Raw genomic sequence first — 107,489 nt, 5'->3', positions numbered from 1 at the left:
AAGGAGCAAAGACAGGCTAGGAAGATCCCAGTCAGTGCATAGCCCTGGGACAGACTCTTGGTCCTTCTGTGCCCTGTGAGCTGAGTGAACTGGCATGAGGGAATTTTGTGCTGCTGTCATTAGAGTGCATCTGTGTGGTAGTTACCACACATCTGGTCACAAAACTGGATTGCAGGCCTCTGTCTAAGCTTTACTGAGTGACACCTGTGTGCAAGGGTCAAATATGAGCTTACTTGCATGGAGATGTTCCCATCTGCTAAGCTCCAGTGAAAGTTCTGTGGCTCTGCAATGCTGGGTGGTTTGTGACTCTTGACTGTGAACAGCAGCTGCTCATGTGGAGGGGGCAAGAAGTCTGCTAGAGCTTACTGAAATATGGTGTACAAGGAGAATGCCTATTAGCGCTTGGCTTCTCTCCAGAAAGATGGAGCTGCTATAACTTCTCTTATAGGGTGCACCACCACTCACTATTTTGAAGCAGGTGTTCTCAGGCCACAGTGACCCTAAGTGGACCTTTTACATGACAAAATTCACGAAGAATTAATTTTCTTTATAAATGCCATAGCTACCTATCTGTAGCAAAATACGCCATATCAGATAACCTAGGCAGCATCTGTATATCCTCACCTAATTGCTCTGTTACTTGTGGCAATGATGCCTCAGAAGAAATCCCCCAACCCTTTTGATTAGAGCTGGGGCTCTGGCTCCCACTGCCATGGCAACAGAAGTGCTGCCTACTAAAAAAGCTGAGTCCCAGAAAAGGTCACCAGAGTTCTTTAGAAACTGGGAAACCCTTTATCCTCAAAGAAAGAGAAAGAGGCACAAGTCTGAAGCTGAAAAGACAAAATAGTTTGCCAATGGTGAGCATACAAAACTTCCAGTTTATCTCATAAAGCATATTTTTAATGTGTTTTAATTGCCTTTATGGCTATTTAAGCACTCTGCGTGGTTTTAGGAGGGAATTGGAGGGTAAAAGGGCTGTTGTTACACAGCAAGGTTGTGAAGATTGTGGCTTTCTTCAGTTGTCATATTTGTCATATTCAGTTGTCAACCTGTAAAAACTGGATCTGACAACAGCTACGTTGGGAAGAAAAGCATTTTTTTGTCCCCAGGAAAAGGTGTATTAAAGCTGCTGCGGTTAATACAGGGAAGAAGGTGAATGCACAGCAGCAAAGGCAGCCTGGCTCACTGACCCAAAACATTGTGCTGGCCAAGGAACAAAAGCCTGACTCCAGTCACCTTTCCTTTACCTCCCCTAAAGCAGCCATGCCAAGTCACATCACTGGGTAGCAAAATGAAGCAAAAAAAAGATGCCACCACCACACCCCTCCCCAAATTCTCTGTATTTAAAGGGGATAAGCTAAAAGGTGCTGGATGGGAAATGTATTGAGGATTCAGACACATCCTCAGTACTGCAACCTTATCTACTCCCAGTGCATGCTAAGCAAGGAGGCCATTCTGAATGCAGGAAACCTTTTTCCTTCAAATTAAAACACTTTAAGATGCCTACAAATGCTTAGTGTGACAGTTGCATTACTAAGATGTAAAGGGTCTAAAAAATAAGCATAAAAGCATAGTTGGTACAAGTATAGATAAGAATAAAGCCTTCTAAACACATTAATGTGTTGAAATACTCAACAGTTTTTAACCTTTGCTTAATTCTTTGCCTTTCTACCTGTCTTTCAGCTTTTCATGTCTATGCAGGTTATTCTTGTAACCTTGACATTTTCCAGGGTCTGTAAAAGTCTGCTGCTAACAGTTCTGGTTATGTTTTTCTTCAGCAAACAGTTAATTCCAATGAATGGGTATTGCTGTTTTAATTACGGAAAAGTCAATATACTTTTGCAGCTTTGGGCAGCATGACAGACACAGGACAAGCCTTAGTACCTTGGTTATCAAATTACTTAGGCATATGTATAACTTTATGATAACAAGGTCATTGTAAAATGGCTATCACATAATTCCTGAGGAAAGTGAAAGGCAGATGAGGTCATGTGTGAAAACTCTATGTGTACTAGATAGCTTTTTTTTTTTCCTTCTCTTCCCTGTCTTCCAGGAGGCTTGCATAGCATTCTTATTCTCAATTTTTTTTTTTTTTTTTTTTTGTAATTATGTTTCCCATAGCTCATGATTAGTTGCATCAGCTAACCAGAAAGCTGCTGATGGGGTAAAACCATGATACTCAAAATCTCAAAATCTGGTGATATCTTGAGGCAGCAATAGCACAATATGCATTTTTGGTGTGCAAGGGGCTTCAACACATGCTTTGAATAGCTCGGAAGCAAACAGCAGGATGAGATGTGGCTTCATGGCGCCAATGAAGGTGAAGGAAGAAAAAAAAGCAGTAATACGTGGCTGCATCCTGGATTCCATCAGGAAGTTGGATTTCAGGTTGACAAATGTCCCACAGCGCCCAGGGAGAGCATACACAGCAGCGGGTGTGGTGCAGGAGTGCCGGGCTGGCCTGTGGCAATGCAAATACTGGAGCAGCAGCCGCTGCAATCAGTGAAGCCACCTCACCCTGTTTGGCACGCTGATAGAGCTGGGCTACAGCATCACTGCGAAGGCAAACAAAGCTATCCGAGGTTAGACCCAGCCCAAACCGCCAGGTCAGGCAGAGTGCAGGCAATAGCTGCATGTAAGGTAGGCTTACTTCACGCAGTTTGATCGGAAATAATAATGGAATATGAAATGTCAGAAACCCAATGTCTGCAAAACGCAAACATTTTAGATTAACATTTTGGGTATTGCTAACTTGAGAAATGTAGCCCATCATTTTTGATTGGACTGAGATTTTCCATAAGATATCTACAAGTTTCTGCCACTTATCAGTGGAATTGGTGTCAGGTAAAGAAAGAGAATGAGTTGCCTGTTAAGAAATGTGTAGTGCAAATATTTATGCACACAAATGCCAAGTGCAGAGTGGAGGCAAGTTGGACAAAAACTGCATCGTGAATCAGCTGCTTCTAAGGATGACACACCCTTAAGTTATAAAGTTAAGGGTAGATGTTCACAAGCTCCTTAAACACAATAAGTAACTTGAAAGAGAAAAGGCTAACTCTGCTGTAAAGGATCCATTCTCCAAGCACAGTGTTTACAAGTAAGCAGCACAAAGAAACCGATTTTTAAAAAATCTTTAAACTCTAAAGAGTAAATCTTTATAGCAGTGCAAGGGAGTCATGCCCACAAATCTCATTATTCTGAAAGCTGCTTAGAAACTTTAGCCCTTAGAGTCAACATACCACAATCCATTCAGAAGTATGCTTTCAAAGTTACAAATGCTTCTAACAATTAGCTAATAAAAAAAAAAAAAAAAGGGGGAAGAAAAAATATTATTTGAAAGGAATTTATAAGGAAATAATTGGGGAATTGGGGGAGGGGATGTTATAAGTAAAGAAGGAGGTAATTGAAATTAATTGAGAGGAGTATAGTAGGAAGTGGATGTGGTTAAGGTATTCACAAGATTAGTTAAAGAAAAGCCTGGTAAAACTGGAAGTAAGAAGCCAAATCCTGGGACAAATGAATATAATTTCTTTGATGTATTTTGAGCTGCATACTCAGCATTTAGCCTGTGGACCTGAAGAATGACTGGGCAAAAATAGTGATGAAAGCTTATTAAAATTCTACCCTAAAAAGCAGTATGCCGAATTTGGTGCACAAAAGTTTCTTATACTCTCAGAGATTAAATACCTAGTCAATGGTCCTGAACAGCTGCAGGTATTTCAGCCTCAGAAGTCTTACAGAATTAAGAAATATAACAGTAATAAAAGCTGGGACTTGCTATGCAAGCTGATTTATTGAAAACAAAAATTGTCACATGATTCATTACTGCATTTAGAGATGGATTGTGAGCTTGAAACTCATTTTCAAATGTCTTCACAACAAAGCAGGATGATATGAATGCTAAAATTGGGGTGGATGAGGGCAATTTGAGGTGATGAGTAAGGCTCTGGCATGCAAATGATATGGATTCTAATTAGTGCAGATACACCTTTTGAAATTCCTGCGGGTGTTTTGTATCTATAGAAAGTATATTGAAATACTGGATAAGTAGGTTGCTTGTGCACATGTGTGCCTGCCTGAGGTCTCAATTTCTTCCAGGATTAAGAGACTGCAAATGCATGCCCCATCCTGTAGGTGCTCTAAATAAACAGCCTGGCATGGTCTGTGCTAGGCACTGTACCGAGCAAAATGACGACAGAGAAAGATAAAGAAAGAGCTGAACCAGTTCAGCATAATAGTAGCCAAACTTTGTACTCCTTGCTTAGCCTAGGGCTCCTAGGATCCTTTTGCATTTTGCATACTGAAATTTCAAAACCAGAAGGCAAGGTAATCTCTGTCCTGATGTTAAGCAGAACCATTTCTAAGATGACTCCTATTTCATATGCCTTGCTTCAGAAAGCCAGTGCCATGTTCAGAGCACTGTCAGCATTAAAGAAGAATAGATGAGCACTGAAAATTTCATGCTCTTAAAAATAAACATTGTCAGCAGGATACATAAAATAATGTATTGAATTTGAAACACAACATCACAGGAGAGTGAAGAAAACCAGATGCATCCGTTGAGGATTTCTGGACAGATCAATTTACATAATGATATTCTTTATTTTAGAAGTTGGACAGGACAGCACTTCAGAAATGAGGTAACTAACAACGGACACCAGGCCTTTATTATGTCAAAAGAAAAAAGAACCTGTATTCTTTTTTTTTTTTAGCTTGGCTCAAAGCTTATCAGGATGCTCATCCCCAGAACCCCTGAGCTTAGATTTAGTGGAAAGTTGGATGTGTTCAGACAACTATGTGAAGATTTGTTAGCTTGATTTTTGCTGCTTCTTTAGAGCTCTGGTTTTGGTGCACAATACAAGGATTGTTGTAATGAAGGCACGTACTGTTATGCAGAGCTGAGGAACGTCAAAGTCCTAAACTTAGGCAGGGTGCAGGTATTTGTTGAGGACTTTGACTGTCAGAAGCTCTTAAACCATGACATCCATTTGCTGAATGGTTCTGCCTGTTGTTTGCATTTTATACCAGGTCTCAGGTTTCATCAGTGACAGACTGGTATCACCCCAAGTGCTGGAGGCTTGTTTGGTAACTGTGAGAAGCTCCTCCTATACCTGCAAATAGCAGGGAGAAGGCTGTGACACCAGTTTTAGAAAGGTCTGGCTTTATCTTAGTCTGTGAAACAAGTGTAAATGCTGATGCTATTGCTGGTCTTTTCCATGCACCATGGTGAAAGACTTGTCTTCCTACTGGCGATTATTGTCGATAATTGAATGGAGAGAATCATTTAACTGTACCTAGATAATTGACCAGGAAACTGGAATCCTGGTATCAGGAGCCTAATGAGGAATTCATAACATAAATATATTATATTATATTATATATATTTCCTTTTTGTTGTTGTTGTTTTGGGTCTTTGTTTGTTTCGAGGGAGAGGAAAGAATTGTAGACTAACAAAAGCGCAGTGAAAGGAAGAACCAGGTGAAAGCTTTGAATGGTCAGAGAGGACTCTATTATGATATGAAGTAATTTCTAGCATTCAAGGCATACAGGGAACTGTTTTAATTTTTCAACAATATGCAAGTTGTGCAGGCACTCATAAAAACTTAAAAGCTCTTTTTAAAATAATAGCATACATTTTATATGTACTATATGTTCTTATTCTCTCGGAGAGTGCAAGTTATTTATCATTCTTGTCTAAGCTAATAGTGCATCTCTGTCTGCATTGCAAAGTTTAATTAACTTCTGTAGGTGTTACAAGGAAAATTACACCTCACTGACTCTAAAATCCACATTCTTGAATGTAGGCCATTTTTAAATTAACATTACTGATACACTTTATGAATAACAAGTTCATGTTTTTCTGCTTCATACAGGGCCATAGTATTCCAAGTTTGGACCCTGTGGAATCCACACAAATAGCACACCTTTTCACTCATCAAGATGCTATCATGAAGACTATAGCTAACTCTAACAATTGTAACTTTTGCTCTGCTACTTAAGGCTGATGAGTTTGAGAGGCTGGTCACAAAAAAGATCATTAAAATTTAGCCTAGTGAGCATTGTACATGATGGGCAATTACAAGATTAGAGAGCATTTTTGGGTCTTCATCTTGCTGCCACCACTGAAGCACAGTTTGAACTGAGTGACAAAGCACAAGAAGAGGTAAATTTCCAAAGCAAAAGGACAAAGATGCTATAATCTCTCAATAATGGTAACTGTCCCACATCATCAAGCTTATATTGGTATCTTACTTACTGCATAGCATCAGGAAGCTTATCACAGTTAAAAACACCAGTACAAATCTAGTTCATCCTTCTACCCTGAATTGAGCTGCATGACCAAAATTCAGGCAGAGCCACATATGCTTAAAGGATTCTTAAATACAGCCAGAAATTTGGGCCATGACAAAAAAGATGTGAGTCCTCCTCGGATGAAGTCCAGTATCATAGTAGGGGACCTTGGTGGAAGAGAAATGTGAATTGTGAGGGCTGACACTAAGCTGGAGTGGTTTTAATATTATATCACCAGCTAGTGTGCATTTTTCACCTGTCAAAATGGCAATATTTTTTTACCTATCTGTGTATTCAGGCTAAGACATTAAATGCAAGATAGCAGGACTTGGCACTTTCACTGCATTGGCTATGGATTGCAATATACCTATTGTACTTTTGCTGCAGGTGCACTCACCCTGCATCTCAAATCTGCCTTTCTCCTTCTAATATGAGCTAAAACATAAGATGACTTCTCATACACATGTGCTGAATATGTCAATGACCCACAGCTGCACATGTGGAGGGCAGGTAAATCTTAAGCAAAACTCACAACTGATACTGATTTGACTGTTTTTCTACTGACGTTAAAAAACATAAAGAAGCTTTGCTATATGGATTTTTTAGTGTGTTAGTAATGAGCATTTATGAATAGCATTTCCTGCTTTAGTAATCAACTTACATAGGAAAGGAAAATGAGTATGTGAAAAATCTGCATCTTATTTACATTTTTAATATTACATAATTCTGAAGGTACCAGTAGAAGCATTTAAATGAAGGTCTTGACAACAGTCCTGTACAAAATGCAGTGAAAATCCTTTTGGTGTTTAACTAAAAGAGATTGCAAGGACATAAATTGAGCAGTGGAGGGTGTAGTTATAAAACATACCCCACCCACTGTAGAAATGCCTGGTCTGTTCTTTGCCTGTGTTTTAAAGTTCATATTAATACATCTCCAATAACAGGTTGTTCTTGTTCTGCAGGTAATAAGTTGTCTTGTCATGTAGTACTTTACCATCAGGTATAAGAAAAAGTCCACTGGCTCTTTGCACAGCTGAATGCATGTTTACACAGCATTGATTCCAAAAGTCACAATATTCAAATGTGATACTGCTTGAGACAGCCAGCACCTTGCATAATTGGATATAAATTTTGCATTGCTAACTAATAGTCTGTTTTAGTGCTGTGATTCTGTGCTTTGCTATCATGATACACAGAACATGGACACAGTGTGTCCTTAGTTCAGTAAGTGCTCTGGGTTATCTTTCAGCAGCCACCAATTGCATATCCACTGCTCCACAGTGTTGACTTTTCTTGATTTAAGCACCTCCCAGAGCTGTTATATGTATTTGCAAGCTGTTTATGTAATTCTAGTAATGACCATGGCAGACTGCAGGCTGCAGATTAAAGCACAAAACTACAATTTAGTTCCCTAACTTTTGCTGATCTCAAGTAGGCTTTTAGGTGGAATTTTTATTGTGTTTTTTTAGATCTTTCATCTTTTCTGATCTCAGTTTGATTAAACACTTTGTATTCACATTTGGCTTGGAAAAAGTATATGATTCTTTTGAATAGCAGATTCAAACTTGGAGATGAGAAAGCTGATAAACTTCATCCTTAAAACAACTGGGGGTGAAATCTTGTCTCTGTTTAAATCTGGCAACATTCCAGTAATTTCAAGTGAAGCTATTCGCCTCTACTACTTTACATCCTAAGGGCTCTGTAAATTGTTGCATAAACATTATGTAGTTATACAATGAAAAAAAAACACTCCCATTTGTCTTTAGAAAAGGGAAAATCTTCACCTAAGGTAAAATCTTTGTTGCCGGATTTCTGAGGGAGAAGCTGACAAAGGTAATCCAGCAGTGATGGAATATTCTGGGATTAATTAGACATGTCCTAGATACACACGAGAGAGTATCAGAGCTGACCTAAATGTTGGGAGGAACAGTGCCTCTATCTCCTGCTTTCTTCAAATCAGCCCTGACACCAAAGACTTAGCAGGGCAAGTTTGGAGAGACTGTTTGGATATACACCTGAAAGAGAGGCAAATTGTTGCATTCATTTTCACTCATAAGTCCACTTATTTAAATCTAAAATGTTTTGAAGACATGTCCGCTTCTGTATTTAGTCAGTAAGAAGTCATCCAGGTTTTTCCAGCCGTTAGCCAACAGTCTACAAAAGTCCTACTGTAAATCACCATACTTTAATTGAATATGAAATTTTCCTATCATTTCTTCTTTGTCCCAAAGCACCATTTGGAGGAAAAAGAAAGAAACAATAAATTACACAGATACTGTGTTCATTTTGGGATATATACAAATGTCAGAGTTGTTGATAGTAAATCAGGAACGAAATAAACCTCACTTCAGCCTAAGGTTTACAGGAGCAGCTTTCATTACTCAAAAGATCAGTGAATAGGAATTAACAGTAAATCAGTGATTCTTCAGTTTAATTTGAAATAATGTTAATTGGATTCATCTTCTGCTCTATAAATATGCTTTTCGAGTTGAAACAAGTAATTTTTTTTAAGGACAAAACTGTAAATCAACCTTTTCCCACTTACTCTGTAAACTCTAACATCTAAACCTAAGAGATATCCCTGATTTGATCAAACTACTCAGAACAAAGATTTAGTTAAGCCAGAGTAAAAATAGAAGTACAGTCTAGAGATCTGCTTCTTGCTAATTGCACAAACTGGGAATTTAGAAAGGTTTTTAATTTGACTACTCAGCCAACTAGTTTTTAGTTCATTGCAATTTGTCTTGAATTCACCCCAGCAGCCAAGCCCCACACAGCCACTCACTCACTTCCCCATCAGTGGGATCAGGGAGAGAATCAGAATGGTAAAAGCCAGAAAACTCATGAACAAAATAATAAAAAGATAAAAAACAGTTTAAGGGGGAAAGCAAAGGCCAAGCATGCAAGCAAAGCAAAACAAGGAATGAATTCACTGCTTCCCATGGGCAGGCAGATGTTCAGCCATCTCCAGGAGAGCAGGGCCCCATCACATCTAATGGGACTTGGGAAGACAAACACCATCACCGCAAACGTGCCTCCCTTTCTCCCTCTTCCCCCACTTTATATACTGAGCATGATGTTATATGGTCTGGAGGTCAGTTTGGGTCACCTGTCCTGGCTGTGTCTCCTCCCCAGCATGGCAGGATGAAAAGCAGAAAAGGTCTTGGCTCTGTGCAAGCCCTGCTCAGCAATAACAAAAACATCTCCACATTATCAGCCCTGTGTTCAGCCCAAACCCAAAACACAGCCCATGCCAGCCACTGGGAAGAAAATTTACTCCCCAGCCAAAACCAGCACACTGGTATATATTAGAAAAAGGGAGGTGAGTGGCAGTGAGCTGAGTGAGCTGGAAACCTGCAGTATTTGAAGATGGATGAGGTCCTGCCATTATCACTCTTACTTGTCATGGGTGACTGAAAAGCAGTGGAGTTTGGCTTGCCAAGATGATGACTTTATTACAATTCTTCACTTTCATTTCAATGTCTTTTTGACATGTCTAATAATTTTTTCTCTAAAGTTGGTTGGGTTTGGGGTTTTTTGGAGAGTTGGGTTTGTTTGGGATTGTTTGAGGTTTTTGCAGGGGGACGTTTTTGTTGGTGGGTTTTTTGTTTGTTTCTTTTTTCTTTTTTGGTTGAGCTCTCAGTTTGGGAAAAATATGGAAAACATACTTAAAAATTGAAAGAATTCTCTTCATTGATACCTGAGCTAAAGATATAAAAGTTAGAAATAATTTAATTCATACCAAGTAGGTATATCTGTCTGGAGCTTTGAACCTGAGAAAAGGGAAAACTTCCCCAGAGTTCTGCACTACATGGTGTACTAAAGCTCTTATGAAATCTATTTCATTATGATTATATTTAGTAGAAGCCTTGAATGTGTGCAGTGTTATGACACAACAGCTGCTATTGCCTGTAATTCCCACAAAACATGCCTTTTATAACAGGACTATTTCATTGAATTACTAATCAATACAACTTGGTGTCAGACGATACATAATAGATATAATCTACGGTTGGAGAATTTCTCTCCAAAAGGCAGCTTACTAAGAAAAGAGGCTGCTCAGCCTTGTGGTGTTTGTTTCCAACCACCAATAACATCAAACTCACAGTTTATAAAATCTGCAAAGAATTAAGAAAGCTCGGAGCTTCAAAAGAAGAATTCATTGCATTTCAAAAGCAATGCTTTTATGATTCACTGCTACTAAGATCTTTCACTTCCAGTTACCAATTTGTGATATGTGTCACAAACTTTATATGGCTAACAGCAGTAGTCTTGCTATCATTCTCTGTTGCAGACAGAATTCCCATTCCCCAGGACCCCAGTTTGAAAATCAGTCTGGCAGAACTCTACAGTGTTATTCAGTGTATAAATCTATCTACTGGCCTGGTCTTTTCCAGTAATTATTCATGGACCTTTTATGCACTTATGTAAAATGAGGCAGGCCACTCTTTCTGAAATGGTGACTAAGCTAAGGAACAAAAAACATATCATGGTTTTAGCATCTAATAACTATTGTACATCCACACTTTTGTATTTAATCAATTTTGAATGTCTTTTTTTATTTGCCTGTGAAACTTTATAAGGCTTTATCTTGTGCAAATTTGACATGTTGACTTTATTTATCTCTTTTAATGCTTTACAAATGCTTCGTATCTTCAGCAGTTTGGTTTTGTTTAATTTTGAACAACATGGCAGAATATATCCTGAAAAGATTTGTATTAAACTTATTGAAGGTTTGTAGCTGATAAATGATGAATTTATAATACTCAAGTTGCCAGTTATTTGGTAAACTGTTAACAGTTTATCGCTAAATAACAAAATTCCTAAGAAATACAAAAATCTAATTAATCTATAGGTGTAAAGTTTTCCCTTTTTCCTCTCCAAGTGACTGTTGTTCTTGTTCAGACTGACAATTTCATCAAATTAACTCCACTAAAAGTCTTTTTGAAAAATAACACAACATCTGAAATTGTGGGTGTTTACAACATTCATTTTTTTCAGCATAACAGAAATTGCAGCAACCTATTTCAATTTTCTCTGCTCTAGATTCAGGAAATGATGCAAGTTTAATTTCTGTTTGAAATGTTCAGAAATACGGCACCTTGGAAAAGGAGATTTTCCAGACCTGAGACTGGTCTGAGTATATGACTACTCATATTTTGTCTGGCTCAAAATACAGGTAAGTTTTTCTGAAAAGTAATTTTAAATATATATATATTAATTTTTAAATGGAAAAACCATGCTCAGAATCATTCAATTTCTTCCCATACTTAAATGAAACGCCCACATAACAGACCATCCCATCCACTCTTTTAATGAGATCTAAATCTGTCAAGGATTGTCAAAACTCATCAGTGTGGATATTTTTAGGACTTGTAGGTGCAAAAGAACTTAATTTTTTCTAGACAAAAGCAGTATTAATAATACAACATAGTTCATAAACATTGACTGGTACTCATTATCAGAAAGGGCAGCTGGAAAAAAAATTATTTTACATTCCAATCTTCAGGACATTGGTAGAATCCAGACCAGTACAATAAATAATGAGCTTGCTTACTGTTGCTGTGTGGGAAAAGAGAAGAGGAGCTGGAGGTGATACTGCAGGAATAAAACAGACTAAGTAGGCATGACAGGAGTATGGGGGCTAAATGTAATGACAGGAACTTCATAACACATTCTTCATAAAAGTGACAGGAAAAGCAAAGGAGGCGAACAGCACTCTGCCAAAAGCATCTATTCAAATGCTGAAATAGTGAAGGATAATTTTTGGTGGGACATGCATGGCTAAACTGCTGGCTTAAAAAATGAGGGATAATTGAGAATTACAGGAAGAATGGTACTAAAGACTGGAGATCATGAGCACAAAACAGTGAAGATTAAGCAATCATAGTCTAAGTTGCAAAAGCATATATTAAGTACTCCCTAGAGGCACTTGTTTGATTGAAGTACTTTTAAAACAATCTCAAAAATTTGGAAGAATTTAAAATCCTTTATTTCAGTTCCTTTTAGTCAACTCTGAGATTAAATATACACACACTGTAAATATTTAGGGCATAACTTTATATTCATCATAATGTATGCCAAACCGTAACCTTTGGATGATTCCTAGCAGTGACCACCTCATTAATCCAGAATCTCTCCTCAAATCCTTCAGTGCTGCAGGTGATGTCAGAAGGGAGCATGAGCTTAAAATAGAGTAAGGGAGATCTGGTCAGGCATCTTCAGCCACACATGAGTTCCTACCTTCTCATATGAAAACTAGGGAAGGTGTGTCTTGGATTCCACCAGGACATGCCAGGACTCCGATATGCAGTACTAATAAATCTGCTGTAGGGCTAAGACACTGCACAAGATTTCTGTAAGTGTCAATGGCCAGCTCACCTTAGATGCAAAGGAACAGTGCAGAAAACAGCAAGGGCTTTGTTCAGAGATGACCATCTAAATGTAAGGTCAGGATGGGAAAGGAGATTACATGGAGCTGGAAGGTTTCACTAGAGCAAAGGTGTTGCTTGTGTTTAGAGTATTCTATTTAGGAAGGCAAGTTACTTTCTGCCAGCTGGCATTTTCCAGCACTTTCTTTAATCAAAGCATGACCAGGTTTGCTGTTACATGAAGCCTAGAGTATATCATGTAGGGAAATACTGCACTTGATGAAGTGCTGGTAGTTATATCTGGAAACATCTAAGGAAAGTGTAACTGTTTGAGGTCTAGAATCCATTTGTCATGGTTTAACCCCAGCTGGCAGCTAAGCACCACACCACCCCTCATGCACTCACCCCCAGTAGGATGTGGGCGAGAACTGGAAGGGCAAAAGTACAAAAAGTTTTGGGTTGAAATAAAGATATTTAAATAAGTAAAGGAAAAGCCATGCACACAAGCAAAGGAAAAGAAGAAACTCATTCATTCCTTCCCATAGGCAGGTGCGGGTTCAGCCATCTCCAAGAAATCTGGGCTTCATCACACCTAATGATGACTTGGGAAGACAAACAACATCACTCCAAATGTCCCCCTCCATTCCTTCTTCTTCTTCTTTCACTTTATATACTGACCATGGTGCCCTATGGTCTGGAACATCCCCTGGGTCAGTGGGGGACAGCTGTCCCAGCTGTGTCCTCTCCAAATTCCTCATGTACCCCCAGCCTCCTGTCTGGCAGGACAGGGTGAGGAGCAGAAAAGGCCTTGATTCTGGGCAAGCCCTGTGCAGCAACAACCAAAACATCCTGGTGTTATCCTTTCCAGCCCAAAACCAAAATGTAGTCCCATACCAACTACTCTGAAGATAAACTCCGCCCCAGCCAAAACCAGCACACCATTGCTAATTTCAAAGATTTAATTTCAAACCTATTTACATGACAAAAAAAAAAAAAATAGTTGTGTTTGTGCTCTCTGCACTAAGTAGAAGGAAAATTTGGTCTCTGAAGAGCAGATTTTACAAAGATTGTCTATGTGTTGATAGAAGACAACTCTCAAACGAGCAAAATGTGAGGTTTTATGTAGAGTGAAGCCCTCATAGCAACCTGTTGTACAATGGAACTTCGTAACACATGATTTTCACCTTGAGAGGTACAAAAGTCTGTAGGAATTTCCTTGCAGACATTGTGTTCTGAACAAGCAGAGTCGTTTTTTGTGGCCAGATATTCAGGACAAGAGTTAAGGGGTAGATCCACATCCAGATGCTTCTCCTATGTGAACAACTGCATGAGGTTTTGACACTGGTTAGTGACCCTGCTCCCAACACCATCCCCCAAATCCCCAGCAATAAGGCAACTGCGTGGCTTAGGGGATTGGTAATTGGATACCTCACCTCCAGGTCATCCTAGGTCTCTGGTTCAAGAGCAGCAAGGCTTTGTAATGACTTAAATGCCATTGCCTGTTTATTTGGAGTCATACATGGAGAAGTGAACATATGATTTCTATGTGACAAGCAGTAGGTGTCCACATACAGATACAAACATTGTGACAGTTGCCAGCCTGTTTGAAACATTTGAATGACTAAATATCAGTCTAACAGAGATTTGAATAATTCCCTAATAACAGATTTGTGTTTGGCTTTAATACTGTTTTTATAGTAAAAGCATCATGGTTTATCTTTATTTATATATTATGTACTTCTTTTACTTTTATATATACTTATGTTTTTATATATACATTTATATTTACTTACATTTTGTCACTAAGTGGGACTAAAGCTTATGTTTAACCTCCATCTTTTTCTCTCCAGGTTGTAAAAGACTTTGAAAAGTGGTTTTGAATAGTACTGGAGGCAATCCAAAGCCAAATTTAATTTGAATTTTCTGCCTTAGCTGATACAAATTCAACAAGAGTGAAAATATATTCTATAGGTCTTCTTAGGCACTTTACTACATAGGAGGAACTGTAAGTGCTTCTTAACTGTAAGAATTACAGTTCTTAATTCTTAACGGTAAGAATTTGAAACTTCAGCACATCCTTAACAAGGATACAACTGAAATAAAACACTTCCAAGGTCAGTATTAACCTAATACTTCTGGAATCAGACTGCATGGCCTGAGCGTGAGAAGAGAAAAAGGTAGATGATGCTTGCTGTTGAGGAATCAGGGCAGGAAGCTATAATGGTCAAAGAGAAGCATGACGCCTTCTCCAATCTGCTGTCATTGGTGGCCCCGGCAGAGAGAGGGGCTGGCTGGCATGAACACGGGTCCATTGGCCCGTACTGCCTCCCAGTGGGCATCAGCTACTTCTCTTTCAGGAAAAAAAACAAAGCAGGGGGGTTTTAAATTCCTGGTACAGAAGCCATTGTCCTCGGATAGCTAATGGGGGCGTTCACTGACAGCGAGACTTCGGGTATGTAAAACCAAAATGACAAAGCTCTTCATCATCTTCCAAGGGTGTAGCTCTCTGTGAAATCACAGATGCTCTGTCCCCACCACTCTCAGCTCTGAGAAGCAGCAGCAGAGCAGTAACATATCCCATGGCTGTACCCTCCATGCAGTGCTAAAACTAACTTTATTTTTCTTCCTGCTTTATTGAGTGTGCTGAGAGCAACAGCACAGAGCATTAAAAAGGGATGCCAAAAATGACGAATGAAACAACATGAGAAAAGAGCATTGTTTGCTGCTGTAAGGTCTCCACTGAAGACTGCAGGAAAAGTTGGGGAGATGCTTCTATACTTCTTTGACAGCCTATCAGCCTTCCCAGTTTACAGCCCAATTTGCCTTTTCCTTCTTGGTTCAGCAAGCCAGGGGATCTGTTCAGACCTGGGCACCTCAACTCTATGTGTTTCCCATCCAAAAAATCCTAAAAGTTGCTCCCAGCCCTATGCAGATGTTGCTATCTACCTGAAAACAGTCACCTAAATTTTTGTGTTGGGATATACGTGTGGCTGCTGCAGCTGCAGACAGGGAGAGGGCTTTGAGGAAAACAGTTCTGTGCACCTGTGGAAGTCACAGGACTGTGCAAACACTTGTAAGGATTAGAGCTGTTGCTCATGCCTTAAACACTGCATTTGTCTATGTCTCATACCTTACAGAATAGAGAAGGAATAAAAAAAGACAGACACAGTGCTATAGCACAAGTTATATGAATAAACAAATACTTCTGTGGCTAGGTGTGTCAAACTACAAAGATCACTTAGGTGTGGGCAGTTCTTTCCTCCAGAGTTATCCTGTTCAAGGTGTAATATCCTGTTTGGTTTCTGCAGTCCTTATCATTGAAAGTTCAAGATCCATGGATCCGATACCCTCCCGGTGCACATAAGAAATAGAATGAAAAAACAACGGAGCAAGGGGATAGTGCTGAATACAGAGAAAAAACAAAAATAGTATATTACATTGGAAGCACTCTGGTTTTTGGAGAGCTTACATTACCAGGTTTCTGTGCGTGTGTATGTGCACGTGTGGCATTCCTTCAAAGGAGGAAATAGGATGCCTAACTTTTAGTGCAGAAAATTAGTAACAAAATAACACACAAGGTGTGGGGCTGATAGCATCTCTGTAATCTTGTACTTAATCTGCTATCCCAAAGAAAAAATCTGTTGACTTTCCAGGTCTACTCTGCCCAGGCTGCACACAACAATTAATGGGCCTGCGTTACCGTAAGCCTATACGACAACCCCTGAAGTTAAACGTTTGCACCTTAATTTTTACAAATCGGTACCCAAGCAGCGCTGCCCACCCAGCCGGGAAAGCCGAAACGCCAGTCGAGCTGTCCCAGGGCTCCCCCTTTCCCGGAGGGCTGCCGGGCGGCTGGCCGCAGCCGCGGTCCGGGCGGGAGCAGGTGCACGGGAGCGCACGGCGCCGAGCCGGGGCGGGGGCAGGAGCGAGCGGCGGCCCGGGGCGAGGCGCTCCCGCCCCGGTGCGGGGCGGCCACGTGGAACCGCGCGGCTCCCGCGGCAGCCACTTCCTGCTCCGCATCACCCCGGCCGCTGCGCCCGGCGGGGAGACAAGCCCGCAGCCTACCGGGGCGGTGCGGGGGAGGGAGAAAAAAAGAGGGGGGAGGAAGGAAAAAAAAAAAAGTTTGTACGTGCGGCGGCGAGAGGACAGCCTCCGCAGGCGGGCGGCTGCCGGAGAGCAGCGGCGGCCGGGGGAGGCGGGGGAGCGGCGGCGGGGCCGTGCCGCGCGGTGCCGCGGGGGGCGGAAGGCGGCCGGTGCGCGGGGCCGGGCGCTGCGTGCGCGGCGGCGGGAGGCAGAGGGCGGGCGGGAGGATGCGGCTGAAGCTGGGCTTCCTGCTGCGCGCCGTGCTGCTGGCGGGCAGCTTCTTGGGGCTGCTGCTGCTCTGGTCCTCGCTGTCGCCCCGCGCCGAGGAGCCGGATCTCCCGGGACGGACGCGGGTGAGTGCGCGGCCGGGGCGGGCGCGCCGGAGCGGGTGGTGGGGCCGCCGCCCGGGATGTGACCGGCGGCGGCCGCGGGCGGGCGGGGGGCGGCTGCCCGGGCTGCGGCCTGCGGAGCCTTGCAGGCCCGAGAGGGGAGCGCGGAGTGGCGGGGCCGGCCCCATCCGGCCCCCGGAGCCGGCGTCCCTGCCCGGGCGGCGGGACCCGGGGGCGCCGTGTTCCGAGGGGGCCCGGGCGGCCGAGCCCGGCCGCGGTCCGGTCCGCCCCGCCCGGCTCGGAGCCGCCGCAGCCCCCCCGCCCGCCGGGATTGCGCCGCCGGTGCCCGCCGCCGGCGCGGTGCTGCGGGCAGCGTCCCGCCGGGCCCTTCCGTCCCCGGGACCTGCCTGCCGCCGGTTCTGGGCACCCGAAACGCGTGGGATCGGCTTCCCTTTGGGGGTTCTCCATCCCTAAATAACCGCGCCGCTATCCCCTCCGTAAGTGTCCCGCAAAGGTCCCCCAGAGCTCCGACAAAGGGTGCAGGTGTTCCCTCGCCAACTCACCTAGCTGCCGCGGGTCGGCTTCCCGACGCTTTGCTGGCCAAAGGGCAGGTTTGGCCAAGAAGCAGCAGATCAGGTAATTAATTTAAGAGCAAGGCACGGAAAGCCAAAAGGCGCTGGATTTACCCAGCTGGTGGTGCAGGTCTCCCATGCCCAAATGGTGGGAGCACAGGTGATAGGCGAGACGGGCAGAGCTTCAAATAACTCCCAGAAATGCTTCAGAAGGTCAGACGAACAAATCTACAGTACGAGTCTTGCCATAGCCTTGTATTAAGTGAAAATAATCTGACCCTTTGACACCAGGGTCTTAAAAGGAGTCAAAGTAATTCTTCCGTTTTCACCAGATGTTTTAGAGCTCAGGAACATAACTGGACTTAAGGAGATCTGCTTGAAGTAAGATTAGCCAAGATTAAAATAATCTTGGTAAAGTCATAAAATTTTCCAGTGATTATCTTAAAAAGGAATATTTTATTATGTGTTCACTAATGATCTTGAACCTCTCTAATGGGCTGCTTCAGATAATTGTGTAAGGCAAGTGAGTTGACATAACTCTTGTTTTTGAAAACTGGAAATGACTTTGGACTCCTTCAGCAGATGCTCTGTCTTCTGAAGCTGTTACAGTTTGTTTTGCTGTGTCTTGGCAGTTACAGCTGAGATAATAGGCCATGGTGGGTTTTTTTTTGAAGATAAGCAGTTTATTAAGTGGTGAAATTTCTGTAATCTGTCCTTCTAGACAGAACGTGGGATTTTCTGCATGTGGAAAAATTTTTGGGAATTGTAGGGAAGGGATTTATTTGTATACCTCTGAAGAAAATGTGAGGCAGTAGACATTTTGCATGAAAACCAGCCAATTTCCTTTTCCTGCTCAGGAAAGCAGTGTGAACAGACATTTGAAGGGACAATCTCAGGGGAAAAAAAATTGTGGTTGCATTGCTGTGTAGGGCAGTGACCATCTTCAGATGCTTATTCTGGTGTGACCACTGAAATATTGTAGCCCAGTGTGCATGTGTCCTTTCTCATGAGCCTAAAGGCTTTCGTTCAGAGACTTTTGAGCTGAACCCTTGTATCCACTTCCATTTACGTGTGAGGTCTAATTCAGAAGTCTTTTTTAGCTGGTTTATGTACCAGTAAAGGAATTGCAAGAGTGTTTACTGTCCTACCCCTGATAAAGCAGCATTGTCTTGATTACCTGGTCCTGACCTGAGGAGGAAATATCCATGACAGCCATCTCAGGAAATAATTCAGTCTTTGTTGAGAACAAATACAATTATATTAAGTAAACACTGTCAAAGTTGAAGTCTAAACAGACTATCTGATTAATTAGCTAGATCAGCTGTTCACTTGCCTTTGTGATATATATGAGAGTAACACATGCTGCTTCATAATTTTCTGTGGAACATTATTGTTATTACTGAATTCATGTTTTGGGTTGGAGAGCTTTCCACCTCAGAAGCTGCTCAGGTAAGGGATATGAGTTATGAAACAGTAATGACTGTGTTTCCAGCTAGCAGTGTTCTGGCATATTACTGGGAAGCTGTCGGAGCCCAGGAATATGTCCAGAGGTTGGGACCTGCATACCCTGCATTGTGTTAGGAGATGCTGAGCTGACCCCCTGAGCTGAGCTTGGAGCATGCTCACCTGGGAACAGCGTGTGCCTTGGTACAGCTTCAGCATAAGGGAAGTAGGAGTTAATCCTAACTGCGTCTCAGAAATGCAGTGGTGTGCTCTTTGTCGTAAAAACATGTGTGTTTGCTCTGTTGTCACTTACCCAAAAGTTTGTTAAGCTAAAGATGACAGATAAATCTTCTTCCCGTACAACACCCTCCTCCCTTTTCTTGCACTAAAAGCTCTAACCAACAAATATGAAATTCCTTGTCAGACAGTACCAGCTTAAAATAGAATTTAATTTTTTTTTTTAGCTAACTTCAGGCAGTATCCTTTTCCTCTCTGCAGTATAACCCTAGGCACTTTTTAATAACACCAAAGCATTAAAGATGCAAAGACGAAAAGATATGCTGTGTTGTTCTTTTTTATGTTTATAGCCTTCAAAGTTTTCCTGCCCATAGCAGCAGACAATAGGAAACACAGAAAACCTTTTAGTGTAATAAATATGTACCTTTAAAAATTATTCTTTCAAATATTGTGGAGTTTTTTAACTGATTTAAAAATTTTCAGAGGTCTTTTGGAAAGGAAAAATTATTAATGTACAGAGAGTTTTCAAAACAAAACTGAAAGTGGAGAAGTAGGAAGGAAATGAGAACAAAACAATATAGCAGTATTACAGATAGTTGGAGATAGTGCCTTTCTTTCAATAGAAGACTCACTGATGTATATGCAGAAGTTGGGAGGACAAAACTGTTCCCTGGGTAACCTCACTTGGAACTTCCTCCAATAATCCATTTGAGGAAAACATGCTTGTGGGATTTGGAGTGACAGATGAAGTATTCGTTTGCATTGTCAGAAATATATAAAGACAAACTAACTCTGATCCTTAAGAACTTTCAGTTTCCAATCTAAATCAAATTGAAACAATGAAAATATATCAAGGTCTGTTCTCAGAGTCTTAAGTGCACATCTGCTTTTGTGTAAGTAAGGATACCTGCTATCTGATAGTAGAGATTGCAAGGCTGTGAGAAAAAATTAGGTGGAATCATTTAATTGATTACTATGTTGTGTCTTTTGGGTGCTTTCTGATACCTTCTAGTCTTTGGGATCAAGGGGTCACAGTTTCTGGAGCCAGCAGGAAATGATTGTGATCACAGGATATGCTGAGTTGGAAGGGACCCATTAGGATCATCAATTCCAGCTCCTGGCCCTGTGCAGGACACCTCAGGAGTCGCACCATGTGCCAATCACACCACTGAGGCCATTCATGGTAACAAGATTGCTGTAGGGATCCCAGCTACAGTATTTGTTGTTCTCCAGCGAGATGTGTTACTAATGATCAGCCTCAGAGGTACAGCCTTAAAGCTGCTGTTGTCAAGGAGTAGGTAGTACAGCAAGCAGAACCAATGGGCTGAAACAGTAAAGAAAGATTCGTTACTGAAAAGTTGAAAGCTTGTTTACAGGAGTAAATGTACTGTAGGTCAACTTTAACTCTCCAAATCTGACCAATTACAAATGAGCCTATTCATTTGTCTATATGAAGGACAGTAAGGAAGAGTGTCCACTGTGTTCCTAGGGTCCAGAGGGAGATTAGCAAGGTAGTAAAAATTTTGCTGGAAGTGTATTCCTGACCTTGCACAAGGAAGAAATGTAGCAATGAAACTGCTAAACCCACAAAATAAATTCCATACTCTGTCCTGTTCACAGATGTAATGAGGAGAACTTCCTGAAAATTTGGCATAGGCTGCTTGGCCTGCTCTTGGAACCTGGTGCTTCAGATTTGAAGCATTACAGTAAATTCAGCATTTTCCATAGCCACTACACCTGAGCCACCAATGGACCTGCCATATATTGAAGGCATTTAATTTTGTGTCTGTAAGTGACATGATTTTACTGGGATTTTGTTTAGGTCTTATTTGTTTACCAGTAGTTCTCAGACTTTCTGGACTGTGTTGCAAGGGTTTTTTCAAAGTGTGCATGAGTATTTGGACAACAACTGTCCCCTTCAACCTACCAGCCCTGCAAGTGTGCACATCTCGGGTACCAGATGTGCTTAACAGGAGCTTGTGAGGTCAGTCTCCCACCCTGAGATATTTGCACTCCCATTTCCCTGCTAGGACACCCAACTGTCCTTGCTGCCAGATGTCACAGCAGCCACGCCTGAGTGAGGGAAGAGTGGTTGCCCTTGGACAGGGAGAGGAGGCTTTGCTGAGTGCCCTGGTCAGGTGACAATTCTAGTACATCCCTCTAGTTCAGGAAACCAGATGATGATCTTGCAGCTGGGGCTGTGGGCCTTCACCAACTGCCAAGTTTAAACATTACAATTCCCACATGGCCAATAGAAAGTGGAGAATTTATGATGTGGAGGCAGAAGCTTTAGAAAAATAAGAAGAAATAAAAGCTGAATGGACATTTTTCTGAGCTTTCTGGTGACACCTCTTCTCCCCCACTTTAACAACTGCTAATATCCTGTATACCTTGGCTTGATTGTCACTGAAATCTTAATGACAAGTTGCAGACTGAACTTGAAGTGTTATTGTGGTTTAAATTAGATTCTTTGTGTGGAAATCCCAGAGGAAATTGTTCACTTTCCCTTAAGGAGTAAGTGTGCTTAGAACAGAAACTGAGACACAGGAATTTGCAGTTGATATCATTACTGGGGAAAGGCAGGAATTGAAATAAGATGAAAAATCTGATGTAAAAGGGGCAGTGGTGCTCAGTAGTGAAAGGATTAGAGTTTTCTGACCTTGGTAAAAATATGATGCATGGTGGTACATAAGTGATTAAATGACAATAATCTCTCTCCAATTGCTTTGTGTAGTTATTTATACATAGGTCACTTTTTAAACTGGCTTGCCTTTCTGTAATTGAGTGACACCAACACAAAGGACACTGCATCAATTCTGCTACTCTGGCATTATCTAAAAGCTGAACACAATCATTCATCACCTGGGTTTGAAAAGCTCAGGGTGCAGGGCTAGACATAGCCACACTGCCTTCTACAATCAGAGCTGTAATAAGTCACCACTTCTTGTGTGACATTCACCAGAAATTAACACCTTGTGTGTTCAACAAGTTTTGCTTGAAGACCGTGTGCAGTGAGGTAATGGGTTTGCTATAGCCAAAGTATTGCTGTTGTAGAAAGTAACCATCACTTCTTACTGCAATCTTTTGTGCTGCTAGCAACAATAATAGGCAAAATGTTTTCAGATATTAAATTGTATTTTTAATATGTGTTTTTATCTAAATTTGCTTTGAAAAAGCTTGTAAAAATTTATCACCCTTGGGAGAGTATAAAAACCTCAATCCCTATCATATTAAAAGGGAACTAATTTGACAAGTGCTTCCAGTTATGTTGCAGAATCAATGACCACAGGGCAAATAATGTGAAGAAATGGGGGAAAAAAGAAAGCCTATATGATACCTACAATTTAGTATACATATATAAATAAATTATGTTAAAAATTCCTTGAAGTCTGTCATTCAAAAGCCCTTGTATTAAGTTAGTTAAAGAACTCATCTCAAGACTGCTAGTTATGTATATGTCTACTCTTCTTTAAAGGGCAGTTTGCACCATATTTATGTATGTGACAAGATTTCTTTTGTCCTATTTTAGCTCCAGGTGTTATCATTTGTGAATAATGTAAAAGAACTGAACAGCTGAAAAGTCAAAGATTTTAAGCTAAGACTGGCATTTGCTTTTCAAGAGTCCCATTGCAGGAGAAGAGGGATCTAGGGTTTCCAGGGAACGTTTGGCAGGATCCTCAGCACAGGATGAAAGGTGATTCTGCACACTTAGCTACGATAATGCAACAAAAATGTAGCAGTTGTGTCTGTCTTGGGAATCACACAGGTAAAACTATTAATCTGATGTAGTACCTAATGAATAACCTGTGAGTAACACCACAGAAACTGGGATCAACACCATCGACTGGGTAGTCTGTAATTTGTGTTTTTGGGAGGAAAAAAACCAAAACAGAAGTAGTAATTTGTGCTGCTTAGGGGCCAAAACAAAACAAAAGTGGTAATTTGTTCTGCTTTGGGGCATTGAAAATAACATGTAATAAATTCCTCTTTTAAATGAAATTCTAGGTAATAGTTAACCCTCAGTTTTAAAGCTAGTGAATATGGTTGCCTAAGCTGAAGTAGTAGAAATTCTGACGCTAGTGAATTTCATTATTGCAAAAGACTCATTGGGTCATCAGGAGGACAACATTATCCATAAGTAGATACGTAGATTTTTCTCCACATGGCCAAGCAGCATTCACCTTCTCTAACCCAAGCTCAGCAGAGTTAAAATTGCTTGTATTGAGCTGACGTTCTCTAATCAAAAATGACAGTGTCTTTGTCCTATTTTTGTCAGATATTAAATCAGCATTACAGGAGACTGCCAAGTGGAAATAGGGCAGGATAAGCTGTTGCATTAATAGGTTTGACTTCTACTTTGTGGGGGGGCTGGGAGGATGCTTTTTACAGTAACTAGGCCATATAATCTGAGAGGACTTTAAATCTGACAACAGTTACATTTAATTACTAGATTTACTCTCTAAGTATGGAAAACAAAGGTCTGCTGTGGACAATTAGTTTAAAATTAGCAACATTAGAATTAGCAACATAGAATCACAGAGTATTCGGAGCTGGAAGGGACACACAAGGATGATCAGGTCCAACTCCCAGCCCTGCACAGCACTGTCCCTGAAAGTTGTGCCATGTGCCCGAGAGCGTTGCCCAAACTCTTCTTGAGCTGTCAGGCTTGGTGGTGTGACCACTCCTCTGGGGAGCCTCTTCCAGTGCCCAACCACCCTCTGGGTGAAGAACCTTTTCCTGATAGCTAACCTAAACCTCCCCTGGCACAGCATCAGGCCATTGCCTCAGGTCCTGTCACCAGTGGTGCTTTTCCAGCTCTGTGATGGATGTTTTGCATCCATCCAGGTGGATGCTGAGAGATGGTGCCAAAAGCTTTAGTGAAATCCTAAAAGATTACATTGACTGGCTTCCCTTGATCAGCTACTTGGGTTACCTTGTCATAAAAGGAAGTCAGATTTGGCAAGCAGCGTTTTGCTCCCTTCATGAAGTCGTGCTGGCTGTGACCAATGACTGTATTATCTTCCTCCCAGAATAATCTCCACAACTTTGCCAGTCACTGAAATGAGACTGACAGGCCTGTGTTTCTAGGGTCCTCCTTCTTGCCCTTTTTGAAAATTGGAACACTGTTAACCGACTTCCAGTGAACTGGGATATCTACAGATTCCCATGACCTTTCAAAAATCACCCAGAGAGCCTTTGTGATGACATTCTTGGATAAATCCTATCAATTCCCATACATTTATATGGATCCAGCTAGAGCAGCAGATTCCTCAGAACTTCAGGGTCAATTCGGAGTTGTGTTCACAGGCAGGTTAGTCCATCATTTCAACAGTTTCACAGGCAGGTTAGTCCATCACTGGTGTTGAAGACAGAGGCAGAGTGTTGAACATCTCCACCTTGTCAGTATCCCTGACTGTGAGGTGACCATCCTCCTGTAACATGCTGATTTAATTTCTGCATTGTCTTTTCATAATGTATTTTAAAAAAATAATTGTATTGTCCCCCACAGTTCTGATCAGCTTCAACTCCAGTAGAGCTCATGCTGGTCAAAAGGCCACCTCCCCCATCAGTTTTCTGTAATATTTTTGTGAATCAAAGGGAATTTATCTTGCTTGAATTTGCCTTTAGCAGTGCACCTCTGCCTCACAGTGCATTAGATTAGACACAGTTTTGAGAGTGAGGTTCCCCCTAGTACTAAGTGCAATGCTGAGGTGGTGTGTTGAGGAAGGAAGATGTCCCAACAAAGGGGATAGCTAGCAGCCAGCAGCAGGCATGTCCACACAACCTGTGCTACTGTTCAGGCTTGGATTTGGGGCTTTTCTGGCTTTTCACTTAATACAGGTTGTAAAATAAAAAAATTAAACTCGGTGGGTTTCTATAAACTTAAATGGTTTAAGGTTGTGCTTTATGGCAAGTTAGGATTTATCAGTTTAATTATAGACTCCTCTGTGAAGGAGCTTGTGAGGAAGATATGGGCTTTTGTGGAAAAAGTTATTTTGTTGTTAATAGCTGTACAAAGATATGGAGGAGAAAGCTGATACTTGTATTCTACGTTTGTTTTTCAAACAAGCATTCTTGGTGTGTTCCCCTTGCTTGGGATCAAATAATTTTGAAATGTTTGCTTATTCATTGAACTATCATTTGAATTGGCAGTTCTGAAATTTGAAAAAAACCCAAAACAGTGTGAGCTGTTTTTGAAACAGGTCGTTGCTGTCCTTCCTGGTGCATTTTATAGGACAAAATTCCTATTTTCTGAAAATCCATGGATTTGCCTTGTGGAAATAAAATAATTTTCTTACCAGGCTGCATACAGACATTATTGCTGAAACAAAAATGACTACTTCTGTAATTAAGAGATGATACTTTAAAAAGAATTGTATTAATCAGGAACTAAGCCTGCTTCTCCCTGCATAAGTATGCAAGGGAATAAATTGCTCTTTTATTTTTTCTCTCTATTATAATAAAGTAATTGCTTGCTGCTCTATGGTGGCCTGTACGTCTTTTGAGTTTCTCTTACTGTGTTTTCTTGAATCCCTCATTCTAATCCTTGAATGCCGTAACATTTTTTAGTATTGCTCTTGCTTACCTAGGCTATTTTGACTTCCCTGTGGCAAGCTCAGTTGCAAATAGCAGCAGTCAGCACTGATGTGTGAACCCCTGAGCAGCAGGAGAGAATTGGAGGAAAGTAAAAGGTAAAAACAGCATACGAGTTTTGCATGCTGTTTACATGTGGAAAACTTGCTTTACAGGTGACAGTCTCAAAATATAATTGTTAATGAAATTACAGCATGAGCAGATGGTGCTCAGCCCACAAAGTTTTGTACTTATTTTTGTTGTCTTTTAAGAAATTGGCAATGAAAATAGCTCAGCGAGAGCTGTTCTGACTTGAGTTGATCTTTTTAATAAGGCAGAAAGGTATTATTTTAAATACTGTGTATTAGATTAAAAATACAATATTTTTAATGAAATCGAATATAGTCTTTTGTATTCAAGCATTTTTGCCACAATTTTGAGGTTAAAATCTGCTTTGGTTTTAACCTGCAGTATAAAAAATTCTTTTTAAGCATTAATAAATGAACAAAGGGACAAAGCATAGCATGCCATTTTATTTCTCAGTTCGTGCCTTTATGGTTTTGATATATTGAGGCATTGTCTTTCTTTTGAGTTATTTAATAAGAATTCTATCTATGACAGAGAATTATTTACCATTTTAAATCTGCTGCAGAAAATGTCTCATCTGCAATAACATTTTGAAGCAAAACCTTATAAAAGTAACCAAGTTACCTCTTAAAGAAAGTTCCCTTTTTTCTAGTTGAGGAAAGAGGATCAAGAAAGAAAGAATTAAGATAATGGGATCTTCAGAGAAAATGAATTGTTCTCTGCATGCTTTAGTCTTGAAACAAGTTTTGTTACACTCTCAGTTAAATGAGGCCTTGAAGTCAGCTCTTCAAGGCTTGTAATATATTGCTTTTATTGGACTGCTTCCCCTGCTCTGGCTCCGCTATTCCATCTCCCACAGTGTTATTCTAACATTTCAAAGTCTATGAGAAGCTTTAAACCACAGCTATGAAATATATTGTTTTTTTTCTAGCTTCTTCCATGTTTTCCACCCTTATTTCCCTCCCCTCTATAAAGGATGTTCTGCCTGTACAGAGCCAAGACCTTCAGTAGCAATAGCATGAGAACAGTGTCTCAGTAAACAGCAGAGATAGAAAGGTGCAGTAGGTGGAGTTTTGTTGTTTGCTTATTTTGATGGAATATGAGATTCTAGCTGTAGGAAATGTATCACCCACTTCTAATCGCAGAGTTCTTAGCCAGGAGCCCTCAAATACAGAACAATGCTTCATGGGTTTCCTGTGCCTCAGCTCATGTTGGTGAGTGGTAAGAATCTCCTGCTGCCTTTTGGATAGCTTTTTGGAGATCTTCAGCTCGAAATTCTGATATTTCAGTTGATGTAAGTAAGGTACTCCTATAGCACGAGACTTACCAAGTTAGTAAACTGTATTCTTGAGTACTCTCTGTAGAGGTATTCCAGCCCTGGGTGTCTGAAGTAAGACTTTGAATTAGTTCCTTGGATGCGTATGTGTGATCTTGGTGAGCCTTCTGTCTCTTATTCTGCTTACTTAAATGCTTGCTTATTTTTTTATTTATGTGAACACTACAGGAAAGTTTGGGCTAAGAAAGGCCAAGAAATGTTCCCCTGACAGTGAGGCTGTGAAGCTCTTTGAGCAGTTCCAGGCATAATGTCATTCTTCAGGGTCATCTGAAAACCATTGTCAACGAGATCAGCTATCCATGACGCTGGAATCAAGTGTGGGACAAGACTTTTTAATACCAAACTTGGGGTGAATGGTTACTCTGGCCCAGCTTTGGCAGTGGATGATGAGACAGACCCTTGAGTGCTCATTGACAGAGCAGTGAGTAGGTGTCCAAAGTGTCAAAGTCATCACCATTATTTTGTGTAGAGAAACAGTGGGGGAGAAATCTCTGCAAGATGCAGCTTCTGTCTTGGAGAGCAGGCTTACCTTTTGCATGAATAGGCACATCAGTCATCTCTCAGGGAGTTAACAAGTTTTGCTCCCATTATTATCTTCTACCAAGACTGGTGATGACAGGGGAGTTGTCAAGCTGTTGTGATAAAAGGGAGCAGACTGCCAGGATAGTTCATGTAGCTTTTAATCTTTGTGTATGCCTGAGGGGCCTTGGGAAAAGAGGATGGCAGGGAGCAGGCTGGATTAATTTTTCTGGATGAAATGGATATGTCCTGGGGGTTGGCCTACTTTAAAAATAATTAGAATTCTTTGAAATCTGTTGTCCTTGAGCACACTTCATCTGTCCTATGTCCCCTTTGCTCTGATTCTCATATGCCTAGATTTTGTGGTTGAGAGATGCCTTGTGCCTCTTTGGGAGGCATTTGTTTTGATAATATTTCCCAGGGGTGCATAATTTCCAAATCAAAGCTGACTCGCGTGTATGTGTGTGGTGAGATGTACACGGGGACTGTAGGTGATCAGAGGTACCAGTTATGATTTTGCTCTTAAGCCAAGAACAGAGAGGCTGCTTGACTCACAGTGAGGTGATGCTCAGTTCTTAACATTTACATTTATTGGAAACTATGATGTAGTTTTCTTCTTTAAAATAAACTTTATAAAATAATCCTGCATGTTTGCATCAGGTGACAAAGGTATGGTTGGATCCTTACAAGGAGCCTTGATGGTGATCATTGATTGACTGCAGCCAGTACAAGTCCGTGTTAGTGTAGTGAGATGCATTGTTCTTGCTTATATCTTAGTTATTTCATGTTCTTATTCTATCTCATCCTCATCTGAAGGATGACTTTCTCATTTTACTATATTTCTTCCTGTTCCTCCTGGTTTTTTTTCATCATTCATTCTTTGTGGGAATTTGGGGAATTAATTAGGCTTATTCTCACGACCTGCTGTTCAACAGCTTGAGAATTTTCTTGCATTGCAGTAAGGTATTAAGTGACATGGATATCTGGAAGTAAGGAAGAAAGATAAATGGTCAGACTTCTCCTCTTGACATTATAATAGTTTGGGCAATATATTTTCCTACTAGTTTGTCACATGCTAAGGGTTTTATGTGAAAAATAAGTTTTCATTTTAAACTCTACAATTCATGTCTATGATTAAAGAAGACTTCACAGCCTTAAACATTAAGCACCAAAATTTTTACTGATAGACTTGGCCAGTTAGCATTGCTGTAAAGGAGAGGCAGATTGAACAGGTTTTTGAACAGGTTTTATGTTGTATGATATTTGTAAGAATTTATTCAGTGCTGATAACTTTTCAAAATACTGTTTGCAATCTAATCCCAGCAATCATAATTTTCCAGGAATGGCTTCACAGCTGTTAATTTCTAGGAAACTACAGAACTTTTATCTATAATTTATCTAGCAACCATAATATACTACTTAATGTTTCCAAAGGCATAATGTTGCAAGCAGAATTCATTATGATTTTTAAATTTAAAAATATTTTTTATTAGCTTAAAAAATAATCTTGTCTCGAATGCCTTAACATAGAATGCTTTTGAATGTCAGAAATAATAATTTGGTATTTTCTTTGTTTTATTCTCCAAGCTGAGATTTCTGTATTGCAGAGCATCATATTTTTAATATATTCCCTAAAATTCATGAGCATTTATTTTAAAGCCGAGTATTACTGATGAGGAAGTTAAGATTGCTGATATTCTGTAAGTCATTTTGGCTTTACATGTGGAAACATTTCAGCAGTATATATTTAATAGATCTATTCATAGCCTAACACCAAATCACAACAACTTTCCTGTAGGAAGTCCATTTTCTGCCCTACATGTATTTATTAATTCTGTCACTTCTTAATGTTCCTTAAATGCTTTTACACTGTACGGTCTATAGTATTCAAAGAAACTTTAAATTATGTGAAAAAGACCAATTTTGGCAACTCAAATGTTTTATAACTGATGCTGATTTTATCCCAGTGCATATTAACCTCCATGATGTTCCTTTACCTTAATATGTTTATTTTAAAGTTTGGGTTCCTTAACTTATTTTTTCTGCAGACTGAAGACATACCAGCAGTAGGCTGACACATTCCATAATACCCTTTCTTATCTAGCTGTAGTGACATAAAAGATTGGATACAAGAGTGGGAAAGTACTCTGAAGGGAGTTCTGCCTGACATTTGGGTGCACTTTCTATGGAAAGGGTAATTTTGTACACCTAGAAATATGTGTGCAAATCATCATGCTGTGAAAAGTCACCAGTTCTGTATATATATATATTTTAATGAAAACTCTGTTGAGACTCGGAGCTTTCCTGAAAAGTGAAAAGTGACCTCTCCTAGTGGAGGGCAACTGCTGGTTATGCATGTCTTCCCTCTCCTCCACGAATTTAAGAACATGCAGCTCTCTCCTGAATTCTGTAGTAAGAGATAAAATAATCCTATGTGTGTGGATTTGTCTTGAATGGGAAGAAGAAAGGGAGATTCATGTTGCTAAGAATAGAAACATACTTTGTTGTGTAGAGCATAACAGTCTTCCTGTGTTACCATTAATACCAGAGGAATCCTTGGGAAAGCAGTAATGGGCTCCTGGGGAAGAGGAGCAGCACCCCTCACTCAGACCACTCAGTCTGTTTTACTGCTGTGGGCTTCTCCTACTTGGATTATTTACAGTTGGATTATTTCTGATACAGGATCTGGGTGTGGTGGCTCAATAAACCACACAACTGGGCAATTCTGCTGGTCTTTTTTCTGATACTCTTCTTTTCTGTACTCTTAGTACACCATGACTATCTGACCCTAAATGAATTAGGGGCATGAGTGTGCTGCCTTTCATGCCTTTGCTCTCAGCACAGCAAGTGGGTCTCCTCCAAAAGAGAAGAAATGTTTAAAGAGAATAACTTGGTGGGGAAGGTTTGTTGGTGTTTGTTTTGTTCACAAAAGAAACAAAATAGAATGGTTTGGATTGGAAGTGACTTTAAAAGTCATCTGGTACCAGCCTCCCTGCTATGGGAAGGGACTCCTTTCACAGGACCAGTTTGCTCAAAGCCCCATCCAACCTGGCCTTCAACTCTTTCAGGGATGGTGCATCCACAGTTTCTCTGGGCAACCTGTTCCAGTGCCTAATCACCTTTGCAGTAAAGACTCCCCATATCTAATCAAAACTGAACCTCCCTCAGTTTGAAGCCATTCCCTTGACCTTGTAAGAAGTCCTCTCCCTGTGTCTTTCAGATATTGGAAGGCTGCCCTAAGCCCATCCCAAGGCTGAACAACCCCAAGTGTCTCAGCTTGCCTTCACAGGAGAGATGCTCCATCCCCCTGGCCCTCCTCTGGACTCAGTGTAGAGTGGTAGCTGAGTTGTGTAGTCTTGTTTTAAAGGTGCAAAAGGAGCAGCTGCTGTCCTGCCATTCTGCATGTACCTTTCTCCCTGGTGTCCCTCGGGGGTGCTGAGTGGGCTCTGAGGAGGGCAGCCCTGGAGCCCTGTGTGCCTGTGCACAGGTAAGGTTGTGGATCGCTGCAGAGGCACCAGTGTCCTCTGTGTGTTGCTCCTGCCAGGCACTCTGGTTTTCAGCTACCCCTTGCTTCCAGCAGCTTCCCCCCTGCCTCACTCCTGTTTTGAACTAGCTCAGTGCTGCTGTTTACCCTGCTTATGGATGCCAAATTCATGTGGCGTGCTCATGCAGCTGTCTGTGGAGAGTCCTTGATCCAGCTCAGCGTGTGGGTGTAAAGGTGCTCGCGTTGGCACGCAGACAGGACATAAAAGCACGGTGTGCAAGTAAAGTGACTGCAAAAATGTAGCCATCCCACTCCAAAACATCAGCCTGATATACTCAGCATCTATCAGACAGAAGTTTAAATCCAAAACAGATTAGCAAAAACAAAAATTTAAAGGCAGTTCATTTGCAGCAGATAAAAAATACAGTTTTCATAAATCTTCTGCAAGAGGTAGGTGCATCTTGTAATTCATATTTCTGCTGTTCCACAGCTCTCATTGCAGCAGAAATGGAAAATATCCCCTTCAGGTTTTGCTGTATATCTGCAGTGATGGGAAGATAAATATCCCTGTAATGCATCAGTGTTGACATTCAGAAGCCTTCCAAACTTTGCTTTTTAAATCGAATAAGAAAGATAAGAAAGTTAGCTTTGAGCCTCTTCACTCTGTAGGAAGAATGGGCAAGTGGTTTTTTTTTTGGTTTTTTTTTTTTTTCCTTTGCGACATCTTATATAAATCTGACATCCTTTACAAATCTGCAGCTACCGTACTGTCAGAAATTACAGAACTGGAAGTGCTATACTAAACAAAAGGAAAATATTCTATTTCCAGGTAAAACACTATGTCTGAAGCAACAGCTAATGCATAGACTTATGCTGTTCATGTTCTGTTGAAATTATTAAAAATTGAAAGGTGCCTAGTACCTATTTTTAGGCCATTGTTTTTTTAATTGAAGTGAATTGAAAAGCAAAAAGTTCCAGGTTTTCATGGAATTTTTGCATTGTTTGTTTGTTTTGCTTTATTTATATCAATTACTGGAAATGTTTATTGTGATAGTGAATCAGTCTGGTTTTTTCTGTCTTAACTTAAAATATTTGTCCAAGTCTATATCAGATCATAAAGTACTGTATCGAGAAAATGTTGATTTGGATAACTTGAGTATGACAGGCTTAAACAGAGCATATACCTCTTGTGTTGTGCAGTTGTCATTTGAGTGTAAGAACTTATCAAAAGAAAGCACATCATCCAAAAGGCAACTGATTACTGGCAGCAATAAAACAGGCATGGTTGATAACCATGGGAATGTAGGGTCTCCTACAGAGGAAGCTCTTTTATATTGCTTTTCCTTTACCATTTTTATATAAGAATTTTGCAGTTTATTGGACAAGAGCAAAACACAGTGGATTTGTGTGTGTGTGTGTATTTTGATTGCAGTATCATCTTCATGAATTTTGGTTTCTTTTGCTGATTCTGTTTTGATGTACAGTAAACAATTCTGTACTGTTGCTAGTTCATCCTTCTGTGGTATTTGATGCCTAATGTATGTAGCTTCTCTCTTATCTTGGAGATTGAAATACTGACAATTTTTCGGTTTTGCTATTCCTCTTCCTGAGAGGCACTTCTCACTCCCCAGTCAGACTAAAGTATGAACTGCCTTACTGACTCTTCATTTTTCAGCTGCAGGCCAGATTTTGCTGTGTTACACACAACAGACTCTCTTTCCCAGGGACTGCAGAAGGCTTTTGAATTGAGTTTTGTGACAGGCTTTAACAAAATTGTCTTTGTTAGAAGTCAAAGTGCAAGGCTAGCATGTAAAGATCTTGATTCAGTGAACTGTGTTCCAATTTAAACACCCATTTAATGAACTGGATAGATCGCAAGTAGACTTTGTAGTGTCTCTTCTATGTAAGATGCAGTAAGTGAAGGGCACAGTTTTCATAAATGCAGTTATTAGCAGCTCTATTTGAAACCCACAAGTAATGCACATGCCTAGGGCTTTTGGAAGTCATTCCAGATGGAAACAGCATTTCTGGGGTGATTATACCCTGAGGGAAGGCTCGCTGTCATTTTGGGATCAATTTTTAGCCAATGTTCCATTCTCAGTATTTACATGGAGAGTCTGAATTGCCAGAACTTCAGGTTTCATAACAAAAATGTTAACAAGAAGTGAACATTTGTTGAAAAGATTGCATTGCTGCAGAGAAATGCCTGTTGCTATGCTGGTTGGATGATGAAAGTATCCTGCAGAGAGAGTCACTGTGCTAAGAAAACTGACTTCCATTTTTCCGAGCAAGAAGGAGCCTCATGCATCTTTGTGTGTGCTGTGCACCCATTAATTTGAACAGTGGAATGCTACAGTCCCATTGCTATGGAGTCAGTGCAGATGGGAGAGTGCTGTTCACTTGCATCTTCCCCAGATGTGTGGTCAGAAATGCCAGCCATAGTGTACCTGCGCTGGAAACACAGAGATCATGTTAAAAGTCTCTTCTGGATCTCCCTTATTTAAGGAGGTCCCTCAGAAGATGTTCAGGGCTAGAAGTTAATCCTTGGTGTCATGTTAAGAGAAGGCAGTGGGATATCAGTTCCCAATGTTGACTTGGAGAATAATGTTTTGATCATTAATCTCATACAGCTTCAAGTTTATATTGTGCACTGAAAGAATAAATGTCAGGGCAGTCCATTACTTGAAGTTCAGGTGCAGCATGGCCACCTTTCTGTGACAGGGTGCCCACTGTGGCTTCCATGCTCCAAATAAAAGATACTGCATGGCAAATGCAGAGAAATGTGCAAAGCTGGAAAGCACAGGCTGGTTTAGTGGAGCCTATCTAGGAAGTTTGTGGATTACATTATAGCATTCTTGCTGGCTATCTAAAAGATGCAGATACTCCAGCTGTGCTAACACATTACCTGGCTTCTAAAGCAAAGCTATAAGATAGGTTTTTATATTCATCATGTTTACCTCACAGCAAAACAAACAATATCACTAGCTGTGTCACAGAAAGAGTAGTCTATTTTCCAAGATCGATTTGTCTGTTCAATAAATTGATTTTTTATTAGTTCAGTGTTGCTGCAGGGTTTTTTTTTTTTTTTTTGTTTCCTTTTTATGCTTCAAATGAATGTGCCATGTTGATTTTTTGGGCTTTTTAAAGTATTTGAAGCAGATAAGAACTTATCTTACCTCAGTGGTTCAGTGGACCATAACTACTTTATTGGCAAATACCACCCACATTCTTCTATGTAGGAAAAACCAGGAATGAAGGGCCAAGGAAAGATGAGATCAAATCACAGAGAGCACAACTGATCAGAAGTTATTTCCCTTCTCTTGTCTAGTCAAGCTGTACACAAGGTAATTACATAAATACTCTGAATTTTTTAAATCTTTTGGGAGTTCAGATGGAACTTGCAGAAGTGGGTTTTAGACTGTCTGTATAATTTGCATACAATGCAGTTTTTGGCTTCAGCTGCCTGCTTCATTAAAGAAGCTTGCAAAATGGTAGGGTTGATCAAATTCTAAAAAGCAATTGAAAAAAAAAAGACAGAAGTAGACTGTGGTAAAGTTGAGAATGGTTACAATATTTCAAGATAAAAGAAAATGTAATCATGCAGTTTGCTCCTTAATAGCAAGAAATATGAAATGAGATTGACATATCTGTCTTTAAAAATTGAGGCAGACAAGATATAGCACAGAAAACTGCATCCTTTGATCAAGCGTGTCCATTAGTGATGGATTTAATGTCATGTAAATGTCATTTACTTGCTGAGTTATATAAAAGAAATGCATGATTTTTAAATATCCATCTGTCCCAGATGATTGAGAAACAAGGATGAAATTCCTCTGCAGGCTTGAACCAGTACAGTGTTTGTCACTGATGCCTGGAGAGCCACAGAAGCTGGCCTCAGCCACTTAGAACATGACAATTGATGATAGTTCTTGTTTCTTTTGGATGCTTTTTCTGAAAAATAATAGAAGTTGGATTTTATCTATAGTAAAGTTGTGGATTATATATTGTAACTCTTTTAATTCAAAGTGAATGCTTGTGTTATGGTTTAAGCTCAGTCAGCAGCCAAGCCCCAGGCAGCTGCTCCCCTGCTCCCCCACCAGTGGGATCAGGGAGAGAATTCTATTGGTAAAAGTGAGAAAACTCATGGGCTGAGATGAAGACAGTTCAATACAGAAAGCAAAAGTCAAGCACATAAGCAAAGCAAAAAGGAATTCACTGCCTCCCATGGGCAGGCAGATGTTCAGCCATCTCCAGGAGAGCAGGACCCCATCACAGTAACTTAGGAAGACAAACACCATTGCTCCAAATGTTCCTCACCTTCCTTCTTCTTTCCCCAATTTTATATACTGAGCATGATGCCAGATGGTCTGGAATATCCCTGTAGTCACTTTGGGTCACCTATCCTGGCTGTGTCTCCTCCCCAGCATGGCAGGATGAAAAGCAGAAAAGGCCTTGGCTCTGTGCAAGCCCTGCTCAGCAATAACAAAAACATCTCCACATTATCAGCCCTGTGTTCAGCCCAAACCCAAAACACAGCCCATGCCAGCCACTGGGAAGAAAATTTACTCTACCCCAGCCAAAACCAGCACAGCTTGTTTTTACCTGCTTATCTCTACAGCTTAACACTGAATTACTTAAATGTTGATAGTTTCAGTCCAAAAGAAACAGTTTTATCTATTTCTTTCTTCAATTTATAGAGAAAATTCATAAAATGGGCTTGGTCTTGGTAAAAAGTGGACTACTTCTTAGTCCACTGTGTAATAGTGCTACACAGGAAAAGAAAAATTATTTTTGCTTTTTGGAAGGAAATGAAGCTGGACAGATGACATCTTAGAAATTCTTAAAAATTCCTGATGTCCATATGAATAAACATAAGTTCTATTTTTAAGATCTCATTGAAACATATGCATAAAATGAATGATATTCCTAAAGTGAAACAGAACATGGAAGGAACAATGACTCAACTAGAAAGGTCACAAGCTTCATTTAATGTTGAAATGTAGTGATGAGAACAAATCTTGTATTGAAGCTCTTGAGTGATGCTGTGTTTAAGCCTTTTCATCTTGGAGGGCACAGCTTCCCAGGAAAAAAGGATGTAGGAGGTTTTTGGGATAGGAAGGAGATGTTGATTATTGCTGAACTATTAAGGGCTGTGGAATAAAGTTCTTAGCAATTGTAGCAAGGCACTGAGTGTAAGTGTAGAACTGGCTGAGCCCAGCTGATGGGCAGGGCAGACAAGGTAGTGCAGCTGAGGATCACAGAGCACAGGGGTGAAATGAGAAGTCACCAGAGAAAACATCCAAGTGACAGAGGTGTGCTGTTCTGGATTGTGGCAATATTGCTGCAAACTATTCTGTTCTCATGTTTGCTTTTTCTTTCTTCCAACTACAGGAATTGTTTGTCAAGCACTTGACAGTGTATACATGTGGCATCAGTAGAATAATACTGTAGAAAGAGTTAGACTACATGGATCAGCATATACTATGTGGCTAAAACATCAATACAACCCTATTTTCAGGTATTCAGCCTATTTTTCATCTTAATTTTTGTTAATCAATAATGTTGCATATCTACATTACTAAAAAAACCCTCTTTTGCTAGCCTCTTATTGCAGTGCAAGGACGGTAAAAAAAATTCAATGCATTTTTGTAATAAAGAGGGTAAGAAATACTGCTGGAGTCAAGAAGTCTTGAAATCTGGAGGCCCTTTTACATCTTACAGTCAACTTAGCATAGAGATGATACAATTGTCTGTTTTATTCTTCATACGCATAATTTTTCCAGTTAAGTGTTCATAAAATCCCTCTGAAAAAGAAAAGTTGTGTACAGTTGTTTTTCTCTTGCATCATAGGCCGAAAAGGTGTTGGTTATTCCAAGTATTGTGAAACAATTTGCTATAGCTTAAGTATGCTTCTGACTAAACATTGTTTTCAAAACCTGATTGTATTGCTCCAAGCCTCATAGCCCTGGGCAAATGTGGTACTCCTAATCACTTAGAGGAGGGGGACAGAATAAAAACATCCTGCATTTTGTGCCATCATTTCTGCAGTCCATTTTTCAGAAGAGATTTCCTGATATTTATCTTTTCTCTGGAAGAAAGAGTTGGAAAAATTTCCTGCCTTCACCTTCTGCCCTTCTCAAATCGGGTAAGTAATGGCATCATCTTCATCAGAACACTGTAAACAAAACTGGAACTTTGAGAGAAATGAAAAGGAGAACAGAAGGTGGCATTTGAACTAAGTACATAGCAGTAAATGTTTACAGAAATGAGCAATGATGATATTGATTAGAACCACCAGAATTCTGAGTATTTGGAGATTTCCCATAGCCTTCATCTGCTGAAGCATTGTTCTGGAGTTGGCTGTATTCCTAGCAGCCCATTTTATGCACTTTTTTTTTTTTTTTTTTTGGTCAGAAATGCCTTCTTCTTCTGTTGCTTTATTCCTCCTGTGATACCTACAGCTGCTGGCACATCAGGAGAAAGTCACCTTGCTGATCCTCTTGTGCAGCAAGGCATCCTCCAGGTTGAGGAGTTGAAAAAGAATTATTTTCATTACATTTTTTAAGTGAAAAAAAAGTTTAACTTTCTAGGCAATAAGTGTTGGCCTTTCTGTGCATAGATGCAACTTGACATCTCCTGAGACTTGAAGTGGAGAGTGGCATCAGGTAAAGAAGGAAAACTAAAGTTGATTGGGTCCTCAGTGTCTCTGCTGTCAAGACCAGACAAGGAACTAGACTTTATCTTGGAAAGATGGGTCAGAGTCTGATGAGCTTTGCTTACCTGGAACAGATTTTCTCCCTGGTGCTGCAGTAGAAGAACTGTACCCCAGGGCTTGGTGCTCTCCTTCTCTTTGGCCTCTTCATGGGGCTTGGCTGTTGTCATAACAGCATTCTGAACAACTAAAATACAATAAAATGTCAAATGGCTAGATTTAGCATGAAATTAGTCAACTGGCATACAAATTAGTTTGTTTCTTTTTTCATTTGTGTCATGTCTCATCTATGGTGTAGTAACCCATATGGTGAATTTGAGGGTAAAGATAACTAACAGGTGCTTTTCTGTTGGCTTCGAGCTCTGAGTCACTGCAGTCTCTGTTTAAGAATGAATTAATGTGGGTGATACTCTGCAGAAGTTTACCATGCTAAATACTTGCTAATGACAATGTAGGCTGCAGTATGTAGAAATGTATTTATCTGTTGGACAGAGAAAGCAGGAAGGTTATGGGTGTTTAAAAAGCTCTTGGTGGCACACTGTTCTACAGTCACTGCGTCAGCTGATGGTTTATTGGATCAGTCTTAAGTGCTTAACCTAAACTGACTTACCTTGTGTGCTGTACAATATTTCTCTTTCCTCAATTTGTGTCAAGAAGAGATCCAGGATCAATGCAGGCAGGTCTCTTGTGGTCTCTGGTTTGTTGGGGACCAGACAAATTGCACTTAGGTGTAACAAAGAAAGCCATTTAATTAGCAAGGAGCACCTTGCTAAAAAAGAAGCAGTGTGTAGGGAGATACTTGCTTTTATGCTTCTTTATGCTTTGTCCTACTTGATCAAGGCCAGATTGGATGGGGCTTTGAGCAACCCAGTCTAGTAGAAGGTGCCTATGACAGGGGGGCTGGAACAGAGATCTTTAGTGTTCCTTCCAACCCAAGCCGTTCTGTATTTCTATGATTACTTCAGCTTTCTTTTACTGAAAATGTTGATTGGTCTAGTTGTAATAAACTTGTAATAAATTCTTGCTAATCTTAGTTTAAAGTTTTTCTGTCATCTTTAGTGTGTTGTCTGTAAGGAGAGGATTTAAGAGGATTTGGATCATACTTCTATCTTATCAAGGGTCCTCTGACAACTTTTCTGTTATTCTGCAACAAGCAGCTGAAATATGGTTTTGTGTTCTTTTTACTGCACAGGTTACTAGTGCCTACATGTTTTCATTTCTAGACCATGGATGAGACTGAAATACATCCCCTTAGGTAATGCAGCAGCTTCATTTACGATTCAGTTTAAGAATATTTCTTTTACTTGGAAGTGATTGTAATCTTGATGATAAGAGACTATTTTGCTTACTTCAAAACTAACCTTAAGTTACAAAATTAAGGACAGATTTCTTTGATATCAGTTTATTCAGGTATTTATATGAGCTTTTCTATTTTAGATCTCATTAATTACTATCCAGATACATGGTATTCTCTGTAGCCGCATGGAGAGGTACATTGAGAGGTACAAAGAGAGTAGGTTTAGATCAGTTATTAGGAAAAAAATCTTTCCTGTGAAGGTGGTGAAACACTGTTATAGACTGTCCAGTGAAATTGTGGACACCCCATCCCTGGAGGTATTCAAGGCCAGGTTGGATGTAGTTCCAAGCAACCTGGCCTAGTGGAAAGGGTTGGAACTAAGTGGTCTTCAAGGTCCTCTTTCAACCCAAACCATTCTATAAGTCTATGATTGCTTGTGGTTAGCTCTGCAAAGTTCTTGGGCATAGGAGGGGGCTTTGAGTGAAAAGGATCTGTCAGGGCTTCTTTAACTCACTGTGACTGTTGAGCTACAGATGGGACCAGGAATGGCAGGACAGGATGTGTAAAAGCTGAGTAAGAGTTGGATCTCAAGCAATGAGGAAGGAGATTGGTAGGTTTAAGAGCTGGTTCAGTATTCCCCAAGCACTGAGTGCTAGTGGAAATGAGGACATTAAGACTGCTGTTTTTTACAGTAATTTGTTCTGAGGCACTCAGTGTTTTTATTTTTACTTACTTTCAGTCAGGCAGAGTCTAATTGTGAAACTGCACAGGAATTCAAGGAGTACTGCACCTCTCCTAAGGAGGCATCATGTAAAATAGGTAAGGTCCAGGCCATGTTCTATGTGTCTTTTTTTGTACTCTGTACTCCCTGAAGGTGAGAGAGTGAAGTTTGCAAGTTTTGGGTGACCAATGGCATCGCTTGTGTGAGACTGAGTCTCACACAAGCACTCTGGCCATGTGTCTGGGTAGTCTCTGCTTTCAGTGGAGATATCTGAACTTCCCAAAGAAAAGGAACTTATTCAGTCTGGACCAGAAGCCTATGAGTGTGACAATTGCATTTGTAGAAAATCCAGGTTCCAGGAGAGACATTCAGCAGTAAGTTCTGGGAGAGCAGTGTCATTGGAAGATGGAGTGAGGAGCAAGGACAGGGGGTAAAGCAGCGTAAGTTGAAAGAGCAATTGTGGCAGGATTGCATTACTTTGTATGAGTTTTAAATGATACAAACACATCAAGGCCACAGAGGATGATGGAAGTATCATTAGCTCTCCTTGCAAGTGAAAGATAATGTCACAACAGAACAATTTCATTTAAATGGGATGCTTAGATGGGTATTATACTGACATCCAAATTTGGGTATGTCTTTAAACAAGATATTCTGCAAGTAAACAGGTGAAACTCGGGGGATTGATTATGTTGCTTCTGTTAGGCAGATAACCAGGGAATCAGGTTATTTCAACTGAGAAGTATTCTTCCTTCTTCCATAGGATTTTTTATCTGTGGGCTTCCATAGCTTAATACCAGTTTCTGTGCCTTGTGAATGACTTGTGAATGACCTTGTGAAATGCTGGCTGCAGACCATGGCAGTATGCAGCAGTAGCCTGAAGTCACTGTCCTAGATGAATGCCTCTGCCATGGCAAAGTAGATGGTATCCAAGAGGACAGGAAGAGCTAGTGGGTCTTTTTGCCCAGGGAACTCTTGGAGAAATCATTCTACAAATGAAATAAAGTTGATGAACTAAGCCTTATCTTCCGCAGTGTCTTTCTTGAACTCACAGGTTGAAACACCAGCAGAGATGACCTTAGATATTACTGAATATTGTTTGTTTTTAGACTCATTACTAGATAACAAGAGTTTGTTTTTATCCATTAATAGCAATCTGTGATACAGAGGCTCATGTAGATTAGTGCAAGTCACTCAGAACTTGAATGCTAAATTCTGCCAAACTCCTTCATTATAGCAGAACATTGAGCTGTTACCAAATTCACATCTCTACAAACAGTTCCTCTCCTTTACTATGTGCCCTTCTTATTTTTGAACATGCTATTTTTCCACAAGCAATGCTTTCCTATCTCAGAAATGTCAACTATAAAATAGAATAAGCTTGTTGATCTTACTGCCCACTAAATTGTTTCACCTTGCTAGCACAGGTAATTTGGGGTCTCAAAAGTACTGCTACTTTACTATTTTTTCAGTGGGCTGAGTCAATATTGATGACCTGTGGTCTGCTGATATCTACTGAAAACTCAGTAACTTCTGTACTGCAGAAGTATATGTTCCAGTGATTGATCTCTTCTGCCTTATCACATAGGACATAAGGAGTGAGTGGGAAAGGGATTTCTCTCAATTCTGGTGACTAGCAGTTCTGTTACAGGTATCTATTCCTGGCAAAACTGTTTCCTCTCAAAAAGCTAGTTGGGATCTAAAAGAAAAGTAACAAGTTGGATAAAGGATGGTGCAGAGCAATGAGTAGTGTACCACATGTCAATCAGCTTGATAGATGATGTGAAATCTAGGAAACAAGTGAAGGAGGAAGGTGCCCTGCTTTTTTTTTAATTAAGTTTCAAAAAAAGAAGAAATAAAAACCAACCCACAATGTTTTATTTGCCATTCATCAGATTTAGGTGGGAGTACAAAATACATTGGTATAAAAGTACTGCTGAACACTCATTTATCCAAAGCTGCCTGTGGCCCTTGCACCTCATTTGCACTTCAGTGTTATGTATTTTTTAGTGAGTAGGACATATATATATACACGTAAATATGTATATAGTGTAATGCTTTCTTGTTTATATCATCAAAATTCTTTTTAGTCGTTTGGACTTTGTGATTCATAAGTGGCTTCTCACCAAGTTCGTGCTGAAGATTCCAAAAATAACAGATGTGGTTGTTGTCTTGGATTTAGATTACTTGCTCTTTGGAGATGCCATCACAGCAATGTGTTTGTGGTACAAAACTGTATAGTTATGGTAGTTCTGTGTACCAACATTTATTCCAGGATGGTAGATATGAATTGGTCTTGTTTAAGTTTGTTCTGTTTCCCCTAGGATATTTAAGGTGGCAGAAATCTGTTATAGAGATGTGGCACTTACTGTATAATGGACTTTCGTATTGTCAGTTTATGTCCAAATTGAGGGTGACTGTGAACATAAAAATATAACTTACAAAATTATATTTTCCTGAAACTGCTGGTGACAAACACCATCAACAGCATGGCTTTTTACTTGGGTTGCACAAAGCATGCAGTGGAGGGATTTAGCAATCTGTTAGCTTTACAAACATGCATTTTTAAACTTCAAAAGTTGTCTCCAACTTAGTGTCAAATTGTACTTATCTCTGTGTTTCTGGCATTTCCATAAATTATCTGTTCTAATTTTCCACAAGTTTTAAAAGTCACTGTAGGAGCTACTGAGCATATAAGTATGCATTCCATCACCTTTGGAGTGCCTCTGAAATATACTGAGAGGAGTCATAGCAGGATAGAGGTTGTTTTGCCCAGGCACTGTGACAGCAAATAGCCCTTTCAAACCAGATGGCTTGAATGTCATTGTTCATATCTGACGAAAGAGCTCTCATAGTCCAAATTCAGCCTTAATTTGAGTCAGCAGGGTCATCTGGTGACAAAATTGTTTGATGGGAGGTTTAGCAAAATATGATTTAGAAACAATGCTGCATGTAGAGTTCAAGACAGACTTTTTTTTGTGCAAGAAGTTGTAGTGATTGTAGTTATTGAAAAGGCTTTTTTTTTTTTTTTTTAAGTGACAGGAGAAGTGCCATAGATCTTTATCCTAGTTTGAGAAGCTGAATGTTTTTGCATTTGTGTGTGGTTTTAGTCTGCAGCTGGTCCTGCAGTAGATATGATTTCTGATTGCTCGAGTGGAGGTTACCATGGCTGGGGTGGGAGGTGTGAAGTCTTATGGAACCCTTCGAGAGTTAGATAACTGTGTTGAGGAAATCATTGCTTATTTTATTTATTTTGAAGTTCTCAAATGAAAATTCTGAAGCAAATCCACTTTTCTAAAATCAAATTTTTTCAGACATTATTTAATAGAGAGTTTTAGGGAGTTGCCAGTCTTGAACTAGTTACTGAAGAAAAGCAGATTATGCAACTTTCACATTGGCAGTTTTATTGCCAGCTACAATTCCAGCCCTCCTACCAGATGACTGATCTTGCAGCCTTATTAAGACCTCTCATGGTCTTTCCTTTTACTTTGTGTAATTTATAGGCATGTTTTCAAAGAGAAACAGTTATGTTTTCTATACCTTCAACTGCATTCCTGTCTTCTGCAATAATGCACCTAATTTGTGAAGTACAATGACAATTAATAACCCCCTTTTTTATTTACAAGTCAGGTAGTGACTTTATTTATAACACTTCACTGTTTCAGAAACACCCATTGCAGTTACTCATACATATTTCCCTAAGGAGTGAAAAAAACATTTAAAAAATAATGAAGCCTGCTCCAAACTGAATATCAAAAGCTGGCAGGAAATCTTAAGTCCAACCCTATGGGAAAAAATAATGGTCTGTGGAAAAAACTTTTTTCTGTATTACGTGTCCTTTTTGTTATTTGTCTTCAGATGTGAGAGAATTCATAGGTTTTGCTTCTCTCCCCTCATTTTTGGACAACCTGAAGTGCTGTATTCTGATGCATGTTGTACTCATTTCTTTTGAGCCTTCCCTTCACTTTGCTGTTACTATCTCTTTCAAAGCTTTTAAAATAATTTTCAGACCATTTTGTTTTGGCACTTTAGGAAGGTTGTTGTGGTTTATCTTTTCTCATACGCATGTCTTCCAGTTTAACTGTTATTGTATGACTACTTTTACCTGAGCCAAACTTGTAATCAGTGAGGAACACTGTTTAAAAATTCTTCTGGATTTTTGATATGTGATTTTTTTTTTCATTTAAAAGAGAGTGTGGATCATAATTCTTAAAAGAGAGAGGAAGCCCTAGAAGTTCCTAAGGCATTGTGGTTTATATGATGGCTGAAGTAGTTCTTTGGTAGTGGTTTGACTTTGCTTTTTTTCCAAACAGTATTTGGAAAATCCTTGCCTCATTTATCTGTGGAGAAATGAGCATGCACTTAAACACTGCTAGTTCCTCTTCTATTTTTTTAAATGTCGTTAAAATGCTGAAATTAAATTAATTTTCTTCATAGCATCCCATATGATTGCAGTGTTTTACATTTGTGTCCAGGGTAGGGAGGAAGGAGTGAGCAGCTGCGTCATGTTGTGGGTTAACCCACAACAAATGCTTTTTATCTGATTTGTCCTCTGTGCATAGATATTGGAGGAATGGGGTCAGTGAGTGTGTCTGTATTTTTAATTTCTGTGTTTTATGAAATATTTTTCCATGCCAGCAAATATGGAATATATTAATGCATAGAAGGGAACTACAGGCATTATAATGCAAATTGTGCATAACAGTTATAATGAGACTAAATGTAATAAAGGGTAAGTCATAGTTCTGACGGCAGCAAAACAAATTTCTTTCAGAAGTGTTATGCTTCAGTCAAAGAATTGCCAAAGTGGAAGCTCATAACTGTTTTATAGGTAATGGTAGTGGAATGACAGGTTATTTAATTCCATACAAACCAGAGGAATAAGAAATTCCTGTCTGATTGAGACTGATGATCCAGAGTGGTGACTGAGCGTGGGAGTGTGTAATCTTGGCTATTTTCTATGCTGCCTTCCCTTTGGACTCTTCCAGCATCTATTGCTGTTTAATTCAAATTTTCAGAAGGTTTCTCACAACCGTTTTACAATCCCCCTATGGACCTGTCATCCATCACAGTAAACAGTGAATTTCCATTGGGTTTATCCATGACTTCCATGATGTTTTAAACTTAGTTGTATACCCCTCAGCCATCACATCTCCCAACTGCAGGGTCTTGGAGATGAAAGATGAGTAGCCTTCCTGGTCTTTCATCTCAAGATACCCTTCTACCTTCTCCTTGATTTTGGTTATCTTACTCTGCACCTTCTCTAACTCCTTTTGAGATGTGGAGACCAGAACTAAATATTACTGAATACATGAATGCATCAAATTTTATGTAGTCAAAATTATGCTCTCTTTAAGCATCCTTCCTGATGATGCTGACTGTTTTGTTGGCTTTTATAGCTGCCTCTGCACTCAGAGCAGGAATTAGATGGAGCTGAGAGCTCAGCAGTGTTCTGACAGTCTAGTGGCAAAGCCTTCCTTTTGATTTCTAGGGTAAGTGTGAGATGATGCTCTCTTCAAAAGTCCTCTCAGGGCTTTATTTAGATCCATGACAGCCTTTGACTTTCTTGCAAAATATGCCTTTTCACATGCCCTTAAACTTCCCTTTTCTAACACTGACTTTTGAGTTCCTGAAGAAATGATGACGGAACAACAGAATAATGTAACACTTCTGCATGCCGTATGTCCTCCCTGTTTAAACTATAACAAACAGAGAACTCAGAAAGTTTCTTGAATAAACTCCTTATTTTGAATTGGAGCCAGTTTGACTCCCACTGTTACCATGTTAACCTAGAAATATTATATACTGTATTTTTCTGCATTTCTGAAGGTTTTTTACATGGCATGATGTGAGGAAAATAATGTGATGTAGGAGGAAGTATTATGCAGTTTAATTTAACATGGACATGAGTCAGCATTGGACCCTTGTTGCCGTAAAGGCTGAGTGCATAATGGGTGGATGCCCTAGAAAGAGCTTAGCTGTTTGGAAATCTGTGTGCTTTATCCTCCCACACTGCCCCAACACAGGAGAGATGTTCACAAATGCAGAGGACCTAGCAAAGACCTGATAGGGAGGCTGGGTTTGGCTGGGAAAAAGTCTAATGGGGAATCTAATTGCATCTTTTCACCCTAAAAAAGTGAAGTTGCAGAACAAATAGAAGTAAAATCTTCTAAGGATGCAGACTGAAAGGACAAGATGCAATATGAGAAACTTCTACTGAGGTATAAGGGAAAAAACTTTCACTGGGTCAAGTAATTGGAAAAGGTTCTCCTGAGAAACTGGTCAAAGGGGTGTGAGTGGACAAGCCTCTGAGAAACCCCACCTCACTGGGAACCTGCCTTCAGCAGGTTTGAATGGGCGACATCCTTCTGATCTCAAAATTTTGTTTGATTCTGAGACATTGCTAAAATGTGTGTTATTTTCTGCAGATTTCTGAATGGTCTAACATTTGTCCTGCTTACAAATAAACAATTTTAGCAGGATGTCTGAACATTCAGCAACATTTTGCTGTCATACTCTTGGACAGTAGTATTGGAAAAAGTTGTGACTGTGTGTTTTGGAGTGCTATCACGGGTGGTGCTGTTGTGTTCTGTTGTATTCTTCACACTCAGATACTTCAAAGCCTTTCTGTGTAGTGTCTTCCAAAATCACCCACCCTTGTTCTAACCCCACCAACCTCACTGATCGCTGAAAATGCTGAGCAGTTTTCAAAATGCTCACCTTTCTTCTTAGAGAGAACTTCAGATCTCTTGGTGTAGGGAGAGGGAGGAGTGCAGTAAAATTGTTTTAAACAAGGATGCAGGAGATGCCAGTGGCCGTGGCAGTTCTCTTCAGTGCCAGCACTGCTGTCCCCAGTGCCATCAGCGTCACCTCCCAGCTGTAAATAAGCTGTTGCAACAGAGGGAGGAGCTTGCTGGGAGAGAGCTGGGGGGACGGGGTTGTGTGTGGAGGGCAGGGATGATACATGGCTCATGGCTGCCACAGATGAGTGTGCCTCATTACTTGTGGTTGCAGCACACTTTCCCAGCTGAGTCTGGTTTCTAGCCAGCTTGTTTCTGCTGAGGTTTCTAGTAACCACTGAGATCCTGTAGAGGTCTGAGCCACAGCAGCCTCAGAAATATTCTCTGTCCAACAGTGGGACCAAGGATGCCATGCTGTGGACTTTGGAAATGTTTGCCTCCATGTCACCTTCTCCTTCATAAAGTGCTCTGTCAGTGCCCCTTGCACATCAGTTTGAACTACAGCTCAAGCTACATTCAGGTGAACATGGGTATTTGGTCTTTGGGAATGCTTTGGGCATTTGGTCATTTCCAGGACCAGCTCACCAAGGTAAGTGTGGACAACACTGGTGATGTTCTCCAGCAGTCAGTAGCTTTAGTAAAATTGTTCATTGAGCCCCTCAACAGTCTTCTCCATACTTGCTCAACATATATTTAGTACCAACTGTAGTGCATTAAGCAACTGGATGTAAATAAATAAAGGATCATCAATTGATATAGTCTGCTGTTTCTCTGTGTGTGTATATAGGATGACAAAGAAGCCAACAGACCCCTGCCAAACAAAGGCGATCATGGACTAGGAAATGAGAAATTCAAACCTGTGGTACCTTGGCCTCATGTTGAAGGTGTGGAAGTGGACTTGGAATCCATTCGAAGGAAAAATAAGGCCAAAAATGAACTAAATCAGCATGGTGTTGATAACAAGCAGCAAAACATCCTCCAGAGGCAGTATCTCACATTTAAACCTCAGACATTTGTATACCCAGATCCTGTGTTACGACCTGGAGTCCTTGGTAATTTTGAACCCAAAGAGCCTGAGCCTCATGGAGTTGTTGGTGGCCCTGGAGAGGAGGCGAAGCCATATGTTTTAGGACCAGATTACAAAGAATCCGTTCAAGCCAGCATTAAAGAGTTTGGGTTTAATATGGTGGCAAGTGACATGATCTCGCTAGACCGGAGCGTTAATGACCTGCGTCAAGAAGAGTAAGCAAATCTTTTGTTTTCTTTTAGTTCTGTTTTTATGGGATTCAGTTATTTGCTTTCCATATATCTGAATTGACACTTAAAATATTATTTACTAGGCCACTTAATGTTTCTTGTACTGAAGGCATGAGTGCTGTACTATACCATGTTTCCATATATTCTTCTTAATGCTGTTGCAATTATTCCGTCCATGAATACCTAAGCTGTAGTGATTTATTTCTGAAACCATGTTTTAGTGTCAAATTGCATGTATTTGCATGTTCCATGTCTAGCCATAGTCTTCATTGTCATATCTTTTCTTAATCCATAACTTCTTAAGATTTGTTTTCAAGAAGGAAGGATTGCCTTTATTAGACATCCCTCTGCTAGTTAGTTTATCTAGTTTTTGATTTACCCTGATGCCTTTAAAATGGAGCACAGAGAACAGAAACAAAGAAATACTATTCTCTTTAAATAACAGTGCCTAATTACCTGCAGTAACGGAAGTATGGCTATGCCATAGTGATGGTTGGAATAATTTTCCAACAGTTTCTCACAGCATTTGCCCTAAAAAGGAAAGCAGTCTTAGAAAAAACATTTTTTTACTTGCTAATAAGGTATCTAATTTGTTGTGAGAAAATTCTGGAAATTTACTAACATCTGCTCAAGAGTTACTAACAGGTTTACACAATCTGTTCTGACTTTTGATATATGTTGAAGCCAATTTTGCTCTCAGGTTAATCTGCATTTGATATAATTTTCCTTGTTAAATATCAGTTAGGAATGGGTTTCTAAGCAAACTGATTTAATGGCAGGGTATTTTTTAGTCTGTTTTTTGGTTGGGGGCAGTGTATGAAGTTAGATATGATGTTAAGTACTTTGCAGTTTTCACTTCCTCCTCATCCCCAGCAATGGAGCTGTGCTGATCCTTGGACTGGGTACCAATCTCTGGACTGTATGTTTCCAGCTGTGGTAAATAATCTGTTGGTGGTTCATTGACTGGTTTCTGGGGCTCTGCTCTGGCCTTTTATGGTGGATGTTTTTTACATTTTGCAAGGTAGGAGAGAACTGGCCAGCTGTGGGTCTGACTCATACCCATGCACATGCAGCTGCTTGAATTTGCTATGTGGTGTGCACTCCCTGAAAGCAAATGAAGCACACAGAGCACAGAATTTCACTTTCCTTCATGCTGTGTTCCTCAGGTGGTTGACTAAAGGTTTCCACTTTCTGACAGTCAGAGGAGAGGGCTATGCCTGTCTGCTGTTGGTGACAAGGAAGTGCCAGCTATCCTGGGGGTTCACTTTGCTTTTCTTTCTTTGCTGTGATCAGAAGTTGGTCCTTACTACAGAGATTTTTCTGAAAGGCAATGAATGTTCTAGGTAACCTGTGTAGGTCAGCATTTTCTTTTTAGGAGGTTATTCTCTAGACATTGCTGCTTCTGCTGAAGCATTTCTTCACTCTGTAAGGACAGCAAATCAGAGGTGGCAATGTGTCATGTGCAGGTGGGACTGTGCTGCCTCTGCCCAGGTGAGTTCTAGCAGCAAAACTCAAATACTCCCCTTCATTTTTAGTCAAGGTAAAAGGCATCAGACAGCCTATGGTATCTCTCAAATAGTTTCACACCTGTAGGTTCCTGAAGTATTTTTGACATGATCTCAGAATTTGTCTTCTGTTCTGAAGGACATTAATAAATAGATAGTCCCAAAAATTATTAAATACTTTGAGGAAGAGGAGGGACAGCCATGAAAAGATGAATTTTAGAAACTGTTTCCTTCAAGCACAGCTGCAGATAAAACTTTGTGAAGTCAAAGCCACCAGCTCAAATCAGTTAGGTTTTAGTATTTAATGATTTAATGTTCTAAGCAAGCAAACAAAACAGCGTGAAAAAACAATGTAAACAAAAGATATCTTTCAGACAACATTATATCCCTTACTTGGGATGCTTGCAATTGACTAAGTTGAAGGTTTATAGTTTCTGCATGTCTCCTGGGAACAGAAGAGAAGGGAAGCAATGTGAGATTGGCTGATATTGCTCTATGCTGTCAGGTTCCCACATGCTCACTTTCCTGCTCACCCCAATAGCAGAGAGAAATGCAGCAAAAGGTAGCAGAGTACCTATTGGATGCACCATTTATTTTCCTCCCACTGATCTATTTAAAAAGACATTTGTGGCTGGTGAGGCCACTCAATATTCACTTCAATCCTGCCAAAGAGCAATATAGTAATCTTGTTATTGTTAGTAGTATCTTGGCATTCTTAATTGAGAAAGATCTTTCTGGTAAAATCTGAATTATTCGTTCATAGATAGGTGGAGCTCCCTTCAGCCCTCTCTTTCTTCAAGCATCAGAATTTTGAAGCATTACCCTGTGCAGTCAGGTTTGTTCAGTTAAGTATGCCAAATGCTTTCCTAGGCTGTGCTAGCAGAGTGAAATAGTGCTGTGAGAACTGTCTCTCTCAGCTTAAAAGCCATATCGCCTCAGGGCTTGTCCCTGCTGGAGGGAGAAGAGGAAAGAAATGCCAATAAAGGGAGATTCAATTCTGCTATGCTTGGATTTGACTTTGTAGTCTGACATGTTGCCAAGATGATTTGCCAGCTGCCTTTATTGATTCAGTAGGAACTTTGCTGGTGATTCTGGGCAGTCTCAGCTGCTGTAAAAAGCCTTAATTCTTGCTGTATCCCATAGAGAGGAATGAATATGGATGGTGTGTTAAAGTTTTTTGTCAGGTACATCAGAATATTTCCATTTTGCCAGAAACACATACTCATGGATTTTAACCAATATATTCCAGTGTTGATGCCCAGCACTTGTGTTGACATACAGCAAGTCATAAGTTTGGTTTAAAAAAATCAAGAATGTATGGGGGTATGTCAAAGTCAATGTACAAAATTTAGAAGATGGCTTATCTCACTGCAGTCTTTCAGGACTCTGCAAGAGGGCGAGGGGGAACATAAACTGGATTAGTAGAGAAATACCTGTTTTCTACCTTTTTTCTAGCAGAAAAGAAGTAGAGCAGGCTTAGTAGGCCCTGTCAAAAACTGTACAGTATCTGGAATAAAATCTTTTCTTTAAACTTAGTGATTTTTACCTTTTATGGATCTATTTTTATCATCGTGATAGGTGGCAACCCCTTAAGAGCAGTCATTTATACTGGATTTTATACATTATCCCTACTTCCTAGCAGACCTGCCATAAAATAATTGTTAGCTTTTGGGAAGAAGGATATTAATGAAATTGCTCCCTGAATTCTTTTTTTTTTTTCTTCTTTTTTTTTTTTTTTTTTTTTTTTTTTTTTTTTTGTATTCAGGACTCTGCACAGTAAAAATAGAGAGATAAATTTTCTGGATTATTTTGGATCCAAGATAAATACACCATGCAAAGGAAATAAAAAAGGGACCTAGGTTTGAAGGTGAATGCTGCCAGGTAACAAGGTGTGTCTTCTCAAAAAAAAAAAAAAAACAAATCCAAGAGATAGCTGTGGAGAATTACTGCTAGGAATAACAAGAATCGAGTTGCTTAACCAGTATAATGATCCACTTGCCCAGAGTATTTTAAAATTAAATTTAAACTTCATCTATACTGGGTCTAACTGGGGATTGTTTCTTTTTACAACTTTAGCTCTGGCCAAAAACATGTGCTGGTGAGAAAACATACAAGAATGGATAAGCATCATTCCTGGCAACCAGTGCACTGGGACACTGGGGCCAAAAATTGCAACAGGGTTGTCATGCTTCAGAGACCTCTTCCTGTGCACAGACTTGTCTTTTGAATGCATTTATAGTCTTGAAATTAATGACATCCTGAATCAGTGACTGCAGAATGTGCTGCTTGTTTTAATCTCTTCTCCCAGATACAGATACTGTTATGTGCCTCTGTGACTCTGCTGCCCTGTGACATGGGAATATCAGAGATAGCTCCATGAAGGTCCTATATAAATGTTTCTTGTTCCATCCTTATTGTTCCTGCTATTTCATTTCGCTTTTCGTTAACTGAGCTAAAATTCTGAAAAACCTCTCCACATTTGACTCCCAGATTTTTTTAACTTTTATTTCCCCAGTGGTAATGCAGAGTTTGGGATCTGTCTGAGTCTATGCACTGAGTGGTCAAACACTCCATTTACAATCATTTGCACTTGCACTGAGCTCTCCTGCTAGCTCATTTCCTTGGTAGTGTTGAATTATTCTGCAGCTGTTTATAGTCATTTTAATTGCAACTACCAAGAACTTTCCTATTGTTCAGCAATGACCTGGAAGAAGAGGTGGACTGCTAAGCTCCCAGCACAGTCATTTATGCTGCTAAAGTAGCAAACTTGCTTGCAATTTGAAATTAATAGACTTTAGCAGTTACTAGCCTAAGAAATCTGCCATAGTTTGAGGAATTGTACCTGTAAAGAAAGCAAAGGACCTCATAAAATGCTTTGGAAATTCATTTACTGTATTAATAGCCTCACTCATGTCCACAAAATTTTTTATTTTTTTCAAAAGATTATAATATTTTTCTATGGCCTGCCTTTTTTCCACAAAAGGTGTGTCTATGGTTTACTAATTTTCTTATTTATTACTAGCTTCTATTCAGCACAGAAGTCAGACTTATTGGTCTGCAATTCTTTAGAACCCCAGAGCTCTTTGATAAAAATTGGTATTGTGTGTTCCTTTGTTTAAGACTGTAGTCAGCAGTACAGTACAAGAGTTTCTTAACTCATTTTGCATTGTTTAGGAAGTACTGGGTTTATTTAAAAAAAAGGCAGTAACGCTATTCATGGCAGAAAAGTCCAGAAGAAGCTATCATGCAGATTATCTGAAGATAGGATTATTTAGTAAGAACTATCACTGTGTCCTTTATTTTACTCTATTCTCAAAGTATCTGGCATTGGGCACTGCTAAGAGTTCAATGGAAATACTTAATTTAGATTTCCTGCTTCTGAAGTGGTCTCTTTTCATTTTGCTCATGTATCAGCCCAACAGACTTTCTGGCAGGCATCGTACTTCTGGTGTTTGAAAAAATATTTCAATTGCAGCTTTCATACTTCAATAAGCTATTTCTCAAACCTGGATTTTGGGAGTTTGGGGTTTTTGGTTTGGTTTTTTTTTTTTTTTTTTTTTTTTTTTTTACTCTACCTTTTTATTTACATGCACTTAGCTTGAATTAATGCTCATTCCTGTTTGTCTTGTTTGGACACCATTCTGGGCATTTAAAGAATGTACGTCTTACTGCTAACAGCATCTGGTTTTTAATCATGCTGCCTTTCTCTTCCTCACAGTTCCCCTTTCCAAAAGGATATGTCTCATCCCTGTGTCTTCTGTCCTGTCAGGTGCTCTGATTCTTCCGTACATGCCATGATTCTTCCATACACAGGTGCTGTCTGAGTCTCTTGGACATCCAGTATTTCTGTGTGGTTCTATTGATGGCTTCCCCTTGTCCTTATGCTAAAGGGGATATTTATATTCCCTGGCACATTTAGACACTAGTAAACTGGCTGTGATTTATCCTAGCAGAAGGCAGTCCTAAATAGACTAAAGTTAACTAAAGTTAATCAGTTCCAAAAATTTCAGCCAGTGCTGATGAATTCAAACTCATCATTTCCTGGATCCTGCTTCTTGAAGGTGAGCAAGAATTTGATTTAGTCAGTCCTCAGGAATCACTGTTGAGCACCAGGACCTTGTAAATATGGTACAGCATGATCTCTCAATGACATCACAAACTTCTTCAGTGCCTTCTGGTGCCATCCATCAAGTCTCATGGACTTGTGCAGTGTATATCCCATTTGCTGTGATATACCCAGGCAAGTGGTCCCTGACTCACCTCTGTGGTGGATATTCTTTCTCTTCTGCAGGCTGTCCCTAGACTTGGGGACTTGGGAGATGTGACAGCAAACCTTGGAAGTAAACAGTCAAGGAAATCAGATGTTGAGTGTCTCCATCTTTTATGTGTCCTTTGACACAAAATTTAATCTCTTTTATAGTTAAACTCATGTTTTCTTTAGTCTTTCTTTAGCCTAAAAGCTCTTCTTCTTGCCCTTTCCATCTTACGGATTTCAGCTCTACAGAGCTTTGCCTTTAATGCTCTCTTCATGGGCTCAGGCAATATTTCTGTACTCCTTCTAGGTAGCCAGTCCATGTCTCTACCTTCCCTACTCTACCTTCTGGAGTTCTTGGTGCAGCCAGGTGGGTTTTCTGCCATGCCTGTTTGACTTACTGCATGTGGGAATGGATGGCTCCTGTGTTTTGGGGAGGTTATTCTCAAAGATGCCATTCCTGGGCCGTTTTTAGCACCCCAAATCATTAACTTCTTATGGCAGATATAAGGAGACATGTAAATAGTGCATGGAAGAGTCAAAAAGGGAGAGAAAGCTGCCTGATGGACAAAACCACTGATGACCACTGATGTAGAGCTCTGAGAAGAGGCTGCTTAGTGTATGGATCAAAGGAGCCTGGTTACACAAGACCAAAGCAGTGCAAGATGTTTCAAGGAATCTGTATTCAGGATTTCTAAAAAATAATTATCTAGAATTCATTAGTTGCAGTATCCTCTTTTTATACTTCTAACTCAACAACACTGAGAATTAATGTAGGTTTTCCTTTTTGAAGTCCACTTTCACAGTAGAACACTCCAGTCCAGACCTGCCATTTTCATTCCTGTATTTTGCTGGGTTTGAGACATGCTTATTGCACTTTTGAAGCCAAGAAGCATTTTCTTACAGCATATTTTAAGTGATGCACTGTGCAACTCCCTGTTTCTCCTATTAACAAACTTGCACTACTGTAGAGCCCTTAAGCCAGGGATGTTTGTAGTGCTGATCAGATTTCATGCCAGGGTAATTAACTGTGCTGGCTGAAAGAAAGGATTAGCACTCAACATGCTTTGCTCAGGCTTGATATGCTGTTGTTTATCCAACCCATGGAAGACTTCCTTACAAATTATTCTTACTGACCCAGAAGGTTTTAGTCTTATGACTTTATTTAAGCTAGATTTTTTTTTTACAGCTTCTTTTGACAAGTATTGAAGGAATTTTATCTGGAATAGTTTGACTGGAGAGGAAACATCATCAATGTTTATGGCATGAGACAAATTAATCTCTTTCTGGATTTTTTTTTCAGTGTGACAAAAAATAGCTGCTGTCTACTCATCAGGGTGAGCCAGAATTTCAGCTGCATCACCCACACACATCTGTCAGTATGATTGTGGCAGAATAAATATTTTTAAGTGTTTTTTCCTTCTGTGGATTATGCAGTTTGAGTTTTCCTTTATAAGGACATTATTGCTGTTACGGGGCATAGCCCCTGGGCCATACAAATTTGTACTTGAATAATTGGATCTGTTGCCACAGGTCACCTTTGACTTCAAACAGAACAACTGGCAATGACCTTTTGTTGAAAAACCTGAAATGGTAACTCTTCCTTGCTTGAGCAGTGCATACAGAAATGTATTTTTGGACTACTGTTTTTGCAACTCATTTTATAAAACAAAAGCGAATGAGAATTTGTTTGTTTTTTTAAATTGTACATGTAGTTTTGAAGGGTGTTTGTTTTATTTTTCAGTTAGTTTTGGAATAAAAAAGGAGGGAATTCTTGCCGAAAATAGACTTCTAACTTTACTAAGAATACATACATGCAAAGCTGTGATAATAAGGCAGAGCTGTTAGTAAAGATATTTTTTCTATCATAGTTTGATGGTGCCAGCTTGAACCCTTTTATGGTCCAAAATACTGAATTGTATAGCAAATTGTTAGTGCTAGACTGGAGTAAAACCCCAAAATCTTTAGTTTTAACTAATTACTCAGGGTATGAAATAAGGCAGATAAGTCTTGGCTCCTCATTAGAAATGGACAGTCTTATTACTCTGGGCAAATAACATGAATTTAATATGTTCTCTTACAGTAAGTAGTTACTTGTCCAGTCATTCTTGTTGTAGCTAAGAAGATTGAATACAAAAGCTCTGGAGTGGAGCCTGCTTTCTTCAGGAATGTGATTAGTTCCTTAATTATAGCACTTTACAAATTACATATTTGATACTGCTACAAGAAAAAGGATTTCAGTAATTACTTTTAGTATCTATATCATTGGAAATGAAACATTAGGGACTTGGTTTCATTTCACATGGTACCCTGGGAAAATCTTTTATTCCAATGCCACATAATACACTGGAACTGTTCTGTAACAAAGAAAACCAGTTCTATAATGTGCACATAAATTTTTGTGCACCTCAGTGAGAGCTGGAGTTGAGAATCAGGTGAATTATAGTGGTCACACTCAATCAGGACTGCTAGCTTTCTACTGCAGACTATCAGCTGCCTTACTGCTGGCAAGACTCCTGGAGGGGAAAAAAAATGGTGTTTAAATTGTAATTAGGCCTGTATTGTGAGAGCATCTCTTGTGGTCAGGAAATATTTAAATTCCAGATACTCATCTTAAAGCAAAAAGCACCATTTTCTGTTAACATTTCAGGTCCCACTAATGAAAACTACAGAGAAAATAGATCCTTTGTCTTTTTAGTGTTGGCTGCTAGCATTTCAAATGTTAAGTTTTGAGGGAGAAATAACTCACCCAAAGAGTACAAAGAGGTTGCCAGAGGTACCAGGTGTGTTATCTGTAGTTGGATTTGCTTACCTCTCTGTGTGTGCATCTGAAATGAGATGACCAAGCTCTGAACATGACCTCTTACTCAACAAATATATAGATATATATATATAGCACAGCACCTGGAGTATATTTAAGTTCTGACTTAAACCTTGACTTCAGTGGAAGGGCAGAGGAGAGTGGGAGCGATTTCCTGCAGCTGTTCATGTAACCCTCCAGATGCCAGCCTGCAGCATAGAAATTCTGGGGCACATGGAGGAATCATTTTTGTCAAATGAGTAGTAACCTGAATGTGAAACTAAAAAAATGAAATGCACTTCTTATGTCTGTCTTGTTGCTGTTAACCAGACTGTACTGTGCTAGAGCATTGTGCATGAATAAATGTGCATGATACAAGTTCTAATGCAGTCCAGATGAGCATGGGTAAGGACTCCAAGGTTCAATATCTGATGAGCATGGCACGGTGGAAATACAGTATTTCTTTGAGACTGAGCTTACTGCTTCAAGTTTTGTTCTAGTTGTTTATTACATTGGGTAAAGCCTGTAAAAGTTTTATAAATCCAAAATTAAGCACAGCCTCCCTGCAATAACCACAGTGTGCTATTGGACTGCAAAGGCCTCAAGAGCTGAGGTCTTCCTTTAAACCAAAACAGGAAAGCAGAGGGCTTTTGCTCCATCTCCTTGTATGGGAGTTTCCCCTTCCCTAAGGAAAAGTTTTTATTTTAGACACCCAGGTACCCCAGCTTTCCTGCCCTGTGTTCTTTATTGCTTCCGTTTTTCAATCTTGGCTACGTGTTAGTATCGGCAAGAATCTTGTGATAAGAAAAATTGCAAAGGTTATTCCTTTCAGTCTCTTGTTATCCCTAATGTTGCGTTTCTATGCAAGCATTGCCCTGGATTTGGATTGTGATGCTTTCAGAGGTACAGTAGATATAGCTTTTGATTCCAAGAACACTAATAATAAAATGTACAAGTTACTTCAGGAATGGAAATGGGCAAAGCTTATAGCTATTTTAAAAATAGCAAATGCTGTTTCAGCATACGTTTAAACTGTTTGGTAGTGTGTAATAGAGGTTTTGTTGCTGTCTGCTGAAGGGGAAAAAATTATTCAACTGATCAATGTGTCTTTCTTGCATTGTCTGTTTTCTTCTCTTCCAGAAGCCCTGTTTTGTAAGTCCACTTCTATAATCTCATTTTGATGTTGCTGGGGCACAAAAATGCCCTGCAAGGCTTCATAGGTAACAAATCCAGCATTAGCATTAGGTTTACTTAGTTGTATGCTAACAAAGAAATTCTGTGATCTGTTTCTGTCTGTCCTGTCTACTCTAGACTTAGGCAATGATTCCTCTGACTAGCAGGTATTAAGCAGCCAGTCTCAGCTATAACCTTGGTGATGTCAGCCATACAGATGAGCAAACAGCCGAAGGTGTTTTGTGAAAAAAAAAATCCCATCCATCTTCTGGGGGTTAGAGTCAGTTCATGGCAGTAGTCATAAAAATTGGCAATTTAAAATAGCAAGGAGCCCTGAATTCAATATTAAAAGTATGTAAACATTATGCTGTCAGCTGGATGCCTGTCTCCTTGTAAGATAAGAACAGAACTTACTAGAAAAGGAAACTGAAAATGAAAGCAGATCTCCTAACTTATTTTTGGAATTTGCTTGGGCTGGACACTTTTGAAAGGTTGAGAAAAATACATGCACTATAAAGCAATTATAATAGGTTATAATAAACCTATGAATTTCATACCACTTTAAATGTGAAATAAAATTTAGAATACAATTTTAAATTGTGAACAGTTCTATATTAGTGAAGAAGTGAAATTCCATTTTTTTAGTATTGGTTATGATTTCAGGATAAATAATAAACTGAGATTTTCAGCTTTGTACTGATTCAGGTCCTTCATCTTGCAACAGCTGATTAGCTTCTCAGGAGCTTCTTTGGCTAGAGTGATTATGGGAATGTGATGGCAGCTGCCTGCCCTCTTGGAGGAATCTGTGCTGGTACATTTTGCTCTTAGCACACAAGTAGAGTGCTTTAAAATCCAGAGAATATACTGATGAGTCCTTGGTAGGTGCAGGTGCAAGTTAGAGAGCTGATGAGTTAAATAATACCAGAATGGAGAGTCATGATACACAGTCATGATACCTCAAAGCTTAGCTCTGATATGCTGGCACAGTCAGGGGTTCAGCATGACAGGAGAAGCACTTGTGTTGGCTCAAGATCTTAAATTGCCCTCTAAGTATCTATATGGTGTGGCTCACTCTTAAATTGCTGTCGAGGTGCTCTCCTTTTTCAGCTGTTGCATTGTTGTTGGTGGTTGGATTACTCTTCCAGCAAAAGCAGACTTCTGCTTTTTTTAAGCCTAAGGAAATTTGAGTCTATATCTGCATCTTCAGTGGTAGCACAGGGAGTCTGTATGGCCACCCCAGCCTTGGACCATGTACCCAGAATCATGACTGTGGGGCCCCAGGACATCCTAAGAGCAAGCCAATGAATAGAGTACAAAGCTGTAAGAGCGGAAATTTCCTCAAGCCAAGGAGTACTCCAGCCCAGATGCTCACCTTGTGCAGAGGGCCTCCTGTAGAAGCGTGGCTGGTGCACAGCTTTGTGACTGAGGGATAAGGGACCCTGCTATGGCACAGGCTCCAGCAGAGCTGTTCCCTCCAGGGGTGGAGACGGAGTAGAACTAATTCACATCCTAAGTATGCAGGCTAATAGACAGAAAAAACATTACTCAGTTTCTCAATTAGATCACAACTCTGCCTTCTGAAGGGTTTCATCTTGCTTCAGTGATGAGTCACTCCTGTTTTTCCCCAGTAGTGCCAGCGCTGATTGCGGAATGGAAAGTTTTTATTCATGGACTGATCTGAAGGTGTTGTTTCCTTTCACCCATGAGTTCCCCAAGGAAAGGGTACACAAACAGAGCAGCTCTTCCCTGCAGCACTGCCCAGGGAAGGTGTTGCCAGCCCTTTGTAAATCTGTGCATGCTTGTTCCTCTTTCCCCATGCAATAACTCTTTATAGGGCTCAGGAAAGGTGATGTCAAGTGTCTAGAGGCAAGCCTGGCTTAAGGATGCTACCGTGTCATTCCTGCCTATCTGCTGTAATGTGCAATCCTCTCAGCTCTCTCAATAAGAATTCAAAATACCTTTTTTAAGTGATTTTCTTTACTAATTTGGTCCACAGCGTATTGCTGCAGCTGGCCTGCAGGCTACACCTGAAAGGGCACTGTGCTAGAATGTGGGCAGGAGATGAAGCACCCAGGGGGTGAAGCTAGGGGTTGAAACATTTAAATCCTCTTTGTCACAGACCCTTCTGTACTTTGAATCTGCTTGTGCCAGTTTTCAGTAGCTTGAAACTTTTGCCTAAACTTTCATATCTACTTTTCCCTCTCTTTAAAAATGAAGAGCGTTCCTGAAAATTAGGCATATTTTTCCTTTTTTGGTGCCTAAAGTCTACAGGGAAACCCATACTGTAAAATTCAGCTTCAAAGAGAAGGAAAGTGCATTTATGGTTTTTTGGTATGTGGTTTGCCAACCACTGGATGTCAGTGCTGCTCCACTGAGGAAAGGCTCTACTGAGGAAAGCTTTGCCTGCTTCCTTCCCTGTAGATGTGAAGGAAATGAGAGCTGAGGCTACTGGCTTTTGTCACTCAAATACTTGGGCAACATTCATATTTATTGAAAAAAATCTGCCACAGATATTAAAACATTTATTAATTGCACATATCTAAAACAACTACTATATTTCCAACCTCTAATTCTCAATTCAAGATGAGAAAGACTGTGAACAGGAGTTCCTGCAGTCTGTCAGAGCTTATGGGCTTGATGAGTCGGTCTGTGGGCTGTCTAATAAGTGAAATAAAGTGTCTGGAAAAAGCTGGAAGCATGATCTTACTAGAGATATAAATGTAGTGTTTCACTGCTTGCAAATGGTACATTTAGCAACACCCAATTTGAGGAGATTTAAGTTGGCTATGTAGCAAAAAGCCTGTCTAGACCTTTGGGTTTATGTTTCAAAAATGTATTAAATTTTTGTGGAAGTGGAAGAAATAAGCAGCAAAAAGATTTTTAGTTCTTTTTCAAGGTTTTGTTTTTGTCCTTGAAGGCACTCTGAAACACTGTAGCTGTCCCTCTTTTTATTCAGAAATAAACAAAAAATTTTCCTAGTTAAACTGCAGCAGGTGCAGGTTGGGAGTACAGTGCAAGCTGCATCAGTTTCTGCCTTCTCTTGTGAGACAGAAGGCTATTCTGCTGCCTTTGACATGGAGCTCTTGAATGGCATTCAGCTGGTGTGCTGGTTTTTTTGTTTTCCACCTTTTAATGTAACCATATCACCAAAATTAATACTGAGAATATATGTGTGAAGCGACACCGTTCTGTTATAAATCTGTTACTAAACATATTAAATCTTCTGTTTACACAGCCTACTTAACACACCTAGGTAAAGGTATCCATTTTATCTCTGCAGATGCAGTTGTTGACAGCTTAAACACTTGTGCTACAAGTGTTAGTACTGCAATCTATAATCAACTGGAATCTTTGAGAGGGATCTGTGGAAGGAAGGTATCTATGGCCTGAACCTTATAAACAGCCAGTCTAGCCCTTTTTTATTGGTAACTATGATTACCTGCAGCTACTTCAGGCATAAAACCTATCAAGCTGAGGGATTTTAGTCAGTAGTTTGTACATTTAGAGATTGTGCTGTTTCAGAGGTTGCTTACAGCACACCTAAGAAACAAAATTCCTTATTAGATAAAATTTTGCTGTAGTCTGTTTTGATTCTGTAATTTTCTTCTCCCACAGAAACAAAATTAATAGTATATTTCTAGTAATGTTTTTTATTTTCTGTGAGGTGAGAAATGCATATTAACGCATTGAGAAGTGAAATGCATCCTTCACTAAAGAAACTCTTTAAATACCCGTGGATGTGTTATGTGAGTTCTTTCCATGTTTAACTGAATGTAGTTTCAGAAACTCTGGTGATCTCTCATGATTAAGGTAATTCTTTCCAAAAGCAGCAATGTTTCTGTGCACTTAAGCTTTTTATTGTATAAAGAGAACTATAACTAGGGAAATTTGTGCATCTATAAATTTAGGAGTTTTTATTTATCACTAATAATTTCTTAATACATGACAGCTGTCCTTGAAAAGTCAGAATCTTGCTAGTTGAGACTTTATTTGCTGAAAGATGAAAAAAGGAAGGATTTTTCCCATTGAAATCAAAAGTGCTATGTCTCTATGTTTGGTGATGGGAACTATATTATTATTGTTGGAAAAGAGGCTAGTGATCAGGTAGGAAAACTTCCAGTTAAGGAAATACTTGTACTGGTTGTAGGGAGTGAATAGTCTCACTTAGATGTGCAGTTGGGGAAATGGACATTACAATTGCAGATTGAATACATTGTTGATAAATGTGATTTAGAGGTATTGGAAAGTGTGGAAGGTATTGGAAGTACTCACATTGCTGGTTTCTAAATCATCTCTAACCTCTCAGGAAATAAGACCTGAGTCATCTGCACTATTTTTGTTTGGGTTTTTTTCTCTCTCTCTTTTCTTGAATTTTTTTTTCTCCATGTGTCATCTCTTTCAAGGAAGGAGCCCATTGAAATTGGACCAGGTCTGAAACTTGTGCTGGACCAGTCTACTTTTATTTTTTTTTTCTTTTTAGTTATATCTCTATCTGTGATGCACTGAAGCTGTATTACCTTTTATATCCTGTCTCTCTTAAATCTGAAAGATAGCTGTCAGCAAATATTTTGTTTGCACAAGGATGCTGTTAAGCAGTTCTGTAAATGACAGTGTGAAAACTAATAAAATTGACTCTTTTTACAGATGCAAATACTGGCATTATGATGACAACCTGCTCACCTCCAGCGTTGTCATCGTCTTCCATAATGAAGGGTGGTCCACGCTCATGAGGACAGTCCACAGTGTCATCAAAAGAACACCAAGAAAATACTTGGCAGAAATTGTTCTGATTGATGATTTTAGCAACAAAGGTACATTTGGAATATTAACACAGTCCTTGTAGAAAAGGATTCTTTTTTAATTTTCCTGAGGTAGTTTTCTTTCAATTTATTACCTGCCATGGTTTGAGTTGACTAATGGGAAAAAAGATTGGTTCTTCACAGTCTTTGAGTTCTCTACCACAGTTTTGGGTACTATGTAGGAGAAAGGTGGGATAGCTAGTATCTCTCTTAGCTCTTGTGAAAACAAGTAGTTTGAAGAATATCAAAGGGGTTAAGCCTGTTAGGAGTAACAGGCTTCCTTTATTGCATAAAGGAATACAGATGTCTTTTTTTTTAACTGTGATAAAAACCTACTTAGGCTATTAAATTATTCAGATTAATTTTCAATATCTTTTTCATTTCTAACATCCTCTTTAAACTTAACATCACATTAAGCTGCTTATTGTTTCTTATTGAGGGGAGGAATCTTTTAAAGAATTTGAATATGTTTTAATTTCTGCCTTTCTTTGAGTCCTGTCAATGTAAGTCCAGAGATCTTCTTCCTTTGTAATTTACATTCTGATCTTGCTTTATGGCAGGATGCATGTACTTGTCTTATAAATGTAAGCATACACTGTTTTGGTTTTTTTTTTTTTCTTTCATGGTGGTATTGTCAGCATTAATGCAATACAAGGCCAAATACAGAGAGGAACTGAAAGTGGTCTCCTAGACACATAAGTTAATTGAGGCAGGGGAAAAAAGACTGTTTTTCAACTTTAAACAAATTTCAAAGTAGTGCATCACAGCTGCTCTTTCTGTAAGATTTTGTTGCAGCATGGTTCTTGAATAGATGTTGACAGAGAAAAGATGAGACAAATAAAAATACGATTTTGAATGTGTGGAATGACGGTCTCTTCTAGACAATGTTGATGATGGCTTTAAGAAAGGCAAGTTTGGTCAGTGGCACAGGATACCCTCATCTTTGTTTTCACATGAATTGTGTAGTGGCATAGCAAACAGATGACTGTTCTGAAACTCTCCTTTTTATTAAATGATCTGGGTTTCTTCCAGTTCCAGTGTTATGGTAGCTGTTTTCAATGGGTGTACTCACTACAAATTTTTACATTTAACTCATCATATAGTTGAGGTAGCCTTTTTTCAGTATAAGCCACAATTAAAAATAGTTATTGTGTGTTATTTTTTGCCTCATACCTGTAGATAGGTAGGTATCATTTTCTGTTTGCTTTCACAGGAGAGGGCAAGTTACCTGTATTATAAACTGGACTACATTTAGCTTAGTCTAATAAAGATACTGAGTGCTAAATTATAGTCTTCTGTATTCTTTAACAGCTGTTGAGAATTGGGCTTAGATATACACACATGCTATAAGCCAAAAATACCTTCTTTCCTAAGGGATATAATTTAAATAATTCAGTCAGCAGACATATGCTATGTTTTTGCTTTTCAGCTAGGATCATGGCTTTCCTACAGAGCTGTTCAAGGACTGACTTAGCTGTATAAAGTAACTGTGACACTGATTGTGTCTAGAATACTTACCAGATTTTTTACTGATGATAGGTCTCAATATTTGGGTTTCACATGACTTGTAGCTGACTCTGTGCCATGTATATGTAGTTCATGGAATGAGTTTGTCTGGCATAGAACTTGTACTATTTTTCCAATATATGACATTTGTAAAACAAAAGCAGTACTTTTAAAGATTTTTTTCTAATACAGAACTTTGTTGCTTTCTGCTCATAAATAAATGGTTAGCAGACACAGCTAGCCTAGAACTAAGATCCAGCACACACTTGACTATATTTCTAACACTTCAGTTTCCCAGATAACTTTCTTAAATCAGCAAATACAACAAAGAAAGCTCGAGGTGCAGTTTTCTCAGGTATGGGTGGCTGGTAAGACAAGCATGAACTGGAATTACTCTGAACACCTCGCTGCAAATGCATTCGTTCACCATAATAATTCTTCAAATTGCTTTAGGCTATTACTTGGTAAATATAATTAACTTAATCTCATTAATTCAAATTATATTCTAGAAGAAAAATGGCCAAGAGAGCAGAATCTTGCTCTACTTCTTTCTCCTTAGAGAGAAGAATGAGCTAGTATGGGCTGCAAAGCGTGCCAAGCTGCCTGAAGAGTTTTCCAGTTGTTAGGAGAGCTGCAAAATACAAACACTCTTAATCACAGCAGAGCTGCTTTTTGCTTTTTCAGCCAGAAGAAGTCATGCTGACAGCACAGATACAGGATTTTCTTCTTCCCCACCTGCTTTCAGGCTGCACACTTCATGTCTGCCTTTCCAGCCAGCAGACCACCTTATGCTCTTGGAGCCCACTGCTGAGTGACACGTGCTGGACTGGGTGGATGTTTGCTCACGCTCAGTGTGGCTGTCCTTATTTACTTATTGTGCCACCCCTTGAGTGACATGAAATTAAAACGGAGCACAGCAGTTGCAAACACTTCTAAAGGCTGGCTCCAAAAAACCCTGCCTGTCCTTCTTTATGAGAAATCCTGTTTCATCAGAAGAGAGTTACAGCTGCATAGAAGCTTATATATGTTATGTCTTACAGGGAGAAACAGTTGCAATGCTTGGAAAATGTCCTTTTCATTATAATTCTTAGTATAAAGTCAGTTGGGAGCAGTACTTTTGCTGAGTGACACTCCTCCCTTAATCTCTCCTGCAAACAGCAGGGTTTGACTGTGGAGAACTGTGCAGAGATATGTGCTGATTTCTACTCTGGCGTTTCTTCCTTTGTCAGAGCACAAAGAGAACAGTAATAAGAAGATTGCCAAGCTAATTGAATGATTCTATCTCCATTTTCTATGGAGACCTCTGTATTAATTCATGTTAGCGTCCAAGAAATGTTTCAGCAATTTCTACTGCAGTGTCAATGAGGCCAGGCTGTTACACAGGGGTTATTTTCCCCCTGTTTTTCTTCTATTCTCAATAGAAGCAGTTTATTCTTCTGTGAATGCCAGCTGTGGGAAGGAAACAGCTGTTCTGGAAGGGCAATGAGAATTCATAAAACTGTATTTTCTAAAGCTTCCTACAATTACAGTTGTGTGTATAGGTCTCCAGCACTTGTTATGTATTTGGGCACCAGCTTGCTTGTTTTCTGAAGCAGAGAGGCCAGTATCTCAGCTGGAACTGCTTTTGTAGCTCATGCACCTGTAAAGGGTGACTGTGAGGTAAAAAAAACAGTGTTCCTAGTAGCATTTAAAGGCTTTGTCTACCTTTTGTGTTTACTTATATGTTCTTTATTGTTACCTGTGTTTCCAACTGATGCAGCATCCCATGAGATAACCAAAGGGGAAGTAACGAGCATGGGCAGGCAGCAGTATTTTTATTAACCTGTGTAATGGTGCTTGCCATGGGGAAACTGAAGCAGTAATCAGTGCCTGAGTTGGAGCTGAGAGCCCCACCTTAATAGTATTACAGTCCAGGGCACTCACAGGCAGGAAGCAGCTGCTCTAGGAAGCAGTTCTGATACCATTTTTCTGATTCTCAGAATGCTGTCCATGAGCTGAGGGGAAGAAAACCTACTTTCATCCTCCTCCCCCTTTAATCTGCAGTGCCTAAGATCCTTTGGAGAAACCGTGTGTTTTTAAAAGACAATGATTCATGCTTTAATCATGCACTTAGACATGAGAGAGGAACTCAAACAGGGGAAGGTCAGATTGGTGATTGTAATATTTTGAAAGGTAAAATACACATTTCTGAACAAAAACCAGATTGCTGTAAGACTGTTGACAGATGTCATAAATACACATTCTAGGTGAACAAAATTTAATGTTGGCCAAACAATATTTTTGACTGTAAAAGTATCAGGATTTTTTACACTACTGTCATGCAGGCTTTGTAGTATGGGAAGGAGGAAAATTTCAGCTTTCCTGTGGGAAACAACACTTGCTGCTAACCCTGGCATGGTTTCAGATAATGGACTGCAAAGTCCTGAGACTTGTACTGTGGAAAAGCTTTACACAATCACTATGACAGGTTTTTACAGCTCCCTGTGAACCTCACATAGTTGAACATTTGATAAGTAAAACATTTGGCTTCATAGGCAGGAGAACTGGAAACAACTTCAGGTTTTACATCTTTAAAACATTCTGGACAGTCCTTCTGTAACACATACTTAGAATTTGCAGCATAAATAATGGTGTGGTATAAAGATTCTCTTAGTACCACTTCAGTATGACCTCAAAACTCTGTTGGTTTTATCTTATAAAAATTAATATCACAGCTATCAAATAACATATTCTCTATTTATTACATGGCATGTTCTTCTATACAGCATGTGATAAACTTGTTCTTTCTCTAGTTTGACATTTGTGTAACCTTGAAGTTTTCCTAATGCACAAGGATTTACAAAAGAAATTTTAAATGTGTGTGGGAAAGGAGAATACATAAAACTTGGTTGAGAAAACGAGGAAGGATAATAAGAGTATCAAAAGATAATGATTTCAAAAGATCATTCTTTGGTAGAATTGCTGAATTTTCAATATTGGAAACTTCACTTCCAAGAAATGCCATTTCCTCTTCAACTACATGTAGCTTTTGTTCAAACTATTATTTTTAATTCTGCTAACAAGAATATAAAATATACTGAAACGTCAGTTGTGGAAGTCTCCAGATTTCATCATTTTAACTCAGGTTGCAGAAAGTGTTTCTGCTGAAGTAACCTGATGGCATGTCGCTGCTGAAAGGGACATCCTCCTCTGCATGTCTCCCCCATCCTGTTAGATCAGCCCTATGCCTTAGGATTTTAGCCTTTATATTTTTCAAATCCTGTGCTGCATTAGTCCATAACTCTAAACTCCATATAAAGCATTAGTTAATTGTCTTCGCATTTTGGTCAGACAAAACAATCCCTCTGGGCCTGAGATTCTAAGGTACCTTACAGCCTCAGACCCCAAAAAGTATAAACAAAAGTGAATTGGGGGGGAGCAAACTGGGGGAATATGACTTCATCACCTGAAGCCAGAATTGGAGGATTAACCCCTGATGTGTAAATGGACCAAGCTTATATCTGTCTGAAAACTCGTGACCATCATTCATCTCGGGTGTAGCCTCTCATGGAAGCTTGGACTGCCCAAGATGTATGTATTGAAGTCCTTTAATAAATACCCATTTTAATCTCTTAGTCTTGTCTAGCCTCTGTTCTAGCAGCCACTCCAAGGCATCAATCACAGAAATAGTAGCAATCAGCCCCTCAGAGCTGGTGCAAAGCAAACCAGTGCATGGATGTCTTAGCTGTCAATTAGGCGACTTATTTTGGTTCCTGACTGAGAGAAACTGAAGCTGTAGGCAATTCTTTTGAGCCTTTGAGTACCAAAATAGATTTTTAACAAACACCAGTAGCTAAATCAGCATAGCCACAAGCAGCAGGCACCTGGTTACCAGCCTTTCTGCCTCATGAGTTTTTTCAACAGAATCATCTGGGCAAAAATATTAAGCCATTAGGATCCTTCTCTCAAACCGTGTGGCAGGAATGTGGTTTCCAGAGAAGTTTGGCACAGACAAATACAAATCTAAAACCATTTAAGCATAGGTCATCTTGATTCTTGTGTGGTTACTCATTCCTTTAATGATTGAAGTCCTCTTGGCTAAAGGTTTGTTGTCTCCTCAGTATGATGCACTCCTGGCCCTCCAATTATTCTCATTAATTTAATTAGAAGATTATTGTAAGTCCTTCACAAGAGGGAACAGGTCTAGATGAAGGAGGGCAGTAATTTGAGCATGGTGAGATTCTGCCTCAGGTTTCCAGATCATTAGTAGACTGACAGAAAATTTTGTGAGGGTGCAAGTGAGTGAAGGGAAATGTTTAACTGAAAAATGGTGCCTTCAGCTGTACATGTGACATCATCTGATGAGGAAAGACTGTGTGTTGGAGTGTAGACACTTCTCTGACCGCTTGGAACACAGACAAAAAGCTGAAAGCCACTCTGTGATATATAGAAGTGACTGTGAGTTGTCCACCCAGCTCCCTGTGGTGTGACCAACCACTTCAGCTGCCATTTCTTCAGATTACCAGATGCAAACCTGTGCAATGATGTCAGTGGTCTTGATCTCCTTAGTCTTAGTGTTTGTGAGTGGTTGAATTAAAGGTTCTTGTAAATGTGTGTAGATATTTTTGGCTCATATTAAGAGAACAAAACTCTTTATTATTAAACTACCCAATTTTTTCTTTGTTATCTGATAGCACACTTACAAGAGAGGCTGGATGACTACATAAAGCAGTGGAATGGCCTTGTAAAGGTATTTAGAAATGAGAGGAGAGAAGGCTTGATCCAAGCTAGAAGCATTGGAGCCCAGAAGGCTAAACTTGGACAGGTAGGAGCCAGTTCACTCACAAGTATGTCTGTTTTTTTCTTTTTTTGGGGAAAAAGTTGTGGTAGCTTCAATTCAAAAAGACGTGGAAATTATTGATACTGTTTTAAGAAGAGATTCATTTTACTAATTTAATCTTCATTTTATTGTTTATAATATGAATTGTATGTCAATGTAAATAAGCATAATTAAGTAATTATTATACGGAAATGTAAGTTACCATTTTTTTTTCTTTCAAGGTTTTGGTTTACCTTGATGCCCATTGTGAGGTGGGAATTAATTGGTATGCACCACTTATAGCTCCTATATCTAAGGACAGGTAATATTCTCCTGTTACTTCCAGTGTCTGGCCTTTTAGAAAGTAAAAGTCACAGTAATAATCTTCACTGTTCAAACTACAGTCGATATGTTTTATATCTATATCAAAGTACATCAATATTCCGTGTGATGATTATATTATCTCCCAGTGTAAAAGATACATAATGAGGAAGGAATATAGTCAGGGAAATTGATCTCCAGGTAGTTTATTTTAATAGGCATACTGAATATTTTGACTAGTGTAGATTATGTGTAACTCTTGTCTTTTACAATGATCTGAGGCACTGATATTTAAATGGCCCATTCTATCTGAATAAGGAACATGATTGAACAAAATAACAAAAAAAACCCCTGGCTTTTGATAGAGAAAAACTAGCAATGAATGTTTTGATTTAATGGGAGTTTAAAGCCCCTGTGATCTCAGGAGTTTATAGCTTTCTCATCTTTGGTCTTGATGTCTGGTCTTATTTTTTTCCTCTGAAGTGCTTTGGAGCATTGTCTGTAGCAAATCAAGGCCAGTCTCAAGCTGTCTCTGCCACAGGCCCAGGCACTTGCTAGGTGGAAGTGCCTGCACTGGGAGAGGTGGCAGAGGAGAGAGATCCCCAGGGCTTTTATTCCTTCCTGCTGATGAAATGCTGTTGTTGCTGTGTGCTATTGCACTCTTGGCTTGTGTGGTCAGTGGTGTGTGTGTTTAGGAAACCATGCACATTATTAAACTCTTTAATCCCATAAAATAGCTGCTTAATCCTAAGAACTATTTGTTAACCTGCCATGCTACCAGAATTCTCCTGAAGAGTTGTGTTTTGTGTGTTTTAAAGGCTGTAACTCAACCAAGACAAGATAGTAGAGAGAAGATGGAAATGCTTGTGTGCTCCCATTGAGTGTGTGTTACTGTTTTACACAAGAAAGACTGGTGAGAAGAGGGAGTTTTAGAGGCATCCTCCAGCAGTGCCCACAGAGGGGAAGGCTGCAGGGGGACCAGAGATGCTGAGGCACATGATGCCAGCAGACAGTGCTTGGCAGCCTCCTTCCATGCCCTGGTACCCAGGGTGCAGCCTGCTGCTGCTTCTGCCTCAAAGAACAGCGTGGTGTTAACATGTCTCCTCCCCCCTGCCCTTTCTGTCTCTTGGAGCATCATTTAAAAAGGTGGACGTGCTCCAGCCTGAGTCACTGGGAAACTCATTTGAAAAATGTGAGGAGAAAAACAAGATAACGTCTTTTCCTTGGTGAATATTGTGTGTGATAGATCACAATGAGGAATGTATTGCAAATCAAACAGGAAGAGTTCTACTGAAAACTACTTCTAGGAGAGCACTAGCATGTTTTTTTAATCCTTAGAGTTTGGTGGGTTTTTTCAGGGCATTTGAATAGGACAGTATAATGAAAATCTTTGTTAACACTAGTAAAAGCTAAGTGTTTATCATACTTGTTGACAGCTAAGATCTGATATGAATAGAAATTACAGGAAATAATAGTACTGAGAATCTCTGGCCCCATGAGAGCTCCTCTGTTGCCTCCAGTAGTGCTTTATTAGAAGACCAATATCAAGAATTCCACGTAAAGGAAAATGTACTGATAAACCAATGGATAGATTAGCACCTCAGACCTAACTTTTCTGTTTTCAGAACTTCTTAAAACAATTTTAAGACCATCTCTTTTTTCTTCTAATGAAGCTTCATTTTTAGTAGTGTGTTTACAAGTGACTTTTTATATACACTGCTCTATAAACTTAATTAATGCTGTAAATTTCAGATTAGACAGATTATTCTTCTGAAATTGTATTTTGCTCTTTCTTTCCCTTCTATAAATGTTTCAGAACTACATGTACTGTACCTCTAATAGATTACATAGATGGGAATGATTATTCCATTGAGCCACAACAAGGTGGGGATGAAGATGGTTTTGCCAGAGGGGCCTGGGACTGGAGTTTGCTATGGAAACGAATTCCGTTAAGCCACAAGGAAAAGTCCAAACGAAAACATAAAACTGAGCCTTATCGGTAAAGAGAGCTGTTTATTACTGTGAATCCTAAGGAATGATTGTCTAAAGCCTTTCGTTTTTCCCCCCACCCCTCTCTCCCCACCAACCACACGTGTGCCCTGCCCATAACTGCACCCGGCCTGCGCCGCGCCGCCCGCAGAACCACATGCACTGTGCCGCTTATAGATGTCATAGATGGCAACTCTTTTAAGATTGTGCCGCAAGGGGGTGGTGACGAAGATGGGTTTGCTAGAGGAGCGTGGGATTGGAGTATGCTATGGAAGAGGGTTCCCTTGACCAAGAGAGAGAAGGAAAGCAGAAAGACAAAAACTGAACCGTATCGGTAATCACTAAATCACTTACCCGTTTCTCTTTTTTTTCTGAAGTCAATATTGATCCACTAAAACTTGCATGGACTTCTAGCCTGAGCACCTTCACCTTTCTAACCACACTAGCTGCTTTGTTTAGTCAGACCTGTTTGCCACAACTGACTATTCGCTCAAAATATCTTTGCTACCTTGTATTGCCTCTCCATTCCTGCTCTTGTGTGGTTAACAGGGTGCACATTAGAATTTCTGGGTTCTGTTTGGCAAAGTAAAATATTGTATAATTGTATATTTCCCTTAGTTGCCAGGGAAAACTTTAATTAGCTGTGATATTTTTTTCAAGTACTGTTGGAAACAACAGTGCTTGTTTAACCATTTGGATTGAAATAACGAGCATGCTGGAAGTATTTCTGATAGATGGTAATGCATAAAATCTGTAGCCTGCTGTCTTGGCCTGATGCACGCATACAGCTGGAGGATTATGCATGTGTATAAAAAAAATTCCTTTTGTCACATATCTCCCACTTGCTTCACAATGGATCACATCTGACAAAGAAGCAAACTGTTTAAAGATCTTAGCTAGATAACATTTAAAAAAAAAAAATGAAGAAAGATAAAACCAGCACCTTTCATTATGAGAAAACTCCAGTAATTTTCACAGAATTTCTGCCTTTCTATTATCCTTTATAGTGGGGTATATTTTCTTCCCAGAAAACAAAAACTGCCTAGAAACCCTAGCTTAGAAACTGTGGTTTCTGGATGGCTTTTCAGTACTGGGAGACTGTGGTTCTGCTGGTTTTTTATTACTTTCTCCTTCACACTTAACTAATCGTGTTTGAAAGCAATCTTCACATCTTCAGAATCTAATGTCTTCTGTTGCTTGTATATATGATTTAAATGTTGTAAGAACTGATGTTGGTAACTCCTTGTCCCCACCCATGATTGTTCTTTGCTAAAATGGCAACACATGCAAGCAAGTTATGAAGCTTTGATCTGTTTTGTATACAGTTTAAATAATACAATTTTCTGATGAGGTTGTCCACATTGGAACTTTAATATTCACTTAGAGGGGGATAAACTATTTCAAACATTGCTGTGTTGCTGTTCTGTGTTTACCATCCAAACAGGTCTTAAAATCGTTTAAACTGTTCCCAGAAACACAGAACACATGTTCTCAGAATGTTTTAAAAGATGACTTTAATAATACCTTCAGATTTACAATGCTTCCTTTAAAAAGAGACATGCCCTGCATCTGTTTGTCTCTAGGCTGTGTGCATTTTCTTGCAGCAATACCAAGGCAAGTAAGACCAAGTAAATGTCCTGCTGAAACCATAACCAGGATTGCTTAGCTTAAAAAGAAAACAAAAAGATCCTCAACAGCTTAAAGCTTCGAGGCAACTCTTTTGTAACGTGAGAATTGCCCCGGGACTGAATCCTTCTTTCAGTAACAGTGCTTACCTCTTTGTATCCTATCAAGTAAACTACTGAGCTTATGTGGCTTTTACTGTGTTCTTTAACACACTTGGCAGCATCCTGGAGGCCAAGCCTGAATTTGCAGTATCTGGGGCTTCTACATTTGCCAAGTTTTTATGGTGCTGAGGAAAACCAAAAGTGCAGGAAAGCCACGGGGCTGTGCTATGCAAAGTGCTTCCCCCTGCTGTGTCTTCTGGCTTCTTAACCTCTGAACCCCCAGATGCAAAAGCAGCGTTGGAGGAAAATACAGCAAGTAGAAGGGGATATGTATCAGTACCTTGGCATGTGATCATCTAATTTGGACAGCAACTAAACTGATGATTAATTATGCTGAGAGTCAGCACATGCACACCCTAGCAAAGCAAAAGAAGGAATGAATTCACTGCTTCCCATGGGCAGACAGGTGTTCAGCCATCTCCTGGAAAGCAGGGCCCCATCATGTGCAATAGTGACTTGGGAAGACAAACAGCATCACTCCAAACATTCCCCCATCTTCCTCCAATTTTCATATGTTGATCATGATGTCATATTGTCTTGAATATCCCTGTAGTCACTTTGGGTCACCTGTCCTGGCTGTGTCTCCTCCCCAGCATGGCAGGATGAAAAGCAGAAAAGGCCTTGGCTCTGTGCAAGCCCTGCTCAGCAATAACAAAAACATCTCCACATTATCAACCCTGTGTTCAGCACAAACCCAAAACACAGCCCATGCCAGCCACTGGGAAGAAAATTAACTCTACCCCAGCCAAAATCAGCACAAGCAGCATCTTTTTGACACATTAAAACTTGCTAATTGAATCATGGCATATGGGAAGGGATTTACAAAGGAAAAGGGCAACAACAAAAAGACTAAATCAAAATGGAAACCTTGTACTGCTTTATCTAGACCCTGTTTAAAATTTTACCGAGTATAATGTAAAGTGTCTCCTAATAGGGTGAAAAGAGCTAGAAGTTCAGAAAGCTGGAAAAACTCTGGTGCTTGTTTAACAGACAATGTGTTTCAATGTGGCAGCTCTTCAGAACATAAACCTGTTTGCAGTTTCATATTATCTCAAAAACTAGAAAAAATTTTAAGAGGGAAACATCTCATCACACTGATTCTCATCTTGATTTTTATTTTATTAGAAGGATTTTGACTGGCTGAATGGAAAATTCAGACCAGGATTTTCTATCATCAAATTCATTAATGAAACAAATTAATGGTAGAAGAAAATCCACAACATAATAAAAAACTGTGACTTCAATAAAAATTATATGCATGCCACTCCAGAAAATTGCTGCAAGCTGATGACAAAGCTTTATGATTTTTCATTGTATTGCCATTTACCTGATCTTTACTACATGTTAGCTGAATTGCTTTCTTCCCTAAAGCTTTCTCTGAGTGCTGTTATATCCTTTTGACAGAAGGAGTTACACTGTCTTCCTCTTTGCAGATCCCCTGCAATGGCTGGTGGATTGTTTGCCATTGAACGTGACTTCTTCTTTGAACTGGGTCTCTATGATCCAGGGCTTCAAATCTGGGGTGGTGAAAATTTTGAAATTTCTTACAAGGTAACATCAATATTTGAAAACTAATTCAATTAAATAGATTTTTTTTTTCTGTATATACTTCTGATTGGAGCTTAGATAGACCTACATCTTCCTCATGAAGCCCAGGTTTTGGTGTGGGGAGATGGGACAGAGTTGTGTCTCCTCAGTGTTTCCTTGTGATCTTTGGGACAGAAGTGCTCAGAGAGGTGGCTTCGTGCTGAAACCCAAATTATGCGTAATCTAGATTTTGTAAACAGTTTGGGATTGCACCCCTAACTGTCCAAATATCCAATATGAAATCAGACTGGCAAATCTGATGGAAGGAAACTGAATGTTCTCATAGTGAGTATAGAAAAATTTTATTTCTAATGAAATCAGTAATAGAGAACAAGTAGTCTTCATAGTACTCAATTTATGTGTGTGCACTTGGAAAGTATATAATGGTGCAACAAAAAGTAATCTGCTTCCTCCCTGCCATTTTTGTGAGTGAAAAAGTATTTAATATAGTTTTCAGAATTTCAAGAACTTCTTCACAAGAGAAGTCTTCCTAATTGAAATACTAACTGCATAATTCATAATTACTGGGGAGGATTTTATTTTCACTCCTAGGCATAAGCATGCTCTTCAGTTTTCAGGAAACACAAGATGATCACCATTAGCTTCTTGTAGCTTCAGTATTTGTAATGGCACAAGTGCAGACAGCAGGAATCAGTCCCAATTAAGAGACCAAAGTGGAGATGTCTTATATCCTCAACAGCAATCTGTGAAATCGTAGCTGAATTTTACAGAAAGGTCATTCAGAGCTCCCTTGGTTACTCTTGCTCTTCATGAGTTAGAGGAAAGCTCTGAGTGCGCTTGCTCAGCTGTAAATCCATATGCAAAGGGTAATTATTGAGGATGTTATGCACATGGGGTCTTTATCTATGTAACTCTCCATCTTACTTAGATCAAAATCATGATTGAAATTACTTACAGTAGTTCTGTAATTGAAATGCTCCTTATGTAGACACCTCCAAAGTGGTTTTGTGTAGATGACAACCAATCTTCAGAAGAATTAAGCATTTATCAGCCTTGAGTGCTGACTCCTAGATAGCAAGTAAAATTAATGGCTTTGCTTACCTGAGGAGGTTTTTTGATGAAACTTAGGAAAATTAATATCATGATGCAATGAAGTAAGTAAGATATTTTGCCCATCTTTCCTAATACTGGTAAATCATATTTTTAGTCTGGAATTTAGACTAATTTGAAACATTCACAAAGTTAGTTTGAATTAGGATTTGGTGCTACAATTAAACTTATCCAAACTATGAGCAACTAAATTCTGATTTAAGTATAATTTTTTTTCCCCATTAAGGGATTATCCAGAGATATGTGGGAGTCAGGGAATGGTAATATATTCTACCCTTTTTTTTTTTTTTAAGCTACTGTAGTCAAATAAATATCTATTTCTACTTGGAGCAATGGGTTACCTAACACATCTTTATCTCCTACTAATCTTTATTAAGAAAAACTTAAATATAAACAGGCATCTAACGAAAACCCATCTTAGTGATGGCATGTGAATTACTTTAATAAAATCAAAATATCAATAATTCTATCATAATAAAAATTACCCAGTTCCTGATTTTGTGCGCTCATTCATTACTGTTGTTCGAAAACAGTGATGGAATGAGATGCCCAACTTTTTAAAAAGCTTTTTAAAAAATTGCTTTAGTTGAGTAACTTCCTGGCTGAGTCGAAAGTGTACTCAGTATACCATTCATTTCAAAGATCTATTTTCTTTATTTCTTTATTTCCTTTACATCTGGAGCAAAAAATTTTTAGATATATGATAGTATAGTAAGAAATGTAGTTGACATTTCTTCTATAATTTATTGTCTGTCTGTCTGAAAATCCTGTGCAGATATATTAATAATACCTTTGTTTTAACTTGTAGATCTGGCAGTGTGGGGGAAAACTGCTGTTTGTTCCCTGTTCTCGTGTTGGACACATCTATCGTCTCCAGGGCTGGCAAGGAAATCCACCCCCTGTGTACGTTGGGTCTTCTCCTACATTAAAGGTACAGTTTTGAAGCAACATTGAAGGTCGTTTTTGGTTTCAGATAAGGACAGTTTTAGATAAATGTGTTTAAATTATCAGTAACAGTATAGAGATCACTTCATCCAAAGGGATTTAGTATCTTAAGATCAGATGATCATCCTCACAGGAGAGAAATATTTGTGTTAATCACACTATTACTAAGAGTAGAGAATCTCGGAACCCTTTTTCTTGCTCTAAAGCCTTGCCCCACTATCTTAGAGGTACAAAAGCACTTCCCATTACTTAATGTCAGCACCTCCAGCCTTTGCTGTACTTGCCCAATTATATATGAGCAACTCTATTAATTATGGCACATTCTTTTAATAAAGATGGGTATGATCTCAGGCCAAGTTAGTGAATTCTGGAATCTAGCATCTCTCAGACTTCTCTGTCTGCATTTGTTATTTAAGCAGCAGAAAATGACACCTGGGAAGATGGTATGCTCTGCTTGGCTGATGGTATGCTCTGCATGGTATGTATCATGAGGCTTGACAGCTCCTCAGGTACACTGCAGGTTCTAGAAGTGTTATTCAAGCCCTGAGATTAAAATTAGACATCAATTCCAGAAAACACATGAGCCAGTTCCATATCTGAGGAGAGAATTTGAATCAAGAAACACTGTTTTTATCAGTTTTCATCTCCCGGCAGGAAGACAACCCTCCTGTTAAGTTTTTCTATTGCCCAGTTTAAGCTTTCTCCTGTTCTCTGTTCTGGCCATTGGTAAATCCCATTCCCAAAGACCCAGTTCTTTGTAAATTCCAATCCCAGAACGATCTTCTTAGACAATGAGTACCTGTAGGATTATAGAGTATGGCTTGAACCAGCTTAACAGTTAGTTGCAAAGGCGATGTCTCAGCCGAGCTGAATGGTAAAAACTAACCTGGCATACACACCCCCACATCCCCACACCCCACAAAGAGTCCCATATTAGTAATGTGAGTTGATTAACATTTTGATGAAACAAGGACTAGGACCAGTACAAGGGAGCCCAGGGGAACATATCTGGGATTAGAGACAGAATAATGGGCAACAGGACAGCAAATGATAGGTCTATCGCTCAGTGCAGGCAAGATGCTAGTTTGCTTTGTCTGAAGTGATAAAAATCATTTCAATCTTCTTAAAAGCTGATCAAAAATATTTATTGCATATCTTAACACCATCCATGAGTCTGCTGGCCTGCTTACTGAATATAAAAAGCACTGCTGAGTGTTCTTAAATATTAAGTTGCTTCTCTGTACAAGGCAGGATGTAGAAATAGCTTTTCCCCCTCTTCAGGCACCCTCCTAGCCTCACAATAAATGTCCTTTTTTTTTAGCTTTGTTCAGTTTATGCCGGATGTGGATTAAAGTCACAATAATTTATGCCTTCAGTCAGACTGTTTTAACACCAGGTAATTAATGCTGGAAGAATTGGACAAAGTGAGGTGTGCATCTAGAATGTGTGCAGGTTATATAGAGATAAGAGCCATCAAAGAGAATAAGAAAGATGTGAGGGAGAGGCATGTTACCCAGTGAGCTATTCAATCTTCCCCCTTCCTCAAGTAGCTAACCCACTTAAGACTGATTTTTTTTCCCTGTTAGTGGGATGCATGTCATTCTCCTCACTAAAAAAATTATAGAAGGTGAACAAAAACCATGAACTGTAGTTCTGACAGAAGCAAATGAATGCAACATTTTATTGCACCTGTAACTGAAAAATCTTTATTTTCAAATAAACAGTCTCTAATCTTAGAAAAAGACTTTGCATTCTCATTAAGCAGCCCAGTGTAATTTGCTGGCTTCAGTCCTAAACTATCACTTGAAAATAGTATTCACGTGCCTTGTATAGTCTGCTGATAGTGGCAAATTATTAGTTCTATGTAATTATACTGTGCTGTCACTTTCTAAGAGGATAAATCCTTAAATTTCTGTTATTAACAAGGAGTTGCTTCTGGCCTGTTTGTGTGTGCTTTGAGGTCACAGCAGTGTCTTTATCCTTCACAGAACTATGTCAGAGTTGTAGAAGTGTGGTGGGATGAATACAAAGATTACTTCTATGCCAGCCGGCCGGAGACAAAAGCGTTACCCTATGGAGATATATCTGAGCTGAAAAAATTCCGTGAAGATCACAACTGCAAAAGTTTCAAGTGGTTTATGGAAGAAATAGCATATGATATAACTTCATATTACCCCTTACCACCCAAAAACATGGACTGGGGAGAGGTAGGTACAGCACGTAACACCTATGTATTTTAGGAGCTTTTTTTAAAAAAGCTGAATTTAAAATTAAAATTAAAACTGTGACTTGACATGTGAACAGGCTATTTGAGCTATATGATACTAACCAGAGAGCTATAAAGATGTAACCCAGGAAAAAAATTGTATCTACTTTTGCAGGTGTGCTTTTTTAATTTGTCCCACAGATCCTTGAAGGATAATTTATGTCTAGCCCTGTCCAAAACACTATTTTCCATAATTAGAATTTAAGTTTTCTCAAAAGGCAAACATTTGAATCCTGCATATAGGAGTATTGTTGAAGATTAATAGGTGAAAATATCTTTTGTGTGAAGGCCTAGAGAAGAGATCATGACATCCAGGTGGAGTTCATTCTGCCTTTGTTTGCTAGACTGGGATGTACTCAGACATTTACAACCTTAGCTAGTCCCTTACCTGCATGTAATAATTTGATATTATTCTGTAACCATTGTTTTCAACATTCGTATATACAATTTTGACTTTACTAAATTAAGAATGTGGTTGCAAATGCAGCACTTTCATATCACAGGTGAGTGCAGGACTCCTCACTGAACTCTGCCTGTCTCATTATGGCATTTAGCCCACACCTTGGCAAGCATATACTGCAGGTCTCCTTCCTGCTTTCCGATTTTTTCTCCCTCTGCAATTGATTACATCTTTGCCCTGTCTCTGCTATTTATTTCACTTTTGCATATTGTTGAGGGAAATTAAGAAAATCTTCTTGCTAGCTGAGGAGAACTCCTGTGTCCCACCAAATTTAGCAACCTTCTTTCCCAAGATATGATGAATATGATAGATGGTTTTGTAACTTCAAAAGCACATTAGAAAATACAGATCTCTGCTGTCTCCTATCACCAAGCAAGTGCTATCTCTAATTTCTTAATGCTAGAATTAGTGATACAGAGTATATGCATGGTGAAAGGGTACAAATAATCTTTTGTCTGAGGGACCAGATGAACAATGCCACCTTGATTTCTTACCTAAAAGCTAACACAAAGCATTCAGCAACTATATGAGCCTTAGACTTCCTCAGGTGTCTATATAAAGGGTTTGGAAGATACACTAAATATTGCTGTTCACCAAGGTGAAAGCATCTGAGGAGTATAAAATAATACTGGTGACCTTGCAGGAAATCATCCCAAATAAAAACAAGTGGGTCTGGTGAAGCAACAGGAAAATTCTAAGTTCAGAGACTTCAACTGAAGAGTCTTCAACTCTTCTTTGCAGGCTTCTAGTTATCCTACATCTGAGAATCCTGTCCCCCTCCCCCCCATTTGTATCACCACACTGATTGCATTTCCACACTCTAGGGTATTAAAGTATGGGGTTCGTCCTCTCTTAACACTCCCTGGAAGAGTCTAAGCTTAGTCCTTTAGACTTTTTATACCATTACAAAGAGGAAAGAGGCTCTGGCAAAGAAAATAGGTCTGGAAAAAATGTTATTTGTGTTGTAAAGTCTTTGTAAGACTGCTTGTTGGCCCTTCTGAGAAGGGAATGAGATAATCAGCAGTTGAGACGTGCTTTATGACAGGACTTCTGTTCTTTATCCCTGTGCCTGTGCCTGCCCCTCATCAATTTTTTTTTTTTTTTTTTCTGTGCAATTGCTGCTGCAGAAGGTCCATCTGAGCAGCTGGGTCAGTGGGCTGTGCCTGGCTATGGGTAATTGCTGCTGTGCATAACTTCTCTGCATCCTGCTTCTCTTTATCCATAAGATGAGAGCGACTTACCTGAGCTCCTGAGCTTATTTATGAAGACCTGGGAGATGGAATATGCTCTGATAGGAGATTGAATAAATTAAAATACTTGGAAGTCCTATATTTTTGTGTTACTAATTTGGAATTGAGCTTTGCAACTCAGGCTTTATCAGCATACTCTGACTTATGGAAGAGTTTGCAAATTAGCATAGGCAGGTTGAAGCTTCATCTTCCAGAACTGTTAACATCAGTACTTAAATTTCATACACAGATTTGTTTAATCTCTGTCAGATACCTGTTTCTGGTTTGAGAGATAAGTGAGAATTTTATGAATTCCTCAGTACTTATTTTTCCCTTGAGACTAACTTAGAGTGTAAAACCTCTTTTCCAGATTAGAGGCTTTGAAACTTCTTACTGCATCGACAGCATGGGGCACACCAACGGTGGCTTTGTTGAGCTTGGGCCATGCCACAGAATGGGAGGAAATCAGGTAAGGAGCTTGGAGGCAAGTCTGAAGGAGAATTGCTTGCTATGGATTGATAACAGGCAGGTTTTCTGTTAAGCCTGTACATCAAGTCACCTAGGTGCCAGCTACAAAGGTGGGAATTAGGGTTTTCTGTAAGCATACTGACATTGATAAAATACAGCAGTCCTAAAATAACATTTCAAACATAAATGGTCTGAAATTGAAGGCAAATTCATAATCCATTCTTCAGGGAAGCAGGTACATGAAAAAGCAACGGTACCACTGCTTCAGCTCTTAGCATTGCTCCTGATTCACCACTTACCTTTACTTAATAATTAATCCTTCCGGGAAAAAGCCTTTACTGTGGCTCAAGTATGTAGCAAAGTTGTTTCGGTCTAAGCATAAAACACTTTTGTGCAGTAACTCATCTTCCACCACATTAGAGAAGAAAATGAGCAGAAATTTATCTCTGCTTCATTTACAAATTAATTGACAGAACATAATTACTATTAGATGGTTGCAATCCAAGCTTTTATTGTGTTTTAACTGTGTCTTCACAAACCTGCCCACACTACCACACAAACATGCTGTTCTGTCTTTATATCTTCTTTGCTGGTTGGAAAATTTTTCAGAATTTAAAGTCCTTATTTAAGTGCATGTAAACTTAAACCAGTCAGTTTTTTCATGGCAATCATAAAAGTGCATTTAGGATGATGTTTTTAGAAATCCTATACAGATTAGCTCTTAGTAGCCCCTAGAAATGTCTCTTTTATTCTGATATTTAATGAAAAGGTTCCCTAAACTACTTTTTCTGCATATGCTACCTCAAGAAACCTGTAGCAATTATTCTGTAAGAAGTAGCTAGGATAATCTTTTTGTATCTGGATGAATTAGATTGATTTCCTCCATGGGAAAAATGCCAAAGTTTTAGTGTCTTCACACGAAATTACTGTCCAGGATCAAGGACTTGCTACGAGGCTTTTATAAAGATAATGGGTTGTTTGGCCATCAAATCATGCAAAGGTTTGTAATCAAACATTTATAAAAGTCTCCTTTATAGGAATCCCTTTACCATTTTTGTCTTTCTGGTTAAGTTTCTGCTCGTTAAGTTTCTGCTGGTTAAGTTTCTTGGCCTCCTGAGTCCTACAGGAAAGTTAACCATGAAATTTAGTATTGTGATAGTAAAAGTGTGTTATGCAAAATAAAGAACCCTCCTAAAAGACAGGTGTAATAAAACCAGAAAATGTTTTGAATGTTGCAATTTCATCGTATTTTCAGTCTTTATAAAAATGCTCATTGAGTCAACTGTTGTGAAAATGGCTTTTTCTTTTCTGTTAGCTTTTCCGAATCAACGAAGCCAATCAACTCATGCAGTACGATCAGTGCTTAACTAAAGGACCAGATGGATCCAAAATTATGATTACACACTGTAATCAGAATGAATTCAAGGAGTGGCAATTCTTCAAGGTATGCAACACATACATGGAAGAAAATAAATTTTTAGATTTCATACTGGGGTTTTTTGCACCTTTAAAGAATTGTTTTATGTGTATCTGAAGTTAAAGATCTATGACAAGGTTAATTGAATCAAGTAAATTTTTAATGGCACATTCTCAGAAATATATGCTTGCTAGAAAAAATTCCTCAAGTAAAAGATCCTTTCATTTAGTGGATCTAGTTTCTGTCTTCTGTAGCAAAATCTTTAAGGAAAACTCCACAAGGCTACATTTGTTGCCACAGAGATATTAGGAGTTAGCAGGTGTCTCGGAGGAAGCAAAGAGCATGTCCACTACTAGTGACAGACTTTATTAAAGCTTTTATTGCCATCACCCTCTCTGCTTGTATGCTCTGTATCAAGAAAGCCTCATTATCTCATATATGCTGTGAGAAGATGGTTTAAATGCTGGACTGCATTTAGAAGCTGTGGTCAGTATTAGATCTCATTTTGGGCAGTCTAAATTGAAGTGTTTCTCTCTTTAAAGACTGAAGATATTTTTAAGCCTACATAGAAGCAGGTAAACGTAAGATTACTCTGTCTTTTTGTGTTGTCTTTGTCTTCTTCAGTGTTTCACTTCCTGTTCGTTAGCCATTCTCTAGTAACAATAACATGCTCTGTTCTTAATCCCGGGTGTGGTGCTCTTATAATGCTACTGCAAAATCTATAAAATTTTAATAAGGACTTGGAATGTTGGCTGATATACATGTGAGTGCTGCTACACTCTATTTAGTCATTACATCTATAAGTCTTCTATTCATATAAGTTTTGTTAGTGTTGCTTTAAAAAATGCCTAAGTTTCTGTTTTTGTTTTAAGAAAGTGAGACTGAATATTCTAGGGGTGACGTTATCCTTGGATATAGCCACATATAACTTGGTTCTACATCTAAGAAACTATTCTATGTCAATTTTTCTTCAGCTTATATGGCTGGAATATTGCATATTTATTAATTCATTAGCTGGTTATCTGGATTCTTTATTGTTTGTCTGAATGATGCAGGCACAGTTGAGTGCAGTGAAATCTATGTATCCTTTAAGCTACTCCACATTTTCTGGTGTTTACATAGAGCTAGGAAATATCAGGTACCACAATGTCATCTCCATCCAGCTCAGCTTCCTTGTGCTGGATAGACAGACAAATTTCTTTAAACATTAAATGTAAAAATCAATAAGCAGTGGCAGGTAAGTGCCAATTTCAGCTTTAATATTTCAGTAGAATAATACGTAGCAGTTTTTAACTCTCCAGCCATTCTAGTGTGTCCCAGCATGTTACTTGGCTTCTCTCTAAGAATTTCATTTATGCAAGATCCATTTCCTCTGTACTAACACCAGTTGTGTAATTGTTTGCTTATTACCACAAGTTACAAGGAAGCCCAGTAAGTACAGTTTGGGCTGTAGAGCAAAACACTGACTGGCTTCTAGAAGGAAAAAAAAGGGAGGATGAGAATGAAAGGACTACCAAGGGTGTGTAACCAAATACTAGGAATCGGGCACACTGCTGTGCAGTACAGAGGGAATAACTGTTTCTGCTAATGGTGAAGGTGTAAGGAATGGGACACTTAGAGACTGCTGAAAAATGTTGTGGCCTTGTGTAAATTAAGGCTGCAAGGAGATTTTTTTCTGGTTGGTCAGTTGGCTGTCTCTGAAATAGTGTGCCAGTTTGGTGAGTGTAACATGTGCTGCTTGAGCACTGAGCAGTAGCAGGGCTTTCAGTGCCTGTAAACAAACATCAAGAATAGGTCTGGTGGTGGTCTGCCTGTTGCTTTTGTTTAGACATCCATTTGTCTCTCCAACTAGAGGACCTCCATATCTGGCCACACAGCAGGAGCCCAAGTATTGATGTGAACCAACATTTGGCTGTGCACATGTGTGTGGGGGATGGAGAGGGTCCCCATGCCAGGGGTATGTGTGTACCCAGAGCAGGCCCCGCAGTGCTGTGGGCTTTCTTCTTCTCCCTTTCCCTCCACTCTGGATGCAGCGAGTCAGTGAGCCAGGGATGCCTCTGGCACACGGGGTCAGCAAGCAGGAGAGGAGTCACAGACCAAATGCAGGAGAGGAGCAAGGGAGCACGGTGGGTGTGGAAGGAGACAGACGTGCGAGTTTCAGCCAGCCTGAATGTGCCTGGCACAATAGGTTTGCACTTCCTTAGGCAGCCTCCTGTTGCTCGGGAAGCCAGACTTAACTCCTATATTCTTTACTCCTTCTTCTGCCAGCCAAACAGGGAGACAAGTTAGTACCTTTTTTTACTCCTGTGGTGTTAATGTTGGTGTCGTGCATTTGTTTTCTGTGAGGGCTTACTGGAGGAGGACCTGCCCAGTGAAGTCCTCATAGAGCTGTCCTCAAGAGTTAATCTTCTAGTTTGGTTACAGGATGGATGAAAAGGCTAGAAGCATTTTAGATAGAGTTTTGCTCATTTTGTTAGCAGTTTGTTGCCTAAGAGAAACAGGAGGCATCTCAAGAGAACCTACAGGAACCAAAGATTTAATATGAAGGCTGTAAAGCGCTATGTTTAACAAATAGTAACATGAGCATAGATCTGATCTGTTTTGGGATGCTGAAACCTGGATTTGTAAATAACCATATTGCAGATGTAAAGAAAGTGTTAAAAAAAAACCCAAAAAAATGAAAATAAACCCAATACAAAAAACCAACACGTTTTCCTGGTGGTTTTGTCTTTCAGAATCTGCACAGATTTACTCACATTCCGTCAGGGAAGTGCTTGGATCGCTCCGAAGTCCTCCATCAAGTTTTCATTTCAGAGTGTGACTCCAGTAAAGCAACACAAAAATGGGAAATGAACAACATCCTTAGTGTGTAGACAGACAAAACCTACCTACTGACGCATTCATTTGTACAGGACTGAAAATAGCCTGAAAACTGCTGCAGTTATTAACTTTGTACAGCTGTGAGCCTCCTGGCTTGGATGAAGGACATAAGAGGAACTGTGATTATTACAATAACATTATCATCCGCAGTTAATGTTTACAAAACTGCTTTACCTTAAACTCTGTAGATGTTTACATCTTTTTGTTTCAAGATGTTGGTAAATTAATGTGCTGTTAGCTATGGTTCATAAGAACATAGTTAAAAGCATTGTCGTCTTCTTTGGGATTACACTCAGGGGTCTGAAGGCAGTTTTTTTACACACACTTGAAAAGGTTGTAGTAATCAGATTTTCATAGAACTTGGTGATTATCAACCTGTTGTATATTTTTATTTAATTTTACATCTTACTAAGCACTGCCACAGGTTATTAGCCAGGGTGGCCTTCTTCTTCACAGTCATGCTGCTTTTTTGGAAGACGAATTTCAACATATTTAGTGCCTCTTTCATTTCTCTCTTTCACAAGGAAAGCATTTGTTGGAAATTTACAGTGGGTTGTTCTGAGCTGTCACCAGGGGTAGGGACCAACTGTACCACCCTATGTAATTACTGTGCTAATGAAGACAAATTTCTATTGCCAGTTTGGCTGCTTTGCTCCGGCTGAATGCTTGGTATGGTGGAAGGAAGACTGTCAAGTTTAGTGCTAATGTGGTACAATTTGATGGAGGTAAGCACCCTCATGAATCCAGTTAAGAATTTATAAGCACTAATTTGCTTGTTTAAACCATGCCTTACATAAAAATAATTTAAATCAACAACAACAACAAACAAGCTGCACAATTATGTAAAACTTGGAAAGAATCAAATATTTCATTTATACTGCTATTTTAAATGGAAATCACTTAGAGGTGGACTAAAACTTTTAATTAGGGAAAAAACATCCAGCTACTTAACATATCTGCGTAATTCATCACAAGGACATCTGTCAGCCAGTTTGGGTGCCAGATTTAGATTCCAAAAGAGAAATGGAAATCTTGAAATCACACTTGTTCGTACTAATTTTCTTGTTATTTCTGTCATTCACAACTTCTCCAGAGGGATTGCAAACACGAAAAGCCAACTGCTTGGTGCTATAGTGTACAGAGTAGAATGTGAAGAAGTTGTTTCTAAAAATGTTCTGGAAAGGAGTTGATGGGAACTCCTTTAGGAATATAAATATTCACTCTGAACGAATAGAGAAGTGGATAGGAAATTACTTATCCTCACTTCCTTTCTCTAGATTTTGTAACTTAAATGTTGACATCAGTGTACTTATTCCATAACTGTTATTCCTGTAACATGTCACACAGTTAAGTATGACTAAATACTTCCCTGAAGTCTAGAATAGCATTGCATGCAGTTTCCATTGATGTTAACAAGGGTTATGTATCATATTTGGTGACAGAGTTGGATCTTTATAGGGCTGTCAGCACTGATCTGTTAGTTTGGGATCTTTCCTAGTTTCTTTAAACTTCTCATCTATCCTTAAAAAGCTATGAAAAATAGAAAATTAAGGAGGGAGAAACTGGGAAGAAAAATGAAAAGAAGGTTTTGTGCTGGTACTTGTTCCTTGTGTGTGTGAAAACTGACTCCATTTGTGTGTTGGGTAGATTAATTTAATCATACAACTATGCATAAGAGAAAGAATGGTGGCACATAAGTTGTGCGGGTGTGCATTTTAAATGGGTATTATGTGCAATTCATTGAAAGCTGATGCTGTATGTGAGTATGAATCTGTATGTGAGACTGAAATCTTACAAAACATGAGATCATAAGAAGCTGTTGCTGTAATGAGTTTTTCCTACTATAGCCGGCTTGGAAAAAAATAATTCCCATATTCTTGCTTTGTAAGTTGATGATAATATCACTATGCATTTCTACATATTTTATAAATTTGATTTATGCAGATTTTGATACACTGTATGTTTCTGTAGAAATTGTATAAATCTTTAAAAAATTTATTAGGGAAAAATCTGGGAAACCTATGTCTATCTTACTCATGGGTTGCTTGTTTTTTAGGTGAAGTAAATAAAATATTTGAATTTTTCGTTTTACTATACTTTTGCAGAGTAAAAGTTGATTATTATCTTTATAGAAACCCCCATATCTCAAAATCTAGAAAACTTCAATGTTGCAAACTTAAAAATATTAAATATGGTTTATTTTAAGTTTTATCTAGGTACCTTTTGTTGAATATGTGGGGACTCAGGTTCTTTCCCAGTGAAATGAAAGCTTAAATTCCCACTGAGAACTGCCACATGGACATATTTGGATTTTTGTATCATCCACCCTGATATAATTATGTAAATTTAATATGCTCATAGAAAATGAACTTGAGAGTAGAACCAAAGGCCAGGTCTAGTTTGTATTGTTTTTACTGTGTCTTACCTTAATTCATTTATGCTTCCACCATGCTTCAACCAAACCACCATGTTTCAAGAAACATGTTTCAACCAAACTTTATTTTTTCCTCAGAAGGTTCCTTAGCAAAGGAGGATTTAATTAAATCAGGGCATGAAAGAGACAAATTCTAAGAGCAAGCCTAAGTGCTGAAATCTACAGGGCTTTTTTCACAAATAGGATTCTGGCTTGCCAGCCATATCTGTCAGAGAACTTTTGAGTATTCATATTTCAAAAGGCTCTTTTGACAAAACCCTGGAGTTATAGCGCAGACTATTCACCTAGGCAGCAGCCTTTTATGTATAGAAACAGGGACTGATAGGAAGGAGGGAACATCTTTCTTTAGTACCAGAGATCTTGGCACCAGGAGAACCTACAGCATGCTTAGGACAGTACCAAAGACATTTTCCCCACTGATGGATTCCTAGAATCAGTGCATTCTCTTTCCCTACTGCCAGTCAGTCTCCTTCACTACTGCCTGCTTTTCCATACCATTTGCCTCCGAATTGCAGTCCCTAAAGCCAAAACCCATCAACTTGCTGCTCTAAAACTACATCAAGAAACTGGAGATCTATTACACCATGCCAGAGATGTTAAAATTTTATGCTTAACTCTTGATCTGTGAGCCTTCTTGCAAGAAAAAGCAAAACATACCACTGCCTGTACAAACACAAAAGATGCTTTGGTAGATTTTGCTGTTCATAAATCACAATTTTCCTTTTACTTTAAAAAACATCAAATTGCGCAAGAATCTATGGAGGCAAAGTAATAAGGAGAGTTTAAGAACATGAAGAAGAAATTATCTACACTTTTGAACATAAACTTTATTTCTGTAAAATCATTTAATGTTTGTTCCCTGCTGGTGAGCTTAGATCCATCAACAGTAATAGGTGAAAAGAAATAAGGGAAAACAAACTGGCAATTTTTCTATTTCTGATTGTTCTCATTGCTATGAAAGTCATGAGAATACTAGGTCTTGCTGTGTTCTGAAATTGTATCCTGTTTACTTTAATGACAATAATCTGAGAAGTGTCAGTGGTTATCTTCCAGGGTAATATGTATTTTCAGGGAGCATCAGAAGGGGTTGCCAGCATTTGGTACTCTAGCTGTTGACTTTACTTACCCTGCAAGCCTACTCAGCTCCTGCAATGTCGGATCTGTAAATTGTGTAGCTTGGCTGGCACTACATAAAAGGACTCTATACGCAGAAGGAATCTAGTTAGAGAAAGTGATAGGCTGTCAAAAAAAGCTGGGTGATTTTGGCTCCCTTGGGTTTTGAATAAAACCCAAAGCATAAACTGTAAGTGACCCCTGAAGTCTGAAACTAATTTGGCCCTCCTGTCATGGGGCCTCACTCACTGCTGCCCCAGGTGTGTGCCCTGGTGTGAGCTGTCCCCCTCGTCGCACCCTCAGCTGTGCCAGCTGCTGTGGAGCCCAGAAAAACAGGAAGAAGTGTTCTTATGGATTTTACATCCCAGTAACCCAGCAATGGTTAGTACCCTTTGTTTTTTTTAAATCTTAAAAATCTGACGTGTTCTTTATATGGAGGAACTAATGAAGTGTTCTCCAGGACCCTGTAATGTGGGGCCTGGTGATATTAAAACTAAGGTGTCTGCACAGCCCTTGGGATTTTTACCTCATCGCAGTGCTCTGTGGCTTTTCTGAACAAGAGTGTGGATGGAGACTCTCCAGCAAAGCAGTGGTCTGTGGTGGCTGATGGGTCTGAACTGACTGATGAAAAATGCATGTTCCTTCAGTCAACAGGTCAGTGAAGGTGACAAGCATCCAAGTCTGTAAGGAGGAGTTAGAGCTGCTGAAACACCAAGATGAAAAGGTTTGTTTGCATGTTAGAGCCCTACTTTTTCCTACTAATTTGCTTCACAGAGGAGAAACACTGTTGTTTTAGGGACAGGAACAGTGCCCCCTCTGAAGTGGAGTGCAGCTAAAGCAGAGCTGAGGGCTGAGTGTGTCCAGCAGCTCTCATGAATGTAATCACTCAGTGTGAAAGCAGATCTGCCTCCAGTGATCTAACATTCAAATGATGTTTCTTGTGCAAGAGTAATGTCTCCTGCACAAAAGAAAAAAAAATATAAAAGAAACAGAAAGGTAGGAGAAGCAATGTAGCTCTAACTCATAATGAAAAACAAACAAACTAATGCCTGAGATGAGCATGATGGCAATAGCAGCCTTTTGGCTGAACATCCCTGGGAAAGGGAAAATGAATGGAGAGATGATATTTTACTTCCCTGGAAAGAGCTGCTGGTGGCAGTGTGTGTCAACTAAGAAGGCAGCATGCCCAGACTTCTGTTTAGCTACAGCCTTCAAATGAAGAAGCAAGGCTTGGAATGGGCTTTCCAAACCATGTGAAGGCACTAAGGTAGAAATAGGAATCAAATACAGCCTTTCTCCTTGAAATTTTGTGGGAGGATTTCCCCAGGAAAAGAAAGTATCTTTTTAGAAGCACTGACATTAGACAGGAGTAGGTCATTGAGTACAAAGTCTGCTGAATCATCTGTGTGTGGGGGTGTCTGTTCCCTGAGTTAGAGCTGCCACGGGAAACAGCATTAGCACTTGTGGGAAACAGCTGGGCCAGAGCCATGGAGACTGGCATTTGTGAGGGCTGGTGGTGAAAGTACCCCACTGCAAGCTGGTGAAAACACTTCTCTATACAGCCAGGCACTTTGTCCCACTGTGTCATTCTGCACAGGAGACCCTGAGCCCTGCCTGGCTATGCCAGCTTTGCCAGCCTGAGCCTGCTGATGGCTGCAGCACCTTGCCAGAGCCCTCAAGGCCATCACAATTGCCCAATAGACAGCTACAAATGAAGGGTTTGTGTTTTTATTTCTGAGACAGCAGAAGCTGTGGAAGAAAGCAGAACTGGATGAAAGTAGAAGCCTTCTGGAAGATTCTTTTAAGTTCCTAAGAAGCAGCGCTTTGGGAAAGCTGACCAAGAAAAAAAGCATGCCCAGCTCTGGAAGGCTTCTAGTCATGCTGCTCTTTCAATTGCACTGAGGAATGCACTGAAGTTCCTGCCTGTCCTGAAGATGCCAAGGAACCTCTAGAAATACAACTAATCAACCTGGCAATGGAAAGGAAAGCTGTCTGCCCTACCATCTGGGAGAGAAGGTAAGATGGTGTGAGGTGTCGCTGAGGAAAACAATTTCAGAAACCCTGTAGCAAAGTGGGGTCTGGTTACTATTGATACTAAAACTTTTGAGGACAAAGTAATGTTGAATGGGCCATTTCCAGCTGGAGATAAGAAACACTAGGGGCTTTTTTTCCTGTAACATTATCCCATTATATTCCAAGTCAGTATGAGAAAAAATGGTGTCCATATTCCAGAATTATCATGGGCAAGCTGACAAATATTTTGAATTAGGATATGAACTGAACATAACATTAAAACATTAAGCACATGCAAGATCAGATCAAAAGTCCAGGTAGCACAGCAGGCTATCCCACTCAGAGGTCAGAAGGATCAGTGTGGTCAAAGAGTACAGGGCAGTGAAAGGACACTGCAAGGATACTTGTCTAACCTTGCCTCTGCTTCTGGCATGATATAATTCGAGCACTTTCTGACTAGAAATGGCATTTCTATTTAATAGTATAGAGTTTCTCCAACTGCTGCTTCAGTCTAGGCAGACTTTAGTCATATGTCATCTGATTTATGCAAAAAGTTTTAATGTTTCTGAAGAGGCATGCTGGTTCTGCAGTGTACTCCGCTCCTGTGACAAATCAGTGAGATACAGGTGAATTATGAAGGCTTGTTAAAGGTCTTAATTCCTGAAGGGATAGTCAGTGCTAGGTCCTTGCAGAGTTCAACCTATCAAGAGCTGGTTTCAAGGTAGCAGCACTGACAACATCAATAACCGCTCATTTTTCAAAGGGCTTTTCAGAATGTTGTGGTCTTATCCATACAAATGTCATCCCTCCAGCTCTGCTGAAGAAATTACTTATGGGTACAAACTTTACCATTTGGGCCAGGAAATAGTGACAATAGCTGTACTACTTACCAATGGAACCCTGGATCTGCTAGCTATAAAGATTTTTCTGGTGGTTGACTTCATATTCAGTTCTGGAATATCATGAGCCTCTCCAACACTGAGGCTAAGGGAGATAGTTGGTTTCAGGTTGACAGGATAACCAGAGCAATATAAAGGTTCACTTACTAGTTGGTGCTGGCCTGTGACAATTAAATAATTTGAGGAATTTGTGTAGGGAATCATCTTTTTTATCAGGTAGATCTGAATCTTCTGCTATTCCACAGTTAGGAGACTTAATGTATCCCTGAAAGGGCTGTGTGCATTGGAGAATGCAGCAGTGAGCTCAACATCTGGGGTCTGTTATGGGACTCTTGACACTGGATTCAAATAGGATCATGGAAAAGCAGATGGATTGTGATGCAGCTCATACAAGAGGCCCAGCAATTTCTGGAAATGCAGAGCTTGCTGGCCAAACACTTAGATATTTCAGGCTGTGTAAAGAAATAGAAGCCAAAATGAGAAAACAAACAGAAAAATGAATCTATACTAAGGCAAGTGAAGTGAGATCAGCAACTCTCACTACCACAGCAAATAATCCATCACTGAACAATATGTACTAGATTATGTACCAATGTTATAGACCAGATGCCTATGATAAACTGTTGTGGAAAAGTTCAATACATCATAGACTAATCAAAGGTAAAACTCCTACTTTTTTTTTTTTTTTTTTTTGTGATTTTCTCTCCACAATCATTTGCAACTTCATTAGTGTTCTAGGAGTTTTAAAGGCTATATATACTGAATATATACAGTTCCTAGGTCTGTAGCTATTCTAATCAAGACACACACATACACACACACACATACACATATGTGTATTTATGACTTTCCAGACCATAGGTTTAGCTTTGGAAAAATAAGACCAGCTTTGTAAATAGGCTTTGTTCTTCAGTGACCTAAGAAAAAGGAAACCTTCTATTTCTCTAGGAAAATGATAAGGCAATGCTAAATATTTGTTTTGTTTGTGATTCTTTTACCTGATAATGCCTAACATGCTATTTGCTTTTCTAGTAAACATTCATTTTATTTTCACAGAATTATCTGTTACAGCTCCAGCATCTCCTCTAGACTAATGTAATATTACCCCATATTACCCAAAACTTGAATGTTAGGCCTGCTTTTCCCCCTTCACATGTGATAGGGGAGCACATATTAACATGTGATGCAATTTGTACTAACACCATATTTCGCCTGCTGGTTTTACTGTTCTGTCACTTCAGGCTGCAGGCTGGCTTTGCAGATCTTCACTGTTAGCTCTTGTTATTCATGCATGATCTTCCATGGTGAGTTATTTCTTTTATGAGAAGTAGACCAGAAAAGGTCAAGCAGATAAACGTACCTGATCTCCTTTACTTTAAGGTTCACAGATTTCTTCAAAGAATATTTACAGCTCTATGGAACATGATTTCCTCTTATGAAATCACAAGTTCTATGTAGTCATTTGTCCAGCAATTCTCAGCTATACTGTGGCTTCTACCAACTTGTCATATGGACATTCCTAGTCTGAAGCTGTCTGCATCTCCACAGAATGTTTTCTAAACATTAGCGTCATATTTGTGACCTTCCATTCATTTAGTACTTGAGACCGTTTTAAGTGAAAAAAATATAAAGTACGGTTCAAAGTTCAGCCATTTCTTCCCTTGAATTTCCTTAGAACTCTTGGATGAATACCATCTGTTCTGTCATTTTGTTTCAAGTTCTTTTACACTTGTATTTGAGACAGATGCTTCACCGTGCTTCCTCCATTAAAAAATTTTGTCATGAAAACTGCCTGAAACCCCTCTACAAGGTTAAAAAAGTTTTCTTCTAGACATTGCTACTGTATCTTGACCATGCATTGTCCCTGGGACAGTTTGGCAGCCGTTTTGGTTCTGTGGGTGCACAGGCTTTGGATGAGTTAATTTTCTTCCTAGTAGCTGGTACAGTGCTGTGTATTGGATTTAGGGGAGGGATAATGTTGATTTAGTTGTCACTGAGCAGTGTTTACACTTAGTCAAGGACTTTTCAGCTTCTCATGCTGACCTGACAGCAAGAAGGAGGCTGGGAGTGCACAAGGAGCTGGAAGGGGACACAGCTGGACAGGTGACCCCCACCACTGACCACATAGACATACAATGCCATAAGAGTCAGTGTATTACTAGGGTGAAAGCTCTTGAAGCTCCTTGGAAACTGGCTGAGCATTATTTGGTTGCTTTTCATTTGCAACTCTTTATTTGCATTTTTTAATAATTTTGTTATTTTCCTTTTTAGTATAATTTATTCATTTATTATTATTTTATTTCAATTATGAAGCTGCTTCTATCTCAAGGCATGAGTTTACTTACTTTTACCGTTCCAGTTCTCTCCCTCATGCTACTGTTTGGAGGAGTGACTGGCTGAGTGAGGCTTGGTTGCTGGTTGGAGTTCAGACACAACAGATGTGTTTGAAAGTTGTTCATCTGTTTCCTCATGTTGCTCTGATGCTCTTTTGCTTTGCCACATGTTCCCGTGTCTGGTCTGTTGATGTGCGGGGTTTTTTTTGGGGTTTTTTTTGGTTTACTGGTTTAGAAATAACTTGAACTTTTTCAAAACTGTTTTCCTACATTTGTTATTCTCTCATTCTTCCTCTTTATCCACCTCAGACTTCTTTTTGGTGGTCTTTTGGTCTGCTTTACTGTGTGGGATGTCTTTATGCTGAACATGTAGTGAAATGTGAGAGTTCTTCCCAGTGCCTCAACCATTTTGGGTAAAACTTTTCATTTTGGTTTTAGACCTCCCAGCTCACCTCCACTGAGTTATTTCATAAGTTTGTCCGTATTGAGCAGTAAGGTGTAATTCAGCTTTTCTTCTATGGCCTTATTTTTACTGAACATTCCCCTTACACTTTGATTATGTATTAGTCCTTTCAAGCAAGTGCTCACAGATGAGCATTACATGAACTCCCTGACCTGACATATCATACTTTTTAAAGCTTAATTTGAAAGGAGTAATTTTCATGTACTCTTTTCCACTTGCCTTTATACTGAACATCCTTCTTGCAGAAAGGACAAAATGTGGGTTTTTGAAAAAAAATCTTATCTTTATTCATGGCATTGTTCTCAGTTGATAGATCAGCCTGATGCAGAGTTTTTGGTTTGCAACTTGTAAAGACACCTGAAGGGTTATATTTTGTTTCAATAAAAAAAAACCCAAACAAAAAAAAATTGATTCAAAAAATAAAATTAGTCAATGTACTCTGACTTTACCCCTTCACTACAGAAAATTTAAATAATCTTATCAGAAAGACTTCATGAAGTATCACTGTTCTGCCCAGGGAGTGAATGTTAGAACTGAGAGGACATGGTGTTGTGTTTCTATAGGGAAGTCTGAACAGATTGTGGTAACAAGATCAGTATGATTTTGGATACGCACTATAGCAGGGAATTGCCTCTAGATGGAAGAATTTCTGAGTTAAGGATACAGGTGCTGTAGGACTGCAAATGCTACAGTAAAAAATGTTCTTGAGCACTGGAGGTGCTGTCCTGCCTCTCACTTCTAGTTTATGCCTGCGGCTTCAGGAAATCTGAGCCTGAAAAATGGAGCCATTGATCTCACCTGTGCCAAGTTATCTTTGGCAGGTCCAACACGTAAAACAGCAGGTAATCCTTCTGATGCCACTTATATATCTCAGGGGTAGAGTGGGGAGGAAAAAGCAATTCTGATTTTCTAAGGCTCTCAAAGATTGACACCTACTCCAGTATAAAAATATTTGAATTGCCTTTACAGTTACTCACTTTCAATGCTTATCAGAATATACTGTTTTTCTCAAGCCTCTTGTTTCAGAGAGTGCTGTTATCTTTAACCTACCCAGTGACATTTACCATAGTAATGTCCTGAAAACACTTTTTATCTCACACATAGTACAATGATGGGACACAAATGTACTTAGTAAGCTAATGGACAATAGGGACGCATTTTAAACAAAATCTTGGAAGCCTGCCCATTATATTACTTAATTTTTTAGACATTACACATTTCAGGGCTGGGCTTTTCAAGGGCTAATAAAAGTTATTTCCTGGTATTTAGCTCAACAAATTAAACTTGAGCTATTTAGTTTAGCTGTAGGATCTCAAATTCCCCAGTCGAAAATACTGTTAGGTACCTAGATTTAAGCCTTTATATGTATTAAAGTAAAAGCCAAGAAATAGTGTAACTGTTACAACCACGAATAGGAACATATCAGAAACACTTGCTCTATACAAATGCCTTCTCTTTCTGCAGGAATCTACTGGCACGTGTGGAGGTAACATTCCAATATCTTTCCTGCTGTTCTGCAAGCCGTGTATGAGAAGCCAGTAACACTGGAGCCAGGGGGAGAGGGAAGGAGTAGCAACATCTGGGAAGACAGGGCTCTAACCATATCTGTCTTATAGCCAAGCCAGTGACCCTGAGCTCTGGAAGCCAAAGTTCCAAACATTCACTCATTATCAGCTACCATGCCAAAACAAGGGCCTGTGCTTTAACAGTCTGGGGAAAGAAGATAACCCAGGAGTAATTATCAAGAATTTCACTATTTAAGGGATTTTTTTTTCACCCACAAGGCAACACAGGCAAAGCTACTGTAAGGAAAGCGTCAGTTTTAACTAATGGCAGTGGGAGAGGAAATCAGTTAAAGGAGTTTAAGTGGCAGCAAAAGCTCCAGGAGTCAATGCTTAAGGGACTTGCCAGTTTTGCAGTAACAGCAAGAGCCAAAGAACACTGCACATTCCCACACGGGATTCCAGCACTCTGGGAGTGCCCAGCCTCACAGAAACATCAGGAACACAGAATAATGTACAACATTTTATTACAAAACTGTTAAAAAAGTAATACAATGCAACAAAATACTACAAAATACAAGATCAGCTGTTAAGCTACCTTTGTTTTACTTAGCTAGAAAGAAACACCTGGCTATCAGTCACTGAATTTCAATATAACCATTAAATATGCAGAAACAGTAGAAACATTCAACAACTCTTGTTTTTCCAAACCAAACTGTAGCAGCCCTTGGCTACTGCTTACATTATAAATTGAAGTCTCCCTATAAAGGAACCACATTACCTATACACAATTCTGTACAGATTCTTATACTGAAGCTAACAATGAGCTGCACTTGAGTTCACATTCTTAGCAAAATATTGGATTCCGAGCATAAATCTTTACAGCAGGAAATTCATTTATTCTTCATCCTCATCTTCTTCCTCCTCTTCCTCATCCTCTTCCTCTTCTTCCTCCTCCTCCTCTGGTTCTGCTTTCTTCTTAGATCCTGCAGGCCTACCTGGGCCTTTCTTTCCTGCATCACTCTTGCTCTTGGCACGATATGCTGCAATATCCTGCAAGAAAAATGCTTCTTAAGTTACTAGCAAAATAATACAGAAGACAAATCTGTACTGCTTTGGTATTTCAGTACTACTGTACTGCATAGGTCAGATACAGTGCATGCAAAAAAAGCAGCATTTCCACCTTGGGATTTTCATGCTTAAATCTTTAAGCAAAAGAACATGCAATGCAGACAGTTTTAAGATTTTTATGGCCATGGTGCTTTGGAGTCTGACTATATTTATTTTAGCAAGCAGATGACCTGTCTTCTGGTAGTAAGGCATCTTACTGGTAAAATCTCTATAGACATGCAAGACCTACATCCTCTGCAAGGGTTCCAGATACCTGCCCCGCCACACCTTTCCACGTCTTCTAAAGGCCCATATTGTATAATTACAAGCCCCATATGGTGTGGGTGCAAGACACAAGTCAGATATTTACAGTGAGCTCCACAACTTTAATATTGTTGTATTACTTTTACTGTACCTTTTCATATTTCTCCTTTAGTTTTGCAGCCTTCTGTTCATATGGCAGTTTATCTTTGGCCGACTGTTCAGACCACATTTCACCTAATTTCTTTGCTGTATCTCCAATAGACAAGCCAGGATGTTCATTCTTGATTTTCGGACGGTGTTCAGAACAGAAAAGGAAGAATGCAGATCTACATCAAGAGACAGTGATTAAAGTGAAGTATCAAGCTATCAGAATACTTTTTTTTCTGTGGGGGGAGGGAGTCATAGAAACACTCACGGTGGTCTTTTAGGAGCGTTGGGGTCCTTTTTCTTTCCCTTCTTCTCACCTTTGGGAGGAACATAGTTTTTCATCTCCCTGTCATAACGAGCTTTGTCTCCTTTAGCCATTTCTTCAAATTTTCCTTTTTCCTTGCTTGACATTGTCTGTGGACACACGGAGGGGAAAGAAGAGTCTGGATGAGATAAAGCAGCTGCTGACCCACTAACGCCTAAGCAGCAGCTGCTCCCGGGGATCTTTTCCCAGCAGCCCGCAGCAGGGGCGGGGGCTGGTCCGGCAAGGGCTCAGCACGGCTCGGCCCTGCCCGGCCCCGCTCACCTTCCACCGCTCCGAGCACTTCCGCGAGAACTCCGCGAAGTTGACGGACGAGTCCGGGTGCTTCTTCTTGTGCTCCTCGCGGCACGTCTGCACGAAGTAGGCGTACGAGGACATCTTGCCCCGCGGCTTGTTGGGGTCGCCTTTGCCCATGGCGAGGTCGGCGGCGGGTCCCTGCGGAGGAGGCGGGCGGGGAGGCGGCGTGAGGCGGGGCCGCCCCCAGCGCGCTCCCGCCTCTGCCGCCGGCGCCTTCCCGCCCAGCGCGCCCGGCCCCGCCCCGCCGCCCCTCGGCCCGCGCCGCCCGCCGCGGCCGCGGCCCCTTCCGCCGCCGGGCGCCGCTCCGCCGCCGCGGCGGGCAGCCCGCCCGCCGTGCCCCGGCCCTCCCCGCCGGGGCCGCAGCCGCCGCCGCCTCCCGGCCCCACCCGCCCGCCAGGAATCTCCCCTCCGCCCCGGGCGGGCTGCCCGCCGCGGGAGCCCCTCGCTGCCTCTGCGCCCGGGACCGCCGCTGGTGTCCGCTCCTGCCCGCTCTCCCTCCGTCCCTCCCGGCGCGCTGGCGCTCGGCGGGCGCGCGGTCCTTGCCTGGCTGAGCGGAGCGGGGCGGGCGGCGCGCGGCTCTGCTGCCTCAGGCGCTGCTGCCGAGTGGTGCCGGCCGCGCTCTTACCGCCTCTTGTTTTCCGCGGCGCTGCCCGCCACAGCAACCCGAGCCGCGGCGCCCCACGGCCCGCCCCGCCGCAGCCCATTGGCTGCCGCGCCGGTTCAAACTGCCCGCAGCCCCGCCCCCTGGCGCGGGAGCCGGGCGGGATTGGCTGCCTGCCGCTCTGGCGTCACGGCCGGGCTACTGCCGGGCTGGGATGAGCGCGGGGGGTCGTTGGCGCTTATACCCGTTGGAACCGGTTGGGGTGAGGGAGCGGGGGCGGGGCTGGGCGGAGCGCGCTGGGCGGCGATTGGGGGAGAGGGACGGTTTAAAAAACCGCGGGGGCCGCTGCCATTGGCCGGCGGGGGCTGCGGCCGATCTGATTGGGCGGGGCGCGGGGGCCGCAGCGTGGTTTAAAAATACAAAGGGCGCGGGGCTGGCGGCGGCCCCCTCGGCTCTGCCTGCCCGGCTCGGGGGCGGCCGAGGCGGCAGCGCCGCCCTCTCCCTCTGTCCTTCCCTCCGTGCCGTGGCGTCTGCGGGCAGCAGCGGCTGGCCGTAAAGCTGGGCTGAAAGTTGCGTTGCGGTGCCCAAGCGAGCTCCGTTCCTTGGAGGCCCAGCTGGCCCGCCCCGCCGCGGGGCAGGGGCTGCGGCGGTGCCCGCCCCCGGCTCCAGTCCGGGTTCCCCACGGAAGGAGCGTGTGGCTTGTAGCGATCCCTGGGCAGAGAGAGCTCCCTTCTCCCGGGCTGGCGGGGTTTGGAAGAGCCCGGGCTGCCCGTGAGGGGCTGGTTTCCCCGCTCAGACCGCGGCAGAGGCACCGGCGCTGAGAAGGGAAGGTGCCGCTCTCCGCGCTCGGTGCTCTCTGTACAGTGCAGGCTGCAGCAGTAGAAAGCCTGGGACCCAATCTCGGTCGAACTGAGGTTTTAATGTAAAACACACCCGTGGTTTGCTGCAATGCTTTCAAGTGCACCGCTAGCAGCAAATCTGGCCCTTTGGGTTTGCGGAGAAAACTGGCATGTCCATACAGTCACTTATACTGCGATGTCACCCCAGACTACATTATACTGGTTTTGCTGACTGGTTTTCTTCTGTCTGATTATTTTCATCTAATTCTCTACTTTGGATAGATATTCTTAGTAATCTAAGTGGGTCCTAACACTTGTTTTTTCAGGTGTATTTTATAGCTCTAGTGAGAAGCATGTTATTACTTTGTTTACTGAAGATGTGGTGCCTTCAGCAGAACTTTAATCATGTTAACCTTCCTCGATGGTAAGAAAAACAAATCCCTAAGCTATGTGAGAGTACTGAGTAGCTGCAGGTGTGAGAGTGGTCAATGTCTTTATCTTCAGTCTCCCCCATTCAGAGTTGCTGAGTATAAGAACTTACCAGGTACAGTTCTTCAAGCTTTTCTTCTTTCCCTCTGACAAGTATAGGTTCATGTGGAACAATTCACTAATGTGGTACTAAATTCCTGCTTTTTATGTTTCTTTTTAAGTTTTGTGTGTTTGCCCAAACTTGCAGCCCTAAAAGCCAAAATCTGCTACAGAAGAGGGTAGTTGGGAGGTATATTAACAGAGCAACCCACAGATTATGCATGGCCTCTGCAGATGCCAAAGCCTTCCCAAGCCAGTTCTCCAAAACCTTGTATCAGTTCACTTATGTGGCTATTACTTTTGATAGTGTTTAGCATACAAATAAAGCTTAGTCTTCCTTACCTCCTAAAATAAAACATTTCCATGGGGAATGTTTCATGTTCTGGTTAGGGCTCGTTATGACTCTATTCCATTGCTTCTCCATAGCAAATTAATGTTCTCAGTTCTATGGTGCCAAATTCTATGTAGATCTGTCCACTTTGCAGAGAGTTGTTTCATTATGCGGCTTTAAAAATGCCTTTACTTCATATTTTGCATGGAAAGCACTATTTCATGAGTTAAGCTGCCAGATGGGTCACTCATTTACTTTGTGGTGAACCACCTCTGTATAAAAGCTACTTGTGAAATGTGTTCAGGTTACTAAAGCAATTTTGTAAAACATGGTAGAATTTTACAATAGTGGTAGGTACTGAGTGAATCGTAGTACAACCATTGGTATCTGTGGTGTAAAACATTCCTCGTATGCTAGACTGACCTAGACACTCTCTCTCAATTATTGGAGAGGAGTGGGTTGAAAAAAGCTTTAGGTAAGTTTTATTTACATTTTCACTGCTTTAACATTAATATAGCACATTCATAGAAAAATATTACTTTGGAACAGTCTTTGGAAATTTTGTGATGTAATTGCAGTAAGGCGTCTGCTGTTGCATCTGTTTTTATATCTGCTCTAAGAATATGAAGAATATTATTGTGGAAAAGCAGGTGGGGTGAGAAAGTGTAATTATTGCTATGGGAAAAAATGAGACCTGCCTTTCAAATGTTTTAAGAAAGAAATTAGGATCTTTAAATTTTCCTAGCTGGAAAAGCAAGCTTTTGTACGCTTTGCTAGACCCATAGTGTGTTACATCATGCTGTCTCATACAACACAGGGCACATGAGAAACCAAAGTAACATCTGTCTGTCCTCCAACAAGGAAGGCACTATTGAGAATTTTCCATGCTCGAACACGATACTGGAAGCTTCCCACAGCAGCACCAATGCTGAAAGCCCCACTACACAAGAATGCTGATGTTAGGAACTTGTCATTCCCAAAGCTGAGCCTTCCTTCCAGCGCCTTCGTGCCTGGAAAAGCACTTCTCTGCTTCCACAATAAGCTGTCACTGTTTTTCATTGCTCCACACTGTCACTTTTCAGACAAAAACACAATTTCTGTCTCCAGAGATTCAGTCACTGTTACTCTTCTAAAGCAGTGATCTGTGCAGTATTGACTTTGGTCGGTACGCGTGGTTAATTTATTAACCACATGTGCATGACACTTGTGGGGAAGAAGCATAAACTCTGGGACTTGGAGTTACTTCAGTGTGAATAATTCTGCTCATGAAACAACTCTTAGGTTTTATGGCTCTCTGGCCTTGAGCCCTTCTGAATTTCTAATCTGTTCCACAATTTGGGGTGCTATTGTTAACTTGGCTTAATCTTCAATAAACTGCAAGTGAGGATGAGTGATGAGGCTAGAAATGTCAGATAGAAGGTAGAGAAAAGACCAGATGGGTGAGACCATGTTATGGAGCTGAGAAATGGATTTAAAGAAAAGTATGTCACAGACAACAAAAATGTGTGACAGGAGTGATTACTTGCTTTCTGTCATACTGTATCTCTTAGCTTCTGTGGGCTGCTTCTAGAGCTTTTCTGGACAGTGGTGTCAGTGTGGACAAAGCAAGGGAAGAAAGGAACAAAGGCCTTTTATTTGAATTAAATCATCAGCTGATCCATTACAACAGATACTGTTCAGCTGAGGAGATTGGTCAGAGTTAAGGTCATAGAACTGTAGTTTGCTAACTTGCATTCTGATGTAAGTGTATTTATGTAGTGGTGCTGTCAGTTTTAATTCAGTCAGTTCAATAAGGAAGCTCTACTGACACTTCCCAGAGAGTGTCCTACTAGCCAAATTCCTGTATGGAATATGCCTTAATGTACAAAATGACAGTAAAATTCTGCTTTGGAAAGTTACCACTCTTGATTGATAGGCAGTTTCTTCTTCCAGACCTGAAAAATCAGTGGATGAATAATGAATGTGAGGTAAAATTGCTCTCAGTTTTAATCAAACCAAACTTCATTAATAGGAATGGAAGATGTTGAAAGAAAGCTTTAATCAGCACATTTCTTTGTTACAGGGAAAAAAAAAATTAAAATTCAAGACACAAAAAGCATTTAAGTAGGTCACTGCTTTGAAAACCCTTTTAATGTGAATTACAAAGTCTACAGATAGCAATAATGTTTTAGGCCTCTTTTTTGTGAGCATCCCTCACTAGATATATGGTGGAAGCTTTAGGATGAAAAGCAAAAATCAAAACTATTTAAACTACTGCTTACCTAAGTTCAACACAAAATTTATTTTGTTATAGTGTTCCAGTTATAAACAGTCATTTTCTTTGTACTTCAATAAAAACATAACTGCTGGTGCCTAGAAGTTTACAAAACTGGTATTTCTGCAAATATCTTAAAGAATTGCATTTAAGACAGCGTGTTAGAAGTTCCCCAGTTTTTTTAGTGTTGTACAACATGTAAATAATATGTATGTTGTAAAAATGAAATATATTTACCATTTAAACATTAGGGTTTTATTATGTGAGCCATTGTAAAGCCTGCATAACCAGTTAAGCAGCTCATAGGCAAATGCAGCTGTGTTAGTTACACTAGGCTGGGTTAGTCTGAAAGCCCAGGAGCTTGTTTTGATTTTGTGCTGTGTACCCAATATCTAAAACAAAGGCAGCCTGCATGAGACACTATCCGGGACAGCTGCAGAGCAAAAGCTGAAACTGCAGCAGTCATATGTTAAGAAATAAATACTGCAAATCTCATGGTACTAACGCAGTTATCTGTATTAGAAACAATAGCAATTCCTGATCACAATAATTGTTACCTGAACTTTTTCAGTCTTCATTTGACAGTACCTATTTTTTTTTGCATTGGTTTACAAGCTTTTAACTTTTTAAAACATTTTTTTGCATTTCTATTCACCTGGCTTTTACTCACTTTCTCGTTTACATTCAAAGTAATACTCATGCAGCATTTTCCCCTCAATATATTTAAAAATTTTCTTTGTTTTGCTATACTGCTAATCCCTTTTTACAGGTGTAAGCAGAAAGCAGCAATTTGTCTTTATATATTGAATAGTTTACTAGGCAGCTTAGAGGGGCTCTAGAATGTAGATAGCCCTTATTTTACAGAAAGAATATGGTTTAAATGGGAAAAAACCTTTATATTCTCTCCCCATCTCCAAACTCTTCCAGTGTTGGAAAACATTGGTACTTTGCCTGAAACATATACACAACTTACTCTTAAGAAATTAAATTTAATTGCCAATAAAATTGTTCTGTCTTTTGTGAATTGAAAACTTTTTTTCCTCCTTCTGAGCTGTAACACATAGGGTTGGACTGCATCTGGTCCTGGAGGTGTGACACCTATTGAGGAGATCCAAAGAGGTCGTAGTAACAGTCCAGCTTCTGATTTTTGAGAGTAGCTGCTGGTGCTTGCTGCTGCCAGAATGAAGCCCCTGTCAACCCACGGTGACTTACACATATGGACCAAGCAGAATGCTTTGTTCATACCTTTGTCCAGTCTAAGGAATTGTTTCCTTCTGTGGTCATGTGGGCTAGAAACTTAAAATGAGGCTGAACTTGACAGTAGAATCTGTCTCCTATGTCACTGCAGCTCTAAAGTCTTCTGGGAAAGAGAACAGTGGGAGTTGACAAGGCTGGGTGTCATGGGCTGCAAGAGGAAGGAGCCAGCAGAAATAAGCAGGTTTGGCTGGTAACAACAAAGTACCTTGTAAGCACTGTGATTGATATTCATGAACATACTGGTCTTCGTCTTGCATCCAGAAAAGCTTAAATTAATTTCAATAGGTCTCATTAAACTTAAATGCGTCTCAAGTGTTGGTCATGTGGCATGCATCTTGTTAATGTAGACATTGTTAGGAGAATAATTTATTCTGTTACTTCTGGAAACTACTGCTGTGATATGTGTCATAGAAATGACCACAGGATACATAGGTGATCTGAGACTAGAAAGAAAATGCTCATGAAGTTTTCAAATTGTTGATTGAATCATGAGTCTCATTTTTAGTCATGGTTCCCATGGGATTTTCCAGCAGCTGGTGATATAAATGTATCATTTCCTTACAGCACCCCATTGCATGCCCTACTCTATACTGCTAAAGAACTTTACAGTAACAGGGGAGGTTGAGCTTGCTGGCATATAAGCCTATCTGTATCTTTTATGCAGGAGCTCTGCAGGAGGTCAGGAAAGCATTTAAACCCCAAATGCATGTGTAATTTTATTGATTTTATTTTTATGAAAGTGTCTGCATTAGTATCAGACTATATTGTTTTTACTGAGGGAATCCAAGTATCTAACTGATGGTTTGGTGGAAGAAGTGTTCATTTGCTCCCAAGAGGCATTTAAAACTTGCTGTTAACTTCACCTAGAGCGAAGTCAGACCTAGAGATGGTTATAATTGAACTGCAAGGACAAGGGCACTCACTCTAAGAGGCTCTTAGGGCTACAGAACTTTCCTATTTTCCTTTCTGTGAAACAAATGTGTACCAGAAGAGGACATGATGGTGTAACAGAGCCCTGTAGGTTCTAGGATCCTCTGACAAAACCTGAAAAAACCTCTGACAAAACCTGAAATCTGAAGATGGTGTAGTATGTGTTGTACAAAACAAGAGGTTAAAACCATTGTCAAATCTGAATTTATATAACAACAAAACAATAGCTCACAAAATGCAAGACTGTAGCACAGATGACAGTATGTAGAGTGCTTTTTGTGGTATCAAGAGTGCATTAGAGACCAGCAAAATTTGCTGAAAAGATATGACAGTTTATCTTACAGGGAAAAAAAATCTGAGCAGGTTTTTTATTTCATTTCAAGGGACTGAAAAATAACTTGTAAGCAATATACCACATTGGTCTATTACTAGTAGTTAAATTTTTATTGCATTACACAAAACCTCTGGGGGTGATACTCTTCCTCATTATGTTTCAGAGAGCTGCTTTGTATTTCTGAAGAGCATGAGTGAGGATTTAATGGAGTCTCTGTGCGATCTAATATAATGTGAAACACAATGTTAATCAAAGCAACCTGGATGAACAAGAGATCAGTGGCTGTGAAACAAGCAGAGATAGAGGTGCACTTGGGTTGAGTGGAGACTCCTGGGGGGGTGGGGGGTGTTGAAACTGAGGAGTACCTAAAGCAAAGCTGAAGGTTGGCTCCTCTGCTTTTGGGTGGTCATTGTGTTTGAGCTCCCTCCCCTAACTCATCCTTCATTGCTTAGGCCCACCAACGAACAATTTGTCAAGTACATTTAACAAAGAATATAACATATTTTTTGCACATAAGAATGATGCCTTCTACCAGAAGATAATCTCATGCTTCCTGTAACTAATGGCTTATTATGAAAGAGAAGTTGCACAAACCATTAAAGGGAGCGTGTTACAAAACTTTAAATCTTTTACAGTACATTGGTTTTTCACTTTTAATCCTAAATTATTCTTAAAATAAAATGTGTAGTTTTGGACCTTCTTTACTGCTTAAAATCTTTTAATAAAAGCCTTTGTTATATATATTCTTTTATACAGCTTGAGTTTTCAGTGTACAAGGCCAAATGCTTATAAAAGAAAGACTGGCTTCAGCTCAGTTCAGACCTGGAGATAATTCTGGTTAAAGTTATGATTTTTTCTTTTTATTACTGCACTTCTTGAACCATATAAAATAAGGTCTATGTGTATTACTAAAATAGATTAGGTTTTGTTATAAAATTAATTATCTGAAATTGTATTTTAACTATCTTAGCCTAAAACATGTAAAGGAAAAAAAAAACAAAACTGTAGGCAAGTTCCAATATTCCTAAGCTTTGGGTCTATGCTTTAACAAATTTGGACAATAAATTGGAAGCAGAGCAACAAGCAGTAGAAGGTTAGGTGGTGCTGGAGTGGGAAAGGAAAATGAGGTATTAAAAAAATCAGAAAAAAGTAAAAGGAAAAATAAAATTAATAGCACTTATTTCTGGTAAGGAAGATTTGGCCACTGTTCTTTATATCACAGCCCATGAATGCTTGCTTATAGATTAGGTTGCTTTTTTATTAAAATGACCAGAGTGAGTGCTGGAATTTGCAGAATTTTTCAAATGTTTTAAAAGAATTTTTTTTCACTGAAGTAGTTACAATATATAACAAATAAAATGTGTATTTGCTGAGAAAAAATGCCTACCAATAGTTTTCCTTATTATTCCTTTTGCTAAGAGGATAATTTCAGGTGCTGAACACAAGTGCACTAATGTACTCTTGGACTTCAAGTGAAAGGTACCTGCTGGGGAAGAGAATCGTCCTCCCCAGCTGAACTTTATGCCATGGAAATGCATACAAAGTGGCAAGAGCAACATTTATCTTCCAGGATTGATTACTAGTAATGCATTTGCAATGTGCTTTCAATATATCCAAGGTGATGTATCTGATTATCATTCTTCTCTCTCAAATTACAAAACACATCAGTCAAAAGCTAACAGGAGCTGGGACATATGGCATCTCAGAGAAGAACAAGCTGCTGGGCTTCCACCACTTAGAAAGATGTGCTTGGCCTGCCTCAGTGCCAGGAGGGGCCACTGAGTCCTGCTGACTTCAGAGCCTGGGAGCTGTGAATTCAGACTTTTCGGGATGCTGTAGCTCCTGTTCTTTCTGCATGTCACAAGTCATCCATGCTGTGTTCTTGGTAGGCCCAAGGGATATAGATTACTGCTACCTTCTGTACTACTCAGCTCTGCTGCAAGTACTAATGACACATCATGTACAGGGCAGTTGGTTTGGAGCTGCTGTTTCCTTTGAACTGTTTTAATTTTTGAAGTTTAATCAGTATATGGTTGCAATCCTGCATGTTTTTATGCTTATTTAAAATATGTCCCCATACATGCTTTATTTAGTACCCAGTACTAGAGTTTGTATTAAAAAACTTAAATTTTAGACAACATACTCCACAATGATTTTGCTTTTTATTTAATGTATCCCAAGCTTCATGAAAGTTTGTAAATCTGTTTTGTAGT

The 107,489-nt window shown here is 39.9% G+C and overlaps 2 protein-coding genes and 1 long non-coding RNA gene across 9 annotated transcripts; 2 read left to right on the top strand and 1 right to left on the bottom strand.

Annotated features, from left to right (window-relative positions):
* The first annotated feature begins 16,701 nt into the window (after positions 1-16,701).
* Positions 16,702-87,401, top strand: GALNT7 (polypeptide N-acetylgalactosaminyltransferase 7). 6 transcript variants are annotated; one of them, XM_085578835.1, is made up of 14 exons: positions 16,973-17,098; positions 36,717-36,843; positions 37,374-37,470; positions 47,583-48,037; positions 62,427-62,593; positions 68,761-68,891; positions 69,128-69,207; positions 71,347-71,529; positions 74,416-74,533; positions 76,449-76,571; positions 78,574-78,792; positions 80,911-81,009; positions 82,324-82,452; positions 85,161-87,401. In XM_085578835.1, exons 2-14 carry the CDS (start codon positions 36,809-36,811, stop codon positions 85,296-85,298), a joined length of 1,974 nt encoding a protein of 657 aa, XP_085434961.1. In that variant the 5' UTR covers positions 16,973-17,098; positions 36,717-36,808; the 3' UTR covers positions 85,299-87,401. The 6 variants fall into 6 exon arrangements, with proteins under 6 accessions (XP_021408263.2, XP_021408341.1, XP_085434961.1 ...); XM_085578836.1 differs by lacking the exons at positions 16,973-17,098; positions 71,347-71,529 and adding exons at positions 17,428-34,669; positions 71,023-71,205; XM_085578834.1 differs by lacking the exon at positions 16,973-17,098 and adding an exon at positions 17,431-34,669.
* A 9,171-nt stretch (positions 87,402-96,572) lies between these two features.
* HMGB2 (high mobility group box 2) lies at positions 96,573-98,877 on the bottom strand. Of its 2 annotated transcripts, none has more exons than XM_021524750.3 (5): positions 98,746-98,877; positions 98,170-98,340; positions 97,852-97,997; positions 97,588-97,762; positions 96,573-97,115 (listed from the first exon to the last, which is right to left on the bottom strand). In XM_021524750.3, the coding sequence occupies exons 2-5, from the start codon at positions 98,317-98,319 to the stop codon at positions 96,960-96,962; spliced, it is 627 nt and encodes a 208-aa protein (XP_021380425.1). In that variant the 5' UTR covers positions 98,320-98,340; positions 98,746-98,877; the 3' UTR covers positions 96,573-96,959. The 2 variants fall into 2 exon arrangements, with proteins under 2 accessions (XP_021380425.1, XP_021380429.1); XM_021524754.2 differs by having other exon boundaries at positions 98,828-98,877.
* A 104-nt stretch (positions 98,878-98,981) lies between these two features.
* On the top strand, positions 98,982-106,277 carry LOC146767588 (uncharacterized). Its single transcript, XR_014955126.1, has 2 exons — positions 98,982-99,065; positions 99,969-106,277. It is a non-coding gene; the product is annotated as an uncharacterized LOC146767588 (long non-coding RNA).
* The last annotated feature ends 1,212 nt before the right edge of the window (positions 106,278-107,489 follow it).

Source organism: Lonchura striata, chromosome 4 (genome assembly GCF_050655825.1).
Source record: "Lonchura striata isolate lonStrDom1 chromosome 4, ASM5065582v1, whole genome shotgun sequence".
In the NCBI taxonomy this organism is placed as follows: domain Eukaryota; kingdom Metazoa; phylum Chordata; class Aves; order Passeriformes; family Estrildidae; genus Lonchura; species Lonchura striata.
Note: the sequence above shows the minus strand (reverse complement) of the source record. Positions and strands in the feature narration are given on the sequence as shown.

Bases quoted from the DNA above. Each gene is read 5' to 3' on its own strand.
- GALNT7 (XM_085578835.1), top strand. From the start codon at position 36,809: ATGTGGCTAAAACATCAATACAACCCTATTTTCAG. The intron at 36,844-37,373 runs GTATTCAGCCTA...TCATTTCTGCAG, and splicing joins CAATACAACCCTATTTTCAG to TCCATTTTTCAGAAGAGATT. The intron at 78,793-80,910 runs GTAGGTACAGCA...CCTCTTTTCCAG, and splicing joins AAAACATGGACTGGGGAGAG to ATTAGAGGCTTTGAAACTTC.
- HMGB2 (XM_021524750.3), bottom strand. From the start codon at position 98,319: ATGGGCAAAGGCGACCCCAACAAGCCGCGGGGCAAGATGTCCTCGTAC. The intron at 97,998-98,169 runs GTGAGCGGGGCC...GTGTGTCCACAG, and splicing joins AGTGCTCGGAGCGGTGGAAG to ACAATGTCAAGCAAGGAAAA. The intron at 97,116-97,587 runs GTACAGTAAAAG...TTTTTCTTGCAG, and splicing joins TAAAGGAGAAATATGAAAAG to GATATTGCAGCATATCGTGC.